Source organism: Schistocerca cancellata, chromosome 5, assembly GCF_023864275.1.
Source record: "Schistocerca cancellata isolate TAMUIC-IGC-003103 chromosome 5, iqSchCanc2.1, whole genome shotgun sequence".
Classification (NCBI taxonomy): domain Eukaryota; kingdom Metazoa; phylum Arthropoda; class Insecta; order Orthoptera; family Acrididae; genus Schistocerca; species Schistocerca cancellata.
This window is the reverse complement of record NC_064630.1, coordinates 676,464,194-676,608,372: the sequence shown is the minus strand read 5'-3', so window position 1 is coordinate 676,608,372 and position 144,179 is coordinate 676,464,194.

Genomic DNA, 144,179 nt, shown 5'->3' with positions numbered 1-144,179 from the left:
CTTAAAAAAAAACACGCCTCGTAAAACAGGGTGCATTTCTGAAAAATACACTATGTAAACTACAGTCTTTGTGGACCAGACGAGTATTATTTGCACTCACTTGAAAAATTTTGCACTAATACTGTGCATAATATTTTATTTGTGTCGTTTCAGTATCCTAAATAAAATATTATTTCATTTTGCAGGTTTATATTTGCAGTTTCAGTACAAGTTAGTGTATAAAAGTAAGCATTTAAGTCTATGGACATAAAAATTGTATTGCTTAACTATTTGAGAATTGTTGCATTTAATTTCTTGTTAATACACTGCCTGTTTATGTGTTAGCTGTTTATAGAGCTCCCTCAGGGAAACCGAGTACATTCTCCAAGTAAACAATCACTTTTAACTCACTTGTTCTCAGAAACAAAAGTAATCGTGCTTTGTTATTGTAAAGTAAATTTTCTTTCCTGTAGAAATACGGCAGATTTTGAGCGTGTAATGAGCCGAGTGCAATTGTTGACTTTCTCACAAGAGTTGTAAAACCTTTCTTTACAAGCCTGATTGACAATACTCTGCAGATAAAAGAATTAGCAACATATGTGTAAGTGAAATTTTAGATGTCTTCCTGACCATGATGGTCAGCTGTTCAAAATGCATGCTGTAAGCCCTGAAAACAACAGTAGTTTTATCGACAGGACATGTATATAAATCAACAGTGGAAATATGCAAACCTTCAGCAGAAATTTGCTGCAGTTGTAATGAGACAATGTATCAAGATAAAAAAGTCAATAATAAATTTCTAACTATTTCTAGATTAATCTGTTCCATTGTTTGAAGCTGTATTTCCTAAGAGGATTTAATTAAATGTCTACCTAAGTGACTGTAGGAGACAGTGACTCACAAAAGGAATCAAGCTATCCTGTAAAACAAAGGGAATACTGTATATGATGCGAAGACAAAGGACAATGTTCACTAAAATTCACATTTGCACTTTAGTAACTTCGGATATAGATCAGAAATAATTGCTGGTGACTGCAGCAAGTTTAATTCATTATAATATGTAGACAAATTACTGTAACATGAGAATTTTAGTCCTCAGCATTTTTAAAATAATATAATCATTAATAGTTTATGTTAATGTAGCTTGCACAAAACACTAGAAGTAATGAACAGTAATTTATTTAAATCAGACATATGTATATGTACTTCCTGAAAAATCTGTTACAAAATCCAGGGCACAACCTTGTTCCATTACTGAAATACATCACAATTTCCATCTTAAAAGGCAGCTAGCCTTTTCTACATTCAAATGAGTTACACAGAATGATTGATTAGTTGCACACATTTGATACCAGTATGTTGTATCCAACAATATGTTGTATTTCATGAAAAATGACACGGTTGCAAAAAATGTCAGTCACATACAACAGGTTACATTTCCAGTCTTACTGTCTATAAAATTTTATAATTGTGATTAAGAATCACTTATGTTGCTGATAAACGTAGTAACTCAGTCAGAGTAATAGAGCAACAAGCATTTGTTTGAATGTATGCACCATAATATAAAAGCGCCACTGGGATGATGCACTAATGAAGGACATTCAACAATGTGTAAATGTAGCTGGTCATTGGAAACAAATAAGTAACGGCAATACAGAGTATGACGACATATCAGAGCCACTTCATGTCACAGATGAATACATGATCCACAACTGAAACTACTCTTTTATATCGTTACTGTACAGCTACCCAAAATTTGTTGAAAACCCTGCCATAAACTAGAAGCAGGCCAGTTTCCTTCTAATGAATTTTTGTGTAAACAAAATAAATCAGAGGAACTATCTCTGAGATTAGCTTAAGATGTACAACATAAATCCGTGCTGTAATGATTTTACATTCATTCCAAATTAAACGGAATGGTGTATGATACAACGTCCTGGAAATTCAAATAAAATGCAGCAAAATGACACTCCTTAATGTTTGCAAGAATACTCTCCATGTAAATAAGTGGGAAGAACTCTACTTTAATTACTATATAAACACCACTGTAAGAAAATAAATTGTAGCACTCTGTCACTTTATTCCTGCTGCATAAATGTTAGAATAAACTGTTTCAATTAAACCGAGTGTATGGAACACCTAAGCTGTACTTTAATGCTGTGAAGTGATTTTATGTAACACAAGATTCTACAGTTACTGGCAGAAACTACATTTAGTTTGCATTCTAATAAAAGAGAGTCTCTTAAAAGTAAGAGAGTGACGAACTTGACACTACTATGACAGTTTACTCTAATATGATAGTTCAAGAACAAACTGTTCCCTCAGTGCCAAAGTGTGTGCTATTATGAAAATTTCTAGCGGATTAAACGCATGTGCGCTCCAAGTCTGGCACACAGCTTCACACTTCCGAAGAGCTTTTATGAGTAAAGCTTAAAAAAACAAAGAGATTAGTTACAAATTAAGGGTCACAGTCTGGATGAGATGTAAATTTGAGAATGGAGACCAACTACTGTGTCTGTTATTAAACTATTCCAAACTGTGAGTGGAATAAGCAACTACTATAATGTAACTCTGTCTCAGTAAAAGAATATAGGCAAAACAATAACTAATTGTTGCCTGTATACAACTGTACTGACAGCCTCTATTAATATTTAGATGAACAGCTGTTATGAGAAGTAACAACATAAGGAAACACACCTGGTGTCATTCTGATTCAGGATAATGGGAGCAACCCATTTTGGGCTTTTGCTATGTAGTATTGTAATATGCTACTGTTAAGTTTTATAGGTCTGCATGCCAAAATAGTAGCCCCTAATTCCATACATAGTTATAATGAACTACATAAGGCTTAATACAAAATTAATTTAACAGCTTTCTTCTTGTTGGGCAGAACAGGCTCCACAAATTGAAAGAAAAAAATAAATATTTCTGTAAAGAATAGCTGGAAAACATAAAATCTTTACTATGAAAAACTGGCCCAGTTTTAGCTGTAAGCCAATAGTAAGTACACAGATAGATGAGTACATAATCTGTTAACATTTGACATTGATGATGTTGAAACTAGCCATTAGTGCTGGACAAAATATTTACTTCAGCCGAATAGCCTGTACGGAAACAGTTATAACTTTAGGACATTTGAAACTGTTGGAGGAAAATTATCCAAGAAGTACAGGCTATAGGGACAATTTGAGTGCATTAAGTTGAAGGTACTACACCAGTATGGATTACAGGACCTTCCTCTGGTTTTATTAATGTAATTACTTAATAACGCTTTGGTGGATGCTTTGACTAACAAATTCAGTATTTTGTCTGCTGAATGACCATTACTACAAACAAAGTATGTTGACAAGAAAAATTTCTCCTGAAAAGCATTATGGTTACATTTTGAACAAGCACCCTTTGATTGTTGAATGAAAAAAAATTCTTTTTATTTTGAGCAGATATTAATTTCTGTACAGTAATGTAATTGTAAATAATAACATTCACAACGCAGCCTGAGGGAAAAACAGGCCACCCCTGTCCAAAGTTTTGATTAAACTAAGATGATGTTCACCATGCAGGCACATTTCTTTGTGTAAGAGAAGGTATTTGATGCACACCTCACACTGATGTTTCTTCAATACACTAAGAACACAATATCCTGCTACATATGTTAGTATTGGAAGATATGTTTCTCCCTTATTGAAATATTCCTCCAATTACATAACGTCAACTATAAAGTCAGAGTCTCTCTGTGTTGTCTCTTTTGTGCCATCATTACAATTAAAGGTGAACCCCTCAGCAACAGGCAGTTTATCAAAAGTACTTGAATTCAACATGAGTGGTAACATGTTCCGCATCCACATCTTGACTACCACATCAAAAATCTGTCTCACAGCTATGAGATACTGAGAGCCAGCCATTGATCGGTAACTGCTAAACCTTGCTTCCAGAGAATCAGTTTGAATTTTTCCAGGTCAAAAATAAGCGAAAAAGTGCTGTACCTTGCCATCATTGGTATAGCACAAATTTCATCTTTGGATAGAAGAACAACTGCAAAGCAAACGCATGCCGAACACAAAATAAAGTGGAACAGATGCCAACATAAACGAGACACCTCAATAAAACAGTCATGGCCATCCAACTGGAAGTATGTGAGGAAGATATCAACTGAATATTCCGTACCAAGCTGTGCTGTATGAACTAAACGACACTTGACATGACAATTAAACAACTGTAAAATTAAGATACCGGACAGATTAAGTAACTGTATGCGTTATTAATGAGAATGTCGTTATATGAGGCGGCTCAAGTGATACAGGGCGCCTCTGAAATCTGGTTGTGATGACACCTATTCTACAGCGTAACCTGAAGTGAAGGTTAGGTTGAAAGATGATTATTTGGTTGTGAGATGGCGGATGCCTAATCTCGGGAAAAACTAACACATAGCAAATATGCTACATACAGAGAGAACGGTTTTAAAACATGAAAACAGCATTTTCAACATTCGTTAGCACTTATGCTAACTAATGAGAGAGTGAAAAACACCACCCACTCACAAATAGAGAACAAAACCTATCGGCAATGTGTAACAAAACAAGTTGCACAGGAATTTAAACGCGGATAAAATGTAACACGGGACACAACTTTATATTTCGTTTTCAAATTCAAAATAAAGCCACTTGGAAACAAATACTATTTACTGCAAAGTTTAATTCACAATTTAAGTGAAATGTAGCCGAAATTTAAGATACTCCGCTAGCAAAAAAAATTAATAATTGTACTAGTTATATAGTTTTTACATACCTTCGTGTGCTAAATGCGTAGGAAACTGTCCCGATGAATCACTGAAAGCCATTTCCAACGCAGATTCGAATCTTTCGGAAAGGAAAACAACATTACTTCCGGTTCATTTCCGTAGTTCCCAAGGCACCTTGGTACACAACATTTGTAAACCATGTTCACAGTAGATACGCTAGAAGTAAACACTATAATCGCTAGTTTTAAGCTCGAATGTATCACTAGAATCCAACAAACGTGTAGATACACAAACGCTTGTAAATACAAAATGGTGGCCCACTTGGAGTGACGTTACGATCCGTTATGGATTTCTCACCGCGGCCTTGCCTCTAGGTAGTGGTGATCGTACCTGCAGATGGACTTCTGGCCTAAGCCCCCTCCTCCTTCCACATAGGGCCAGAGAGAAGGGCGCCAGTCGCAAAACATATTACCTGGATCTGGCGGCAGTCCATCGCTAAAGCAGCCACTTGGCGAAAAGCGGGTGGAGATAGCTATTTAAGGAGAGACTGCAGTAAACTGTGTCTTTGGGTCAGGAGACCATAAAACTCCATGTATTCTCGTGTTAGAAACTGGCGCGATACGGACTGAGCAGTTGGTGCACATGATCAGTGGAGGCAAGCCTGTAACCACCCGGACGTCAGGAAGTCGCAAGATTCTTTTAGCGAGCGGCAAAAGCATATATGTCATGTGAACGAATCTCAGGGAAGTTTAACCGGATTTTTTCAGAAAATGAAGATGGTCGACCCGAAAAGGTTAGATTCCGCCATAAATGAGGGGCTGTGGTCCCATCTAGGTAGATGTTTTTTGCCAAAACATGGCCGTGCTTACCTTGACAATTGCGCCTCCCTTGTCTAAGACCTTCTTTCTGACAACCGAGGTCTGGAAGTGCTGATTGGCTCCTCTCGCGATATACAAAGTGGAGGCTTGCTCCCCCAAAAATCGATACACTGATGACGTGTCTGGATTGGCCACCAGAGAAGATTCAGTGAGTACAGGATACTTCGACTGATTTGTGCAATGAGGGGGCATTTTCGGTATTAGTAATTGGGCTCCTACACCGAGGCTTGGTGCCACGTGATTGTGATTCTTTGCTTTCCTCCATCTCCTGGACCTTTCCTGGTGGAGAACTTCAGGTCTTCCCCTAGTGCGTGAGAATTGTGGTCTTTATATTGTGGTGGACTAAGAACCAAAGGCAGTTTCCAACTGTACCGATAGTGTAACTACATATCATCTCGCACATATCGTGTGTCAGAAGGGCCATGAGGGTGAACTTATTCGTCCTCAGTCGGCTGTCTGATGTTTGACAATTCCAGTACGCACCGTCGTATCTTTGAGTCACATTGGTTTGGCCAGACCAGCGAAAGGGTGCACGTCACACTGAAATCTTCCGGGAGTTGAGGGCTCTAATAGGGAAGTTTCCCAAGTTCTGATAATCGGAATGACAGACCGCGTAGTTTGAAAATTTTCTTGGACGCATCAAAACATTACAGCTGTCGAAGCACACCGCTCCCCGAACACAAAGCTCGGTTTCTGCTGCCTCATGAATCAAGATGAAAGAATAATACACTGCGCCACCGGCGTAGAGTTGTTAAATGATATTCACAGCTGCATGTTCGCGGGTGAGTCATAGGTTTTGGTATACTCGGTCGTGGTTGTATAGAGCTGTGCCTCACAGTGGATTCATGTAAAAGAAGTCACACTGCGTAATAACAGGGTTTAATACAGGGGAGAATTTATATAGAATCCACCCCAACATATGCTTTGGCACTCAAACAGCATTTCTTTTTCGGGCTTGTGTGTTTCATATTTGTGTAAGATGAGTAAGGTAGTTATAGTTACAAAAGTATTAGTAAAATCTCATTACTTTGTAAACTTAAATACGCCACTGTAATTACTCAAAGTCCCTCAACTATTCACTGGTTTTTGATTTGATCGTGGTGGTACATAGGTACACCAGTAACTTAATTAATGTGATTATTAATTTGAGTTCTGAAAGTGACTACAAGCATAGGCGACAATAGTGCCATGAATAAATTCACTAGTTCATCTACAAGATATTATAGAAGTAGCTCACTAATTGAAGGTTATTCAGAAGGTAATGCTTTCCTTTATGTAAAGAACAATAACATTTAACATCACTCAGACGTATATTTATGATTAAAGCAAGCGACAGCATGTAAGTTTTCTAATGAACTAAATGTATCACATTCACTTTAAATTCTTCTAGATTCCTTTATGATCATATGTTCTTTGGAATAACATTTGCAAGTCCCTTACATTTTTCTGTTTATGACCTTGTGGAAGTCAGCAGATATTGTATCTTCCCAAATTTTTAGGAGTTCTGTTTCTCTGATTTTGTTGGTAGTTGATATCATAGCTTCTTCCCAGGCCAAACAAATATCTGGATATGGGAAAGTTATTTAATATAGTAATCAATATGAGTACTACTAGATTTGTTCAGTTTGTCGAAATGTTTTTAAGATGTATCTTAATTTTCTGTCCTGTTCAAGCCAATTCTTTCTGTTTAATTGCTGGAACAAATGATTGATACTTGGTGACTTTTATTTATTTTTGAAGTTCTGATCAAAATCACTTCACTTACTTTTTGCTATGTTTATTTGAACTTAACAAGTTGTGAGTCCTGACATAATCAAATGATTCTCTTTATAATGCTAGATGTTTCTTTCCTTTAGTATTTAAATAGATTTTCATGTTTAAGCTGTCCGTTTGCTCTTCTCACTGATATTGCTGTTAACGAGTTTCACATTGTTTTTGTTTCCAGGGCTCTCGGATGTCCAGCCGGATGCGATCATTGAAGTCCCATGATATTTTTGCGAATAACCTTTCCGCCATCATCAGGTGGTTCTGATGGAATTTCACATTCCTCATTATAGCAGTTTCTCTTTTTATGTCTGACTAACATGGTTTGTTAGCTCCTGAGCTGATTTTCCTAGATAACTGTTGCCAGTTCTCACATTTAATTATTACTATTTCATATTGAAATTATTTTATTGGTTTTTACAGTAAGTTTTATTGTGTTATCTTATTTCTGTGGTCTGTTATATTTTCATATGTACATATTCTATTTCAGCAGAAAATAATAACCCACTCCTGACTCTTTTAATACTCATTTCATCCTTCAGTATTTAATTTATAAAGGGTACCTGATTCAACTTACATTATCCTAGCATTGAGTTTGTTAATATCCATGTTTGAAATTTTCTTGTAGGTTTTGTGAAAGAGGTTGACATTACATTGAACTGAACAATTTTACACGCATTTATCATCCTACTATGAATTATGCTAATTCTTTTGCGTGCCATACTATCTACTGCTGTTTCTCACATTTTTTCTTTGTTTATTCGGACACTGAACTACCTTAATAGTTCACATCTAGGAGTCTGGTTTTATGTACTGCTAAAACAATGATTTCAAATTTATCGAAACTTATTGTCTCTGTTTACCAGTCTGTAGTGAGGACACTGAATTTATAGTGTCGAACTGAAATTTGTTTTTGAATGGGAGATTTGAAAGTATGCTCTGGTCATCTTCATTCACTACTTGATGCTGTGGTGGATTACCCTTCTGTGTTACTAGTGCGAGCAGTGTACAGCAGATAGTGTGCTAGGGTAAAAGCAGCTACTCTGAAAACAAAAACACTGCACTTATAACTATATTAGAAAACTTAAGAATTTAGTGCAAACTAGGATGTATAGGCGTCTCTCTAACTATTCTGCTAAATCCCATAAAAAGTGGGTAATAAGGAACTCTTTTATGTTGAATTATAGTATCTGAAGATTTCCAGTTACCTGTTTGACGTCTACCAGAAACTAGTTACAGAATTTCGTACCAGTATATAGAACTCTTTTCTGAGTTGTGGACAGGGATGCATTATCCAATGCAAATTATTCTTATGCATGGAAGTGATTTTTACAGTTTATGCTATGTTCACACTTACTATTCACCACAAATTGCACTCTCGAATTGTTCATTGATTTGTATGTCTAAGAATTTCAAGGTTCCATAATAGGTTCGATCATAAACTTCACATAATGCTCTTATAAGCCACTTCGTGAGTGCTTTTTCGTCTTTAGCTCCATTGTCTCTGATATACTGTGTGAAAGTGTGGAAATTTCCTACGAATCTCGTGTATGGTAAAAAAAAACGTGGAGAGAAATTTCAAAGGGAAAAGCAGACAAAGTTGAGCTTTCTATTTAATTTATATGCGTGCTAGTGACACTTCTATTTACTATGTCAGGATGCCTATTGGCTTTACTTTCAGAACCTCATCCATGTGTGCCCACTGATCTCTGCTGTTGAGAACCACAAGGACGTTTCTTTTGGTTGGAATTTCCAAAATATACGAGGGTTAAGTTGCAACATGCACGTCTGAAACTGATTTTAAAATGTTAAACAGTGTTTATGTGGACACAGGAGAAATATTTAGTAGTTGCTAGATGTAAGGCAGCTGCTTTATTGACGGGGTCTGAAGGCACTCATCTTCAGAACATATGGAAAAATTTACAAAAATCGTGAGTAGCACAGCAATAGTAGTGTTGAGTGGTACTTAAGATAAGTAAATAGTGAAATCAAAGTGAAGTAGAAATTAGAAAATAAATGAAAAACGTAGTTTAGTTTAGAAGAATTGCACACTGGCAAACAGCAGGCAGAGCAGAAGAGACAATGACCATGAAGTCAGCAAGTTCAGAAGCCATCGCCCTCCCCACATAGGCGGACGCTGTCGATTCAGCTGTCAGGGCATCGCCCAACCGGCTCAAATGTTTCTCAGTTGTGACATGTGAGCAAAGGCCCTCGCCTACATTCCAAGAGCCAATGACCGACGTTAAGAAGATTCTTCGAGAAGCTTTTCAACGTGACAGAAGAGGCAATGACCGTGAAGTAGTTCACCTCCAGTAAACTGAAGTGAATAAATACGTGAGACGCAGTGGGCCCGACAGACGAAGGGAAAAGAGAAGAAAGTAGCAGTAGTTTTCAGTCAGTTTCGGTGCTGAAGACCGTCATTCAAGAAGAGACTACTTCATACACAGACGCATCAAGTCCGCCGCTGTAATGGAATAGCAAGCAGCAGCCTCGGCGCCAGAAGACAGAAGTTAAAAGGTATTTGAAGTCTGATTTTTACGTACCCGGTTGGCTCGTGAGGACGGGAAGGAGACGGCCTCACATCAGCAGTCACCTGTGAGCTGGGATGAAGATCTGACAGCCGAAGACTGGCAAGCGGGAGTCCGTTGTTCGAGTCCGGGACACTGGCCTTCCCCCGCCGCGCTGCTCCGCTGGCCGATGCACAACACACGCGGCCACTTAGAGAAGAGAAGCACTGGGGCGCCACATCCAAGGTAGCACCATCAGATGCACGACTTCGCTCTCAATAATTAAACAGGTCACCTCGCGCTGCGCGTCTCCAGTCAACTGGGCCAGACGGCGACACGAGATACACACTGCCATGCGTAAACAGGCGCCGCCGCTTCCGCAGCAGAAGGCTTCACAAACGACACAGCTGCCGCTCTCCGAGCCAGAACATCGAGTAAGGAAACAGTTGCACAAATCTTCAATAAAAGTTATCTTATGTAAAAATGCTGTTTCAGTCTACCTCATACCCGAGCCAAGGAAGAACCCACCCTGCCCACATGTTGTTAAGAGAGAAAAAGTAATATTAGTATTTTCACCCTGACATAATGCTTTAGAATTAAATGCCCATTGCAGTAATTCTCATCCTGACAAGTGACTAGCATCAAAAGAGAAAACCCAGTTACATTTAGTAGCAGAACTGTTACAGTAGCTGAAAGGCAAACAAGAAACTACAATGAATAGCGTATGAAAAACACATACCAAGTCAGGGAGACAAACTCCAAATAGGCAGTATGAGGGTCATGTGACTATGACACATTACAAAACAGAAGGTACCAGTTATATATATATATATATATATATATACAGGGTGTTTCAAAAATGACCGGTATATTTGAAATGGCAATAAAAACTAAACGAGCAGTGATAGAAATACACCGTTTGTTGCAATATGCTTGGGACAACAGTACATTTTCAGGCAGACAAACTTTCGAAATTACAGTAGTTACAATTTTCATCAACAGATGGCGCTGCGATCTTGGAAACTCTATAGTACGATATTTTCCACATATCCACCATGCATGGGTCCGCCGCTCGTGGTCTCGCGGCAGCGTTCTCGCTTCCCGAGCACGGGGTCCCGGGTTAGATTCCCGGCGGGGTCAGGGATTTTCACCTGCCTCGAGATGACTGGGTGTTTGTGTTGTCCGCATCATTTCATCATCATCCAGGAAAGTGGCGAAATTGGACTGAGCAAAGGTTGGGAAATTGCACGGGCGCTGATAACCACGCAGTTGAGCGCCCCACAAACCAAACATCATCATCATCATCCACCATGCGTAGCAATAATATGGCGTAGTCTCTGAATGAAATTACCCGAAACCTTTGACAACGTGTCTGGCGGAATGGCTTCACATGCAGATGAGATGTACTGCTTCAGCTGTTCAATTGTTTCTGGATTCTGGCGGTACACCTGGTCTTTCAAGTGTCCCCACAGAAAGAAGTCACAGGGGTTCATGTCTGGCGAATAGGGAGGCCAATCCACGCCGCCTCCTGTATGTTTCGGATAGCCCAAAGCAATCACACGATCATCGAAATATTCATTCAGGAAATTAAAGACGTCGGCCGTGCGATGTGGCCGGGCACCATCTTGCATAAACCACGAGGTGTTCGCAGTGTCGTCTAAGGCAGTTTGTACCGCCACAAATTCACGAAGAATGTCCAGATAGCGTGATGCAGTAATCGTTTCGGATCTGAAAAATGGGCCAATGATTCCCTTGGAAGAAATGGCGGCCCAGACCAGTACTTTTTGAGGATGCAGGGACGATGGGACTGCAACATGGGGCTTTTCGGTTCCCCATATGCGCCAGTTCTGTTTATTGACGAAGCCGTCCAGGTAAAAATAAGCTTCGTCAGTAAACCAAATGCTGCCCACATGCATATCGCCGTCATCAATCCTGTGCACTATATCGTTAGCGAATGTCTCTCGTGCAGCAATGGTAGCGGCGCTGAGGGGTTGCCGCGTTTGAATTTTGTATGGATAGAGGTGTAAGCTCTGGCGCATGAGACGATACGTGGACGTTGGCGTCATTTGGACCGCAGCTGCAACACGGCGAACGGAAACCCGAGGCCGCTGTTGGATCACCTGCTGCACTAGCTGTGCGTTGCCCTCTGTGGTTGCTGTACGCGGTCGCCCTACCTTTCCAGCACGTTCATCCGTCACGTTCCCAGTCCGTTGAAATTTTTCAAACAGATCCTTTATTGTATCGCTTTTCGGTCCTTTGGTTACATTAAACCTCTGTTGAAAACTTCGTCTTGTTGCAACAACACTGTGTTCTAGGCGGTGGAATTCCAACGCCAGAAAAATCCTGTGTTCTAAGGAATAAACCATGTTGTCTACAGCACACTTGCACGTTGTGAACAGCACACGCTTACAGCAGAAAGACGACGTACAGAATGGCGCACCCACAGACTGCGTTGTCTTCTATATCTTTCACATCACTTGCAGCGCCATCTGTTGTTGAAAATTGTAACTACTGTAATTTCGAAAGTTTGTCCGCCTGAAAATGTACTGTTGTCCCAAGCATATTGCAACAAACGGTGTATTTCTATCGCTGCTCGTTTAGTTTTTATTGCCGTTTCAAATATACCGGTTATTTTTGAAACACCCTGTATATATATACGTATATATATATATATATATATATATATGTGTGTGTGTGTGTGTGTGTGTGTGTGTGTGTATTGTGTTGTTTTAGCAACAATAATCGAGTAATGTTCTTTTGCTATATTTTTAATTATAGTTTCGTCGCTGTAGTTCTTCTTACGTACGACCATTCTTTAACGTGTTCACATTGCATTTTAAATTACATTTTTCTCAAGGGTTCAACGTAAAGTATGATACTCCAGGCGCCATCTACCACCCACTTTATTATCTTAGGCGTTATGTCAAGTTTTGTGCACTGAGTTACGTTTTGGAATGTGTCATATTCACATTATTCCATGCGGACTGTATGAAGCTCTTCTCCCTGATTCGGTATGGTTTTTTTTTCACTCACTCTTCATTGTATTTCTTGTATGCCTTTAGCAACCATCAATGTGTAACTCTTGATATTTATAACCTTCTCCTGCTATTCGAGAGATGAATGTATTCTAGACTCGTCAATAAAGCAATTGCCTTGCATCTACTGGTTATTGAAATTTATCCATCGTCCACATCCGCAATTTTCATCATTCTAAGTTTCATAAAATTGGCCCATGCGTCTTGTATGACTAAATGTCGCATCTTGTAGCAGCTACTACTTTTGGAAATATGTTGGTTTCTCTACACTAGGATTCAGAAGTATTTAAAGACGCTAGATTCGAATCAGTTCACTTATCTTTGGTTAAGTAGTTCATTGGTACTCTGTTTAGCGTAAAGTTAAGTATACATCTCCGAGGGGACAAAGTTGACAGTTAGCTGTGCTACCTTGAAGTAAAGTAATAAACATTTGACACTAACTTTCATTATGCTGGTAGCACTACGTCAGTCCTCAACTGACAAAATTTTTGTTAGGCAAAGGTATTCTGACATTACTGATGTTCCTGAAGGAGGAAAGTCGTTGTGCACGAGACAAACAGGAGTCGCTTTCTGCCCTCCCGTTATTCAGGAAACGTGACTAAGCTTCCTGTTGCCCGAAAACGGTTTCTTCAAGCACTCAGTTAACCAAGTGATTGGTTGAAGTAGTGGTGGTGAAGTGATTGGCATCCTGCGCTCGCTTTCTGGGTGACGACGGTTAAAATCACCGTCCGGCCGCCCTTTTTAGATTTCCTGATTTTTGCATGAGCCACTTAAGGTTCAAATCGTTAAAATAGCTCTGAGCACTCGGGACTTATCTTCTGAGGTCATCAGTCCCCTCGAACGTAGAACTATTTAAACCTAACTAACCTAAGGACATTACACACATCCATGCCCGAGGCAGAATTCGAACCTGCCACCGTAGCGGTCGCGCGGTTCCAGACTGTTGCGCCTAGAACCGCTCGGCCGACACCACTTAAGGAAAATGCCGCAATGGTTCCTTTGAAAGGGCACGGGCGATTTACGTTTTCATCCTTCCTTAACGCCAGCTTGCGCTCTAATCATGACCAGGTCGAAGGGGCGTTAGACCCAAACCTTCCTTCCCTCGTATTTAGAAAGCTACCGAGGGACAGAGAAGACCTACTATCGACACAGTAAGCTCGAAGCTATGGATGAAAGGATGGTCATTACTCTTATACACTGAAGAGCCAAAGAAACAGGTTCACCTGCCTAATATCGTATAAGGACCCCGCGATCACGCAGAAGTGCCGCAACACGACGTGGCATGGACTCGAGTAATGTCTGAAGCAGTGCTGGAGGGAGCTGATACCATTTATCCCGCAGAGCTGTCCATAAATCCGTAAGAGTACGATGGGGTGGAGATTTCTTCTGGACAGCACATTGCAAGGTATCCTAGATATGATGAGTAATGTTCATGTGTGGGGAGTTTGGTGGCCACTGAAAGTGTAGCTATTCTGGACGTGTGGGAGGTCGCATTGTCCTGCTGGAATTGAACGGGTCCGCAGGAATGCACAATGGAGAAGAATGGAGGATGTTGATCAGGCAAGATGCTCACGTACGTGTCACCTGTCAGAGTCGTATCTATACGTATCAAGGGTCGTGTATTACCCCAACTGAACAGGCTCAAACCATTACAGAGACTCCACCAGTTTGATCAGTCTTCTGCTGACATGCAGGATCCATGGTTGGTTGGTTTGTGGGGGTTAAAGGGACCAGACTGCGATGGTCATCGGTCCCAGGATCAATGGATTAATGTGGTTGTCTCCATACCCGTACACGGCCATCCGCTCGATACAATTTGAAACGAGACTCGTCCGACCAGGCAACATAATACAAGAGTGGGCCTTCGTCTCCGAATGCCCGTATCGAATATGTTTCGTTGAATGTTTCGCACGCTGACGCTTGTTGATGGTCCAACACTGAAATCTGCAGCAATTTGGGGAAGGTTTGCATTTCTGTCACCAGAATAGTTCTCTTCAGTTGTCGTTGGTCCCCTTCTTGCAGGATCTTTTTCCGGCCGCAGCGATGCTGGCGATTTACAGGATTCCTGACATTCATGGTACACTCGTGAAGTGGTCGTAGGGGAAAATCCCCACTTCATCGTTACCTCGGAGATGCTGTATCCCATCAGTCGAGCACCGACTGACTATAACACCACGTTCAAACTCATTTAAATCTTGATAACCAGGCACCGTAGCAACAATAAACGTTAAAAATCTGCGCCAGACACTTGTTGCTTTATATAGGCGTTGCCGACCGCAGCGCCGCATTCTGCCAGTTTGCGTATCTCTATATTCGAATACTCATGCCTATACCAACTTCTTTGTCGCTTCAGTGTATATACAGGGTGGTCCAGTGATCGTGACCGGGCCAAATTTCTCACGAAATAAGTATCAAACGAAAATACTACAAAAAACTAAACTTATATAGCTTTTTAAGGGGGAAACCAGATGGCGCTATGGTTGGCCAGCTAGATGGCACTGTCATAGGTCAAACGAATATCAACTGCGTTTTTTTAAATAGGAACCTCCATTTTTATTACATATTCGAGTGCTACGTAAAGAAAACATGTGACTCGCAATTTGAAACGAACAGTTGGTAACATGTAGGTTTTTTTAAATTAAAATACAAAACGCAAGTAAGTTTGAACATTTTATTTCGGTTGTTCCAATGTGATACGTGTACCTTTGTGAACTTACCATTTCTGAGAACGCATGCTGTTACAGCTTGATTACCTGTAAATACCACATTAATGCAATAAATGCTCAAAATAATGTCCGTCAGCCTCAATGCATTTGGCATTACGTGTAACGACATTCCTCTTCGCTCAAATGGCTCTGAGCACTATGGGACTTAATTCCTGAGATCATCAGTCCCCTAGAAACTAGAACTACTTTACCTAACTAACCTAAGGACATCACACACATCCATGCCCGAGGCAGGATTCGAACCTGCGACCGTAGCGGTCACGCGGTTCCAGAGTGTAGCCCCTAGAACCGCTGGGCCACACCGGCCGGCAAAATGGGGGCCAATTATCCTCCCTCCCATAATGCCAAACCATACATTAACCCGCCAAGGTCACTGATGTCTCACTTGTCGCAGCCATCGTGGATTTTCCATTGCCCAATAGTGCATATTATGACGGATTACGTTACTGCTGTTGGAGAATGACGCTTCTTCGCTAAATAGAACGTGTGCAAAAAGTCTGCCATCGTCCCGTAATTTCTCTTATGCCCAGTGGTAGCACTGTACACTACGTTCAAAGTCGTCGCCATGCAATTCCTGGTGCATAGAAATGTGGTGCGGATGCAATCGATGTTGATGTAGCATTCTCAACACCGATGTTTTTGAGATTCCCGATTCTCGCGCACGTTGTCTGCTACTGATGTGCATATTAGTCGCGACAGCACCTAAAACACCTACTTGGGCATCATCATTTGTTGCAGGTCGTGGTTGACGTTTCACATGTGGATGAACACTTGCTGTATCCTGAAATAACGTAACTATCCAGCGAACGGTTCGGACACTTGGCTGATGTCATCCAGGATACCGAGCAGCATACATAGCACACGCCCGTTGGGCATTTTGATCACAATAGCCATACATCAACAAGACATCGACATTTCCGCAATTGGTAAACGGTAAATCTTAACACGGGTAATGTATCGCGAAGCAAATACCGTCCGCACTGGCGGAATGTTACGTGATACCACGTACTGATATGTTTGTGACTATTACAGCGCCATCTATCACAAAGCGAAAAAAGCAGTACAACTAAAACAATCATATTTCTTTACGTACTACGCAAATATGGAATAAAAATGGGGGTTCCTGTTTAAAAAAAACGCAGTTGATATCCGTTTGACCTATGGCAGCGCTATCTAGCGGGCCAACCATAGCGCCATATGGTTTCCCCCTTCAAGCTAGGCGAGTTTCGTTCTTTGTAGTTTTTTCGTTCGATGCTTATTTCGTGAGACATTTGGCCCAGTAACTATGAATGGACCACCTTGTATTTGAAAATCCTTTGATTATCTCTACTAATTTTGTTATCAGCCCAAATTATACCCACATATTTGGCATATTATGGTCACGAAATTTCGATTAGTTACTTTTCGCAGATCCGCACTTGAATTTTGTCATCCGTACCAGTCAATCGGTAGTTAGACACATATTACCGGCCCACATGCACATTGTTGCTACCCATATTTTTTCTTTGTAGCCTCTTATGCTCTGTCTCACTACGTCTTGCATTATAATGAAAAGCTCGCGAGTACTCTGTTGTGGGTAAAATGCTGTCATGCATTGGGAGCCCTTAGCACTTCGGTATTAGTATGCTAACAATTTTAGTGACTAGAATCCACCATCATTTTGCTGTTTTATTTATGGGTATAATTGAATTTGTTATTAATGCATTATCTCTCGTGAACGTCGGCCTGTCTTCGTCATGGACAAGATCTTAATTCTGGTGATAGATTGAGAAACACACACCGCACACATATATGTTTCCTTTCACCGTATGAGACACGTTTGTCATTGTCCGAATCCCAGAAATGCGGCACTGATTCACAGAGAGATCCTACTCCGCAAATTGTTATAGACTAATCATGTTTATTCAATTCAGTCATGAATAAGATGGATTTTTAATGCATGCTGGTTATAGGGCGTTACCTACAAGTAGAGGGAATGCCTACCTTCAATAAGATGGACTGCTAATCGTCAGTAAGAAGACAAGCACGCACATGAAACGCAGAGCTTGTCTCAGGGAAGATTCGTCTGACAGATAGCACTGGTGAAGACTCGGCGGTCGCCAGTTGTGTCCATACAGTCGAACACCGGTTATTGGGTACTTCGTGTCTGTTTCTACCAATTCACGGCAGGACGGCACGAAATCTCATTCCGAGGGAGAGACTGGGCCCCCACCATCTCCAGACAGTTCGGCGGCGGCGAGAGCTGATCGTATTATGTGCCGCCTACCCCTTTCCCTAGGAGCCCCGGAACGCTCGGACCGTGGCGGGCCCTCCGTCGTCACGAAGCTATTCCTGCCGTCTCTAAGGGGACCGGGAGCGCCCGGCCCGGTCCCGCAGCGGGCGTGGAGGCGTCTGCCGAGATTAAATTTTAACAGAATCTCTTTGTCCAGGAGAGCCACTCGTTACGATGTAATAACGCCGCAATTTTTGCTCTGCGACCGCGTACTTCTCACAAAGGAGCCTCAAAATGGAGAATCCTTTCGCTGGTTGAAGACGACGCAGATAACCTGTCCGCAAATATTTCTCGGAAAAAAAGGGAGATTCATGCCACCGTGCAGAGGTTCCTCTTACGCCGGGCGTAAAGAAGTTACATTCATTATTTGAAAATTAGCTCTGCTTCAGAAAGAACCAACGCAGTACTACAAAGTCTTTCTCTGTATTCGGGCTACAGATGACACAGTATTGTCCAGTCAAAGGGGACTACAGTTGGCTAGGTCCTATAAATCGTCCATACACTGAATGTCATTTGATGGAGTAATGCCTATAATGCTTAGTAGATCTCCTTTGTCATTACAGTGGAAGTTAGGGATACGATAATTTTTACTGCTATTTCAATGCCCACTGTGTATTTTTAACAGTATGCTCAATAGTCTAGTCTCACAACCGGTCAGCTGTATATTACAGGGTGTTTCAAAAAGTATAAACGTATTTCGAATGCATATATTTATTAAACATTAAGACACACAAATATGAAACTTTACACACATATTTGCGAACGTGTCAAGTTCAGATTACCGATGTTCAATATGTCCTCCATCAGCGACACGAATAATACCACATCGATACTAAAATTTCTCCCATACTCGGACAAGCATGTCCTTCGTCATTGATGTTATGACAGGACGGATCCGGTTCTTCACGTCGTCCAGCTTCTGTGGAAGTGGGGGTACAGAAACGTTTTCTTTAACGAAACTCCACCGGAAGATGTCAGAGCGTGTCAGATCCGGTGACCGTGGAGCCCAGCTGAGTTATAGTAAATCACCAGCTCCTTGGAGTAATGGTTCTTTATTTACGTGACCATTACAGCACTCCAACCCCAGTTCTCGATACCAGTAATATCGTACTACATTTCTGCGAAGTTAACAGACATATTTTTATGACAATATTCACATTTGGTTTTATTAATGTATAGGTACTCCGATGTATCGATATATTGCAGTGATATGGTTCTTGTGTGTATTAATTTCTGTGAGACTGTCTTAATCTTTGACCTACTTGTAACCGTTTTGGCGCGAATGCGCACAGAGCAGTCTTTGTTTCACTTTGCAGAAGTTAAGTTGTTATTTCGCTTTGTAAAAGAACAGTCAAGTCTTGTGTTTGGTTAAAGTGGAAATTAAATATATGAAGATTGATACAAAACTGTTTTCTTGATGATGTGACAATTAAGAAGTATATGTGAATTTACAAGAAGTTTAATAAAAACGTGGATCATGAACAGCAAGTCAAAAATTATTTCTACCATACCATTTTTATGATCTGGGATTGTTTGATCATTAACAACTTCCTGAAAAACGCATTTCTTAGGTCTTCAAATATTGCTAAAATACAGATCTGGACCTTCTAGCAGTCACAATTGGAATCACCCTAGAATCAACAAGATGAGCCATAACAACTTCGACGGAATCTACGTGGGAATCCTTTAAAGATAAGTGCCAAAACTAATGACTTTTTTTAGAGTGACTTCATTGTTTCCATTCTGATGATACCATCCACAGTCAATATTTTGTCGTTGCCCGATAAAGCGAACATATGCTGCTTGAGCATCATTATAAATCTGATTTCTAACCTACTTTGCAAGTGGTGGTATGGTTGGATTGGAGACCAATCCAACGGTTTGGTAGAATTTTATTCAGATATTCACACACTTGCTGACTCCAATGTCTCGGTGCTCCGTCTTGTTGAAAAATGAAGTTTCCTTCGTGCAGCCTCAGAAGCAACCAGTTTTGTAAACTAGCGAGATACTACTGACTGTTAACAGTGTTTCCATCAAAGAAGAATGAGCTGCAAGTAGATGATCGAGATATCGCACAAAACACAATGAATTTGGGCAAATCTCGTACATGTTCAATGGCTGCTTGTAGGTTCTGTAGGCCCCAAATTCGAATATCGTGTTTGTTTACCTGGCCACTAACATGCAAAGTCGCTTCATCACTGAACACGATGTGTCGTGCGAAAGTGTTATCATTGTCAATAGCTTCAAGAATCTCGTTATAAAATTCCACACGTTTGTGTTTGCCATCAGAACGCAGAACTTGTAACAGCTGTAACTTGTACGGCTTCGTAACCAACCGACGTATCAAAACACGCCAAACTGCTGTTGGCAGCAGTTGTACCTCCAAACTGGCACGATGGGTTGATTTTGAAGGACTACGTTGGAAAGCAGCTTGAATCCGTGAAACATTTTCTTCAGAAAAGCACTTACAAGCATGTGCAACAGAGATAGAATTTCATAATAGGTCCTTTATAATAATAGCCATATACAGAGCATCTTCAGGAAATTTTAACCGGTTTATAAACGGTATTGAAGATTTATTTTCTCATCTAAAATTAAAAAACAAAGAACTAGTGGTTGCTGGTGATTTTAATATATGATGTCCTGAAAACACGGTCAGTGAACAGTTACTGAAATCAGTTACATTGTCATTAAATTTAATTTCTACTGTAAATGTCCCAATATATTTATATACAATTCTAGGCAACTAAGCCACATTACAAAGCCACTAGTAAATGGGATATCTGACCAAGACATGCAACACCTAACATCAAAGTTTGAAAATTGTCAGGGTAAAACATCTATCAGAACTGAGTGCAGAAGGCCAATAAAACAGTCAAAAACTGAGAAATTTAGGAGATTGCTCAAAGAAATTAATTGGATGTATGTTTCCAGTGTCCAAGACACAAACGGAAAATACAAAACATTCGTTAGCACCTTGTTTGAAAATTGTTTTCTCCTGAATGTAACTCAAATTAAGCAGAATTCTAATAAGAAACCATGGATCACATAAGGGATAAAGATATCATGTGAGACAAGAAGGAAACTCTGATACATAGGGACACCTTTGATACTAGCATTACAGCTCATTACAAAAATTGCTGCAAAATATTGAAGAAGGTTATCCAGAAATCTAAACACCTGCATTATGAGAAGAAGATAAATGCATCCAGCAATAAAGTAAAAACAATATGGGATATAGTTAAGTTAGAGACCAGAAATGAGGAGGAACAAATAGCTCTAAAAATAAATTATACCCTGCTATCAAACTCGTGTTGCAAACCATTTAAACAAGTATTTTGTCTCTGTTACTGATAACATGGGATTGTCAGGTTCAGTAAATAATGGAATGGAATATCTGAGACCAGTTTATGCAAGCAATCTCAGTAAAATGGAATTGACACTTACTTCACCCACAGAAATAGAATCCATCACAATGTCCTTGGAATCAAAGCATTCTAGTAGTTATGATAACATATCAACAAAGTTAATAAAAGAGTGTTCATTTGAGCTTAGTCATATCTTAAGTTATTTGTGTAATCAATCACTTGTCACAGGAACATTCCCAGACTGGTTTAAATGTGCTCTCCACAAGAAAGGGGACAAAGAAATGCCATCAAATTCCCGACCGATCTCACTTTTGCCAGCTTTTTCAAAAATCTTTGAAAAGGTTATGTTTAAGCATCTACTTAGGCACCTCAGTGAAAGAAACATACTGTCAAAGTCACAGTTTGTTTTCTTAAGAGTTCTGATATTGAGATAACTATTTACATTTACAGCAAAAATGTCCTTAACTCACTGGACTACAAGGTAGAGGCAATTGGCATATTCTGTGACCTGTCAAAGGCATTTGACTGTGTGAGTCACAGCATTCTTTTAAGTAGATTAAAATATTATGGCATCACTGGTAGTGCTGAAAAGTGGTTTCAGTCATATCTCACTAATAGAAAACAAAGGGTGTCATTACGTAACACTCAGCAGTAGGCAATCAGACAACATCTGACTAGGAAGAAATTACATGAGGTGTTCCCCAAGGTTCCATACTAGGTCCACTACTGTTTCTTGTGTATATTAATGACATGGCATCTGTTACATTACCAAATGCCAAGTTTGCCTTATTTGCAGATGATACAAACATTGCAATAAATAGTAAATGAAATATAAATTTAGAAAGGGCAGCTAATCAAATTTTTACTGACATTAATAAGTGGTTGATAGCGAATTCACTGTCATTAAACTTTGAAAAGACCCACTATATGCTGTTCAGAACTCCCAAGAGTTTCCTTCTGGTGTGTGTATAAAATATGATGACATGGAAATAGGAAAAGTTGGGAGTGTAAAATTCTTAGGATTATATCTTGATAATAAATTCAGTTGGGAGCAACATACTAACGAACTGCTAAAGCGCCTAAACAAGTCTGTGCTTGCAATGCGAATGATGTCAGACATAGCAGATATGAATATAAAAAAACAGGTATACCTTCTCTATTTTGCCTGCCGGAGTGGCCGAGCGGTTTTAGGCGCTACAGTCTGGAACCACACTACCACTACGGTTGCAGGTTCGAATCCTGCCTCAGGCATCGATGTGTGTGATGTGCATAGGGTAGTTAGGTTTAAGTAATTCTAAGTTCTAGGGGACTGATGACCACAGTAGTTAAGTCCCATAGTGCTCAGAGCCATTTGAACCATTTGCTTCCATTATGTCATATGGTATCATATTTTGGGGTAATTCCACAAACAGAGAAAAAATTTTTAGAGTACAGAAGCGTATAATAAGAACAATGAGTGGTATAAATCCAAGAACATCATGTCAAAACCTTTTCAAAGAATTGCGCATATTAACCACAGCTTCTCAGTATATTTATTCCTTAAAGAAGTTTGTTGTAAATAATACATCTCTTTTTCCTAACTTTGTAGTACACAGTATCAATACTAGGAATAAGAACAATATACATATAGATTTAAAATCACTTACTCTTGCCCAGAAAGGAGTCCAGTATTCAGCAACGCATATTTTCAATAAGTTATCACCAACTATTATGAGTTTAGTTTCAGACAAGGCTCAATTTAAACATAATTTAAAAGAATTTTTGGTGGCCAACTCCTTCTATTCCATCCATGAGTTTCTCAACAAGTGCAGTAGATCATTTTAATGAAAATTAATTGCACTTTAATTTTTGACAATATTTGGTGGTAACAGCCAAGAAACTACCTACTGTGTGAATGATGGATGTATTGAAAGCAGATGTAACTCTTAAGTCTGTATATAGTGGAAGTTTAATTTTAAATCTTGTACATAATCTGACTGTTCTTAACTGAAGATCACTGAAATGAATAATTTACTTCAATTTTTGACAGTACTTGGTTGTAATAGCCAAGAAACTAGCAAATGTCTGAATGATGGATTTAATGAAAGCAGATGTAAGTATGAAACCTCTAAATATTAGAAGTTAAAATTTAATTCATGTGCATCATTTTTCTGTATTGACTGAGGATCATTAAAATTAATGAAACTCAAGTTTTTCAAAGAACATTTTTGTAATGTGTTTATCTGACATGTTCCACACCTAGGAGGATTCCCTCTTTTATGGGTCTATGGAATTAATGATTAATCTAATCTAATCTAATCAGAAACACGAGGGTGGCCAGGTCTCTTTCTTTTATATATACACCCTGTATCTAGAAACTGTCGGTACCATATGCGAATGTTCCACCCATCTGGAGGCTCAGTTTGATACCTCAACCTGGAACGTCTTTCCGCTGTAACCACGGAATTGCACTTCGCAAACTTGAGAGCACAAAATGATTTCTGCTGTGGAGTAGCCATTTTAAACACAGGTAGGGGTAAAGGTTGTGATTCCTTCCCCATCACAGCTATCTTTGAAATGTTTATTCGAAAAACAATTTTTTTCTTAGTTATGTGTATGTATTTGGTTTTTATTAAATCAGGTGGCGATTTAGTGTAGCTGGATAAATGGATTCACTTTGATTCTTGGGAGAATGATGACATGCCAAAATGATTGGAGGAGATGAGGATCCAGCTGATTTGCTGTGAGGTGATGCAAGAGGTGATTCCTATTGACCTGAGTATATGTCATGGAACCAGAGCGATGTAGGAGAGTTTTATACAAACTAACGATGCTTACATATAATCAGTGTTTATAACGATATACTTGGAGCATTAGCAAAAACAAGGAATTTCTAGAATATTGTACTTAGTTTTTTTGTCATTCTTGCTCCTCCAGCAGATGTCTTTCCACAATACATCAAACTTTAAATGAATTCGCAATTGCAAGTGAGGACAACAGTCAGCTGTAGAATGGAATGACGACGGTACAAATGTGCTCCGGTCTGGGAATCGAACCTCGATTTCCCGCTTATCGCAAGTGATCTTCTTACCATTTGGCTATACATGCATGACTCACGGCCAGATCAAAACTTTCATACATCATCAACTACGAGTGAGACACTCATGGATACCCAAACAGTAAGTCAACTCTTTGGGATAAGCGAGAAATTCGGGTTTGAGTCCCAGTCCAGCACAAATTTCCATTGTCATCATTTCATTCTAAAGCTGATGATTATCCTTGTTCGCAACTGTGTATTCCTTTAATGTCTTTCATAATGGCAGTGGGTGCCTCAGTGCCTGTTTCTTCGAACATGGTCCGCAGCTCGTGGTCGTGCGGTAGCGTTCTCGCTTCCCACGCCCGGGTTCCCGGCGGGGTCAGGGATTTTCTCCGCCTCGTGATGACTGGGTGTTGTGTCCTGTCCTTAGGTTAGTTAGGTTTTAGTAGTTCTAAGTTCTAGGGGACTGATGGCCATAGATGTTATGTCCCATAGTGCTCAGAGCCATTTGAACCATTTTTTTCTTCGAACATGCATGCATGTCCAAAGGAACTTTGTATCGTAATCAGAATAACATAGGCACTGTTTTACACCATAGCGTATGTACAAAGGGTGGTGCTCCTGTACGGCACTCGTAGCCATGCAAGACGACTCTCGTTGCTACAGAGGAGGCCACAGAAACTGCAGGAGCCTCCACTGTCACCGCCACTGACCCTTGCCAATGGGGCAGTTCTAACATGTGTGAGGCTGGTTATGATCTATCTTCCTACAACAGATGTGCAAGAATGCTCTGTGAGTGTTTTAAGAATTTGCTGTTGAACCTATAGCCTGCAAGGTAGGAAGATACCGTCTCATGAATGCAGAAAATTGGAAATTAATGGTAAGTTCTGTGAGACCAAACCACTGAGATGGTCGGTCCCTAGGCTTACACACTACTTAATCGAACTTAAACTAACTTACGCTAAGGACAACACACACACCCATACCCAAGAGAGGACTCGAACCTCCGATGGCGGAGAGCCATGCAATTAAGAGCAAGGCACCTTAGACTGAGTGGCTACCCTGCTTGGCTCACGCATGCAGAGATCAGAAGAGTGCAGCAGTAGAGACACTGATGTAATCAGATAATGCTCTCATCATTGGTTCCATGTTACTCCATGTAAATGAAACGTTATTAATAATAGAAATTAGCAAATGGATTCAGGTGGATCTAATATGTTATCAAAAACGAAAATCTTAGATTTTCGTTATCAAGGTTTATTTTTACTTTAAGTATGACTTCTCATGACACAATTATGTACAGAATGGTCAAATATTTATACTTGGTGTTGACAATTGTGAAGCGAAATTCCTAACCACTATCAGGTTCTTTAATGGTAAGATGGTTGATGACCATGTCTGGAGGTCGATAAAAATACAAACAAATTAAACACAATTGGGGCGAGAGATATAAATTTCTCTAAATTGCACAATGAAAATACCCAAAACTGAATAGGGGTCGATGAAGAGTAATCAAAAGAAGTACACAGTTAAAACAATTCCATATTTATGAGTATAAAGCACTCTGATCCGTTCTTTTCCTTCAATTGGATATCTCTCGTTTCTGCTTCAAATAAGGCGGCCTATCGTGAATATGTTTAACTACGGGTATGGTGGAATGTACAAAAATTGGGAGAGACGGAAACGACCGCAGTTCTGAGAATCAATTGAATATCACTTGCTGATGTAGCGCAAGCGCACCTTTTTACCTTGGGTCGGCGGTTGCAGTGGCTACTGTCGGTGTAAGCTGTCATCCTGAGAGGCTATTCTAAATCTCTCTCGACTGTTAAAAACCAGTCACATACAATTCCTACATGTTTGGTGGAGCCAGGGCTCCTAGTTATTCCCTAGCTAATTGGCATGCTACATGGTATTTGGCTGGAATAGCGTGTATGTTGTTGCCCTCAAGTCGCTTGCCAGCATTAACTGTCAGTGCTTGGTGGGATTCTCTGTACTATGAGTCTTTGCAGTTTAACTCCTTAAGAGATAACATGAGTCTGTGAACAAGTGTTCACATAATTACTCTCGCAATCGTCTCAGCGTGGTGTGAGTCGCCTTGCTTAAACTCTCGACGATTTGCTGCAAGAGAAGAAGCAATTACGTTGTCTGCAATTTGCCTATATCAAAGCTGGTGGCTATGTGTTTTCTTTCTGGCCAATCAAAACATTCGTACTTGTTATAACTCCACCCACTATTGTTTTTGTAGCGTATCACATGCATCAAATGGTTCAAATGGCTCTGAGCAGTACGGGACTTAACATCTGAGGTCACCAGTCCCATAGAACTTAGAACTACTTAAACAACTAACCTAAGGACATCACACACATCGATGCCCGAGGCAGGATTCGAACCTGCGACCGTAGCGGTAGCGCGATACCCAACTGAAGTGCCTAGAACCGCTCGGTCACACCGGCCGGCTCACATGCATCGTTTCTTTCTTAGGGCAGAGTTTAACTTCTGCTACATAATTCTGAGATAAACAGCTTTGCCTTTCATGAGAGTTTTAATACAGGTGGCTACAATGAGTCACCAGTGTTTTGAGTTGGGTTTCTCCAGACGTTTATCTTCCATCTCTGGCCATGTTCCTGTAGAAAGGCTTTCCAAAAGGGCATCATTAAAAACAGGGTCAAGGGGCAGCTTTTGTTGATGACCTACACAGTGGCTACGGCATCTCATTGTGTCTGTTGGATGTCCTGCTGTGAGGTTGCAGCCGAACATGGGATGGTCATGCCATCGTAAAATTCTCCTTGCCTCAGAACTGCGTCTCGCAGTTCAGGTCTGGGAAATTACTTGTGTGCAATTACTAATGTGAGTGTTAGTGGTTTATATTCATGAAATGCTGGCTTATCTATTAGATCTGCATATCCATAAAATTCGTCCAATTTCGTAACAATGTCCTGTGATGTATCGATTTAACTGGAATTGTTTCAGGAATTCAATGTAAAGATGTGTTATTTATTTGATACCTTACACAGTCTCCCTCTGGCAACTGGTTCAGAGTTGAGGCAACAACCATATCTGCAGCAGCAGCTGCAGCCAGGCTGCTCACACTGGGGCAATGCTCCATCTCCTCCTGCCCAACATTCTTGCTGAACTATGAGGCATGTGATCTCTCTGCTCCTCCTGACAGCCAGCAGTAGTTAAAGTAACAGTGGTAATCCTGTTGCCAGTGTCGTTTTAGTGGAGGACATCAAATTAGAAACACCATACCAAAATTAGGATACTCAGTGATTGTGGACTCCTATGAGGAATGAATCACATTCACAAGGATCGAGAACCCAGCAGGAGGGTACCGTGACCCTCGTAGGGCCTCTTGATAACATTCCTTTCTTTTCTGGAAATGGATCTCCCGAAGGGTGTTAATGATCGGCGGTATCCTACCTCTAAATGCATCACCGTGCTGTGTATTGAACTGTCGACCCCTCCCAAATGGACCATTGGCAGTGAAGAGACAATGGGTCACAATCTTTGGGGAGGAAAATGGTGTGATATCATGGAGCACATCAGCCCCATCTGATTTCGTTAGTCCACCTTGAGTACTATTCTTGAGCAGTTTTGTGAGATGAAAGTTACAGGGTCAGCTAAAGCACTTGCCCGAATACTACATCTATGTTTATGATCCATTAATGGGCGGTCCAGATGTATCAAGCTTCCTAAGGATGTAGATGAAAAGAAGGCATGTAGCCATGATCAGTTTTATTTTGCATGATCAATCCTGGCTTGTGGAAGAAATTACTGTCATAAGGATCACTCGCAGTATACATCCTGATATGATACCTACCTTTACATTCATAAGTGTTATAACTTTGATGGTATTGAGTTCTCCATAGAGATCTGCGGCGCAAAATACTGGAATATTGGATCACGTTTATTGCCTGGAGAAACGCAAGTCAGATGAGCAGAACAAGTGGTATAAACATGAAGTCATTGAACCCCTCCATTTCCCGAAATTTTCCGCTGCGTGTAAGCTGCATGTGAACATGCTGATATTCTCAGAAGAGGAAAAAACTAGAAAGGCAATTATCGTTACATTAGGATCAAACACATGTCCAACCTACTTTCATCCCAATTGAGACAAGTTATTAGCAAAACACCTTGTAGACTGCACTCCCAAGGACCTGATACGTATTATTATGCCTACTGAGAAAAACAAATTCATAAAGTTTCAGAATGCTAACTGTCAGAAGCGATGTCTTTTGATCACGTATGCCGACTTTGAATGCCTCCTCGCTCCTCTGACCCACTTTGAAAGTGACGCTACAGCCTCAAGTACCACTTTCAAGAAAAACATGTACCACATCTGCCAGAGTACCAAGCTGCAGCATCCTATGATCCTAGTCTTAACCGATACAAATTATATGCTTGGGATAATCCTCGTTTTGGCTTCTTACTGAGGTTGAATTATTTTCATGGAAGGTTGATAAGCTTCACAGCGACAATGTGTCCATGATCACATCGAAGGGGAATGAAGATTTGTACAATAACGGGATTGAATGTCATACTTGTGGGATGCCTTAAGGTAGAAAAGTGGAAACTCCTCTTAGGGAGTTCCGTGGTGCAGCCCCACAATAAGTGCAATTTGAAATACCAGTTACCAAGGCAAATATACATTATCTTCGCTAATTTAATTATGCTCACCTCTTGTTGAGCACTTGGCTGCTTCTCCAAATGAATGACGCAAAGTATTACGCTCCACTACCTCGACTCACTACATTTTTATGGAAACATCATTCCAGGAACGTGTTGAAACTCTGCCTCGGAAGAATATGTACATCGCCAGAACTGTATTACCCATGTAGAAAAGTTTCAGCTTGACTTGGAAGGGAGTTTCCCATGCGAATATCTGGATAGTTGTTAAACCCAACAGTGCCAGGCTACCCAACATAAATGCATTCTCCAGCAACCTTACAGGCGATGCCATGTCGGATACAGAGTATGATCATGCTGGGAATATCTGTCGGGAATTCAGCAGCTCGACTTTATGAAGGTACACACGGCTTTACATTGACATAGGCGCACGCTTGCTTGCGGATGTTTTCGAGAAATTCAAAGGATTATGCATGACCACATGCTATCTAGATCCGCCTCTTATTACACACCACCTGGGTTCTCTTGGTACGCTGTGCTCAAGAAAATGAAACGCAACATTGCACGGTGACCCATGCTGAAATGCTTCTTTTCTTTGAGCTAGGGATTATTGGGAGACTTTACCAATGTGTCCATAGGCACACCAAAGCTAATAACGCACATTTGTATGAGAGCATCCCTTCATTCGAGTTACAACATGTACTTCGATGTTAGTAACCTACACAGTCACACATGAAACAATCATTATCGACTGGCGAGTTTCGATGGCTTCCCGTAGAGGAATGCAGGGGATTACGTGGAAAAATCAAGGATGTAGCGCCCGACTCTAATGTGGGGTACGTGGTGCAAGTAGAACTAATATACCCTATTAGTTTGAATGATGCACATGCCGAACTGCCGCTGCGTCAGGAGCAGCTAGTTCCGTGAGGAGGCTCCATTTCCTAGTTGATGACAACTTTGCGAAATAATCGGAGAAAAATTATTCACTATTATAATCACCAGAAGTCTCTCTGATTGGGAATGAGGCTGCTTAGAATCACTTGGGCTATCTCCATCTTGCAATACCCCTGGCTGAAGGAATATATTGATTTGAATAGGACACTGACGGGTTCTGTGACGTGTGCCTTTCGAAAGATTTTTAAAAATCGACGAGTAATTCAATTTTCGGCAAAACAATGGAAAATCTGAGAGAATTTCGTGAAATCTTGATTAGAACCGAATGGGATGGGCGTTGGGAAGTAAGGAAATGCATCACCAGACCAAATTGTAAATGGGTCGCAATATTCAGTGAGATCTTTGTTGCTGTGGAGACGACAAATGTCGCAGTAGGGTTCATTAAACCTACCAATGGGGGGCTGTGCATACTAGATCTATACAAATTCCACGTATGCGTCTTTCATTGTGAGTTTGCAGCTTGCGAAATCTCATTTAGCTAATCTCAACTATTTTCTGTGAATACAGATAATTTCAGCCTGAAATCCATATGAAGTAATGAGGTGCCATGGTGAAGAATTCCACATGCCTCAGACACAGTTGATAATCCTTAGGGTATTTTTCCACAGAAAAAGAAGGTCGTCAGCCTAATGAACGACTTGGTGAATGGATTACTGTTTATGGACTCCGTATGTCTGTCAGAAAAAAATTTCTTTGTATTACACATTGGAGGGTGCCATGCAGCAGCGGACTAAGCGTGTGCATTATGAGACATCGAGAGCCCTCTGTATTGAAGAGTACTTGCAGTTTCCGTAGATCAATGTTCAAAGGGTTCTGCTGCAGCACATGGTGTAGCAAAGACGAATTCGTTCGAGAGGACATGAGGTGCACACTATGCTGCAATGTAAAGTCGGCCTGTCACCTCATGACGATAAAAGCTTCATTCTGATTACAGGACTGAAACTCTCGTTCACCACACTATTCACTTGTTGAGAGGTGGTGAGGGCACGCTGAGTGAGAGGGAGAGAATGATACTGGGTGTATATGTCACAAATAGCATGACCCTTTTATCATAGTATAAGTAAAGAAATGTTTGTTTGTGAGTGTGTGTGTCTGTGTGTGTATGTCATGTTAATATTTATTTATGCACTGCATGTGCAGATGGAATGTGTACTGTGTACATGCATACATAGACACATACATTTGCATATGCATATGCATACGAATTGTAAAAGTAAAAAAAAAAATACCTGTGCACTTTGTCCATCAATAAGAATTGTACTTGTAAAATATCTGTGAACCATGTACGTCAACAGAAAAAAGTATGTTAGGAAGGAGTGTACTCATCTTGCATTGCATCAAATAGAATAGGCCTCTTTTTAAATTTGACCTGCTGCTATCCATCTAACTCTGTTTAGTCACTAAGTGTTGATGGATACATATGTAGTTCACAGTCCATCAAAATTGTTGCTGAGGAGAAACCATGTAATTGCTACTATTGGGAGTGTGGAATTTGGTTTTAGTGTAAGGATGAAAGTATCTCCAAATTATACTTTACACTAGACTGATATATTTCAAAATTCTAAATATTTCAACCAGTGAATTTTTTTTATTGTGTAAAAAATAAGTATCTCAACACTGAATATTACAACCAAATTGTGCCTCAAGAACCTAATTGTATCTCAAGAATCAAATTGGATCTGTGAGAATTGAATCAACGAAATAATTCGTTACCATGCGTCTTTGTCGTTGTTATTTACAAAAAAAACCTTATCGCAGTTGTATTTATAAACGGTGTGCAAGGACTGAAGTACTTGAAGGAAACCACCGACATAATATCAGGGCAAAGCCGTATACTGTCAAGGTGGGAGAAGTGTGAAAAGAAACCATACACAGTCTGTGAGATAAAAATTCATGTAATTTTCACTTTCGTAAGTAGATAAAAGACTATTTTCACACTTCTTGAGTCGATGCCGAGCAGGACACCCATAGGATAACAGGTCTTAAATATCAGCAAAACTGAAGATATGGTGTATCCACTTAATCTTCTCCTGGACTTTGTCTATGACGTATGATTACAGGGGGGTATACCAGGATCATCCCTTGAATGCTATGGTTGATATGTGGTAACCACTTTGCGCTCCTCTGTGTTTTAGCACATTTGGCATCTTTTACAGACCTCATCAATTTGATGTTTGCTGAGAATGTCTAAACTGGCATCTTCTGTGTAGGTTTTGTAAGCACATATTTAAATAAGACCTGTCTATGTTCATCATCATAGAAATCCTGAGAGTCTGGAATGGTATTCATACCTTGAGAAGCCATTGTGGGATCCTCTATGTATGGCTCAGCATCTGTTCATCTATGCAGTTCATTACACAACACCAGTGAGTGGGAAATACTTAATCACACAGTCATATAGAAGCACAGAATAGTATGCAGTGTATCCTGTGAAAATTGCCAGCGTTTGAAATTCTGTTCTCTAATTATCTCGCTCTGTTTTGAGTAATCTACACTCCTGGAAATTGAAATAAGAACACCGTGAATTCATTGTCCCAGGAAGGGGAAACTTTATTGACACATTCCTGGGGTCAGATACATCACATGATCACACTGACCGAACCACAGGCACATAGACACAGGCAACAGAGCGTGCACAATGTCGGCACTAGTACAGTGTATATCCACCTTTCGCAGCAATGCAGGCTGCTATTCTCCCATGGAGACGATCGTAGAGATGCTGGATGTAGTCCTGTGGAACGGCTTGCCATGCCATTTTAACCTGGCGCCTCAGTTGGACCAGCGTTCGTGCTGGACGTGCAGACCGCGTGAGACGACGCTTCATCCAGTCCCAAACATGCTCAATGGGGGACAGATCCGGAGATCTTGCTGGCCAGGGTAGTTGACTTACACCTTCTAGAGCACGTTGGGTGGCACGGGATACATGCGGACGTGCATTGTCCTGTTGGAACAGCAAGTTCCCTTGCCGGTCTAGGAATGGTAGAACGATGGGTTCGATGACGGTTTGGATGTACCGTGCACTATTCAGTGTCCCCTCGACGATCACCAGTGGTGTACGGCCAGTGTAGGAGATCGCTCCCCACACCATGATGCCGGGTGTTGGCCCTGTGTGCCTCGGTCGTATGCAGTCCTGATTGTGGCGCTCACCTGCACGGCGCCAAACACGCATACGACCATCATTGGCACCAAGGCAGAAGCGACTCTCATCGCTGAAGACGACACGTCTCCATTCGTCCCTCCATTCACGCCTGTCGCGACACCACTGGAGGCGGGCTGCACGATGTTGGGGCGTGAGCGGAAGACGGCCTAACGGTGTGCGGGACTGTAGCCCAGCTTCATGGAGACGGTTGCGAATGGTCCTCGCCGATACCCCAGGAGCAACAGTGTCCCTAATTTGCTGGGAAGTGGCGGTGCGGTCCCCTACGGCACTGCGTAGGATCCTACGGTCTTGGCGTGCATCCGTGCGTCGCTGCGGTCCGGTCCCAGGTCGACGGGCACGTACACCTTCCGCCGACCACTGCCGACAACATCGATGTACTGTGGAGACCTCACGCCCCACGTGTTGAGCAATTCGGCGGTACATCCACCCGGCCTCCCGCATGCCCACTATACGCCCTCGCTCAAAGTCCGTCAACTGCACATACCATTCACCTCCACGCTGTCGCGGCATGCTACCAGTGTTAAAGACTGCGATGGAGCTCCGTATGCCTCGGCAAACTGGCTGACACTGACGGCGGCGGTGCACAAATGCTGCGCAGCTAGCGCCATTCGACGGCCAACACCGCGGTTCCTGGTGTGTCCGCTGTGCCGTGCGTGTGATCATTGCTTGTACAGCCCTCTCGCAGTGTCCGGAGCAAGTATGGTGGGTCTGACACACCGGTGTCAATGTGTTCATTTTTCCATTTCCAGGAGTGTATTATAATGATTGGCGCCAACTCCTTGAAATTCCATGGGCTGAATATAAATATTTTCTCTTCACGGTATGAAGCATGGAACGTTGTATGCTTGCATTCCACTGCCAGTGTAAATTATCATATGCGTAGAATTTCGAGTACAGATAGACTCTGCCATTAGTTAAACTACAACAGTCAAATATTGTAAGATCATTTCCTATATTCCTTCTCTTTGGATAAGTAATGCAAGTATGACGAACCTCGGTATTTGCAGTTGAGTGGAGGTTTTAATAGATCATGTTTGTCTGCTTGGAGTCGGTAGCACTGGATAACCAAAACCGTCTCATGAATGTAATGATAACGGTAGAAATACACAACCATTCAGAACTTTTAAAATCTTCAAACGCTGCTCATCCATATTATTACATTGATGGTGATCTCCTTCTCCTCTTGACTTCCTTGAATGAAGAGCTGGTATCGATTGCACTCTATACCATAATAAGTTCTTGTTTAGAATTCAGAACTATTCGACACATACACTCCTGGAAATGGAAAAAAGAACACATTGACACCGGTGTGTCAGACCCACCATACTTGCTCCGGACACTGCGAGAGGGCTGTACAAGCAATGATCACACGCACGGCACAGCGGACACACCAGGAACCGCGGTGTTGGCCGTCGAATGGCGCTAGCTGCGCAGCATTTGTGCACCGCCGCCGTCAGTGTCAGCCAGTTTGCCGTGGCATACGGAGCTCCATCGCAGTCTTTAACACTGGTAGCATGCCGCGACAGCGTGGAGGTGAACGGTATGTGCAGTTGACGGACTTTGAGCGAGGGCGTATAGTGGACATGCGGGAGGCCCGGTGGACGTACCGCCGAATTGCTCAACACGTGGGGCGTGAGGTCTCCACAGTACATCGATGTTGTCGCCAGTGGTCGGCGGAAGGTGTACGTGCCCGTCGACCTGGGACCGGACCGCAGCGACGCACGGATGCACGCCAAGACCGTAGGATCCTACGCAGTGCCGTAGGGGACCGCATCGCCACTTCCCAGCAAATTAGGGACACTGTTGCTCCTGGGGTATCGGCGAGGACCATTCGCAACCGTCTCCATGAAGCTGGGCTACAGTCCCGCACACCGTTAGGCCGTCTTCCGCTCACGCCCCAACATCGTGCAGCCCGCCTCCAGTGGTGTCGCGACAGGCGTGAATGGAGGGACGAATGGAGACGTGTCGTCTTCAGCGATGAGAGTCGCTTCTGCCTTGGTGCCAATGATGGTCGTATGCGTGTTTGGCGCCGTGCAGGTGAGCGCCACAATCAGGACTGCATACGACCGAGGCACACAGGGCCAACACCCGGCATCATGGTGTGGGGAGCGATCTCCTACACTGGCCGTACACCACTGGTGATCGTCGAGGGGACACTGAATAGTGCACGGTACATCCAAACCGTCATCGAACCCATCGTTCTACCATTCCTAGACCGGCAAGGGAACTTGCTGTTCCAACAGGACAATGCACGTCCGCATGTATCCTGTGCCACCCAACGTGCTCTAGAAGGTGTAAGTCAACTACCCTGGCCAGCAAGATCTCCGGATCTGTCCCCCATTGAGCATGTTTGGGACTGGATGAAGCGTCGTCTCACGCGGTATGCACGTCCAGCACGAACGCTGGTCCAACTGAGGCGCCAGGTTGAAATGGCATGGCAAGCCGTTCCACAGGACTACATCCAGCATCTCTACGATCGTCTCCATGGGAGAATAGCAGCCTGCATTGCTGCGAAAGGTGGATATACACTGTACTAGTGCCGACATTGCGCATGCTCTGTTACCTGTGTCTATGTGCCTGTGGTTCTGTCAGTGTGACCATGTGATGTATCTGACCCCAGGAATGTGTCAATAAAGTTTCCCCTTCCTGGGACAATGAATTCAAGGTGTTCTTATTTCAATTTCCAGGAGTGTATTTTCAGAGTATCCTACAAGAAGTTTTATAATTATACATTCTCCCTTGTATTCTTCCACCGGTCTATCTACTGGCTCGTCTATGAAACATTCAGCATATTAAACTTCCTGGCAGTTTAAAACTGTGTGCCCGACCGAGACTCGAACTCGGGACCCTTGCCTTTCGCGGACAAGTGCTCTATCATCTGAGCTACCGAAGCACGACTCACGTCCGGTCCTCACAGCTTTACTTCTGCCAGTACCTCGTCTCCTACCTTCCAAACTTTACAGAAGCTCTCCTGCGAACCTTGCAGAACTAGCACTCCTGAAAGAAAGGATACTGCGTAGACGTGGCTTAAAAAAATGGCTCTGAGCACTATGGGACCCAACTGCTGAGGTCATAAGTCCCCTAGAACTTAGAACTAAATAAACCGAACTAACCTAAGGACATCACAAACATCCATGCCCGAGGCAGGATTCGAACCTGCGACCGTAGCGGTCTTGCGGTTCCAGAGACGTGGCTTAGCCACAGCCTGGGGGATGTTTCCAGAATGAGATTTTCACTCTGAAGCGGAGTGTGCGCTGATATGAAAGTTCCTGCACAGAGTTTTAATCTGCCAGGAAGTTTCATATCAGCGCACACTCCGCTGCAGAGTGAAAATCTAATTCTGGAAACATCCCCCAGGCTGTGGCTAAGCCATGTCAGAACAGCATATCAGAACAGACTATACGTTCACAAACAAAATTAGATGTAGAAAGTTAAGATAACTGCTATACTTTGTTACGAATGAACTGCAAAATAATCGAGCAAAAGTAGAGAATTAAGGTGATACAAACCTTTCGCCGAAATCCACTGTTGTCGATCGTGCAGGAAGTCTTCGTTGTGCGAAGCGTTCTCGATAAATTCGTACAGCTGTTTTCGCAAAACGTTTTTGCCTTATCATAAACTGAATGGATATCGCATAGTTTTGTGATAGTAAATCCCCCTTCCATCCTAACGTTTATCAGAGATGCTATAACTTCTGCACAGGTAACTCGACGACTGCCAATGATCGGTGTATGACGGTGACACAGTCACGTTCGCCATCGCTGCCTACGTGTTTGCGACTCACGCTCGCGATGTCAATATGCGCAGCGGTAAATAACACTAACCGATTGCTTACACGCAGTAAGTGTACCTGTGTTGGGAAAGAGGTGGAGCAGGCATCCGGTGGTGTTTTGATCCTGTTTAATGAACTACCTCAATCTAATATGCATAGCGTCTCCACCGAGCGAGGTGGCCTAGTGGTTACACACTGGACTCGCATTCGGGAGGACGGTGGTTCAATCCCGGGTCCGGCCCTTCTGATTTAGGTTTTCCGTGATTTCCCTAATCCGCTCCAGGCAAATGCCGGGATGGTTCCTTTGGAAGGGCACCGCCAAATTCCTTTCCCATCCTTCCCTAATCCGATGAGACTGCTGACCTCGCTGTCTGGTCTCCTTCCCCAAACAACCCAACCCAACCATAGCGTTTCTAAAAGTCACGTCTAACCCGTCTGCGTTATCCAGTGTCTCCTTTTCGAAAAACATTTTTCTGAGATGAACCGTTTCTTTCTGCAACAATGGACAAACATGTTACTAGGCGTTTTAAATAGGTTACTTGCCTTCTACTAACAGAATTTTTTGGGCAATTTATACCGTTTACACCCTATATATGGCAACTAAGGTCACAGGTTCGAATCCTGCATGGATGTGTGTGATGTCCTCAGGTCAGTTAGGTTTACGTAGTTCTAAGTCTAGGGGACTGATGACCTCAGATGTTAAGGCCCATAGTGCTTATAGCCATTTTGAGCCATTAATGTTAAGACTGGACGTAAACGTAGGCTTCTGCGGCCGTTCTCACAGTCAATAAAATTCTTCTGGGTTTGTGGCCGCATTATCATCTATAAAATTCCGACGTTTCGGCACCTTGTAACAGTTGCCGAAACGTCAGAATTTTATAGATGACGCCTTGTAACAGTTGCCGAAACATCGGAATTTTATAGATGACAATGCGGCCTGAAACCCAGAAGAATTTTATTGACTTAAGATTGGACGTCTTTGCTGATGATACCTTCCATTCTAGTATTATTTTCGTGTGCCGAACTGCTTTTTGGGAGAAGAAAGTTAATGGTAATAACAAATGACATCAGCATATTGCGCAACTGCATTCTAGACACAATGTTTTCTCCATAAGTCTCGGCAGGATATTCAAGAACTGACACCAAATACAGTCCTTAAAATGTAGTTCTGTATTCTGAAAATATTTTGTCCTTAAGTAATGATTCTGCAAAACATCATACTGTGGGTCATTACTTCATAAAAATACACATAATAAACTAATTACGTAATTTGTAAGTTGTCTGCAGGAAGAATCATGTATATAACAAACCGAGGGCTCTTACATTAAGTTTTGGGTGTTGGGTTTCAAAGGAAATCAATGCTCTATCTTCTGTCCATTGAAAATAACACTTCTACTTCTCATAGATCATGTAGTTAACACTTACGTAGCTTATTGTGTTCTGAGAGTTACACTACTATATCCTAAAAAAAACAGCACTATATCTGTACGGTGATATTCCCCTAAAAGTTCGCTTTCATAGCGTTCGCTGTGCAGCGGCCGTCGCGGAAGTTGCTGCGGTGTGCATACCGGGTGGTGTACAGTTGTTTCCGTCGGGCTCAGACCATGCAGCCGGTCGAAGGCGGCGCGCGCACTGGACAAGACACGAGTAAAGTGGCTGAAGAAAACAACTTGTAAGTAATGCTTTTGAGTTCATTATGGAGTCATTTCATTATGGAGTCATACACTCGGAGGAATAGGTTGGTGCTTGGTTTTCCCTTCGATGGTGTCAAACCGACAGTTAGCGGCGTAGATTACTGGCTTGCCATGTCTGTTGGTGTTGCCTCTGAAGGTGTATTTGGATTACAATTCGATATCTTGCAAAATGCGATACTCGTAAAGACAAACTCCAGAATAACGTGTCACAGAGTTGTAGATCACACAAAAGGAAAGACAGATTTTTAAGGATCTATTGTCAGAGGTGATAAAAGTAAATGTGTCAAATGCGGATTGGATTAAAGTAATATTGGTTTTACAATTGCCTATGGTAATTCCTGATGAGGATATCAAATTAGGGAAGAGTGTATGAATATAGAAACAAGGAGTGGACAACGAGTGTTAATTTTAACGTTCGTAACGGGTTTGGAACCGCACGACCCGATCTTGCGAAACATGTCCCGTAATATACAAGGTGTCCCAAAAAACCCTGACTTACAGACAGGTTCCTTATATAGAAAAATGTACAGTAAATATGGGCTCTAAAATGCGTAACTTAAGATCTATGACCACTTGTCCATCTTCAGTACTATGAAATCAATCTTTTCTACTGCAAAGGCTTTGCTTTCCATATTTTGGGAGGAGGAAGTATTGGTAGTATTGACCAAAACAAGAAAAATGGGCCCATTAAAAATGTGATCTAAAGTGCATACTTCAAGAGCTAAAAGCACTTCTTCATCTTAATGTGAAAACATCTCTTATACCGCACAAATGCTAATAGCTGTTTAGGTAAGCGTTTTAGATACCATGTTTAGTCCACATTTTTGGCTTGTTTTGATCCATACTACTTCCGCCAAAAATACCAAAAGCAAAGACCTTACAATAGCAGATACGTGTTTTTTAGTATCGAAGATAAATAAGGACTCGTATCTCTTAAAGTATGTGTTTTGGAGTCCTTGTTTACAGGTATTTATTCTTTTTTTTGATATAACGAACCGGTGTCTGGAGTTCACTTATGACGGGTAGCCACGAACAAGCCACGTGTAACTAATCGGTTACAGCGAATCAACGTAGCAGGAAGTTGTCAGCCGAATCTATGTCAAACGGGAACAGACAATGGATACACCAACTGAAGCTCTAACAAGTCCCACAAATATACATATAAAATTCTGAAACGAAGCTAGCCCTCTCCTTACCACAATCATCGAAACAATGAGTACTGAAGTGGACGCCATCGGGACTGACGTCACAAGAACTAAGTGAGACCGTCATACAGCCAGTGCCGACGAAGATCATTTGAAATTGTGGCATCCTCACTGAACACGAAAGGAGAGCAGTCTCTAGGTATGATCCGCGGTACCCTACGACACACACACCTGATAATTCCAGCCGCACTATCCGAGCAAAAAGGAAATTAGCGATACAGCAGGAAAACGTCAGTACCGGAAGCGAAAGCAAAAGGAATGAGTTACGAAAATACCAAGTCAGCACTACCACCTCACCCAGGCAGGAGCTACGAAAGGTCAACAATGAAGCAAGGAGTAAACAGGTAACAATACCGAAAGATTTAGAGTATGATCCTGATGATACACTCGATCGAACAGCGGAGGAGTGGTACTGAAGCGTCAACTTTAGGTTACAATATCTCCGAATGTAATTAATATTTTACAATGCAACATCCGGCACTGATTACGTATTTGCTTATACGTTCAGGTGTGCTAACAAAACTAACGGGTTTCGATTTAAAAAAACGTAGGTTTGTGTTAAAAAACATGTTCCGTGCATTTTTTTATGGTTTGTACTAACCAATTACACTAGCCCCTCTCCTCACGTTCGGTCTGTGGAATCGATTCGTCAGTATTTGATGTGGTTTACGTTATATATATATATATATATATATATATATATATATATATATATATATATATATATATATATATATATATATAACGTTAGGTGACTCACCCTGTATATTAACCATCCTCCATCATTCATGAAACTTTGTAACATCACCATGGAATGACCATGTAGAGGACACTCAAGGGGGTACCAGTGTAAAAATTGTTCAAATGGCTCTGAGCACTATGGGACTTTGATGTTAAATCCCATAGTGCTCAGAGGTCATCAGTCCCCTAGAACTCAGAACTACTTAAATCTAACTAACCTGACACTACACACATCCATGCCCGAGGCAGTACTCGAATCTGCGACCGTAGCAGTCGCGTGGTTCCGGACTGAAGCGCCTAGAACCGCTCGGCCACCGTGGCCGGCTGTACCAGTGTATGTCGGCAGAATACCAGTACGTTTATGCGTTGACGACATCATTGCAGTCTAGGCAAACGCCAGTTATGGATTTAATGTGACGCATTGTTGAAGGTTATGAACAGGGCTGAGGAGGGGTTCTTAAGAAGGACAAATGCGCTGTCTTAAAACTCATTCACGGAAGCGCATCACTTCTTCCAGAGTGTCTTCTGAATGTTACATTTTGACAGATGACAGATGACAGATTATGTGTGAAAAAATTGGCAAATTGGAATGCACATTATGTGTTGTGCAATAAGGGAACGACGATACATTGACAGAGTACAAACAGCGCACTTTATAAATACACTCTAAGAAAAAAAGGTAGACGCACCACGAAATAATTATCGGAATGGGACGGAAATAAGTAGATGTCATGTACAGCTGCAGACAAACAAATGATCAGAATTTCAGAGAAATCGCGCTATTTATTCAAGATAAAGAGCTTCACAACTTGAGCTAGTAAATAACGCGTTGGTCCACCTCCGGCCTCTATGAAAGCAGTTATTCGGCTTGAAATTCACGGATAAAGTTATTGGATGTTCTCCTGTGGCATACCCCGCCAAGTTGTCCAACTCTCACACTACATTGTCTAAATCCTCAGATGGTTGTGGTGGTGGAGGTGGTGGGGGGGGGGGGCTGCTCAAAATTATCTCAAACGTTCCCAGTCTGGGAGAGGTCCGGTGATCTTGTGTCCATGGAATGGTTTAGCAAGCACGAAGTCAATCAGCAGAACCCCTTTCACTCTGTTCGGAAGGATATTATGTTGCAGAAATGTGAGCCGAGGATGCTTGTCATGAAGGACAAAACACATGGCGTAGAATATCGTTGAAGTACCACCGGGATGCTGCGGATGCCTACCAAAAGGGGTCCTTGTATGAGAAGAAATGACACCCCAGAGCGTCAAATATGGTTGTCGAGCCATTTCGAGAGCGACGGCCAGGTTATTGTCTTCAACCTGGAACTCATTAACTGGAGTTGAATTGTCTTCAGCGATAAGTCCTGCTTCGAACTGACCTGCGGTGACCATGAGAGAAAAGTTGGCGTGCGTTGGTGAAAGATTGGCCCATATTACCAGCACGGCACATTCAACAATACCAGTAGAAGATTTTTCACTGGCATTTCCATCCGGGCCGCGCGGGATTAGCCGAGCGGTCTTGGGCGCTGCAGTCATGGACTGTGCGGCTGGTCCCGGCGGAGGTTCGAGTCCTCCCTCGGGCATGGGTGTGTGTGTTTGTCCTTAGGATAATTTAGGTTAAGTAGTGTGTAAGCTTAGGGACTAATGACCTTAGCAGTTAAGTCCCATACGATTTCACACACACATTTGCATCCGGCTGGAAAGCAGAACAGCTGTGTGTGGTATGTGGGTCGCTTTTTATCTTGCTTACTCTCGACTTTTAACACCTGAAGCAACTGACATTAGAGATTGTTCAATTCAGTAACTTTGGCTATTAAAAACTTGTTACGACATAAATATAAACAATTTTCTGTACCTGTTTTGGAAACTCGTCTCAGTAAAATAGACGGAAGATCTTATAAAAGTATTTTTTCTTACTCCTCGAGAAGGCTCTTACTGTTTCCTCTCAAGAAAAGTCCACTATTTCTCAGAAAGAGTTATTGCGCTGTGTTTATTTTTTTGAGATGTCTTAATTGTCTATTTACGAGGATAAGAGTTTCCTAGAAGAAGAGATTCCTATCCTGTTGTCTTCCAGAGTAATTTCTCATAAAGTATTTTCTCCCCCTGATGAAGTTTATTTGTTCCGTTAGGAGATTTATTTCTTTTTCTTTCCACGAAGAGGTAATTTTATTCATTTACGTGAGGTTACTTCTACGTTCTTAACGAAGCAGCTCAACTTCCACAACCCCGAGTTACTTAAGATGTCTGCAAAGCACTTCAGGACAATTTCCTAGACGAAAATAAAATTGCGCGCTACAAACTTCAACTGTGCGTCGGCGCCCACAGAAACCTCCCACACACATGACGGTAAAATCTCCATCCGTGTTTCACGAGTCAGCCCGTTGTTACGTGAGCGAATGAAAAGAAGAAGACAGTATCGACTAATTACGGTTCATCCAATTAATGAAAGAGCAACGGAGGCTCGAGCTTCCTACTAGTTGTTTGAGGAGTTGAAGGAAGATGATACAATATTCTTCAGTTACTTTAGAATCTCGCTGACTTCTTTTGACAGATTTCATGGGTGAGTAAAAGATACCACTCAGTGCAGAAATACCAGTATGAAGAATTGTATTCAGCTTGGACAAATGCTGTAATAACACTAAGTGAGGGATAATCGTTCTCAAATTAGTTTTATTGGTATTTATTGATACAATTATTTTAAAAAAATATACAAAATTTCAATTTTACCCGACTTACATACATGATGCACTTTGATTAACATTGTGTAGTTACAAATTGATGACCCTTGCACTAGATGAAATGTAGAAATTTTCTGAAGAACTGCTATCACAATCTTCATGGTCAACATAGCAAAATTTTCGTACTGTTAAGTAACGGTATTTTTTTTTAAATTTGTTCTTTATGGGATGAATGGGATGGATGATTGAGAAGACTACATTTTAAGTTGTAACTGCAGGAATCGTTAGTGGGGCATACGGTGGAAGACACGGTGCTGGTGAGTAGTACGAAGGTTGGTACGGCGTTGTTTGGTTCTGTTGTGGGAATTGGAAAGCTGGTTCTGTGGTGCATCTTAGATAGTGAAGACCTCTTGATCCTTAATACTGGAAATGACTCGAAGAACCTCCATTTGAAACTGAAGCTATTAGTTACTATAACAATTCTCCGAATGAGTCAGCAGACTGCCGTAGGGCATTCGGAAGTTTAGTTTCTCAGTTTTTGCTTTTTTCACTGCCTTTAAATTTCTCAAATCTACTTTGTTTGTTTTCCTATGTTTCCTTCGTGGGTGTGTATTATGCCCGTCGTTAGGCTTTCTTCATGTTCTGTGCTCTGAGAAGGTTGGTGCCAAGAGTCATAAGCTTCAACTCTCTGTTGTCTCTTGTGATTTTTTTAAGAACAGTAGTTCTTTGTTAAATATGTACTTTCCTTTTTTACTTGTTTGTGAACCTCTACATTTGCTTTGTTTTGCATTTCAGCCTGGGTGAAGGCGCCACGTAGAGCTTTCCGTCGTTTTATCACTTCCTTACCTAAAAAAGAAAGTAAAGAAGTGTTGTGTAAGTAATAATACAGAATCTAAAATTGTTTCTTCATCCAAAATCAAATAATTTTATTTCCGTTTTTCAGACAGCTGTCGAGTGGATGTACTCGAGACCAGGAATCACAACAGCAAGAGTGACAAGTACGTTTGTCAAGCATTGTGGTGGATTGTGTAAAACGACTGCATTCTTCCCCTTACGATAGAAACCTGGCAACAGTAGGAAATGGGTCTGGACATGCAGCAGACTTTCCCCAACTCATGGGGACAGTTGATGGGCAACATGTCCGCATCGTACGTCGGTTGCAGAGTGGATCTACGTATTTTAATTATAAAGACCACTACACAGCAAATGGGTATTGCAGATTGTTAGTACTGGTTTGTTTATGTGCACATTGGTAGCTGGGGAAACAGTTGTCATCCGTCAGTTATTAAACTGGCTCAATTGTGGAAATCAAAAGATCGCAGTTGAAAAAATCTTCCTGATGAGAGGAATCCACCAGGGTCAGGAAGTCCGAAACTGCCATAGTTTCAGTGATGTAGCATTCTGACTTCAAAAATATTCTAAGAACTTACGCTGTGATATATTTAACAGTCGACAAACGAATCTTCAACTAACTTTGTGTAATGCAAGAACATAGATAGAACGCGCAACAAATGCAAAATATTCATCGTCCATTGAATGTCCAACCACAATTTGCTAATGACATTGTTAAAACTTGTGTTTTTCTTCATAATTATGTTAGGGATGGAGATCTATGCATGGTAGATGATACAAGATCCACTATTGGGCTGGAAGATATTCAAGAAGAGAATACTACAAGAGGAGGCCTCAAGCAAACAAACCCTTTTCCCCACAATTACGCGACGGCTTCGAGAAGGTGTACCTTCACCGTCAACAGACGTGACTGTGGTGCACGAAGGAGACGCCTCACATTAGACGAGGCCGTACTGCACCACGTTGAGCAGAACCCGTCAATGAGTACAGGAGCAGTTTCTTTGGCCATTAATGAGTGGAGTTGTAAAACAAGTGATGTACTGGGTCACCCCTAATCAATTTCTTGTAAAAGCGGACGAGTAACCGACATGTTTTCAAGAAATTGCTCGCGTGCTCGTTGACGGGTTCTCTTCAACGTGATGCAGTACGGCCTCTTCCATTTCTGGCATGAGGCGTCCCTTGGAACACCACAGCCAAGTCTCTTGACTTTGAAGGTAACCGTTCTCCAATCCGTTGCGTAACTGTAACGAACAGGGTATGCAAAGAAGACGGACGCTGTGGAGAATGATTCTGATGAGGGCGATGAACAGCTACTCCATTACTGTGAGCTTCGCCATATACACTGATGAGCCAAAACATTATTACCTCGTGCTTAATAGCTTGTTTCTCCGTCTTTGTAAGAAAATACATCACGGATGGCGTGTATCAGGGATCCGACTATTTGTTGGTAGGTTTGTGGAGGTATGAGGCATTAGACGTCTACTCACAGATCATGCAATTCGCTTAAATAACGGGCCGATGATGTGCGTACGCTGTGACGGCTGCTGGTAGTGACTGAGATGGGTTCCGAAGGAGTTACATCGCGCGTATTTGGTCACCGAGGCATGAACGTGAGTTCATTATAATAATGCTCTTCAAACCACTGCAGGACGGTTCTGGCTCCGAGACAAGGACACTTATCCTCCTTAAAGATGGCATCGCCGTCAGGGAAGACATCAAGCGTGAAGGGATGCAGGTGGTTCGCAGCTGTCAGCGTGTCTTCTATTACTATCACAGGTCCCACGCAAGAGTAGGAGAATGTCTCCCATAGCGTAATACTGCTCCTACCAGCCTACAGCCATGGCACGCTGCACGCATCGGGACACCGTTCCGCTGGACACCAAAATCCCCAGACATGAACATTACTGAGCATATCTGGGATGCCTTGCAAAGTGCTGTTCAGAAGACACACCAACCCCCACGTACTCTTACGGATTTATGGACATCCTTGCAAGATTCACTGTGTCATTTCGTTCCAGCACACATTAGTCGAGTCCACGTCACGTCGGGTTGCGGCACTTCTGCGTGCTCGCGGGGGCCCTACACGATATTAGGCAGGTGTACCAGTTTCCTTGGCTCTTCATTGTATAATATACCATGCTCATTGTCAGTGTACAGATAAGTCCTCGTAGCTATAATTTTTCTTTTATTAATATACTGTAGTGTGCTAACTGTCCAGCGTGTGTCTCAGGGGTTCTGTTGATCAGTCGAAACTATGTTATAGCGATGGTCACACTTACATTTTCCTGTAGTTAATATATGCAGGCCTCATCGCCTCCCCCCCTCCCCCCCCCCCCCCACTTTCCCTCACACAACTACCATGTCCCCTCTCTTTGCTGCAATTCCACGAGCCCCTATATCCACGAAGCCGACATGACACAATAAAGGGCACCGAATTCGTCTCTCTGTGAGTCGCCTTCTGTCTACACTGTGGAGAACTGCTCGCTCTGTACCGGCTCCAGTTCGACTCCTGTACTTCGCAATTACGTTCAAATAAACGAGCACGTCCCAACACGATTGCCTATAGGGACAGTAACCTGTGCCCCTAACCAGTCTTCTTTTGTTCGCGAAAGATTCAGCAGCTCTGACACCAATACACGCCGCAATGCGCTTTACAAAATTGTCAGAGTTCTCACACAGATGTGTGTAAAGGACTAACTAGATTACTTACGGAAAGAGCTCCTGCTTTAACAATAAAGCAGTGTACGTTTAAAAGAAAGCAGACGTTCTCAAATTCCTTTATGAATTCGAATTCGTGTGTAACATTGTATCGGTGTCATTCCTCTAAGAATTGTTGTTAACTTTTCATTTTGATGTTCACGTTTAACATACGAAATGCTATTAAGAATCAAAGCACATTGTGCGCACTATTATCTTTCACCGATAAATACTTAATAAGAAGTGCAATGTGCTGCGAATACATAGAAAGAAAGATAATTTACCATTTAGCTGCAATATATCAGGTCAGCAAATGGAAGCAGCTAATTCCGTGAATTATCTTGGAGTAGGCATTAGGAGTGATTTAAAATGGAATGATAATATAAAGTAGATCGTCGGTAAAGCGGATGCCAGACTAAGATTCATTAGAAGAATCCTAAGGAAATGCAAAAAGAAAGGAAGTAGGTTAAGTACACTTGTTCGCCCACTGCTTGAATGTTGCTCACCAGTGTGGAATCCGTACCAGATAGGGTTGATCGAAGAGATAGAGAAGATCCAATGGAGAGCAGCGCGCTTCGTTACAAGATCATTTAGTAATCGCGAAAGCGTTACGGAGATGATGGATAATCTATAGTAGGAGACTTTGCAGGAGAGACGCTCAGTAGCTCGGTACGGGCTTTTGTTGAAGTTTCGAGAACATTCCTTCACCGAGGAGTCAAGCAGTATATTGCTCCATCCTAAGTGCATCTCGCGAAGAGACCATGAAGATAAAATCAGAGAGATTAGAGCCCACACAGAGGCATACCGACAATCTTTCTTTCCACGAACAATACGAGACTGGAATAGAAGGGAGAACCGGTAGAGGTACAAAAGTACCCTCCGCCACACACCGTCAGGTGGCTGCGGAGTATGGATGTAGATGTAGAAGCGATCAAATTATTATATATTAGCGATGTTCCTCCCATAAAAATTTTGCATGGATCGTCGCACAACACAGTTTTCAACAGAGCTAGTTCTACCCTACAGAAAAACCAAATATAAGCCTTAAAAAAGAAATAAAAATCTATCTGGTGAGTGAAAATCCAGAACATCTGGCCACAGTATCACAATCTTTCAACTGCGAGATATACAACGTTGCCGCTATATTTTCTAAGAGCAATGGCTGCATTCAACAGTGTCAAGAATCGTAAACATTGTCCCGTTATGCTGTTGATAGCTATATACGAGCTAAGCCCAAACAAGTCCTAGCGCTCTTAGAGAATAGGTTAGCAATATTGGCTCAAATCTTTATTTGTTTAACTATTTCTGATTCACAAGGATTTAAAATCCTGTAAAGTTTGTTGCGACGATTCTGTTTCCAAACAAGGCTCAGAGTAAATTATTAGCTGTCTTGACAGAATGGGTGAAAGTATTCGTAGTGTGGATGTCCTGCGTTCAAAATGAGCACTTCTTATTATTATCTCTTCCTGCCTGCCGAGGATCGCCTTTTTTTCCGTAAACGAATCACTGTCCTGTTATCAGACGATAATGATAATGTCGTTTTCTGTACAGACCATGCTTCTGGCAATTAAGCAGACGTCTTATATGTGACGATAGCTGTGAAAAAGGAAGGAAGTGGCTTTGTGTCATTCAAGCAGGAGCAAGCAAATCAGTCAGCACTCACAGCGGTTGACAAGCACTCATCTACACTGCACACACACTTGCCATCATTATCACACTAAGGCAGTATTTAACATTACAGAAAAGCAGTACGCTTCTATCTCGCCGAAAATAAAAAGCAGGTTGCCGTGAAGAATACCTGCGAGAGAAAACAACTCCTCCCCTCCCGCGTACCACACCGCGAACGCCTATGATCTGTCCTAGAGATACTGCTTTATCGGTAGACGTGATTGTCATCTTTGTTGCACGTCGTTTGATCACCGGTTATGGCCTCAGAGTTTCATTTCAATCGAAAATTTACATTTGGATACACTGTACCAGTATTAGTAAATTATTGATAGACCAGTTATTGAAACAATGTAGACAATTTGACGGACTTAATTTCAGAAGTATCGTGCACTGCAAACATGTGGTGATTTAACATATTTATGTCATTCGAACTTCCTCAAATCGATAACAGCTACAATATTCACATAATGTCACTCATGTAAATGTTTTTAGAGCAGCGCATACTAACCTGTGTCGACAGTGTCACTGCGCCAGCAGCCACAATCCTGCTCGCGCTTTCGTCTCGGCTGCGGATACGGCACTTGGATGGAACGCGGAAAATTCCTTCGCAGCTGGTGAGGCGTTGGGAGAGGGAAGAGGCGGTGGGCGATTTTTTGAAACGTCACGTGCAGCCTGCGCTTCTAAGCGAGGCTGTTCCACCACACACAAGCTACGATAGATTCAAAAAACTTTGTCACGGCTTCGCATGGACGCGTCACATTGAACGATTTGCACAGAACAGAAAAGTGCAAAGCGTTTTTTTTCACGTAAAAGCGTTGGAACATAATACCTCACTTCCATTCACCGTAACGCTTACATCATTTGCAATTTACGAAGCATTTATATTGTATCTAAATTACAAGACAGTAGTGCCTGATTTTATTATAGATGTGTTACGTTTTTTTCCTCCATGATTGTTTCTGAAATAGTTTATTTTACTAGTATTACATACACAACGAAACTCATCCTGCCTCGTATCGCATGAGGCTTGATGTATTTCACGCACTCAATTCCATTCAGTATGAAACAAGCTGTAAAGGAAACACAGCGGAAGCGTAAGACACACTGAAAGAGCTGATTTACTGATATATGTCAGTTAAGACGTTCTGTATTAAAAAGCCTGTTTATAATTTAATAACATCAGCTGTTATGTTAGCACGATGGGACCGTAACAAATTTGCTTCATCCCCTTTCGCTTTCACAGACGCAGTGCTATATCGGTTTATTAATTGCTACCTAACAGTACCACGCTGATCCAGATTACGTAGCTAATTCTAGAACTTCAACCTTCTTTCCTCTCAATTTTAGGTCCATTATGTTACATTCAAATGCTATTGGGAAATATAGTGCACCGTCTTCACTTTCATCACATTTTCAGCTATTTAATATTGTTTCGCTAAGAACACGTTGTTATGTAGAGACTTAGCTTTAAAACAGGAAATGCTAAAGGATAATACCAAACCAACTGCAAGACCGCGGACATAAAAAATATTTAGAAAACATCTCTGCAGACCTGTCTCGAGAACCAGCGAAGTCGTTAAGAAATAACCAGGAGTGTATGAAAACAATTTACTCAACATATTTCCCTATCAGCGATTCCCTACTTGACCTTATGAGTAAGCATTAAGCATCGTTTGTGTGTGTGTGTGTGTGTGTGTGTGTGTGTGTGTGTATGTGTGGGCGCCCACACGAACGCTTCCACAGTCAGCGGTAGCTTCAGCTGTGTTCAGAGTGATACAGAGAGAGAGAGAGAGAGAGAGAGAGAGGGAGAGACAGAGAGAGAGGGGGGAGGACGATTGCCGGCCAGGGTGGCCGAATGGTTCTAGACGCTACAAGGTGGAACCGCGCGACCGCTACGGTCGCAGGTTCGAATCCTGCCTCGGGCATGGATGTGTGTGACGTCCTTAGGTTACTTAGGTTTAGGTAGTTCTAAGTTCTAGGGGACCGATGACCTCAGATTTTAAGTCCCATAGTGTCAGAGCCATTTGAACCATTTTTTAGAGGACGATTCTGTGCAACCGAGTCCTGCCGGAAATTCTCGACAATAGGCAAACATTAAAAACTAAAACTAGTCTGTTTAGGATGCAAAATAAGTATTTTTCTGCAACATTGAAAATGTCACTCTGAACACAGAATAGTACTTAGTCCGCCCTCCGTTTCTCTTTATATTCTCTTGCGTTCTCCTTGTCATGGATTTCACTAGGTTTTCTGTTGTTTCCACTGTACCTTTGAGCCATTCATCTATTTGAGCATTCTTCAGATTATTTCTATTGGCTATCTGTTTTCTCATAGTTTTTTCGAGCGTATTCCGTAAATTCTGCAGTCCCTAAGCAGAGAATATCTCCCATCCAACCGGGAAACGAACCAGGGCTCCTTGGCATGGCATTCTGCCGTACTGACAAGTCAGCCACCGAGGAGGACAACAAGCAATTGATACGTCATGTCTGTTCTGGGGAAGAAAACCCCGGCGGTAGGTACTTCTTCGGTTCCCAGCCACATGATAAAATTGTATCCTCATTACGTATTCAAACATTTCGCTGCTGGTGGAAAAGGTCCATATTTAACATATCATTTTGTGTAATAACAACCCGATTATGAGTTGGGCACGAATCCCCATCAGAAAAATTTACATTGTGGAAGTTCTCTTTTAAGCACGAGCACACTTTCTAATTGTGAATGGAAGTACATTAAATGTCTTTCGTGGTTAGTTGACAGGTATACAAGGATTTTGATGGGATTCTCAATTTAGAACAAAATTTTCATCTAGTTTCAATTTCAGAATTGCTAACTGATACTGGTGAAAACTTGGATACTTCACGTCTCTTTACGCCTAGTTAGCCATGCTAGTCATTGCTGTGACCGTGTCTTGGTCATGCATGAAGGCTTTGCATGGTTATCAATGGATATAGGTGCCTGGTTTCAATCCATATCCAGATCAAAAAAGTTTGTCATGTCTTTTAAATTTCAGAAGCCTGCAGAAATAATTGTTCATGAATCATGAGTATAGTGAAGTTACTGGCCACTTTACGTAATAGATCCTAATGATGTGGAAAGAGTCACTCACTATACATTGAAATAAAATGATCGTATGGCGTTGTTGGCCGCCGAAATTGCAAGTTACTTTCAGCTGACGCCACTCCGGCGACTTGCGAGTCAATGATGATGAAATGATGATGAAAGACCCACACAATCCAGTCATCACGAGGCAGAGAAAATCCCACCGGGAATCGAACCCGGAACCCAGTGCGCGGGAAGCGAGAACGCTACCGCAAGACCACGAGCTGCTGACACTATACATTCACATCACAATTTAATTGGTACCTATGGTTGTATGTTGAACATTTCAATTTTTTGTAATAAAAAGGAAAAAAGATATACAGATATGAGTTAGTAATTCTTACTCACCACCTTTTACACGTAACAATAAAAGAAATTCCTCTATGGAATAGCAGGAGCTGTCAAGGAGAAACATTCTCAGTTTGTCATCAAATTTTACTTTTCTGTGTGTCAGGCATTTTAAATCACTGGGTAAATGATCAAAAATTTTTGTTGCAGCATTGTGCTGCCGTTTTGTGCTAAAGACAACCTTAATGTGGAGTAATGAATGTTACTTTCCCTACTGGTATTGTAATTATGTATTTCATTGTTCCTCTTGAACTGTGATGGACTTTATGACGGAATAAATAAATATACTGTGAAGCATTAGTCAGAATGCCAACCGTATAAACTGATGTCTACAAGATGATCTAAAGCGAGATATTATTCCCACATAACGTTATTGCACAATAAAGACTTCCTTTTTTAAAGATGAGTCACCCCAGAATGTTATTCCACATGAAGTTATCGAATGAAAATAGGCAAAATGTATCATGTTACTGATTTGTCTCCAACCAAGATTTATAATGATTGTAAGCGCTAATGTGGCTGAACTAAGCTGTTTTAGTAGTTCCACATTTTTTTTTATTTCTCATCTTTATGGACCCCTAAGAATTCTGAAATTTCTACCATATTTATTAATTCCTCATAATATGTTACACTTATCATTGGTGTAGTACCTCTAGATGTGCAGAACTGAATCTGTTGTGTCCTTTTAAAGTTGAGGGTGGGACCATTTTCGGAAAACCAGTCAATGGTACTTTTAAGAACTTTGTTTATCATTTCTTCTGTTTCTGTATGTATGCTCGGATTGATTACGATACATATGTCATCTGCAAAAGGAACAAATTCTGCTTAGTGTATAGCAAATGGAAGATTGTTGACATATACGATGAGCAGTAATAGACCTGTGACTGAACTTTGGGGAACCCCACGTATGATTTCTCCCCAGTCACAGTTATGTGCCTGGACTATATTACCTGAATGACCAAGTACAACTTCCTGCATTCATTTGGTTAGATGTGACATTATTCATTGGTTGGCTAAACCATCAATACCATAAAATATTAATTTATCTAGGAGAATCCTGTGAGTCACGCAAACGCGTTAGGGAGATCGCAGAAAATACTAACTGGTTTTATTTTATAATTTAATGCTTGTAAAATCTGGAGAACGAACGTGTCAATGGCAGTCTCTGTAGAGGGACCCTTATGACACAGACTGATTTGCTGAGGATATTATTGTTGCTAAGGTGAGATACTATTCTGTGGTACATCAATTTCTCAGAACTTTTGGAGAATGATGTCCAGAGTGAAACAGGTCTTTAATTATCGACATCTCTGTTATCACATTTCTTAAAGAGGGTTTTACAATAGCAGTTTCAGACTCTCTAGAAAAATGCCTTGAGTTAGTGACGCATTACATATGTACGATAAGACTGGGCTCATTACATGGGAACCAATTTATTGTATTCTATTGGAAACAGAATCAAAACCAGATGAGTTTTTATTTTTTATTTTTTCAACATACTGCTGTGACTTTGCTCCTGAAATCTTTGTCTCTGTGGTTTATGTTGTATTTAAGACATGATTATTAAATACATTTACTACCTGTGACTCATCGTTTATAGCCTTTTGTTCAGTTCAACAGTGCAGTTGCGTTGTTCTGTGGCTGGTTGTCCTGTCATTCGGTTCACTATATACCGTACTGCCACACAAGTCTGTTGTCGGAAATACTGATTCCTGACATTAGGTGCATGTTCTTTGATTCTTTAATAAACTTTCTCAGCAATTTTGAGTATATTTGCAGTGTTCCATCCTGCAGAATCCTTAATTGTTCTTATCAAAGGATACATTTACCTGTTTCATTCACAAGATATTTTAATACCTCTAGGTATCCAGCAAAGATAGGACAATCCCTGCTCCACACCGGATGCTCCTGGGAGCAGTAAACACACCTGGGTGGCTTGGTGCACTGAAAGCCCGGTTCATGTACGTCATTGTTACTCCGTCCACATATAACCTGACCATTACAACCCATAGTCGGACAGGGCATTGGGTTCTGACGCACAGTCTTAGCTTAGGGTGGAGACATCCTGTTGCTATATAGTACAGAAACGTCGACAGGTTGAATGTCAGACCAAATTATGCTGACTTTTGGAGCTCCCCCTCAACCCTCTTCATACTGTTTCCGACATCAGTCACCCATGCACTTTCTCATTCTTGTAGCAGTTCTTTTGTGTCCATATCCATAATGTCACAATATATTACAACACACTATTCAGTTCTGTGTGCAGCTCACTGTTGGCGTGATAGTCTCCAAGCAGCTTGGCATTCAATAGCTTAACAGCTTCTGTACTTCGGGAGCCTTCGTAGTCTCCAACGGAAGAGTGCTATTCTGCAGTCCTTTGATAGATCTGATTTGCCCTGCAAGTCCCTCGATAGCCTTATCGAAATAGAATGGCTACAATTTTTCGAAAGAACCGTTTACTCGTTTTGTGAAATCAAAATCGTTATCGACCATAGGATGTCATCCATTACTTTGTTTTCTGTGGTTGTCTGTCAGATATGACCCCGATGGGCTAGCTACATGAGGCCTCCTAAGATTTTGGATGTTAATACTTCCCAACGGCCCATCCGAATCGCTAAAAGTAGTTTACTGTGGTTGTCTGTCAGATATGACCCCGATGGGCTAGCTACATGAGGCCTCCTAAGATTTTGGATGTTAATACTTCCCAACGGCCCATCCGAATCGCTAAAAGTAGTTTACTGTGGTTGTCTGTCAGATATGACCCCGATGGGCTAGCTACATGAGGCCTCCTAAGATTTTGGATGTTAATACTTCCCAACGGCCCATCCGAATCGCTAAAAGTAGTTTACTGTGGTTGTCTGTCAGATATGACCCCGATGGGCTAGCTACATGAGGCCTCCTAAGATTTTGGATGTTAATACTTCCCAACGGCCCATCCGAATCGCTAAAAGTAGTTTACTGTGGTTGTCTGTCAGATATGACCCCGATGGGCTAGCTACATGAGGCCTCCTAAGATTTTGGATGTTAATACTTCCCAACGGCCCATCCGAATCGCTAAAAGTAGTTTACTGTGGTTGTCTGTCAGATATGATCCCGATGGGCTAGCTACATGAGGCCTCCTAAGATTTTGGATGTTAATACTTCCCAACGGCCCATCCGAATCGCTAAAAGTAGTTTATTGTGGTTGTCTGTCAGATATGACCCCGATGGGCTAGCTACATGAGGCCTCCTAAGATTTTGGATGTTAATACTTCCCAACGGCCCATCCGAATTGCTAAAAGTAGTTTACTGTGGTTGTCTGTCAGATATGACCCCGATGGGCTAGCTACATGGGCCTCCTAAGATTTTGGATGTTAATACTTCCCAACGGCCCATCCGAATCGCTAAAAGTAGTTTACTGTGGTTGTCTGTCAGATATGACCCCGATGGGCTAGCTACATGAGGCCTCCTAAGATTTTGGATGTTAATACTTCCCAACGGCCCATCCGAATCGCTAAAAGTAGTTTACTGTGGTTGTCTGTCAGATATGACCCCGATGGGCTAGCTACATGAGGCCTCCTAAGATTTTGGATGTTAATACTTCCCAACGGCCCATCCGAATCGCTAAAAGTAGTTTACTGTGGTTGTCTGTCAGATATGACCCCGATGGGCTAGCTACATGAGGCCTCCTAAGATCTTGGATGTTAATACTTCCCAACGGCCCATCCGAATCGCTAAAAGTAGTTTACTGTGGTTGTCTGTCAGATATGACCCCGATGGGCTAGCTACATGAGGCCTCCTAAGATTTTGGATGTTAATACTTCCCAACGGCCCATCCGAATCGCTAAAAGTAGTTTACTGTGGTTGTCTGTCAGATATGACCCCGATGGGCTAGCTACATGAGGCCTCCTAAGATTTTGGATGTTAATACTTCCCAACGGCCCATCCGAATCGCTAAAAGTAGTTTACTGTGGTTGTCTGTCAGATATGACCCCGATGGGCTAGCTACATGAGGCCTCCTAAGATTTTGGATGTTAATACTTCCCAACGGCCCATCCGAATCGCTAAAAGTAGTTTACTGTGGTTGTCTGTCAGATATGACCCCGATGGGCTAGCTACATGAGGCCTCCTAAGATTTTGGATGTTAATACTTCCCAACGGCCCATCCGAATCGCTAAAAGTAGTTTACTGTGATTGTCTGTCAGATATGACCCAGATGGGCTAGCTACATGAGGCCTCCTAAGATTTTGGATGTTAATACTTCCCAACGGCCCATCCGAATCGCTAAAAGTAGTTTACTGTGGTTGTCTGTCAGATATGACCCCGATGTGCTAGCTACATGAGGCCTCCTAAGATTTTGGATGTTAATACTTCCCAACGGCCCATCCGAATCGCTAAAAGTAGTTTACTGTGGTTGTCTGTCAGATATGACCCCGATGGGCTAGCTACATGAGGCCTCCTAAGATTTTGGATGTTAATACTTCCCAATGGCCCATCCGAATCGCTAGAAGTAGAAACATGAGATTTATGCCTCATGGGGCTCCCACGAGCAGAAGGAAGAAAGTCCACTTAGATAGAGCCCCACTTGCGTGGGTAAGCCTTACACAACTATCCATAAATTTTCCTTTTTTTTGGGGAGGGGGAGGAACACCCTATATATGCTAAGGAGGATCGGGTGCTTACCAGTCCTCATGCGTAATGGAACCAGGTGGACGTAGTATCAAGAAATAAGTTAAGGAATTCTGTTACCTTTGGAAGTATGGCGTAGAAACAAGGAAAATATAGAAACAATAAAATGCAAAAAGGGTATTTATGAAGAAAAAGTCTGCTAGTATCAGTCAATTTTTTCAATTGAGAAAGAAAAATCAGAGAATGTATGTTTGTAGTACATCATTGCATATTAGGGAACCGTTGTGGCAAACAGCAACAGAAGAGAATCGACGTGTTTGAGGCCGCGCTGTGGGAGGATACTCAAAATTAGGTGAACTGATAAGAATGAGGAAGTCCTTCGCAAAATCACCGAATAGCGGAACAAAATCGGAAACACAGACAAGAAGAAGGGACAAGATAACTGTAGTTGAATTAAGAAATCAGATACTAGAAGGATCTGAAGAGATAAAAACTGTAGTGATGCACGCAACTGTATACAGAACGAATGATTAAGGGTATATTGTGAAAATGGTAATTTTAGGATGAGAGGTTGTTATAAGCAGCCAGCAGACGGATCATTCAAAAAACAATTGTATTCAGTTAAACCAATTTTCGTGACTAAATTATTTACTGCTGATGGAGAAGAAAACATTTTAACTGTCATCACTTATAAACATATAATTTATCTCCATATTATTTACCCTCAAAGAGAATTATCATGTTTCATATTCGTTGTTTCTGTCTCGTTATAACTATGTTCTAAATAAAGCTTACATTTTAATTTGAGGAGGCCGTAATTGTCGCTGAAGAACATACATTTTCATGCTCTGATGACTTTCCTTGCAATTTGAATTATTTAGCTAATCCCCATCAGTTCTAGTTCAGTCTCCTTCCCGTTATTCTTTATAATACAATGCTCTTCGTAGCTTAGGGTGTTGGGGAATTTATTCTAGCTACTTTTAATCCTTATAGAAAAATAGGTACCGTGCTCCTTGTAATGTTCGCGAGCATGTTCTAATATTTACTGCGGGTAGCTTATTGCATCTTTGCTACATAATGGCTGCATGTTACATCGTCCCAGTTCATTTGAAAAAATCGTCTACACTAGCAATGGATGCAAGAGCTGTAAAGAAGTCCTTGAAACACATATACAAAAGAATCTGTATTTAGAGCGTCCACTGAAAGAGTCTGATTTAACCTCTACCGGAATGGTTAAGTTGCCAGTTAGTAAAGGAAAAACGAATTGGAAATCCCAAAACAGAAATTACTGCAACTGTAGCAGTTAGACTCTTTGGTGGTAAGCTATCAGAATTTGGAAGGTTTCGCAGAAACATATGGAAAGGCAATAGACTAAACGATTCAACAGGATGCCAGCACTTATTGACACGCGTCAGGAACGTGAAGAAAAGTCTTAGTGAGAAGGATAGGATTTACGTAAATGCTATTACAATTCTCCTAGATGTGCAAACGGTGGATACAATAGAGGAAAGAGGGAATTATTATTTGGTTTGTAGAGACTAGATTTCAATGACAACAGAAATTATTAACAAGGGTCTTTACCTCGGCTAAATAACAGCATTTTGGATAAGGTTTGATGATGAGCAGTAATGAAAAAAGGAGCGCTAAAATTAAATTTTTTATGTCTACCGAAAAGGACAAGCCAAGAAAAAGAAAATTTCTGGTACATATGAAGAGGAGATTAGAGAATAGTGCGGTAATAGATATTACGATTAGGAAACAAGGTGAACAATATATGCGAAGGTAACGAAGGTATTGTAAATAAAATTAAGGAGCAGGATTTGATGGAATCTAACGAGCGGAATAGTGTGAGTAAGGATTAAAAATCTTTGATGAATGACGTCACGCACAATTGTTTGGTGCTGTAGAAAAAAAATATTATAAATGGAGAGAGTACGGAAAGTAAAAGAATAAATAATGTACAAACGGGGAAGGATAGGTAAGTCAGATTTATGGTGATTCAATCCATATAGTGTGGATGAAGTTAGTGACAAAGAAGAGGAATTTAAATCGGACGTTACAAAGACTAAAATAGATGTAGAAGTTCAAAGCGAGGTTGAAAAGAACGCTTCCAATAAATATAGTAGTCGACAATAAGACAAAACGCAGTTTGCCACCATGAAAACTAAGTACCTGACAAGTACAAAAATCCGACTTATTTGTCACATTCTCTCTTATTTACTTTTCCGCATGAACAACCATTCTCCTACTGTTCTAACTGTCTTTTGAAGTGTAAAAATAAAATTTCTCTGTTTATAAAGGATAGAGCGCAGCAATCAGCCGTCCTTTTTTTCAGGTTTTATTACGCAAATCCACTGGCTAGCCATTATCAATGCACTGTTTTTAAAAATCGATGCATGTTAGTTCCCTGTTGTTCGGGCGACAGTTCTGTTTCCAAAACACCAGGATTGACATGCACTAGAAAATTTATGAATAGCGAACAGGACATAAACGCTGAGGACATAAATCTCTTTTTCAAAAGAATGAGTAGCACTTGAAAGAAAACATGAAGTACAATACCTGCTACGTGCAGAGTAACTCGTAAAGGGATTAGTGTTTACAAAAAAAAAAAAAAAGAAAACAAATCCATTGTCAATTGGATAACAGGTGAGTGTGATGTATATACTATGCTAGAACTTCATGGCCATGGTAATTAACATTTAGGATTACTTGAAAGAAACAACAACCAAAGGTAAATGAATAACACACTACGTTTGATACAACATCAAGACTCGTTTTAAGAAAATGGAGAGGGTTGTATAACACAGGAAACGTAAGTTATTGCGTGTAATTCTTAGCCAACTGTAACAAAAGCTCATGCTGTTAAGTGGTATTGAACGAAATAATAGATATTAAAAAAATTGCGAGAGAGACTTTATTTAGAGGATACTGAGGAGGCGGCAAGAAATATACTACAAGTTTATAAATACGGTATTCAGTACGCGATGAGTAATTGCGTTACAAATGTCACTGATGTAAAGGGAATCGTATTAGGCAAAAAAATTCTTCCCTAAATTTTATTGAGAAGAAGAGTAAACTGTTAAGTACACACGAGATAAGATTGTTCACAATTATTTTCTTGATATGACACAACAAAGGAATACTGAAAGGTGTAACGGAGAAAAATCTTAACAGCTATTAAGGTTAGGATCATTACGTGAATTAATAAACTTAAAGGTACGGTAGTGGTTATAATGAATTAATAGTAAGTACTTAACAGAATTATCCAATGAAGCACCAAAGCCAGCTGTTACTTTTGAGTCGAGAAACAACACTTTTCAAATGCGCAAACTAAGCATTTATTGAGTTATACAAACGATTTGAGAAACGATAGGAATCGAATTTAATACGAGCGGCGTTCAGTAACTATTGCAACACGTTTTTTATGGAGCCATTTTCGATTAAAAGATGTGGAATTTTCTGTGGGACGTCGTGGAATATTCCCAATTAAGCGCTTATAGGTTCATGAAGTTCCGTTGTGTTGCGACGCTATATGTAGCCTTTAAATGGTTTCTGTAATGGAGGTGCGTTCTAAGCAGGGAGTTGTCATTGAGTTTCCTTGACGGAAATCAAGAGCAATGCAAATCTTCATATACATTCGCAGGGTGACTACGGAGACCTGGAAGCGAAAAAAAGCTCAGTGAGTCGTTGGGTGAGACGTCTGTCATTATCGCGAGAAGGTAGCGCAGACCTGTCCGATCTCCCGTGCACTGGCCGACCACACACTGCTGTGGTACAAGTAATGCTGGAGCGTGCGGACACTCTCACTCGAGGTGAACGACAGATGGTAATGGAAAACCTCACTGCACAACTGAACGTCTCTGTTGGTAGTACTGACATACTCGTTCACCAGCTGGAGCACTCAAAGCTTTGTGACCACTGGGTTCTTCGCTGCTTAACCTGTGACCGTTAAGAGCAAAGTGCGGAATTGCTTCTGCGTTAAGAGGCTGCTCGTGACAACTTTTGTAGGCTGGTACCACGGCCAAGCCCTCCAAATAAGATGACGTACGGCCGTCCAACTGAACGGAGATTATGTTGTAAAATAGGGTTTCGTAGAGAAAAGAATGTATTGAAATCCTTAATGGAACCAACCTGTTGCGTCGCATCTGTTATTGAACGCCTCTCCTAAGATATGGTATGCATTGAGCACTGACTGAACAATGTTTGTCTTATGCCTACATCTAAATGTAGAATACCGGATGCTACAGGAGCAGTCATTGTGATGTAGTCCATAATGATGGAATGCCTACATTTTGTACAAGCTATTGCTTTAAGAAATGTGATAACGTTACTGTCTTTAAATAATGAATTTATAATTTGTATAGCCAAGGAACCGATAGGAATACATACCGAACAAGAGGCTGCTCTGGTAGCTAATAGGAGACTTAGTTTAGAGGAGTGAAGAGTACTCTTAAAAAGGTACTATGGGTTATTCAACCCGGTATAAGAACTTTGTGAATTAAAGCAGTAAAAAAAGTATATGTAGCCAGTCTCTTGAAATATTATTATAACAATACGATGCGAGAGTAATTAAAAAACTAATTATTTTACATGTTTCTTTTATGATAACTCTTGACTAATTAATGACTGTTGTCATATGATTCACTTGATGTACGATAGAAACAGACGGAGAGATGAATTAATTGGAACATGACAGTGCAAACAAGGGGAGTAATCAAGTGATCCATCTCATACTTAGCTGGAAACAGTCGTCAGTTCAACTACTTTCGAAATAGCCCTTATATGTTGACCGTGAAAAGATTTTATCTGAAAACTGAGAGGGGAACAGTGCGACATATGGGGACATTGTCATACAGTTTGTGTATTTCTGTGACAAGTAAACAGTTTAAAAGAACGAAAAAGAGCCAGAAAAAAGGAAGAGAAATGATAGAGATAAATGGTAAGATAGACCACTTCAATCTGAGAATGCTATTAACATCCATTATAAGGATATGTTGTGACTCTTACAGCTAAGTGTTACCTCATTTTTAATGCGTAAAATTCACATATGTAATGTTAAGTAAGAGAAATTGATGGTCATAGAGTGCATAAGTCTTTGGTAATTTTGATGGTAAATATTAAAAGATGAAGAAAAACAAGGTTTAGATACAATTAGAATTTAAACATCATTACCATAAATTTATAACCAATCACGTGGAAAAGACTTGTCAATTATGTTCATGACTTTGCTTTGCAAATTTTTCATACGGTCTGAGAATTGCCAATTTTCAAAAAAAAAAAAAAAAAAGAAAAAGAAAGAGAGAAAGTAGGTGCGGCGTATAACGTGTATAACAAAATTGATGGTAGGCTAATCATGATATTGTGCAATATGTATTAAACACTATCATGGGTAGCATATTACAACGTTATTGCATCTTTGTTGTGAGCTATGGCATAACAATTCACTTAAAAACCGAGACTCCACTTGTAATTGGCGTTTCAGAGCATCACCATACATAATATAATGTATTTTGCTGACCGCTGTTCGGTAAAAATGTTCAGGGTGGACACTCTACTGTCGCTGATAAAGACAGATAAATGGTGGCAGCTCATGTGTGTGTAGTCGTATATAGTAGGTCGTGGATTATGGATTACAATATCTTGATTTGAAGTGTGTTAAGTGTTAAGTATATAAATACTGATTGTTGGTTTTGATTCCGTGATCATAAAGTGTGACCCATATAATAAATAACTAACCTCAGGTACTGATTTACGAAGTAGGCAATGGTGCGGAATGTAGTATAATATTTCGTGTCTGAAGTTTGTAAAGTGAGGTGGATGGAACTGATTCACCAAATAAATGAATGGCATTCCTTTAAATGTATTTATGTGGCCTTTATTTAAAAGCAGAGTTACATTTTCTTGCAGTCACAACAGTTGCAGCAGCATTTCTAAACGGAATCACGGCTGTACGCGATGGATTTTGAGAGGGACGTGTTATTTGGAAGACGAAGTGTGAGCAATTAGAGCCCCGCAATGTGTACCTCATGCTGTGCGCGTGTAACTACAGCCCTCACATGTACAACCAGGCTGTTACCGCCAGCAACCGGGGCATGGCTTTTAGAGGGGCATTGTTGTATAATCTGGTTAATTTTTTTGGCCATCTAACTTCAGTTTAGCCTGGGACAATGTTACAGAGTACATTACAGCCATCAGCTCATATGATAAAGTAACTTCAAAGTCTGCATCATAAAAAAAACTTCTGTAGTTCCTTATTTCCTCTTTCATTTAGTATCCTTGTCGTTTTCCATTTCTTGTTGTTTGTACCATATAACATTGTACTAAACTGCAGCAGCGGAACATAATAATTTGGAAAACCACAAACTACAGGACTTACATGTCTTTAAACTAGTTTGCGACTTTGGAGAATGTGAAACACCAAGACTGGTAAGCGATAATTATTCCACCCATTAGGGACATGACACTAGACTAATGATTAGATTTACAGATCTGCACATGCACTGTGACTGTGGAAATTCAACATGAGGTAGCTCCATCACGTGCTGCAGTCTGAGCCGCTAGATGTCGTGGCATGGAATCAAAGAGCACCTGAAACGCCACTGAGCAATAATCTGCCAACCACTTTGTGGGTGCATCCACAGAGCGTCAGCTAAGGCTGCAGGAGGTTCTGAACGAACATGTTGCCGACCGACCATATCCCCGACATGTTCGATGGGTGATATTTCAGCCGAACGGGCAGGCCCAGGGATGCAGCGGTACCCGTCGTTCTTCGAAGAAGTGTCACACATTCCTCGCCGCAACAGGGCGTTGTCTTTCTGCAATATGGTGTGTGGAACGGCCTGCAGGAGGGGCCCTACGTCGGTCTGTAAAACCTCCCTTATGTAGCGGTAGCCGTTCAGATTGCCCTGAAGACACAGGAGGCGACATTGTGTGTTACAGCTAATGGTGCCCTATACTTTAGGTTTGTTCGTTATGCCACTCATCAATACAGTCTGCCCGACTGCGACCACCACAGTAGCGTCGAACGGGGATACATTTTGCCACTCTGCATGCCACTGTCTGCTTTCGGTGCCCATTGCATTCTGCGGTGTTGATGGGTTCTGATCAGTGGAAGCCGACCAATGGCACGCATGCCACCAGTCCAGCCCGCAGAAGAGGGCGTCGAACCGTCGACGCAGGCACGTCCACTCCCATTGCAATCCACCAACGTCGAGCCAACTCTGTGGACGAAGTGGTTCTGTCAATTACAGCCAAGCGGACAAGATGGCGTTCATCTCGTGCTGTGGTCACATTGTGTTGTTCAGTACCATGTTAGTGCTACGTACGGCCCTCTCCTCTCGACTGGTTCCAGCCATGCCTCACTGTTGAAGCAGCGGGTCGTGTACGAAACGCAGCGTCGCGGAACGACAGACCCTCCCAGTGACCAATCACTGCGCCCTGTTCGAACGTACTCACATGCCAATGTATCACTATGTGATGTCGATGAGGCATAATGGCGCGTATTTGAACATTTCCGCTCCGTATGACTGCTCTGCATCCGCTGAGAGTTCTGTAGCACTGGCTTGTCCGGTCACTCAAAGAAGGTGCTGTTGAGCTTACGTGCACGACACTTCTCTGCTATTTAATCACTTGTTATGGATCTGCTTTTCCACACATTTTCTAATCGTCGCATATTGAAGACCACTGCTTCTTAGTGTTTCACTTCTTACAAACAGTAGTATACGTATCACTAAACCACACTAATGTTTTTGTTTACCATTTACTGCAACTATTATGTAAATTTGAATGTAAGGACAGAGTTGTTTACTCTTGTGAAGGAATTTAAAAGCTTATGTCATACATCTGCACAAATGAGTCTTTCTTCATGCAGATTTAACAATAAAGATAATATTACATTGCTTGACAGTAACACAACACTTGTCGAAATTATGGGGCAGTGAACAGTTGCTCACCAATGACGGTTAACAGCCATAACTCAGTATCTTGTTGCCAATGGAAAGTCGAGCACTTCGCTGGATAAAGCAACAGATGTGCAGAAATGCTAATTTGCTCCATCAAGTTTTGCAAGCTGTGCAGTGGCACGTAGGTTTCACTCTTTAATTAGTGCACCGTGTTACCTGTTTCCACATGTGATGCCTGAGTCCGACAGCTATCGACAGCACAGTAATGTGGCACAATTCACTGGCCACTGCTGCAATTAAATTTCCAACGACTCTCTGCTCACACGTTCTTTCGTTGCTTTTGTTGTACCTCCACGTGTATCCTTAGATATGACAATCGAACAATCTCAATAACAATATGAAAAGCTTTATTGATCACATTTTTACTATACAAAACTTTTGGTCAATTATACACTAACCGCTCATGAGTGTGACATGTCATTAACAAATGCGCAAAGGAAAACGAGATATGTGGAGAAACCATGCGATCAAGATGAAGAATCTACAAGTCTCTCAGGTTAAATACTGTAAAGAAGTATCAATAAATATAATATTGAAAATAAATAAACATTGGAAAATTAATGATATCAAAATTGTGTGAAGGTTCTGGGACACCATCAAAAATACATGTGTAAATAGCCGCAAACTTACAAGCAGTCAGAAATATTCATGTATATCGGATTCATTTTGTCTTTATACAAAACTCAATAATGTAAAATTGATTAAGTCAATCAATATGAAGAATGTATCAGCGAAACTATCAATCTCTTCACGTGTGAACACATTAGAAGTTGATCATGAATCGAAGGCGATACACAATATTGTTTGACAGCCGATTCTTTCCTTATTCTCATTGTACCTATTGTCTGTTTCCTATTTATTTTGGCAACTCTGCACGTCTGCTATGTAAAACAGTTTTGATACCTTTTAGTTATAATAATCACAGTTATTCTACAGTTTTTACTGCTGCTGATCCTTCAATTTCCGAATGAAAATTCTTCAATAACTTTCCTGTTAATCCACTGAGGTGGCTTTACATCTGGCAAGACTTGTCTGAGGACGTCTTTCTTCCCCTAAAATGTCTAGTGCACCTTCATCTCGTACTTTATCGACGCCCATAATTTTTTAAAGTTTCCAATTTCTTCTTCCCTGGTTTCCTAAATACATATTTCAACTACGTGCTACCCATGCTACAGACATAAACTTTACATCCTTCTTACACAGTTTTATATTTGTGCCTGTGCGTGCGTGCGTGCGTGTGTGTGTGTGTGTGTGTGTGTGTGTGTGTGTGTGAGTGTGTGTGTGTTGTAGCATTTTTTTGTTAAGATAATTTTTTTTGACTAAATCTTAATTCCATCATGTTGGCGGGAGATCTAGTAAAGGAATGACGTTCAGAAGACAGAAACATGAAGACTTGGATTAATAGCCAACTATGTATCTCAGGGAGTGTGTTGACTGATAAATGTTAATTAGCGATTACCATACTAAAGAATAATACGTATTGTTTAAAATGATACAAAGAATAGACCATTTGTATGTAATACATTCACACAATGAACTGTAGCTTTTGAAGGAGCGTCGTGGGATCCTTCATACAGTGTAAGGTCTCTGAAGAAACCAGTCTATAAATAGTTACTTCTACAGTGTGCGTTACAAGATATAGTAGATACGGAAAGTCAGTGATATATTTCAGAAACTAAAATGTAGACCAAATGAATGTCTGTACTACTCTACATCTGGTTGTATCAGTTGACAGCTGAATGAAGTGTGCGAGGTTCCAAAGCACACTGCTCTGAGCGGAATTTTCCTCAAACAACACAGACTAATTTAGGAGCGATGGAGAGATGCGGTGTCTGTTTCAAGGCAGTGAATGCCCGCACCATGCTACTGACAAACGACTGGATGAGCATAATCAGACAACAGGTTCTTGTATCTCTCACGTACTAGAGGCAATGGTGACGTATTAGAGGGTCTATTTCATCCCACATACGCAGTTTCCACACAAGACTACTGCCGCCAATCGCATGTTGAGTGTCCTGTTGTCAGAAAAAATGTATCGCTTTACGTGATTTGCGACGCACTGATACCCTAACCGCAGGTCTATACAAAAGTGTTCATAACCTGTCACTGCAGGCGAGCAAAGGTACACCTTTGGGTTGTGGCTTGTCTTTGCTATACCGATGATACAATTCTGGATTGCATAATGTTCACAAATCGTCAGTCATTGTATTGGGATGTCATTTCCTCTGCTATGGGCTGTCCGTGTACTGTCAGATTTCGCAATTGGAGGCAGCGACTTGTGTCACCACCAAATTGTTCCCAACGCAACTAGACACTAACGGTGGCGGTATTTCCCGAATCAAGCAGACACAGTACACCTTTAACAGGGTAGTACGTTTTAGACATTACTCCTCCACTGTCTTGCAGATGTACGGCATGCGTCAGTCACCGACAATGCAACCGTAATCAAACGGGCTTTCACAGCCTAACAGGACTGCGATGATGGTTAGCACAGAATCTGATGAAACATAGTGAACTAATTCATTTCCCATAGCGATAAAGTGGCATCCTCTTCAATCCAGCAACTATCCTTAATCCAGCTGCTTCTGAAAGTACATACATGAAAACGTATCAGACTGGCAAAATTGTACTTGAGCATGGTTCCATCCTCAGGAGAAGCCATTGCAAGTATAAACAGCTTGCACAATATGTCAAAATCACAGAAATCTTTGCTGTGGAATGAGTGATCTCGAAGGCAGCTCATTCAGGTTAGAACCTTCATGGTGATGAATTTGGTCAGGTCTACTACTAGAACATTGTTGTGAACTTAAAACTACTCGGAATCATAAGACTGAAACATAGCTGCTTCAAGTCCTATTTTCTGAACTCTGTTGTTCATTCACCAGTTATTTTTATGTTATCAAGTTTTCTGTTGTAGCATGGGCACTAAGGCAGGAATTTAACGATATGTTAAGAGGAATCTGTTAAAAGTAAAGGTAAGAAATCATTATTTTGAGCGTGGGTACTAGTAATGGCCATTATGTGAACAGACGTATTTTACTACTCAATGAGATAGATTTTCACTCCAGTCAGATGCTCGTCAAGGTGCAAACCATTGAGGGAAGTTATGTAGCAAAAATACAGTCACTGGCATATGCATTTATAACTGCTGAAAAAAATTGTACATCCTGTTAGAGGATTCACTGAAGATTTGTCATTGCAACAGCGCACATGCAGTATAGAAAATGACCACACTTACAGATCATTGGAACAAGCAGTTCTGAGGTACCAGGTATCGATGCATGCTGAAATATCGATATTAGTACATGGTGTAGCCTTCACGGGATGCAATGCAGGCGCTGACTCTGACATGACAAGTACTATCCTGTGGTATGTTATGCCTCGTCTGCTAGATCTGTTCACGTAATTCTATAAGAGTTGTTTATCCGACATGTGAGTCGACTGAAGACGATGCTGGACATCTTTCTCGACAGTGAAGTTGTTGCATGGCTCGCAGAGCACGTTGCGTTTCACGGGCAGTGTGCCGGCGAGCGCTATCATGTTGGAAAAACGCATCACCTTCCAGTTGCATGAAGGGGAAAAAAGGAACCTGTCTAACAGTCTAACAACATTTTGTATGAAAAAAGCGGTTGTTAGCGTGCCCTCCAGAAATACCAAAGGTGAACGAAAGTTGCAGGTTATCGCACCCAACAACATAAGGCCTAGGGTGAGGCCAGCTGTCTTGGACGAATGCACTATTTGACACAGCGCTCAGTACATCGTGATGATGATGTTTGGTTTGTTGGGCGCTCAACTGCGTGGTTATCAGCGCCAGTACAATTACCCAATCTTTGCTCAGTCCAATTTCGCCACTTTCCTGGATGATGATGAAATGATGAGGACAACACAAACACCCAGTCATCTCGAGGCAGGTGAAAATCCCTGACCCCGCCGGGAATCGAACCCGGGACCCCGTGCTCGGGAAGCGAGAACGCTTCCGCGAGACCACGAGCGGCGGACACTCAGTACATCGTACGTGGAAACGACCATCGCTTGCTCGCAGGCGCAATCTGCTTTCATCGCTGAAGACCACGGCGCACCATTGCATTTTCCAAGCGATCCTCTCCGGTGACACGTCGAGTCATACATGTCGATGCAGTGCCGTGATTGGAACACGGGCTAGAGGTGTGTGTGCTCGTAATACCATTGCTAATAACCAGTCCACAACGGTAAGCATTGACACGTATCGGCTCAAAGACCTCTTTCTTTGCTGCGGTAGCTGTAGGATATACCACTGCTGCCCTTACAATACGACGGTCCTGAAGGGCGCATCGCTGATGCGTCACGTCTAACTCGTGTGGCAATTCTCCAAAAAGACAATCCTGCCATTTGGAAAGCCACTATCTGAGCCCTTTCAAACTCGCTCGATTGGCAGTAGGAAGCACACTTACGACTGCATGGCATGGTTGCCTGCTGGGTTCATTCTTTTGTGCTACACTGTGGTATCTAGCTATGCATCATGGTTTGGTTTGCTGTTAAAGTTACGAGAGTGTACGTTTCTACGAAGTCAACTAACATACTCCTACGTGTTTCAAACGAAAAGACAACGAAAGTTAAGTTAGGGAGATTCGAACCAGCACGAAGGCTTGTCATCAGTCGATACTCCTGCCGAACATTCGCTGCATAACAGGAAATGGAGGAAGTGACAGCAGTGCGCAAAGCACCTCCGGCACATAATGTAGGGCGGCCTTCAGACTGTAAAGGATGGAAATTATTTAAACCGACAAACTCTGGGAGGTTCCCTGGGACACAATAAAGTAGTTTTCTAAGAACAGAAATAATCAGTCGCCAACTGCCCCAATTTTTATTAAACTAAATGCTTGTCTAGTTTCGGCAAATTAATTTTCCATCCTTAGAAGACAATACAGTTAAGATAGCACTGGAAACCAATCGTCAAGCAAACTCTGGATGATAGAGTTCTACAAACACGAGTATGGAATAAGAATTTAGTGATTAGCAGGATCACAATTAACAGCTGATTAATAAGTGTAAACAGATTATAAACGTACCTTCGTTAAAATTTTTACCTGTTACTGTGAAGAAGTTAAATAGTAACGTAAAAAACGCGAAGAAATCATAAAAACTTCGCATCTTAATTAAAACATTAAAAAACCACAAGACATTGAATGATTAGCACCAATAGACTGATATTATGAACTATAAAAGATTTCACTTACAGAAGAAGCAATGAATACCTGTGCGTGACTAAGTGTGTGAGGTAAGTCTGACTAAAAGCTCTACGAAGACAATGTACAATGAGGGCACCTCTGTCAGTAACATAAGTCAAACGAGACTGAACATCAATCTTAAAGAAATGAAACACCGTTCATACCTTACGTCACATGCTAACCAAACACGTAAATTATGACACATAAATGATATAGCTTGTAAAATAGGCTGATGAACGGGTACAATGATCACGTTTATTTAATAATAAGCTGATGGTGGTGCCGAAGCCCGATGGAGAAACGGCGCTGCACTGTACTTTCCAGTATCTTGTACATCCAGGCCGTGGGACGCGTGTGACCCCCTCCTCCCCCCACCCACCCCAACCAACGGCTGAGACACCACACTCGATAGCGTGCACGAGGTCCTATTACGTATTTACAAGTTCCCTTTTCATTTGGGACCTCTACCTACAGGACATATATATACTAGCTGCAGCACAGCACATCTACGTTGTCAACTTAAAACCTTAGCCAGATAACGGCGTAACGTAGGAAAATGCATTAGGCAGAGTGACCGCAGTACAAATGAGTGGCCCACGGCTGTGACTACCCATCGCAGTTAAAACATGCTTAAAAATAAATAAAAAATACGACACCTTTACTTGATACCAATGTTGAGGAAAAAATGAGGCAACAAGAGGCGCAAATGATTGTCTTTAAGATGCAGCAAAAAGCATCAGGCAAACAGGAAGGTTACTAGTCATTTGATTCGACAGGTAGCATAAACCAATGCTTAAGCAAATAGACAGATTACAAATCATTTGGAAAGAGAGGAAATACAGTAGCAAGGAACCTATTTATAAGTGAGAGCTGATCATTCAGCAGATCTTTGGTGACCGAAAGGGAATGCTAATAATTTTCTCTACCTTCTAAACGACTCATTTTGCATCCTTTATCCACTGTTCGCAAGATCTTCATATTGAGAAACAAAAGTGGGTTTGTAAGTGCTTTTCAGGTTTCAGATGCTCTGCGAACGTTGGCCTCTACGCATTCTAGCCGTTTTTGTGCAATTAATATTCACGGAGCCAAATACTAACTCTCCGTTACTATTTCTCATGACAGCATTTCTCGTGACAGCGACGCAAGGAGCTAAATTGACCTCGAAAATACGGTCAATCATAACACGAAGGAATGCAATTTTCTGACCACAGGGATGGCAGGAAGACGCATGGACGATATTATTAGCAGTGGTGGGCTTACCGTAGCTGTCAGAGCTAATTTTGCCATGTGTCAGCCGCAATTTGAGGTGAAGTAAGCTAATTACATGACACTGTTTCTTGATTTCGGACGTGAATTTAATTTTCGGCTGGAAGAGATTCAGTGTGTCGCTGAGAGATATGAACTCATCGACATCACCTTTGAACAATATGATTCCATCATCTACGTGCCGTCTGTAAAAAGAAATATTACCATTCAGGACGGGACAATATTCAGAGAATCTGATCTCGAAGTGATCAGTGAAAATGTCAGCTAAAAGACCGGCTAGGCAGTTCCCCATACAGAGTCCTTCATTTTGTTCGATCAGTTGTCCACTGAAATTAAAATAATTGCACTTAAGAACAATTTTCGGAAGTGTGATCATTTATTCAATTTCTACAGTCCGTAACTTCTTATACTTGTTGAAATTGTTTTAGATAATCGTGACTGTCTCCTCTACTGGAATGCTAGTGTAGAGATTGGTAATGTCAAGGGGCGAAAGCAAATGACCAGAAGGAAAGTACATTTTTAATGAATTAATTATGTCTTTTCTAGTTTTGAACAGAAAGAAAAGTTTCAAATGAGTAAAATATTTTAAGAAGAAAAATAGATATTTTTTTTTGGATAGGAGTAGTTAGGATTACCAATCCATTGACAATGATGCGAAGTTTCTTTTTTCACTTCTTTTGCGCTACTTTCTAACTGCTTAACAATACTATGTAAAAATGTCAACGAAGGTACATTTATAATCTGTTTATTTCTGTAAATTTATTGTTATTAATCTTTACAACCCAGGTAATCAATGAACTCTTATTCTACACCAATTTTTTGTAGGAATCTATAGGGAAGAGTTTGCTTGACAATGTGTTTACGATGTAATCTTAAGTATATGATCTTCTGAGGATGGCAGGTTAATTTTCCAGAACTAGTCAAGAAGTTAATTTAATAAAATTAGTTCTTAAAACGTGCTTCACAGTTGGTATTTGACAGGCATGAAAAGACTTTTAAATATTCTTCTGTTACATGAACTGAAGGTGGAATGGTGGGAGGAAAGGGAAGGTAAAGAAGTCATTGAGATTCTAGTCTGCTATTAATAGGGAGTTGCATTAACCACTGCGCCGCTTAGACTCACTGTTCATGCAAAATGGATAAGAGCGTAGGGCATCGTTGGCCGGGAGGCCCCATTCGGGAAAGTTCGGCGTCCAAGTGCACGTCTCATTTCATTCGACGCCACATTGGGCAACTTGCGCACCGGCGATGAAGATGAAATGGCGATGAGAAAAACACAACATCCAGTCCACGAGCGGAAAAAATTTCCAACACGGCCGGAAATCGGACCCAGCCTCGCTTGCATGGGAGGTAATCACGTTACCACCCAGCTAACCAGGCGGACGCTGTTTAAGCAATTCCGGAGAGTAGCTACATCACAATCTACATCCATACTCCGCAAGCCACCTGACGGTGTTTCGCGGAGGGTGCTTTGAGTACCTCCATCGGTTCTCCCTTCTATTCCAGTCTCGTATTGTTCGTGGTAAGAAAGACTGTCGGTATGCCTCTGTGTGGGCTCTAATCTCTCTGATTTTTCCTCATGGTCTCTTCGCGAGATATACGTAGGAGGGAGAAATATACTGCTCAACTCCTCGGTGAATGTATGTTGTCGAAACTTCAACAAAAGCCCGTACCGAGCTGCTGAGCGTCTCTCCTGCAGAGTCTTCCACTGGGGTTTATCTATCATCTCCGCAACGCTTTAGCGATTACTAAATGATCCTGTAACGAAGCGCGCTGCTCTCCGTTGGATCTTCTCTATCTCTTCTATCATCCCTATCTGGTACGAATCCCACAGTGGTGAGCAATATTCAAGCAGTGGGCGAACAAGTGTCCTGTAACCTACTTCCTTTGTTTTTGGATTGCACTTCCTTAGGATTCTTCCAATGAATCTCAGTCTGGCATCTGCTTTACCGACGATCAACTTTATATGATCATTCCATTTTCAATCACTCCTTATGCCTACTCCCAGATAATTTATGGAATTAACTGCTTCCAGTTGCTGACCTGCTACATTGCAGCTAAATGTTAAAGGATCTTTCTTTCTGTGTATTCGCAGCACATTAGACTTGTCTACATTGAGAATCAATTGCCATTCCCTGCACCATGCGTCAAATCGCTGCAGATCCTCCTGCATTTCAGTACAATTTTCCATTGTTACAACCTCTCGATATACTACAGTATCATCCGCAAAATGAATCAGTGAACTTCCGATGTCATTTATGTATATTGTGAATAGCAACGGTCATATGACACTCCCCTGCGACTCACCCGAGATCACTCTCACTTCGGAAGACTTCTCTCCATTGAGAATGATATGCTGCGTTCTGTTATCTAGGAACTCTTCAATCCAATCACACGATTGGTCTGATAGTCCATATGCTCTTACTTTGTTCATTAAACGACTGTGGGGAACTGTATCGAACGCCTTGCGGAAGTCAAGAAACATGGGAACCTGGGAACCCGTGTCTATGGCCCTCTGAGTCTCGTGGACGAATAGCGCGAGCTGGGTTTCACACGATCGTCTTTTTCGAAACCCTTGCTGATTACTACAGAGTAGATTTCTAGTCTCCAGAAAAGTCATTATACTCGAACATAATAAGTGTTCCAAATTTCTACAACTGATCTCAGTTTCCCTCTCCACCAAACCTACATTTTCACCTAGCACCAGCTATCTGCAGACCATTTCCTTCATTCCCGCTAATATACGAAGAACTTATTTCAATATTGGTATAAATCCATTTGTTCATATTGAGATACAGAGTCCTAAAGTTAAATGAGCGCTGAATAATCTGCAGTTGAGATATCAGAAATATTCAAGCATATGGCTTCTTGCTAGAGATGAACCTTTCTTTCTGTTTGTTTGGATCATTACTTACAGAAGCATTATAGACAGAAAAGTGGAGGTAATGGACTTGTACCACTATTAAAATAAGCCCTTCATATAAGCTCGCAATTATATAAATGCATCATGTTTGTCCTTTCGGACTTGACCGAAAGAACAGACACCACGTGGAACCCATTCGTCTTGATTTTCTCTACATCCACCACCTTCAAAATGTATGCACGATCACGTTCGACCTCCTGGGGTAAATTCAAAGTAGCGAACGAGCGAGGGAGACGTGGACAGGGACTGGGGATAGGTGGCGTTACGTGAGAGTTTGAGTCGGCCAAGGGGTATACCGGGACAGTCCGCGCAACTGCTGTTAACACTTTGTGTGGTTGTCGCACTGCTTAACGCAACTGCCTTCTAAGCAGTAGATTGCAGGCTTTAACCCCATCCGGAACGTATTTTCATTCGTCGCTGCTGACTCCGCATAATGTTCCGATACAGCTGACATCATGAATTCCTTTCCTTTCCAATTATCCCCACCTCCATCATCAATTCACGTAATTTTGTATCGCAGCTGCGAATTTCGGGCAGTGTCTGTTCTTTCGGACATGTGCAGAAGAGCAGACTCCAGGCGTTCATACAAATACTTTTCTCTAGTATCATAATTACATACGAGCATCTTTTAATCTGATAGAGGACGTAATCGGTCTCAGAATTGGTGCAACTGCGTGTAACATGGGGACTGATCTGACGAATCTAAGAAACGTCCTTCATGAGCAGTTGTTAATCCATTTTATTTAGAAGTTGTGCACAACCTACAACTGGATGATTAACCACAGGTTTCGCAGTGCTACATGGAACAGTGTCTCTTGCATCCTAAATTTGCGTCCTCTGTAATGTTTACAAATGAAGCACCGCAAGGGGGTTAAGGGGCGTTTTGAATGAGGGTAATCCAAAGTCAGATGAATTTGCGGCAGATAGTTGATGGCTGGCCAGTATTCACGAAACTGGTATTCCGTGGATAGTTCAGGGTGGCGGGATCTGTTGACAAGAAGTTTTTATAATCACTTTGATAATACTGATTTTGGTTGTTACTTTTAAACGCTAAGGTACTCGTAGAAAGCCATTCAACAAAGATAACAGAAAGTGGTGGTCAGGGCCAACGTCGTTTCTTGCAACACTTTCCTTTAATATCTCAACAAGCTTTATTTACATATTCTCAGTTTCTGCGTCATTAGCGTTTCTTTTTCTCGATCTTGGTAACCTGCACTCTGAAGTCGCATGTGGTTCTTCGGTAAGCTCAAATTCTGTGTCCTTCTGTGCTTCATCAGTTGAATTAAAAATGTCACTAATATTATTTCTTGCTAAAAGGTTTTCAAGAAACAAACTGCATAAAGCAGATGCGCGTGGATTTCCATGTAGCATCTGATCCACTGACTTTCCAATATCTTTTCACAAAACTACCTCTCAGATTTTTTCCATTTCTTTTGCAACGACAGACCTGAAAAGAAATGTATCTTATGTCCTAGGGAGTTGGCTTCTGGATTGTGCAATAAGTTTGTCAAGCGATGTGGATCAAGATGAAAGCTGATTATATTCCCGTACCGATGACAGAATTTTTGTCGAATATAGATGATAAATTTGAATCCAGAGAAAATTTTCCTCCTGTTGTAGAAGCTGAAGACGGGAAAAATATCGGTGCAATGAAACCAAACAACATAGAATAGCTGTATTACAATTATAAACATTTTTTCTCAATAGTTTTAGCGACACATTGTGGCAGCATTGATGTCACGGCATCGTGTTTGACAGCACTGATTTGGGCCTATGACCAGGGTCTCCGAGCTCCCATTCGAGGTCACACCGGACGAACTCAAGTCGTATGGCAATACTCAGTCAAGAGGCCGAAAAATGGAAAACCTTTCACACCCACCTTGTTTCCAACGCCGTCCGTCAACTGAATTGGTAAAGCATTTGAGGTCATACCTGGTTATAGGCGGATACAAGTCCATCATCATGTATGATGGGCAGCCCTGTACCTGTGCTGGCTGCGACCAGGACGGACATGTCGGCAAAAGCTGAACTGACACCGTTCAGTGATCCCCCAGTGCTTCATCCATAGTCGTTCCTGTCATTCATACCGTAGTCACCGCACCAAATGCTGATCTTCGGCAAGACCCACGTGACCCATCACAGTCGATGAATGCCATCACAGAAACTCATATGGCATTTGTCACATCTATGCAACTGGAGACGTTGTCGGGAGGAGACACCCGCGAGCCTAACGTCAACGATCGTCACACAGAGACGTAAATGGCACCTGGCGTCATACCGATTGTGTCTTCCTTCCATCTCACATGGAGGCAATGGACAACCGCTACCATTCCGACTCTCAACACCACGCACGCAAACAAAAATCCCCACGGAAGCACCAAAAGCGGCATCGTGGGCCGGCGGATGATTACCTTCAACAAATGGGAATACATGATGACGACCAAATGTCCAATGATATCAATTGCTCTGACCCTCAGATGTAGCGCTGTAGCGTCGCAGCGGCACCAATCAATCCTGTGTGCGTCGCGGGTAGCGTCTCTCCTGCGGTGCCCACTCCAACTCCTTGCACAGTAGGCGATCTACCGAGAACACCACTTCTGCACCGATGGGCTTCTGGGTGATAGTATATAGAGGACGTCACAGTGCTACTGCCTGGTGCGGCTGAAGGGAGTGTCGGGCACAGCAACGACACAGTGTCTGATAACGTGACAGATGCTGCTGCTGGTCCATTCTGGACGGTCGCCGCCGGACAGACGTCACGTTTTAGGCGGACATGTAAACCCAGTAATACCGAATGGTTACTCTAAATGTCAAAAACATCCGTTCTCACCATGAACTGACGACGTTACAAGATTCACTAAATGTGGAACATGTAGACAGTGCCCTTCTCCAGGTGGTCTATGTTTCCGATTTCATCGGCCCTTTAGGACACGCCTTTCCTCTCTGGTTCTGCGCAGAACCACCTCATTCCTTACCTTATCTGTCTACCTAATTTTCAACATTCGTCTGTAGCATCACATCTCAAATGCTTCTATTCCCTTCTGTTTCGGTTTTCTCACAGTCCATGTTTCGCTACTGTACAATGCTGTGCTCCAAACGTATATTCTCAGAAATTTCTTCCCCAGATTAAGGCCTCTGTTCGTTAGTAGTGGAATTCTCTTGACCAGGGATGCCCTTTTTGCCGGTGCTAGCTTGCTTTTGATCTCCTCCTTCCTCCGTCCGTCACTGATTATTTTGCTGCATAGGAGCAGAATTCCTTAACTTAGTCTACTTCGTGACCATTAATCCTCATGTTAAATTTCTGGCTGTTTTCATTTAGGCCACTTTCTATTACTTTCGTCTTTCTTCGATTTACTCTCAATCCATATCAAGTCCATTCAGCAGATTATTTAATTCTCCTTCACTTTCACTCAATGTGATCAGTTAATCACATCATTCATAACCTTTCACATTGACTTTTAATTCCACTGCTGAACCTTTCTTTTATTCTCATCATTACTTCTTCGATGTACAGATTGAACAATACGGGAGAAAGAATGCGTCTCTGTTATACAACCTCTCTAATCTAAGTACTCTTGGTCGTCGACTCTTATTACCACTCTTGGCTCTTGCACATATTTTATATTATCCGTCTCTCCCTATAGCTTACCCTTATTTTTCTGAGCATTTCGAACATCTTGCACCATTTTACATGATCGAAATTATTTGCTAGGTCGACAATCCTATGCATGTGTCATGATTTTTCTTTAGTCTTGCTTTCATTATCAACCTCAACGTCAGAATTGCCTATCTGGTGCCTTTGCCTTTCATAAAGCCAAATTGATCATCATCTATCACATCCTCAATTTTCTTTCCCAGTCTTTTCTATATAGTTCTTATCAGCAATTTGGATGCATGAGCTGTTAAGCTGTCTGTGCGATATTTCTCTCACCTGACAGCCCTTGCAGTCTTGGGAATTGTGTGGATGATATCTCTCCCAAAGTCAGACGGTATACTGCCAGACTCACACCTTCTAAATATAATGGCTCTGAGCACTATGGGACTTAACATCTATGGTCATCAGTCCCCTAGAACTTAAAACTACTTAAACCTAACTAACCTAAGGACAGCACACAACACCCAGCCATCACGAGGCAGAGAAAATTCCTGACCCCGCCGGGAATCGAACCCGGGAACCTGGGCGTGGGAAGCGAGAACGCTACCGCACGACCACGAGATGCGGGCACACCTTGTAAACACCTACGTGAGTAGTCGTTTTGTTGCTACTTCCCCAAAGTATTTTAGAAATGCTTATAGAGTGTTATCTATCCCGACTGCCTTATTTTGTCTTAAGTCCTCCAAAGCTCTTTTAAATTATGATTCTAATACGGGATACACTAGCTCTTCTAAATCGAGTCCTGTTTTTGTTCATATTACATAAGACAGATCTTTCCGGTCATGGAGGCCTTCAATATACTCTTTGCATCTATTCGCGCTCTTCTCTCAGTTTTACCGCCCTTGCTTTTAATATCACCGAAGGTTGTTTTGACTTCCCTATACGCTGGATCAGTCCGTCCACCAATCATTACTTTTATAGATTTCTTCACAGTTTTCATACAGCCATTTCGTCTTAGCTTCCCTGCACTTCCTATTTATTTCATTCCTCAGCGACTTGCATTTTTGTATGCCTGAGTTTCCGTGAACGTTTTTGAACTTCTTTCTTTCATCGATCAGCTGAAGTATTTTTACTGTTACCCATGGTTTTTTCCTTGTACCTATGTTTTGGTTTCCAACTTCTGTGATTGCCCTTTTTAGAGATCATCTCTCTTCAGTTGTACTGCCGACTGAGCTATTCCTTGTTTCTGTGACTATAGCCTTAGAGATCTTTAAGCGTATCTCGCCATTCCTTAGTAATTCCGTATCCCACTTCTTTGCATGTTGATTCTTCCTCACTAATCTCTTAAACTTCAGCCTACTCTTCATCACCTCTACATTGTGATCTGAATCTATATCTGTTCCTGGATACGCCTTACAATCCAGTATGTGATTTCAGAATCTCTGCCTGACCACGATGCAAACTAACTGAAATCTTTCCGTATCCCACGGCCTTTTCCAAATATACCTCCTTCTCTTATGACGCTTGAACAGAGCATTTGCTATTAATAGCTGAAATTTATTACAGAACTCAATTAGTCTTTCTCCTCTCTCATTCCTCGATCCAAACCCATATTCTCCTGTAACCTTCCCTTCTACTATTTCCCCTACAACATCATTCCAGTCCCCCATGACTATAAGATTTTCATCTCCCTTTACGTTTTGTGTTACCCTTTCAATATATTCATACACTTTCTCTATCTCTTCGTCTTCAGCTTGCGACGTCGGCGTGTACGCCTCAACTATCGCTGTACATTCTGATCAGAATAATGCTGCCACTTAGCTGTTCACAGTAACACACTGTCTGCCCTATCTTCCTATTCATAACGAATACTCCTCCCGTTACATAATTTTCTGTTTCTTTTGGTATTACCCTATACTGATCGGACAAGAAATACCTGTCTTCTTTCCATTTCACTTCATTGACTCCACTATATCTAGGCTGAGCCTTTACATTTCCCATTTCAGATTTTCTAGCTTCCCTACCACGTTCAACCTTCTGAACTTTCACGCCCGACTAGTAGAAAGTTATTCTTTCGTTCCTTATTCAATCTTTTTGTCATGGCCACCTCCCTCTTGACAGTCCCTACCCAGAGATGGAGTGAGGGGCTCTTCCGGGATCTTTTGGCAATAGAGAGATCTTCGTGAAACTTTTTGAATTAAAGGCCACATGTCCTGTTGACACACGTTATCAGTGGGGATTTTAACTCCATCCAGGCCCTGAAGAACCAACTGCCACACTACACTCCATGTGCAGTGTTGACCACTGTTATAACCGATCTACTGAACTTGGACACATGAGAGTGTGTACATGATGACAGGGATTGTTTCATGCATATACGAACCACTCATCTAGCCTCATTGACAGTGCCTACCATTTACGCTCCATTGCTTGGGACACACAGGCCACTGAAATATAGCCTGTTAGCTTTTCTGACCATGTGGCTTATATATGCACTGTCACCTTGCGCTGGCAAATGGAACGGAATGGGCGACGCTACTGAAAATTGAACATGACACTCCTACATTCGCCTGAATGTCGACAGGTCATGGAGGTAACCTTGTCAGCCGGGGACCATCGGCGAAGGCCTTACCCAACCCCACTATCTTGGGGCTACTAAGTGTGAAGCTGGCATCTACGAAGGCACTGACTGGTCATGGCAGGGAGGTCGCTACCTGGAGGCTGTACTCATTAGAGTTTTGTTACAACATACTGCGTGAGTGTTTCACAGTGCAGCTGTTGCCTGGTCAAAGCAAGCAATGAAGCATGCAAAGACGCGGATCACAGCACTCACGAGGCATCACCTCGAATGGATGATTATTTGTTTGTGCACCATGGATGGAATGGACCACAAAAATCCATCATTGAACGCCAGCACCGGCAATGGGCGCTGATCCGTGACGCAACTCTGGCCACTGATCAATGGTCACTACACAACATAAGATTTGACATCATGCACACCACAATCAACTGTTTACAGACCTTCTCATATCCCAAAAGCAACTGAGGAGATTTGTTGCCTTACGTATGGAATTACTTGTATAGGTGACAGTGGAGAAAGTGCGCCTCACATGTCAGCAGAATCTGTCTGCCTCCTACTAAAATTCTACTTAATCTGACGGCGGTTACTGACGCCAGCCTGAATGGACGTATGCTGTGACCTGATGTCACCTGCTGTACACCATCCTGATGTATTCCTGAAAGGGTAACTCATTCCTGTCCATAAACTAAATGGTGGAACCTGTATCAGTGGACTTTCGCTCTCTCTCACTTCAGAAGTCTGATGAAGATCTTCACTCAGCTTTTTAAAGCACACCTCTGAATGGTCGCCCGCTTCACGGTCTCCCATGAGCATACGTCTTTAGGTGATCACAAGATCTGGACTACCTTATATCGATACCGTGACATGATCGCCTTTGTGCAGACGTGACGCATGATGGGGATATTGGGATCCTATAATTTCAGCCAGGTGTTCGATAAGGTTGGTCACTCATCTCTGGCAGCAGCAGAGTATAGGATTCCCAGACAGCTTCATAGAGGTAACAATGTTTTGCTTCAGTGTGTGATATTTCGGATCTTCTAAAAAGGTCGTTCTACGTGCCAATGTTGGTAAAACGACTGGTGCAGCAAGGATGCCGTCTCTTCATAATACTTTACGCTCTCACTATGGGACCGTTACTTTGTGGCCTTTACCAACGCCTCACTGGGTTAACAATCTTCGGCCACACTTATTGTTGCATGACCCACGCGACGACCCGATCCTCCTCATGTGCATCGGCAATCAAGTTCAAGCAGCTTTGGAGGGGTGGGGTCTTATGATTCTGGCTCCGGCGGCGTAATAAACATTCATAAATGTCGCACGCTGCCTATAGGACGTCGGTCCTCGATGAATGCATCGCTCCCCTCATGACCTACGATGTGATAAGATAGTTCAATGACTTTACGGCATACTTGCGGCGATATGTGCCCTTAACTGTAAGTACTTGTTACCCCGACTCTGGGCGGAGCTCCTTGACCATCGACTCCAAAACCTGGGCATGTCGCAAGGGACCTCGTAGGCTAATGTTTAAGTCGCATCGCGAATCCCGCACGTGGCCCAGACTTTCCCCATCCCGCCATCAATAGCTAGACGCTTGATGGCTGCATTAGGTTCCTTTGTGAGTCGAGGCATGTCACCTAAAGTCAGAAGTCAGCTATGATTCTGACACTCTCCCAAACGGCAAATGAGTCTTGTCAATCATCGACCAACAGCCTTTGAGAGGCAGGATTCGGTGTGGACGAGGCCTTACTCAGTTACCGTTGGTTACTCAGTTTTTTTAAAAACACGTGCACTTTATTTGGAACCAACTGCAAATGAGTTTCACAATAAGGAACAATTATAAAATTTTACTGCTGAGACACTATGTCTAATAAGAAATTCCTAAGCAAATTTCAGTCATGGGTGAAGGCCTAATTGACCATAAATTCAAATTATTTGTTGTCTGAAAGCCCGCGAAAGGCAAAGGTCCCGAGTTCGAGTCTCGGTCGGGCACACAGTTTTAATCTGCCAGGAAGTTTCATATCAGCGCACACTCCGCTGCAGAGTGAAAATCTCATTCTGCCCCCAATAGTAATAACTCAAAAAAATAATATAATGGACGAAGGCCTGGATAATCAGTTCTTAAGAACAGTTAACTACTTCTCCAAGAGATACTAAATTATTTTTTTCTGAAAAAAAAAAACACACACACACAATCATCACAATCTGATCAAACTAAGAGAGAAGTGGGCCTCAGACAGTGCTCCAAGGATCGGCCTGGGAAAGTCACTCAACTTTGTAACCGATTAGACAGGCAGCAAAGGTTTGTATTCACTTAACCAGATGGCATCTCAATCTAGTGACACTTTAAACACAGACCAACTCTCTTGCAAAATCTACCGAACGTCTGGTAACCAACACAGCGATGGAATAACCCAGGCAAGGCGGAACCGGCGGATAGCACTACATCTTCGGACTCTTGTGTAAAACATCCAAAAGCAGAAGGAGACACTACGACCAAGGTAGTCCAAAAGAACAAAATATCCGAACCACAATCAAGGAGGCTGTCGGACTACACGCCTTACTGGACAGCAGAGGCAAGGTGAGGAAAGGTACACTGCCGCGGAAATACGCTAACCTCCAGGGCAGGTAATTGGGGCGTTAGCGGCGACTAGGCCGAAAAAATACCGCTGGTTGAACTTTATCAACAAACACAAGGAATTCAGTGATTAATAATAAAAAGTGGAGGATGTATATTTAATTTCGACAACTCCAAACACTCCACTCGTTGCTGTTCGTCTCAGCTACCTTGCGAGCAGCAACGCGCGAGCCAATGGCGTGATCTCAAAATGGTTGAGGTTTCACTACTGCGTTAATGTTCACTCAACTCAAATGTCCTGGGTCTGGTGGACAACGAGGCTGTAGCCCTCGCAACTACAGCCCCTCGATCCGGCAGTGCCTGCGTGCCACCAGTAGTCATGGTATGTCTTCGCACTGTTGGACCTCACTGCTGCTCCGTCCCAACCTAACTACTCAACACCCTCCCTTCCCGGAAAACACTTGACGTTCCTCCAAAGACAGTACCACCATACTAGACATCGATAAGCGCTGCTGTTACCACTTGCGGACAGACAACGCTAGCAAATGTAGTAGCGCCAGTAAACACCAGAAGGAAACGAGACGCCACTAAACCTTTTAAATGATGCCAACCTACTAACGGCACCAACACGAACCACGACACGGCTCAGCCCTGTTCGTAATCATGCAAGTTAAGATGTGGCAACATATTCCGACTTGTCTTACCAGCCTCTTGATGATGGCATTACCCCGAGCTCACTAGTGGCTCCAGTGCCACTGACAGACATCCCAACACCCTTTTTCTAATTCCGCTCTTTATTTTATGATACAGATACCTCCGGTCCGTCCTTCTCCATCCACATCGACTGACGACCAAGATTGTGTATGCCTCACTACAGTTGGGGCTTCTGCCGAATTGATTGAACAAGTTTACCCCCTCGTCCAGTGGAATACTATGTGGGTGTGTGAATGGGGGGGGGGGGGGGAGGAGGCAGTGGTGTATACGCCTAGTCTGCCGTCAGATGTCCAATCCGCCTGGTACATGACAGTTAATAGGGCCAGCCGGGTCCCCAGTAAATACATCTGGCGGCTTCGTCCTTACGTCCCACGCGTGGTGTGCAAGATGATGAAGGGACTTGCCGCTGGCGAAGGGAGCGATGTTGGGCGTTTGGTCCGACAGATGTTGGCGTTCATCTATTCACGACCCCTGACAGCATCAAAACACAAATGCTTCTCTTCCCTGACAGTTTCCCGTAGGCAAAGATCCATTCATTGACTTGGACTGGCAGGTATACTGTCCTCTACCTGTTGGGTAGTGGTGACAAATCGGCCTTCGATGTTTGACAATACCTTAACGACCAACACTGCCCAGTTGCCAAGAACCCTAAGTACCAACAATACTTCTCGAACCTTAACCGAAGTGCTTTCTGCAACTCCCTCTCAGCTGTATCATCCATGCTAAGAGTTGCTGACATACGTTTCTTCTCCCATTTTACAGGTTTTCTCCCCTCAGCGGTTACTGAACACACTTGCGAGGAGACGTGCATCGATGATCTACTTATGTGTCACCACCACGTGGATTTTCTCACACTGACCTTGAAGAAGATGACAAGTCTTTGTGCGGAGGTTCTGGTGTAACGGAGATAGATTAGAAAAGTAAAACATGAAAATGTAAAATAAACTTAAAATAGAAAAATAAAAAAGTAATTAAATATAATAAAGATACTTTCTTCTATCCTCCTTTCCTACTTTTGGTACAAGTTATTGCAGTCTATACTGATAGGCTACAACGCCTAAAGTGAAGCAGCTTTCTTGGGGCGGACTTCCTCTTAAGTTTATGGTAAAAGTGGCGGTGGCACTAGCTTCTCATTTTTCTTGTAGGCTTAAGTGTATTTAGGAATGTTGTACCACTCCATTGCCTACACCTTTAGCTAATTAACCTGTATCAGTATGTAGATGCCCAATGAAGACTGCAAACTATCATTTGTTACCCAAGGATTTTGATGATCTAGTGCGTCAGCTGAACAGTATTCGGTGTTATATGCCTCAGGAGAACATACACAACTCTATCAATCCATATCAATACCAAAACGAATAAACGTCCGCATAAGGACCAGAGGTGGACCAACGCACTACTAACTCGGTGAATTTGTGATGCTCTTTGTCTTGAATAAATCATCCTATTTTTGTTTGTCTATATATGTACATCGCTTCTAAACATTCCCGTCCCATTCGGATAACTCCTTCGTAGTGCGTCGTTGTTTACTGTGTGGATATGTGTGTGTGTGTGTGTTTGTGTGTGTATGTGTGTGTGTGTGTGTGTGTGTGTGTGTGTAAATAACGAATAGAAGTGGACATAATATTGAACCTCGTGGGACTCACTTCGTGATTTCTCCCTAGTCACTAAAATTTTCTACCCTTGCTCCGTTGACTTAATTATTCAGCTCAGCTTCTTGTATTCAATTTATTAAGTATGACTGAAACCAGTTATGTGTAAGGTCATCAGTTTCACGTAACTCACATTTTCCGAAGACAGATGTACACAATAAAACGCTATCGCAAAACCACAAAGAAACCATACGATGACATTTTACTATTTAGGTTTGTAGCGTATGATGAGTGACAGTAAAAATAGCATTCTCAAACGAGCAACGCTTCTGGGTTCCCAAACGCGATGTGCTAAGTAAATATTTTTCTGTTTCAATGTGAGACTACTCTTTAGTACTTTACTTTCTCGAATATTTTGGAAAAGAAGGTCACTAAGGAAACTCGAATCAAGTTACTTAAATTTTCTTGCTACTTTCCTTGCAAATAGGTCAGACAATTGTATATATTAATGTCTCCCGAAAAATTCCCTTTGCTGCGTATCTATAGGGATATGAATTATTACGTTAGAACAGCTTTTCTGAATTCTGTTTCAGATTCCATGAACAGGAAAAATTTTTAAAATTTGGATGATTCTATCACTTTGAGTGAAGGATATAAGTCCCACTTATAGTTACTGTCACTGTTTTCCATATGTTCCTTACTTCGCCGATTCTGCGAAATACCTCGCGTAGCATCGCATCTCAACCGTGTCAGTTTCTTTCTCCGCAATTTTCCCGTAGTCCATCATCCGCTACCATGCAATGCTATGCTCCAAACACACGTTCTCGGAAACATCATCCTCGAATTAAGGCAAATGGTTTATACTAGTAAATTAAGTGGCCAGGAATGCCCTCTTTGCCTGCATTAGACTACCTTTTATGTCCTTCTTTTGCCGCGTCCGTATGCTTCTGATTCAAAAGTTCACGGGTGTACTGTCAGTTCATAATGTACATCGATGGATTTTACGAATCGACTGTAGACTCGTAGACTGTTAGATCGACAAAAACGCCGGAAGAAACTGAAGAGTAACATGCATGATCTTGTTCCCAATGCAGCAGAATTCCCTCACTTCCTCCACTATGTGGTCACTACTTCAGATGCTGAGTTTCTCGCTACTCTTATTTCTGCTACTCAGCATTAAGTTCGTCTTTCTTCTATATAAACCACATTGAGTACCCATTACAGAGCTCATTCAATTTACGAGGTCCTGTAACTCTGCTTCACACTCATAAAGGCTTGCAGTGTCGGCAACGAACTGACCATCGTTATCTATTCAACCAGAATTTTAAACCTACTCCTCAAACTTTATTTTATTTTAATCATTGCTTCTTCGATTTATAGGTTGATCGATAGGGGCAAAAGACTGTACAGCTGTGGTACCAACATTTTAAATCGAGCAGATCTTTCTTGGTCTTCTATACTCCCTTGGTTCATTCACATATTGACAGTTACCCGCCTTTCCCTGTAGCTTATTCTTATTTTCCCCTGAATCTCGAATATCCTGCATCATTTTACACTGTCGAAAGCTTTTTCTAGGACCACAAGTTCCATGAACATCTTTTGATTTTTGTTTAGTTCTTGCTTCCATTGCGGTTGTAGGTTGCACAGCTCTAATCTCTCAAGAACCGCAGAAGACGCACACTACACGGCAGAATCACAGTTTCATTAGGGAAACGATCTATGGGCCCGGTTACTAAGCCGTTTGCATGCAAAATCTTTTCTTGCTAGAGTAATTACCGAATAATGTACACTCCTGGAAATGGAAAAAAGAACACATTGACACCGGTGTGTCAGACCCACCATACTTGCTCCGGACACTGCGAGAGGGCTGTACAAGCAATGATCACACGCACGGCACAGCGGACACACCAGGAACCGCGGTGTTGGCCGTCGAATGGCGCTAGCTGCGCAGCATTTGTGCACCGCCGCCGTCAGTGTCAGCCAGTTTGCCGTGGCATACGGAGCTCCATCGCAGTCTTTAACACTGGTAGCATGCCGCGACAGCGTGGACGTGAACCGTATGTGCAGTTGACGGACTTTGAGCGAGGGCGTATAGTGGGCATGCGGGAGGCCGGGTGGACGTACCGCCGAATTGCTCAACACGTGGGGCGTGAGGTCTCCACAGTACATCGATGTTGTCGCCAGTGGTCGGCGGAAGGTGCACGTGCCCGTCGACCTGGGACCGGACCGCAGCGACGCACGGATGCACGCCAAGACCGTAGGATCCTACGCAGTGCCGTAGGGGACCGCACCGCCACTTCCCAGCAAATTAGGGACACTGTTGCTCCTGGGGTATCGGCGAGGACCATTCGCAACCGTCTCCATGAAGCTGGGCTACGGTCCCGCACACCGTTAGGCCGTCTTCCGCTCACGCCCCAACATCGTGCAGCCCGCCTCCAGTGGTGTCGCGACAGGCGTGAATGGAGGGACGAATGGAGACGTGTCGTCTTCAGCGATGAGAGTCGCTTCTGCCTTGGTGCCAATGATGGCCGTATGCATGTTTGGCGCCGTGCAGGTGAGCGCCACAATCAGGACTGCATACGACCGAGGCACACAAGGCCAACACCCGGCATCATGGTGTGGGGAGCGATCTCCTACACTGGCCGTACACCACTGGTGATCGTCGAGGGGACACTGAATAGTGCACGGTACATCCAAACCGTCACCGAACCCATCGTTCTACCATTCCTAGACCGGCCAGGGAACTTGCTGTTCCAACAGGACAATGCACGTCCGCATGTATCCCGTGCCACCCAACGTGCTCTAGAAGGTGTAAGTCAACTACCCTGGCCAGCAAGATCTCCGGATCTGTCCCCCATTGAGCATGTTTGGGACTGGATGAAGCGTCGTCTCACGCGGTCTGCACGTCCAGCACGAACGCTGGTCCAACTGAGGCGCCAGGTGGAAATGGCATGGCAAGCCGTTCCACAGGACTACATCCAGCATCTCTACGATCGTCTCCATGGGAGAATAGCAGCCTGCATTGCTGCGAAAGGTGGATATACACTGTACTAGTGCCGACATTGTGCATGCTCTGTTGCCTGTGTCTATGTGCCTGTGGTTCTGTCAGTGTGATCATGTGATGTATCTGACCCCAGGAATGTGTCAATAAAGTTTCCCCTTCCTGGGACAATGAATTCACGGTGTTCTTATTTCAATTTCCAGGAGTGTATATAGGGGTGCTTATGTGAATGTTGAAGTAGAAGCCGTGTAAAGGCAGGAAAGAAACTGCGGGGGCGTTTTGTGAGTCGTGGCTCAGTAGCACAGTTGATAAGTGGATTACATGCGACAGGAAAGCATTAGACTGTGCGAGTCTGAGTCCGCTACACAGTGTAGTCCATCATGAACTTACAAAATAACAAACAGTCGACTGCAGAGTACGGGAAGCAGTCTGTAAGGGATGTGCAATACCATCGCACGGTACTTGGTTTATGCCGTATGGCATTGTAATCCTGTAAAGTAGCAAGTACAGTTACTGAAAGCAGGCGATGTAGCTCAAACACCAAAACTTACTTAATGTAGAGGTTAGCATGCGTATTAAAGCGAAATAGCCCATAAAACCTTATTTCTTTTTCGGCTGCACCTCTCGTTCAGTCATTCATGAATTGATAATCGACATGCACACCCGCCTAAGTCGTGATGATTATTTTAACGCTACTGGAGACTTAAGTTTACTATGAACAGAAAATTTTCAATTCGCACGAAATACTATTTGTTTCTCGAATAACTGGCTTGAGTTTTTCTAATTTCGGGACCGAGTCAACTCGGAATATATCAAGTACGCCAATATCCCTGGCTCTAGCAAGTCGTACTTCAAGGTAAACAGCAAGTACGTCCTGAATAATTACTCCCATTCGTAGTGATCTTAGTGAGACAGCCGTAATGGTGACTAAGCAAACACTGTGCAAGCCTGTTATTATTATTTATACAGTGAGTCTCGCCCGGATTCCGTTACAGACCATGTAAATAACATATAAAAATCATATCAGTAGCATAAATAATAAAGAATCATACAATGTGGGGAATAAATTTGCTGTTTTTTCGAGTCATCAGTCTTCTGATCGGTTTGATACGCCCCACCATGAATTCCTCTGCTGTGCCAAACTTTTCATCTCAGAGTATCATCCTACGTCCTCTTGCTGCCTGTATTCCAGTCTGCGTTTTCCCCTACAATTTTTACCCTGTACAGTTTTTATCCACTACAGCTTTCTCTAGTTCCGCTTAAGTTATTCCCTCAGGCCTTAACGGACGTCCTATCATCCTGTACCTTATTTTTGTAAGTGCATCCCGTATATTGCGTTCCTCGCAGATTCTTCAGCGAACTTCATCATTTCTGGCCTTATCGGTCCACTAAATTTTGTACAGTCTTTAGTAGCAGCACAACTGAAATATTTCGATTCTCTTCTAATCCTGTTTTTCCACCGTCCAAGTTTTACTACCATACAATCCTGTGTTCAAAAAGTACATTCTAAGAAATAATTTCCTCAGATTAAGGCCTATGTTTGATACTAGTATTCTCTTGGACAGGAATGCCTCTTTAGCGATTAATTTGATGGTTATTATTGTTCCAACGCAATTTTATTTACAAACACATCTTAACCGTACAAGGCCAGGAGGAGGAAAGATGAAGAGAGAAGTGACAGGCGAAAGATTTTAAACAAAAGACGAATATCAATTTTATGAAGATTTTTTTGACACTCACTCTATTCTTTTGAACTTCAAGTGATACCATTTTTATGACCTTACTTGGCTAACAGATGACATGTTCCACAGTCAGACTATTATATTTGCTCTAAAAAGAAATAAATTTCATTTAAACAGGAAAGTAAAGAAAAAGTGTTGTTCTTTGTATATTACCTATCATGCTTGTACTAGAGAATCGCTTTAGGTACTTATATACAATCTAGAAAAGCAACTAATTATTGATTTTGCACAACAGATAATTTTAATTTAATCAAATATGAGGTAGAAGTTGGTATAACGGATTCTGCATTTAGAATTGTTTCATGGCACGTTTCTTGACCTGAATCCTAGTTTGTTTCAAGACACATGTAGGTTTCGCTTCCATTATTCTTTCAGGGTAGACATGGCCGAAATGATGGGGATTTAAATGCGTGGTTTACAAATCATGTACGGAGCATTAAAGCATTTTGATCATTAATAGAGACAATTTCACAGCATTCCAAACATAAGCAGAGGTATGCAATTTAACATTTGTTTCCTCTTCGTAATTACTAATCAGATACGGGGTGCCTTAGCAGATATCACAAAGGAATGTGAAGGAAGCATTAATTCTATAACATATGGAATATGCCTCGCATTCGAGACAATGAAGTTACAAAACGAATGGGCAAGGATCAATTAATACACACGCTTTCACACAATGAGAGAGCAGAGACCGTTCGTTGTTAAAATCTACTCCAATTAAGGCAATCAATGAACGGACAGAGAGAGCAGTGAATGGTATCGTGTCAGACAGGATGGCTGCAATAATTATGTTAAAAATTTAAATCAAATTCTCTGTGCATATACGTTCTTATTAAAAACATAATATCACGCTCTGCATCATACGTATCAACTCTACGTGGAAACTGTGAAAATTAAGAAAATGTAAGGACTTAACCGACAGAAGCACTAACGCAGACACAAAGGTTCGTCAGTTAAAAAAATAATGAATTTAACACGATATTTGCCTCATAGTTCATGAGGTATCACCGGATGATTACAGTTCAAGTGCATCTACTCACGGATGGTCATATGTGGACCGTAATTATCGTATGGCAGTGAAACTCAGTAGATATGCTAATGCGTTAATGTGGAACCGATTTACGTTGAAAACCAAATTAGTTCCAGTTCTAACCACGAGGTACAAATCTGGCGCTATATGGCGGTGCGACATCCACGCTGTCATTTGACAAGCCATAATTTTGGTTAATAGTATGACTATTAAGAACAGAGACCGTACACTGTTAGTGAAAATGTCTTATGTGAGCGGAAACAATTAAAAGTACTGCATTGGGAGAGTATCGCTAACTGAAAGGTCTAGGAGAGACCCGAAGACACAGGTCAGCTTGGTGTAGCACACAGAAAAGAAAGGCGTTCTATTCCGGTGAAAATTATTGACGAGTTGCTGTTGCTGTTGACTGAGCATGCACCTTGTGACCTGGGTTGTGCTAGTGCTCCCACAGTCACGAGAATCGTCTACCCCATGGTCAACAGTACGACAAGTTTTCCAGTCTATTCTACAGTGGTACCTGTACAACGTCCAGGCGGAACAGCAAGTGAAACATCATGATCCATACCAACATTCTGAATTTGTTCTTCGGTTTCTATCAGGGATCACAGTTGATGGCATATGGCTCGGCAACATTCTATGGAGTGACAAGGCACATTTTCCACTACAGTCCAAAACCAGAATCCTCGTACTGCTAACTGTTCTGCGAAGATTCGCTCGGAGGCCCTTGTCTCGGGATGCACGCGGCACAGCGCCGCCACCGAGCTGCTCAACCACGTACGCCCCGCAACGGAGCGGGTTTTACTCACACCGTTTTCATAACTGTGTGCTGCTCTCAATACTACGAGTTAGCTGTTTTTGTTTCTAATCTGGTGCACGAATTTTAGGGATTCGGAAGTATTATTTACGATGTAAGAATGTAAGTATAGCGGTGCATAGAGCATCTCATTATCTTGATCAAACTGAACAAAAATAAAATAGTTTTAAGGTGTATCAAGATGGGTATTATACAGGGCTTATGCACGTCAGATTGTGATAAACACTATTGAACAGATTTTTATGATCATACAATGTACACTTTCATGGCCGGTGTTGTCTTCAGTTGAATCTTCCGGGCTGAGAGGTCGTGGTCCATATATAAAATTTCCATCTAACGTTTAGTCTCCACCTGCAGGAGACATCTTCTGAGGTCATCCGGCGACTGCAACTGAGGTCACATCGAAAAATCGGCCGTAGCTGAGAATGTTTTTCGAGATGGGAACCACGAAACTAAAATTAATGAGACAAGCGTTCTAGGAAGAACATCCCATTATCACGCGCGAATGTATAGAGACTCACAAACACCATAACAATTTTCATAGAAAAGAGGAAGTTTTTAAGTTAGACAAAATATGGATGTCGACGTTGCGCCAGCAGAATGATAATCGATTACTCTTAATCGAGAAAGATGATGCCTTCCAAAGATAGGCATACCGTCGGCATCAAGTGAATGGTGGTGCCCTCTATGCGCTCTATAAATGCAGCATTGGCAGTAGCCGGATGACCTCGTAAGATGTCTCCACCAGATGGAGAGGAAACGTTCGGTGGAAATTTTATATATCGACCACGGCTTCTCAGCCCGAAAGTTCCAACTGAAGATTTTTCTGACTTTGTAAGCGAATTAAAATCCTGCAGGTGTTCATATCCCTGATTTTCACCACTGCAATAGCCTGTTCAGTAAGTAACATGAACAACGCACACGAATACTAGCCAGTTCAGTAAGTAATATCAACAACGCACACGAGTGTGGAGCACATGAAGAATTTAGCTGATATGAATCCTGTAGCTAACCTTTTTTAATTGCATATGGAAAACAACTGGATCGACTAGGAAAGAGAAAGTGACGGCACAAAAGTTCGTTGAATACCAGACTACTCACCTACTTCATGGCCAAAAGCTCAAATGGTTTCTCAATTGGACGGCTGAAACAAAGGTAGTTGTTAGAGAAGCGCAAGCCTGACCTCATTGGAAGAATGCTAAAGAAATGTGCCTTATAGGAACGTTATACGATAGGTTCATAAAATAACTTGTCACGGTTGGACGTCTCCTGTTGCGAACGTAGGTGCCAGAAGGGTAACCGGCCGGTGTGGCCGAGCTATTCTAGGCGCAACACTCTGGAACCGCGCGACTGCTACGGTCGCAGGTTCGAATCCTGCCTCGGGCATGGCTGTGTGTGATGTCCTTAGGTTAGTTAGGTTTAAGTAGTTCTAAGTTCTAGGGGACTGATGACCTTACATGTTAAGTCCCGTAGTGCTCAGAGCCATTTGAACCATTTGAACCAGAAGGGTAGCTCATTCCATCGCAAGTTAATTATGTGTGAAACCATCACGGATATTATCGATACCTAGTAGTAGAGACTCAGTAGTGGCATTGAGCATCACGGAGAAATTTACTGTCGCGATTCTGGTAGCGCATGCCTCAAGAATACGTGCTTTTCATTGACGTTGGCTCGGGATTGACACCGGAAGTCGTGTACGGTCTTACAACAACCGTTGTCACGATTCTGGTAGCGCATGCCCCAAGAATACGTGCATTTCATCGACGTTGACTCGGGATTGACACCGAAAGTCGTGTACAGTCTTACACCAATCGTTCCTTCAGTGCACCATTACTGGCTGACTCAGGGAAAGCCCTACATCATGGCCGTACCAGAAGCGTCCTCTGCAGCATACCGATAGGTAACCTGCAAAGTATAGATGTGGAACACTGCAACAGGTGTCGCTAATCACTTGCATGTTGTCTGCTGATGTCTGGATATAATACGCCGCTCCATTCTCCAGATATCAAGAGCACTCTTGACAGCAATGTGTGGAAAACTGTTTTCGCTGGTGTACTGTGATTTGGCTTATTCCTGAGTATCAGGAGCAAATTTAGGTTCACCTATTGAAAGCCATATTCATTTCATAAACCTCATACATGCAACACGTGTAAACCTTCTTACAGTTCGGAGTTCACGATGCACTTTATTCAATAAAGGATATAAGCAACATCAGGAAAAATTAGGAACCCATTTATCCTATAAGGGTTATGAACGAATGGATGTGAGCATTAATACATTTCGTATGTTTCTGCTAGTAATCTGAGTCGATAAAAGTAGCGAGTATGCCTTGCCAACTCAGCTTGGTGGAAAGCTAAAGCAGAGAACGGAAAGCAGTCGCCCGTGTCAAAATTGTGTCACTGCTAGTTCAGATGTCACTCGGGTGTGGTTGGTAACACGTAACGAGATTTCTCTCATCCTCCTATTCGAGAAAGGTGGAGGGGAGATATGTCGTTACATGTGGCCAACCAGTGACATCCACACTAGCACTGACACATCGAATTTTCGAAACAGGAACCGTTTCCGCAAAGCGCGTTTTTCTGCACTCTTGAGTAGTTTTCGTAAGTAAACATACACTGACGAGCCAAAACACTATAACCAGCTGTTGAACGACTTGTTTGTCCGTCTTTTGAACGAAATACATTATTTATTCTGAGTATCCCGCATCCGATATTTGTTGGTAGGTTTGCGGCATCTCGATGGCGGCGTTTGTAGTGATGACCAAAAGTGTAGCCAAACTGTGATTCACACAAAATTCCGACACATTTCCATTGTTTGACGGTCCAATACCGATGGTCCCGTGCTCACTGCAGTCGTAACTGACGGAGTCGTTGGGGTATCAAGTGAACAGGTAGGGGTGGTCTGCTGCGGAGCTCCGTGTTCAACAATGTATGATTATCATGGAAACATTTGTGTGTACGCCAGTATTGTCCTCTTTCGGCAGAGATGCCACAGATCATTATCTGTCCTACTTTACTGAGCAGAAAAGCCTCAGACCTCTACGTTCTCTGAAGAGTCGTGGACGTCTAACCGTTTAGCGCGTAGAGGTAGTTTCACTGTCCTCCAATCTCTTTCCACAGATGCTCACGACACTAGTACGTAAATATCCGACCAGCTTCGTCGTTTTCGATATATTCAGAGGTTCTGCGTAATAATAATCTGCGCTTTGTCAAAGTCGTTTTTCTCAATGGATTTTTCCCATTTTCAGCCCGTATCTTCGCTAGGATAATCCTCTATCCGTGTCTGCTCCGGTTACATACTTTTGTTAGCGGGGCTGGTGCCCGCAACACCACAAGGCGGCATCCAACTTCGTGGTGGGCAGTGGTCATAATGTTTTGGCATATCAGCGTACAGGCTCTCCAGAGCAGTCTTATCCATTTGAGGAACGAAGCATTTCAATGTAATATTATGTCTTATAGAAGTGCTTAATCCATCTATCCTGGTTTCCTTATCTTTCGATAACATGTCGTGGTCTCCTTTGAGATCCTTGTACTTTGTTTTGCATGCTGAGAGTAGCTTAATAGTGCAGGTTTAGTTCCTTTTCAACTAGCACGACGCCTGAGAATGCTCCGAAGCACGGGGCATTATAAACTCCCGTTTTGCTAACTTGATCATGTACCGGTAAGTTATAGTTAAAGTCAGCTACTCAACAGAGATCCAGAGCGGGCAGCAATTGTTGTATGGCAGCGAGACTTGGTAGATATTCTAATGCTGTAATGAGGAACAGATTTTCGCTCGTAAAGATACCAGTTTCAGTTTTTGTTCGTCGGGTGCAAATGTGACGCGGTGAACACAAGAAAGACATGCTGAAATGTTTGCGTATGTAATGGATTACGAACAGGAAATGGGCAGAAAAGGTCTAACAAGTAAGAAATGCTTTATTTTGCAAATTTTTTTAATCGTCTCTTACATAATTTGTTCGATATGAGTACCATAGACGTCGACGAGACATAGCATCCGTAAAACGACGTGATCAACTGCTGGTCGCAGCAGTTCCTATGGAAAGTGAGCAACGTGTTCCTGTATATTGGCCTGGTGAACCCGATATTTTAGATATCCCCATCCGGAAAACTCATATGGTTTTGAGATCAGGTAACGTTGCAGGCCATGCATCTGAAAAGCCTCTAGAGATTACAGGTTCGTGGAAGGTTGAATGAAGCAGTTCCATCACTGGAAGAACGAAATGATATGTTGCCGCACCTTGCAGGAAAACAATGATTTCCACACAATTGCGCTCTTCCAGAGCAGGAACCACATGCCCTACAGGCTGTTCTGGATAACGTGTAGACGTCACGGTACAGCTGACAGGGCCTCTGGGAGTATTCCCTTTAAAGATGAATGGACCGAGAATGAATGTGCTTGTGAATACACACCATAGAGTCACGGCTCCTCGTACAGAACACGTGGTTTCACAGTATCCTAAATTCAGCAGTTCAGCGTATTCACTGCAGCCTGTAGTGGAAAATGTGCCTTGTCACTCCATAGAATGTTGCCGAGCCATATGCCATCAACTGTGATCCCTGATAGAAACCGAAGAACAAAGTCAGAATGTTGGTATGGATCATGATGTTTCAGTTGCTGTTCCGTGTGGACGTTGTACAGGTACCACTGTAGAATAGACTGGAAAACTTTTCGTAGTATTTATTTACTCGTTCGGCATCACAGAGGCATAATTTACAATATTCTTATCACTATATACTAAAAAGAAAACAATATAATTCCACACTATATTAGATACGATTTTGAGCCACTCTATGGCTGAGTCACTGAGTCTATGTATGTCCATGAGTTTACCACCATAGCCATACACTTTGCACACGAGTAGATGGTCCATTGTCTGTATATCACCGCACTCACATACAGGTCTGTCTGCCAGGCCCCACTTGTTCATCAGGTGTTTACATCTCCCAACACTCGTTCTGACCCGGTTTAGAGCTGTCCACACTCTTCTTGGTAGGTTGAAGCCATCAATCTTCTTGTTCGGATCGTGTACTAAGTTTTTGTTCTTAAATTCACTTGCCGACCATACTTCGTTCCAAGCCGTTCTCGGCTCAAAGGCTTGTAGTTCTTCACCGATTTTCCAAAAAGGTGATCTTGGTTTAAGCCTGTTTGTCGGTGTCAGATCTTGGTGGATAGTGAGGTCCGGTTTGTCTATAATTTTCCTGTAGGTTTTTAGGGCTAGCTGTGATAGCCTGATTTCTGGAGGCTCTATGTTCGCTAGTACAGGAAGCCATGCACAGGGGGTGGCCTTGAGTGTTCCCGAGATTATTCGCATTGTCTCCCTCAGCTGGACATCCACTTTAGATACGTGTGCACTTCTTCTCCAGACTGGTGAACAGTATTCAGCTACACTGTAGACAAGGGCTAGTGCTGAAGTTCTCAAAGTGCTCGCTCCACATCCCCATGTTGTTGCAGCCAGTTTCGAAAGGATAGCATTGCGGGATTTTAGTTTTTGCTTTGTGTCTTCGAGGTGTGAGCTGTACGTTAGGGTCCGGTCTAGTTTCACTCCCAGATATTTAGGCTTATCCTCATGTCTTATGCTTTGGCCATTCGAAACGATCTGTAATTTTCTGTGAGTCTCTCTGTTGTTGAGGTGCATTATAGTGCTGGTTGTTTTGTTGGGGTTGGGAAGTAGGTGCCACTTGGAGTAATAGGTGTTCAGGACTTCAAGGTCTGCATTCAGTGTTTCCTCGAGATCGTTGTAGTTTTTACTCTGATATGCGATGGCCAGGTCATCTGCATATGCAAATTTGCGTGATTTAGTTTCTGGCACGTCAGCTATATATAGATTGAAGAGAGCGGGTGCTAGTGCCGAACCCTGTGGCAGACCATTATTTAGACCCATGCTCTTACTGTTCGTACCATGGAGTGAGACCTTGATTTTCCTGTTCGTTAGTATGTTCTTGAGTAGTTTGTAAGTCTGCTTGCAATTTATGATTCTAGTTAGCTTAAGCAGTAACCCTTCAATCCATACTGTGTCGTAAGCTGATGTGAGGTCTATGAGGACCAGGCCAGTTTTCATCTTTTTCTGGAAGCCTTTCTCAATATAGGTTGTGAGGGACAGCACTTGATCGCAGCAGTTTCTACCTGCTCGGAAACCCGCTTGGTATGTTGGGAGGTTGGCTTCGATGTATGGAGTTAATCTAGTCAGCAATATTCTCTCGAATAATTTATAGGAGGTACGTAGCAGGGATATTGGTCTGTAATTCCTAGGATTATCTCCAGTCTTTCCGGGTTTCAGCACTGCGATGACTTTTGCTTCTTTCCATTCCCTAGGCACAACCCCCGTGATTTGCATTCCGTACAAAGTTTGGCCAGCCACCTTCTTCCTAAAGTTCCCAATTCCTTTAAGAATTCTGGTAGGATGTTGTCGGGTCCGGCTGCTTTTCCTGTCTTCATTAGCTTCAAGGCCTGGGATATCTCTTCTGTCTCCACTTCTTTTACAATGCCCATGTTGGTTTGGTTATTAAGCAATAAACTGCTTAGCTCTTGGGAAAATTTTCTCTTTTCGGCTGTTTTTAGCTGGATTTTGGAGGTCTGTTTCAGGACAGCTGCAATCTCAGATGCGCTGGTTCCAAGAGTCGGCCTGTTAGGTGCTGTGGCACCGCCTAATTTCCTCAGCAGGCCCCAGCTCTTCCTGCTGGAGTGGGTAAAATCTAGATTTTCCATCGCCTCCTTCCACCTACTCCTACGTACGAACTGTAGACAACCTCCTAGATGGTGTACCCCGGGCAACGCTGTAACATGGTACAGCGGCGAAAAGTCTACACATCCACGGCGGCCGGACGCGACAATGCCTCCCGGCCCACACAGAGGCAAATAGAGCAGAGTCTTTTCGTACTGTTGGCCATGGGGTAGACGATTCTCGTGACTGTAGGAGCACTAGCACAACCCCGGTCACAAGGGGCATGCTCAGTCAACAGCAACAGCAACTCGTCAATAATTTTCACCGGAATAGAACGCCTTTATTTTCTGTGTGTTAGACCAAGCTCACCTGTGTCTTCGGGTCTCTCCTAGACCTTTCAGTTAGCTCATTTGTGAAAACGGCCGTTGGCGGACGGCAACAACAGGCAAGAGGGTGTTGCGCAGAGACTTGAGATACGGTGAGACTGGCCGCAGTGTGCTTCAGGACTATCTGGCTGGCTGTCACCCAAGCAGAAGCTGGAGACAGCAGGACTGCCTGTGTGAGTGTGTACTGGACAGGGCTGCTGCCCGTGTTGAGGATCTGCAGATGTTCTCACGTGGTAGGCGCTACTGTCCACTGAGTGAATTCAGCTTGATAAGCACAGATTATAAAACCAATACTTCTGTTTAGCTGCGCTTCATATTCATGGCCACTGTATTTGATGACATCAGATTTTTCGTTATGTACAATGCAGTCAATCTACCCCTTATTTAACTGTCACGTTGCAGGTGATAATTATATCGATTTCCTTTATGTTATAAAAAGTCTCTCAAACCTTTGAAGTAGCATTTGCTACTTGCGCAATGGTTTTGTGTGTAACTTTTAATACTTTTATTTTTATTTTAAATCAATATTTTTATTATGATACAACATTGATACTTCATGTGTTTTCACTGTAGTGGGATTTCACACAGTTACATGAGCATTTTGGTTTTGAGTAAATTCTTCTTATTGAGCAGACCGTACAGTAACGATTTTGGTCTGTCTAAACTGTGCTATTTTAAGGAGAAAATAAATATCCAGAACGTGTTTAAATAAAATAAAAATTATTTTAGCAAGAAGTAAGAACTTCTCATAGCTCCATCCAGTCCCACCACTCCCTCTTGCGGCACATACTCAAATAGTTAATGCCTTTAATTATTTCTCTCTCTATATATTCCGTTCTACATCTGAAAAGGACAGTTAACAACTATATAGATCAGTACACAAACCTCTGATATGTTAGAACTCGTGTCTCATTGAGCCAGTCCCTGGTTTAAACCCTAGACATAACTTAAAATAGGTGCAACCATTTTAATAATTCATATCCTAAAGTAATACTGAAGTAAAGTGTAATTTTTTAGGTTTTATTTTCGCCAGACTTTTATCTCAAACTTACACCCACGTAAATCTAATTACGTGCAGTCGAGTATGACTCAGTTGGTATAGCTCTGAAGAGCTATAAACTCATTGCTGAAATAAGTAGTGTATTCACATAATTGCTTCAACGTAGCCGGTAAACGTTATACAAATTTCAGATTTATAGTTCTGTGTTTCTGATACATAAACCGCGTTGTTAGCAACTATCTGCTGAGCCAGAGATTTACGAAAGTTCGTTTATCTATCTTCCCCTTTAAAGTTCAAATTATTTAGCAAAATCTTAATTATCAGTATTCATCTCTTCTTGAACAGAAATATCTTTCAGATCACTTCATTCGGTATCAGATCATTAACAGAAGCTGTCTCTCTAATAACTGAATACTAGATTCTATTCTTCATGAAATACTGCTTTAGGATTATGCACAGTTTTTGCGATGACTTTTATTAGATTTGTAATCACCACAAATTTGGTGATTCTCTTGTAATCTATATACTCCTAACTGACAGCCGATCGACTGGTTCATCATCGCCCAGTCCAAACCGCTCACGACAGAAACCTGAAATTTAGAGAGAGTATTGATCTTATACAAAACGCGTCGTTTAAGAACTGATTTTTCGAAATTCCACACCTAAGGAGGTGAAATAGAGGATGAAAGATTTTGTGAAAAGGTGTCACTATTAAGGAAATGCTTAAGCTATAGCTGCGAAAATTGGTAATTCGTCTCTCGATCAGAAGTAATGATACCCGTGTTTCAGTATTTTTGGATACTCATTCACAAAGGAAGTAAAATAATGAGTGAATTTTTTTCAAAATAGTTGGTTGATTAAGTAAAAGTAAAGTACTTTTAAAGTTACATCTACACTCCTGGAAATTGAAATAAGAACACTGTGAATTCATTGTCCCAGGAGGGGGAAACTTTATTGACACATTCCTGGGGTCAGATACATCACATGATCACACTGACAGAACCACAGGCACATAGACACAGGCAACAGAGCATGCACAATGTCGCCACTAGTACAGCGTATATCCACCTTTCGCAGCAATGCAGGCTGCTATTCTCCCATGGAGACGATCGTAGAGATGCTGGATGTAGTCCTGTGGAACGGCTTGCCATGCCATTTCCACCTGGCGCCTCAGTTGGACCAGCGTTCGTGCTGGACGTGCAGACCGCGTGAGACGACGCTTCATCCAGTCCCAAACATGCTCAATGGGGGACAGATCCGGAGATCTTGCTGGCCAGGGTAGTTGACTTACACCTTCTAGAGCACGTTGGGTGGCACGGGATACATGCGGACGTGCACTGTCCTGTTGGAACAGCAAGTTCCCTTGCCGGTCTAGGAATGGTAGAACGATGGGTTCGATGACGGTTTGGATGTACCGTGCACTATTCAGTGTCCCCTCGACGATCACCAGTGGTGTACGGCAGTGTAGGAGATCGCTCCCCACACCATGATGCCGGGTGTTGGCCCTGTGTGCCTCGGTCGTATGCAGTCCTGATTGTGGCGCTCACCTGCACGGCGCCAAACACGCATACGACCATCATTGGCACCAAGGCAGAAGCGACTCTCTTCGCTGAAGACGACACTTCCCATTCGTCCCTCCATTCACGCCTGTCGCGACACCACTGGAGGCGGGCTGCACGATGTTGGGGCGTGAGCGGAAGACGGCCTAACGGTGTGCGGGACCGTAGCCCAGCTTCATGGAGACGGTTGCGAATGGTCCTCGCCGATACCCCAGGAGCAACAGTGTCCCTAATTTGCTGGGAAGTGGCGGTGCGGTCCCCTACATCACTGCGTAGGATCCTACGGTCTTGGCGTGCATCCGTGCGTCGCTGCGGTCCGGCCCCAGGTCGACGGGCACGTGCACCTTCCACCGACCACTGGCGACAACATCGATGTACTGTGGAGACCTCACGCCCCACGTGTTGAGCAATTCGGCGGTACGTCCACCCGGCCTCCCGCATGCCCACTATACGCCCTCGCTCAAAGTCCGTCAACTGCACATACGGTTCACGTCCACGCTGTAGCGGCATGCTACCAGTGTTAAAGACTGCGATGGAGCTCCGTATGCCACGGCAAACTGGCTGACACTGACGGCGGCGGTGCACAAATGCTGCGCAGCTAGCGCCATTCGACGGCCAACACCGCGGTTCCTGGTGTGTCCGCTGTGCCGTGCGTGTGATCATTGCTTGTACAGCCCTCTCGCAGTGTCCGGAGCAAGTATGGTGGGTCTGACACACCGGTGTCAATGTGTTCTTTTTTCCATTTCCAGGAGTGTATATTGAAAAGAAGTATTTGAGTTATCAGTTGGAAATAAAAGAAAGAAAAACATGTTTCTGGAAATTCAACCTGCAAAGGGGTGAATAGAGGACGAAAATTTTCATTAAAGCACTTTTAAAGTTACACCTAAGAATATTTGCATATGGATTCTCGGTTGAAAACAAAAAAAAATTGACTGTTTTTGGAAATGTAATCCTATCGGAGTAAAATAGGGAATGAAACTTTTATGAAAATATTTCACTATCCAAAAATTTTTAAGGGTGCATGTATGACAAATAGTTTTTTGGTTCTGTTAGAAACAAACAAATGTGTTTCAATGTTTTCGGTAATTCAGCCGTGATGGAGCGAAAATTTTATGAAAATATTTCGTTGCGAAAACATTTTTTAAAGCTGAAAGTTTGAAAATTGGCGTTTAGTTAGAAATGGAAAAAAAAGAACTATGTCACTGTTATTGGAATTCAGCCCCAGTGTGGGTGAAAAAGGTAATGAAATTTTTAAGAAAATGTTGCGTTATGTTAAAAAATTTTGCAGGTAAATCTACTGAAACTTTTATTTCACTTATTGGTTAGATAAAAAGAAATACTGTATGTGTTATGAGATGAAACTTTATATGGAGATATCACCACAAGAACGCAAAAGGCATGACTAACTAAAACCTTGGAAGCCAGCTAGAAGAATCGCTTTCTGGTCGAAAGTACATTCCGAAAAGACCATAATAGAAGGCGTTGCAATTTGTGAACAGCATAAAAATTCAAATAAAGAGAAATAATTTAAAAAATCTGAGTGATCCCTATAGCCGCAGCAAAGCTGTGAACACTAAACTAGTAACTAAATAAACCCTCAAATTTCCTTTTGGCTTCCACTTTTCTCTCCCTCTTTTCCATCTTTTTTCCTTTTTAGCTTTCCATTGATTTGTTTCTCTTTCGATGCAGCGTACAGAAACAGTAGCTTCATGAGAGTGTCAAAATCTTGTTATCCCCTAAGCTACTGACAGACCTCACATATTAAAGGCAGAAACCTTGTCCACCAACACATTTATACTAATATTAATCACAACAGCAAAAATTGTTTTCCTTCTCCAGGTTTAGGTGCAAGCCTATTTAAGATCTCACTGTTACTGCTAAAGAATGAAAAATCCACATAATGTTGAATAAAGGTCCAGAAAATGCAGCTCTTTTATTGGTCGGTAATCATTAATTTAGTCGAGAATGCTTTCCGCCACAGGATTCGTAGAAAAGAGCTAGGCATTCACTTCAGTCACAACTAAAAATTCCATTGACTGGGGAAAGGATAACGTATAAGAAAGATCACCATGACAACTGAAACTTCAGCTAGTGGTCAGTGCACCTATTCACAGCAACAATAATCTAAGTCATATACCTGAAATCAATCAGCTGGCCTAGAGCGCTATGAGTAGTTCTGTCCTTCCAGTCAATCGAATTACACATCCGTCTCTGCTCCGATATCATAAAATTTAGCCGGCCGAAGTGGCAGAGCGGTTCTAGGCGTTACAGTCTGGAACCGCTCGAACACTACGGTCGCAGGTTCGAATCCTGCCTCGGGCATGGCTCTGTGTGATGTCCTTAGGTTAGTTAGGTTTAGGTAGTTCTAAGTTCTAGGGGACTGATGACCTCAGCAGTTGAGTCCCATTGTGCTCAGAGCCATTTGAACCATTTTTTAGCCATCATAAAATTTTGCGGAAAATTCAATATTGCGTAGTCCACTCACAAACATCTGTTTTCCACATTCAAACGTCAGATCTTCAATAAAATTAACCCAGTCTCAACATTATCTTCACATGTTCTCCGAAAACTGTACACGCGTCTTTAAGTGCCATGAACAAGAAGATCAACCATTAAAAACGAACTCACGAACGTAAATTATGTCCAACTCGAATATCGCACTCAATGGCCTGCTTCCACTTACTTCCGACGTGCGGTGTAACATCGGTCTTCATTTAACTAGATAAATATAGGATACTACCCGCAGAGGGCAATACATATACAGCAGTGGAAACGCACGAACGGGCACTTTGTTAAGTCCATGTAGAACCCATTAGCGGACCATTAAACGAAAGAAGAACAACGTTTTATAATAATGGATGCATAATTGACGGCAGCCGTCTGTTGCTACCGTGACGGTCAACTGCTTTATCATTCGTTGCTCTTAGGGATCGCCCTTGGTACTTGGCAAGGGGAAGGAAACTTAGTGACGGCCTCCCAGGTTACTCCCTGAACATCTACACAACGGTATCCACACAAACACAACATAATCATTCAACACGATAAATAAATTTTGTAAATAATTTAAAGTAAATTATAGCACGTAATTAGGGGAGACGAACATAGAATGAGTGACGTGCCGACGTAACATATTTTGCCGCAACACTTATGCAATGCCTGTCAAAAAAAGGTGAAGAACGCGGAAGGGGAGGAGGAAACTAAACAAAGCGGCAAGAGAGGAGATGCTATGTGATGTTACTTCAGTGATATGAAAATCTAGTCAAATTTACAAAGCACTTGGCTGTATGAGCCTGTTTATCAGTATGACACTGTACTCCCTCTTGTAATGGAAAGGCATATTTCAGCTCCTTCATTAACTAAGCAACATCCTTTACACTAGTTTATTATGTCGGAGGACGGTATATTGAGATTCATAGTACGGTAATTTACAAGGGTTGATATGTGAACTCAGAACATTTCGGGAAACTATTGCTTCATTACTGTTACATTAATTTACTTCTATTTCGAGGACAATATTTTATTTCAGAGATCGACGGAGAAGAGAAAAGCTCGAGTAGGAAAGATGAAAGAAGAAAAGAATTCCAAGAAAGTAGATTTATTTCTGCACCATTGCGTAAGAAACCGCAAAGAGGCAGAAACCGAAGGTACTTCGAACAATCTATACTGAAGCGCGAAAGAAACTGGTATGGGCATGCGTATTGAAATACAGAGATATGTAAACAAGCAGAATACTGCGCTTTGGTCGGCAACGCCTATATAACACAAGTCCCTGGCGCAGTTGTTAGATCGGTTAGTACTGCTGCAATGAGACGTTATCAAGATTCAAGTCTTTGAACGTGGTGTTACAGTCGGCGCACGAGCGATGGGACACAGCATATCCCAGGTAGCGATGAAGTGGGGATTTTCCCATACGACCATTTCACGAGTGTACAGTATCAGGAATCCGGTAAAACATCAAACATCCAAAATCGCGGCAGCCGGAAAAAGATCCTGCAGGAACGGGACCAACGACGACTGAAGAGATTCGTTCAGCGTGTCAGAAGCGACCCCTTCCGAATATTGCTGCAGATTTCAGTGATGGGCCATCAACAGGTGTCAGCGTGCGAACCATTCAACGAAACATAATCGATATGGGATTTCGGAGCCAACGCCCACACTTGTACCCTTGATGACTGCACGACACCTAGCTTTACGCCTGGTATGAGCCCATCAACGCCGACTTCGGACTATTGATGACTGAAACATGTTGCCTGGACGCAGGAGTCTGATTTCGTATCGAGCGGGTGGAATTTACGGATAAGGTGAGAACCTCATAAAGTCATGGAGCCTGCAGGGGACTGTTCAAGGTTATCGAGGATCTGTAATGCTGTGGGGGTATGCACTTAGAGTGATATGCGACCGCTGATACGTCTAGATACGACTCTTGACAGGTGGCACGTACGTAAGTATCCTATCAGACTACATGCTTCCACTCATGTCCATTATGCATTCGGATGGACTTGGGCAATTCCAGCAGGACAATGCGACACCCCACATGTCCAAAACTGCTGCAGAGTGGCACTTTCTCTGGCTACTAAACTCCCCAGACATGAACATTTTTGAGCATATCTGGGATGCCTTGCAACGTGCTGTTCAGCAACGATCTGCACCCCCTCTTACTCTTTCAGATTTATGGACAGCCCTGCAGGATTTATTGTGTCAATTCCCACCAACACTACTTCAGACATTAGTCGACTCCATGCCACGTCGTGTTCCGGCACTTCTGCGTGCTCGCGAGGGCTCTACGTAATATTAGGCAGGTGTACCGGTTTCTTTGGCTCTTCAGTGTATATCCAGAAGCTACCATTTTAAGAGAACGCAACTATACCGTGATATTTTCGCCGACACACCGAATTGCTTTACGTGTTATGTTAGATAAGAAACTGTTAATGTTGGTGCTTGTGGGCTGATTACGAGTGGAGACTACCGATATAGTACTGTGTCTCGATCTGTGAACTTATTCAGAGGAGCACTTTAGCATTGAAAGCGCCAGAATTATTGACACTTTGAGTAGACTGAAATCTCTGTCTGCAAAGCTTACTACCTCGACGCATCACGTCCTGCATCTTCTTGGAAGAAACACTTAAATTTTATGTACAGTGTGTATTTAGTCGCAGAGTTACACGTCGGATCACCAGCTGCATTTATTATTTGAATTTTGATAGTTAATTTTCTAACTGCTGAGCTAGCTGTCGCCTGTTTGTTGTGGTCCAGCGGTCTTCAAGAAACAGTACCATCGCTGCAGCGTCTCCAGGTGCGCCATACGCTAATTCAGAGATTACTATTCAGCTGCAATCTTCGTTGTTTTGTCTTAAAATCCGTGTTAACAGAGACAGTGAATCACTGTCAGAATTTCCTTAAGAAAATAATTAACAGTGTTCCTGAGAATATTAGTGGCATTAACAGTAACAGAATTTTCTCTCGTGGTCAGAATTTGAGATCGTAAATTATAACTGAAACAATGTTCGAGTCTCGGTCCGGCACACAGTTTTAATCTGCCAGGAAGTTTCATATTAGCGCACATTCCGCTGCAGAGTGAAAAACTCATTCTGACAACTAGCTGCTGTTTCATCGTCCTGTGTCTAGTTCACGACATAATCATACAAACTTCCAACAGATGTGCGTACGGTTCTGCTCTGCACGGGAGATGGCATTCTGGTCAACGGACAACCACGCCAGCGATGACCGCAGGGCACCGTTCAAACGGGATAGTACTTGCCGGGTGGTCCCACATCCACAATTTACAGAGTCACAGACGGTGCAGTGGGGCACACAGGAGACGCCTACCAGGCTGTCTGCGGTGGAGGACCATGGGAAGAATGTAAGCAGGACAGTCGCAAACTGATGTGGCTCGATGGCTTAACTCTATAAATCTATTGTGTTTCGAATGTGGCAATATTTTATAGAGAACGAAACTGTATCCCAAAGACCGTGGCGGAACCGACCACGTGTAACATCAGAAAGATATAACCTTTATTTGGCTGCAAGGGCACAACGGTACCGTCATAGTACTGCACGGCAACTGGCATCTGACCTCGCAGCATCTACTGGACGTGTTATAGTGAGGAAAACGTTATACAGAAAGTTTCGGCAGAGTGACATTTACTGTCGGAGACTTTTTGTATGTGTATCTCTGGTGCATCTTCAGAGAAGGGAACGTATAGAATGGAGCCATCAACACGCCATCTGGATGCTCGAAGAGTGGGCCAATGTCCCGATTTGGTATGGACAGTGATTCGAGACGGATCCGCATCTGGAGGGAAAACGGAACACAACTTTGGGACCCAACCATTGTGGAAAGCGACTGATATGATCCCTAATGGTGTGGGCAGAGATTATGTTGATACCTCTTCATGAAATTGTACTGTTATATCAGCAAGGTTTAATAGTTGTCAGGTATAGTGAGGAGATCTTGGGACCTCATGTGCGGTTGTTGCGAGGTGCTGTGGTACCAGACTTTGTATTGCTGGAGGATAATCCACGATAGAGCACGGGTGGTTGATGTTTCCATGGATACGGAAGATAGGGCAAGCATGGCGTGGCCTGTTCGCTCTCCAGATTTGAATGCTCTACAGCACGTCTCGGATTCACTAGGGACACTGGTTGCATCACGTCAGCATCCACCAACCATTCTTGAAGAGTGAGACTGATGACATCATTCGCAGCATGTCCCATTGATTGTCAGACCCGTATTGCTGCCAGAGGTGGTAACACCCCACGCTGAGCGCATTAAACAATTGTCGGAATGTGTGTGTAAAACCTTGAAGTAAGAAACGAAGAACATTTTTGTCTACCGATATGCATGTTGTAGTTGTTTACGATCCGTATTCTTGAATTTGTTTCTTCTTTATTGCTATCTGGTTATATTGTTTTGAGGCAAAATAAACGCAGTCTTGCACAGTGTCGTTTTTTTGCAATAACTCTGGACACCAGTCTATATATTAACGTAATGTTATTCTATGCTGCGATGATGAACTTAGTTCAAGATCACATCGGTTTACTTAGCAACACGAGGTTAAAGATAGGATTTAGTGTGACACATAAAAAAAGATTTCTTTCAAGTGACAGCAACTTGAGATAAGATTTGAAACAGATGTGCTATGTCGTTCTCCACACTGTTTTTTCTGTACGACGAAAAATTAACTCTTGTTAGACACCACACACCCATACAGAATCGATGTTAATAATAGTTCGGTCGGATTACCTTGTTCCACATCAAACATGTGGTGCACGCCCATTAAGCATTTCTGCTCTCTTATCCTTACCATAAGAATTACACCAAACACGACTGAGACACATGCCTGTATAACGATCTGAACAGCAAACAGTTAGTTTAACAGTATCCAACACTGCTATAGAGTACAGACTTCCTGGTATATGAATGTATATGTATATTTTATCTATGTATGTATGCATTTGTGAGTTAGTTAGAGAGTGTGGGTGTGGTGCCTTGCTGAAGTCAGTCAGGTATAAGAGGAAAGCTAGCCACAAAACGGTTTCAGTGATCTATTTAGATAGAGGTAAGGCATTCTGTGTTAAACCGTCTGTTTTAGGAGAGAAGTGTTTCAAGTCAAATTTGGCCAGGAATGTATTGTTACGATGACGCTTTGCACTAAGATTTTAAGTATTTGTGACAGCATAGTGAACTGTTGGTAGCGGAGCATTTTAGGCAACGAGGATATGGAGTATTGGGTTCGCTCATACTTAAAAGTTACAGTAAGAGTTAGTGTGGTTTACAGGAAAAAATGCATAATTCGTTAAAATTTTGTAAGAGTGTCTTAAATATTCCAATAATTGTAGTAGTGGTGATAGCAACGGTTAGTCGATGGTGACAGAGAACCAAGTTAGGACGATTTTACTCTGGCCTGGTAGCGTGCACCGATTCGGTTGGGAGTGGTGACACAAACACGTTGTCTCCTCTCCCAACAGAACCGGTGCCCATAACGGCTGCAATGGGTTCCAAATATTTTAGATACTGGCAATGGGACACAGTTGATTCCCGAGGTCGTCCGACACTTGTTCTGTCGGGAACTGTTCTGACGGTTTTGCGGCTATTGTAGGACCGCAACATCATGCAGCCATTTCACAGATATACGTCCCAAGTGTCGACAAGCATTATCCTGTTCAAAAATAACACCACAGTATACTCGCCTGAGAGGTGAGACATGAAGATGTAGGACGTCCGTGACACACTGTTAAGCCGACCGTGGTGGCCTGTAACCTCCCCCTCACTTACCGACCTTAATGACAGTGAAAAATGAAACCGCGTGTACCTAATGGGAGTTTTGGAAAAGCAATCGTCACCGAAGTTAACCTGTCGGTAAAGAGGGAGGAAAGGGTTACATCTAAATGAAAGGAAATGTGCTAATGAAACTGGTGGAAATTAATTTTGAAAAGGGGTAAAGTTAATAAAGAAAGTAAATGTGCAGCCGTTACGTTAACAATTTACTAGCGGTAATTAGGTATTTGAGATTTGGGGGAAATCATGGTCGCCAGTCCTAAGGACAATTACTATAGTAACTGAAAAAGAAAGGTTATTACACATATAATTAGCACTAGAAGTGTGGCAACTGAAGGTTGACACGCGTAGTGTGAAAACTGAAAGTTTGTCAGAAGTAATAAATTTCGCTACACCCTGACTTAATTTAGCAAAAGAATTAATAAAACCGGAAAATCAAAAGTTAATTTAGTGACTGAAGTTAACAGTGAGCTTTCTTTCTGAAGCACATCGAAATTCAGTAAAATACGGTTAGTCTTGGACTACCTCAACAATCATTTCAAAAGCTACTTGAATCTACGCAATTTAGAAAGAAGAGATTTAACTTTGAACTTGAATTAAATGATTCTGAACAATTAACAATAGTAAAATTTAGTACGTACCAAGCTGAGCTGCAGTCACAGGTAAGCTAAAATATGGTAACAAAACTCGCACTCTTAATTCGTGCTTATGTAATCTGAATATTGTAGCCAGCTCTGAGACTTTAACTGAACTTTGAAATTAAAGCAGTGAAATAGAATATTACTTTAATGCTGGCGTTTGAATTTCAATGACACTCGGGTTCATTCCGGAAAAGGAAGGGACTCTGCTTGGTAATGCAATTGGGACAATGAGCAACAAAAGTTCATGCTAAGTTGCTGTAATTATATTGACGAAAATGGAACAGTTTGAAAAGCTGAGGTCTGCCATATAGTTCTAAAACTTTACGTGCGTCCAGTCTTCCTTGTCGGTTGATTGAAGGATTGAAGCCGTCGATCGAGGAGGTGGCGACAGTCACTCATTGTCGGCCGTCGCTGTTGCAGAAGCTGGAAGTTGGCGCGCCTTCTTCTCGACACGGTCACCAGACGAAACGGGCTCTTGATGTGCGCTAATTAATGTTTCCCGTCCGCCACACCATGTCAGAAACTATCATCGCAAGTCGAGCGCAATTACATGCTGCCAAACCCCGAAAGCGCGGCAACTCGCGGGAGCGTCACACGACACACCTGCTCCACTCGCTACTCCAGCCAGACTCTCTCTCCCAGCCCGCGCTCCACGCGGCAGAGTTCACTACCAAAGATCCTACACACTTTGATTCTTCACACGACCTATCGACGTAATCGTTCGATAGCAGTTTTCCCTAGGCAAGACCCAGCGTAAAAATACAAATAATATTTACGAAACAAACCAATTATACATCGACATAATTGTATAAATATATATATACAAACAGTAAAACAATTACAATATACAAAGAGACAGAAATGTCATATCTTGAGGTAACAAAGCAAGGAAAAAAAATAGTACAATAGATGGAAATAGGAGGCTATGCATTTCCGGCGTTACACGTGCCCCACATTGTCTGAGGATGTTCGTGTAACGTAAACAGACTCAGAAAATGTCCCAAAAAAGAAACAGCGGAAATGCATACGCTCAAAGCGTCAAAAAAATTTAGCATTCGTCTAATTAATCATAAATCAATTTTTATACAATAATAATTGAGTGGAGATACTCCTAATCTTATTCCACTCTGTCATCTTGCACAAAGTAAAACAGGTTGACAACATATCAAAATTCATAAAAAACATAGAAAATGGTTTAGCTATTCCAAAATCATTAAAATTCATAACACTATAAGAAATGGAATACTATTTGCAAAATTAATCAGAGTACATGGTCATAAAAAACAGGTATATCAAAATACGCAAACTAATGATTAATTACATAGAATACACATTTTTATGTAACCTTTTCATAATTAATTTTCTCGTCATGTCCAATTAACGCTAAACAAGAAAATAATATACAGCAGATCGAAAAAAACATAAATATTGACAGCAGAATTCTTTCACATCAGCTGTGCGGGAAGAAAAGCAACTCCACATTCCGTACTCGGGAATACAAAGAATGCCGACAGCGGCACAAGAGCCGACAGCGGCACAAGAGCCGACAGCGGCTTCGCCTCGCAAATATTGTTGCGCCCGCCTGTGCGGCACGCTTGATTTCACTCTACCTTGTAACGGCGTTTCCAGAACGTCCGTTTCACTGAATTCTTTCGGAAAAACTCACTCCCGAGTAATCTCAAGGAGTCCATAAACACTATCACAGTGGATAACTCAACACTGTCCATCATCACACGCATGTACTAGCCTGAAACTTAAAACAGCGTCTAAGTACATCGGCAATGACTAATAAAAACACACATTCATGAAATATTACAGCAAGTTACAAAATCATATTTACATTCCTTAATCTACTGTGACTCAACTGAAAACTTAAACTAGCAGCTTGGATTTTTCAGATGATTACTAATCAGTTACTCTTAAATCATTTAGTCAAAATTAATTACTTATTAATTACAACTTCTTTAATGACCTCTAGGTCAGGCAAAAGCATCGTAACATGGCACATCCTTAAATCTTACACTCTATATTTACATACTGTACAAATTACCCATTGTGTGGTATTAATCGATCCTAGGTTGGTACAACTTCAAGTCTACAATATTCCGTATACCTAATCGTTTTCCAGAGCTTGGATACTCTAAGCAATAAGCATTTGTGTGAGGTATACCAATGACTTTATATGGTCCATTATAAACAAACTTAAATTTAGAGATTTCATTGTCTATCTCGCTCGATTTCTCATGAGCTTTTACAAGTACTAAGTCTCCGATTGCAAACTTAGCAAAACGCGTTTTAGCGTCATGACGACGTATGCGAGCATCGGCTTTTAGCTTCATTACTTCTCGCAAACGATCTTTTTTCACACCAATACTAATGTCAATCCGTGGAGGGAATTTGATTATCTCTTCCAATTCACTTTCTACACTTTTGTCAGTGCCGAAATTCCTCACGTTACGGCAGTTCAAATTCATTCCTACGTCAATGTCATCCGGCCAGTTAACAATGTGTATAGGCTGGTATTGCCCATGCACACCGTCTCCTGCCTCGTCAAAACCAACTACCATTGTTTTATCTAGTGACATACATGTCAAAGTTTTGCTTTCGCAATTAATCACTGCACGGTACTTTAATAGCCAATCTAACCCGATAATTACTTCCGTAGTCAAGTCTGGCACGACGACAAACTCTTGTTCAAATCGTGCCCCACATATCTCGAAGTTGACAAAAATCTGTTTTGTGACCGGTTTACTGGCCTTCCCAGTAGCACCGATAATTTTCACTCCTGTTACTGGCATAACTACGATGCCAGGTCTGTCTTTCAGTAACTCAAATATTTTCGCAGATACAGCACTCAATTCTGCACCGGTGTCAATCAACACGTTTAGTTGTTGGTCATGTATATTAACAGACACTACTATCTGTCTACACTTGTCCTGGGCTGTCTCTTTATTTTCCCACAGTAAATCCTCGTCTATATCCAGGTCATTCCAGAAAAAACCATCCGACTCTGACCCTAAATCCGGCTTATCTGGCGGCTTTTTCAGCCTCTGTTCACATACAGTTTTAATTTCAACACGTTTGTCCTGAGGCTTAGCCTGTAGCTTCGCCTCCAATACCGAAACCTTTTCCTGTAACTCGTCAACTAGTGAGTGTTGCTTTGCTATCAATTCATTAATCGTCACCTTCGTTGATTCCACTTTGGTCAGATTAATCTCATCCGCCAATCTACCTGGAGGAATGTGTCCAGTAGTTTCTGCAATACTTCCGCTAGATCTGCGCAACCCACACTGCTATCGTCTGACCGTATAATGTCAGGTCTAACCTCATACACGTTGTAATCTATGTGCTTTTCTACCAATCGTGTCCGGCTATCACTAAAATTTTCGCAATCTTTCTCCTTAATACTCTCGCAATGTTTTAACTGGAGGTTTGCGTCGGATGGGTCGGTTACTTCTACCACTGAAACTTTCGGTAAGGTCTGCCGGTTAGGGCCAGAACTTTCCGTTACTACTTCAACATCTAACTCCTGCGGGACGAAACACGACGAATCTTGCTCGTGCTCCCCCTTAACATCAACTATTTCTAGTAAAGTCTGCCGATTAGGGCCAGAACTTTCTATCATTTCACAAACACTATCTTCCTGCGGGACGAGACGCGGAAAATCCTGCACGCGCTCCCCATAAACGCTTCTCCCATACAGACCCCTATAATCTCTTAGTTCGTCGTATAAGCGACCGAACTGCCTTAACCAGACCTCATCCCTCTCTGCATCCCCTCGCTCGATGACGGACGTTTTATCCGACATCTGATCTTCTCTCAACACTTGTGAATCATTATTAAACTCAATCTCCAGTTCCGCTGTGGGTATTACAGCTGCCACTTTATGATCGATTTCCGGAACACTACTTAAATTGTTCTCACTGACAGCGAATGTATTTTCTACTGCCGTGTATACAGCTGATCTACTACTTGTGGGCGCACTCTTTTCTCTTAACACTGGCACACTCTCCCGCCGTTGATTATTCCACATGGAATTTTCATAAAGGCGACACCTGGGTTTTCTCCTGTTATTGGGCCTCCAAAATTTCTCCACGCCCGGTCGGCCCGTCACCGGCGCGGCTAATGGTTTCCCTGTCTCGTCCCATCAGATACGCTCCCCAGATGCTGCTGAGGCGGCTCGTCACACCCTCTGGCGTTATTACTATTATGTGAGGCCCGTATCACGTTAGTACGATAATGGTTTCCGTCATTCCTGTTATTATTTGCATTGTACCGATTGTTATTACGGTCCGAACCATTATTGTTATTGCTGCCATGCTTGCGGCATGCATTATGTCAATGGTTATCGTTGTTGTGGTTGCTGTGGTACCCGTTGTTGTTACCACGGCCTCTACCACTGTCGCGATTATTGCGCCAATTGTCCTCGTCCTCCACTCTTTCCAGGAAATCATTTATTGTCCTGTAATTGCTTCCTACGTAGCGTTTTGTATCATCTGGAAGCTTTTTGTAGAGTTCCCAGACTATTTCGGATTCCGTGCGGCGATCACGCAAATATTCCAACTTGCGGATCCAGCCCTCACAAAACTCCTTCATCGAACCGCGCGAATTCGCATCGAAAGGCCTCGATACGACAAATTCGCGCCAGACACTTTGCTGTTTTTGCTCTGACCAGTATTCAGCCTGAAACAAATTTTTAAACTCGTCAAAAGTTAGGTTCGTAATGTTGAGGTTTAGGCCCCAACGCTTGGCATCACCAGCCAGCACATCAATAACCGCATTAATTTTTCTCTCATTAGTCCATGATCTGGGTAAAACTCTTTCACAATTCTTAATGAAATCCGTCGCGTGTATACCGCCTTTTTTCAAGGGGTCGAACCGTTCCTCTTTCGTCAACAATTCCGAACTATGTGCATAGATTGGCACATAGCTCTGTTTTTCGTCAAGTTTCTTTTCTAATTCCGACACTATCGTAATTACTTGGAAAGTGGTTGTCGCAAGCGTTTCCACTTCCCTCCTTTTCTCTTCGCAGGTATTAGCCTGCTCCCGCACTTTAGTATCTACTTCGGACACTAAAGCCTTTAAAGTTTCCACTTTCTTTTGATCCTCTTTTTTCACTAATTGAATTTGTTCCGTCACCTTATTCTCGATGATCGGAGCAACTGACTCTCCTACACTTTTCACGATTCTGCTAATTTCGGAATAAAATCGAGTATTTATGCTCGCAATTTCCGCCTGAACGCCTATCATTTCCTGTTTAAGATTACCGATTTCGGTATTAATTACAACAGTATCTTCTTTGATTTTATCAACTTTTGTGTTAACAACTCCAACATTGTTGTTAACAACGTTAATAGCTTTGTTCTGATTGTCTAGCATCCGTTCAATTTTTTCAGACTGAGCTTCTTGCTTGGCAGACTGAGCTTCTTGCTTGGCAGACTGAGCTTCTTGCTTGGCAGACAGATCTTCTTGCTTGGCAGACAGAGCTTTAATTTCTGCCGTTTGACTCTTGATTTCGTTAATCAAAACATTCAATAAATCAGTTAAATTCCCGGAAACTACCGGTTTTACTTCCGTAGCTGGTTCCTCTATATATGTTCCCCCGTATTCATCATCCAGGGGTACAGATTTGATTTTCGCTTCCGATTCCGAAACATTTTCTAAAGTTTGGAATTCCATTTCTGCTCTTTGTTGCGTTTCGGCGGTCGCGTCTTTCATGCTAGCCGCCTGCCCCTGAACAATGGGAACCGCCGTGCGCGTTTCCCACTGTTCGACCGATTGTTCCGTATCCAAGTCTACCAAATTTTGGTAATTGTTGCCTTCACTAATTTTAATAATTTTCAATATAAATGACAAATCTCAAATATAATTAGGATTACTCCCACTACTTATTCTCGCTGACGTAACGGCCTGTACGTAACCAGTACTTTGTTACGAGATTTGCACAATGCAAAATTCGTGTCCAGAACAACCTCAAATCCGAAGATTGTCCTGTCACCAGGTCGCCACGTGTAACCTCCCCCTCACTTACCGACCTTAATGACAGTGAAAAATGAAACCGCGTGTACCTAATGGGAGTTTTGGAAAAGCAATCGTCACCGAAGTTAACCTGTCGGTAAAGAGGGAGGAAAGGGTTACATCTAAATGAAAGGAAATGTGCTAATGAAACTGGTGGAAATTAATTTTGAAAAGGGGTAAAGTTAATAAAGAAAGTAAATGTGCAGCCGTTACGTTAACAATTTACTAGCGGTAATTAGGTATTTGAGATTTGGGGGAAATCACGGTCGCCAGTCCTAAGGACAATTACTATAGTAACTGAAAAAGAAAGGTTATTACACATATAATTAGCACTAGAAGTGTGGCAACTGAAGGTTGACACGCGTAGTGTGAAAACTGAAAGTTTGTCAGAAGTAATAAATTTCGCTACACCCTGACTTAATTTAGCAAAAGAATTAATAAAACCGGAAAATCAAAAGTTAATTTAGTGACTGAAGTTAATAGTGAGCTTTCTTTCTGAAGCACATCGAAATTTAGTAAAATACGGTTAGTCTTGGACTACCTCAACAATCATTTCAAAAGCTACTTGAATCTACGCAATTTAGAAAGAAGAGATTTAACTTTGAACTTGAATTAAATGATTCTGAACAATTAACAATAGTAAAATTTAGTACGTACCAAGCTGAGCTGCAGTCACAGGTAAGCTAAAATATGGTAACAAAACTCGCACTCTTAATTAGTGCTTATGTAATCTGAATATTGTAGCCAGCTCTGAGACTTTAACTGAACTTTGAAATTAAAGCAGTGAAATAGAATATTACTTTAATGCTGGCGTTTGAATTTCAATGACACTCGGGTTCATTCCGGAAAAGGAAGGGACTCTGCTTGGTAATGCAATTGGGACAATGAGCAACAAAAGTTCATGCTAAGTTGCTGTAATTATATTGACGAAAATGGAACAGTTTGAAAAGCTGAGGTCTGCCATATAGTTCTAAAACTTTACGTGCGTCCAGTCTTCCTTGTCGGTTGATTGAAGGATTGAAGCCGTCGATCGAGGAGGTGGCGACAGTCACTCATTGTCGGCCGTCGCTGTTGCAGAAGCTGGATGTTGGCGCGCCTTCTTCTCGACACGGTCACCAGACGAAACGGGCTCTTGATGTGCACTAGTTAATGTTTCCCGTCCGCGACACCATGTCGGAAACTATCATCGCAAGTCGAGCGCAATTACATGCTGCCAAACCCCGAAAGCGCGGCAACTCGCGGGAGCGTCACACAACACACCTGCTCCACTCGCTACTCCCGCCACACTCTCCCCCTCTCTGCCCGCGCTGCACGCGGCAGAGTTCACTACCAAAGATCCTACACACTTTGATTCTTCACACGACCTATCGACGTAATCGTTCGATAGCAGTTTTCCCTAGGCAAGACCCAGCGTAAAAATACAAATAATATTTACGAAACAAACCAATTATACATCGACATAATTGTATAAATATATATATACAAACAGTAAAACAATTACAATATACAAAGAGACAGAAATGTCATATCTTGAGGTAACAAAGCAAGGAAAAAAATAGTACAATAGATGGAAATAGGAGGCTATGCATTTCCGGCGTTACAGGCCGAGTGGTTCTAGGCGCTTCAGTCCGGAACCGCGCGACTGCTACGGTCGCAGGTTCGAATCCTGCCTCGTTCATGGATGTGTGTGATGTCCTTAGGTTAGTCACGTTTAAGTAGTTCTAAGTTCTAGGGGACTGATGACCTCAGATGTAACGTCCCATAGTGCTCACAGCCATTTTAACCATTTAAACACACTGTTATGCCGTCAGAGTTCTCTCAATTACTACCAGCCATGAACTGAAATCAAACACGATGGCTCCTCGCATCATGACCTCTGGCTTAATATAAAGTGCCTCTCCAAAATATTGGTGGAATTTCTACATATGTCGACTCAAAATTCGCCCACGAGGTCATCCGGTATGGTACAGAATCACGATTCATCGCAGAGCACAACATGAAGTCAATCATACACAGTACAACATTGCCAGTGAGTGCACTAATTATTAATAACGTACATCGTTAACCATTCTCTGACCTCCAGCGTCTTCCCAATGGTCTAGAAATGACTCATTAGGCCTCTACCGAAAAATAAAAGTACCAAAGAACCTTCTGACTACAGGCAAATTTCCATTCTATCAGCATTAACAAAAGGCCTTAGAATTCACAGTTCACTATCGGCTTACCGCTTATTTAAGCTCGAATAACTTTCTGGATGAATACCAGTCTGACTTTCGAAAAAATCACAGCTCGACGGCTAATCTAATAAAAATGACTGGTGAACTGAAACATACTATGGAGCAAAAAGAGGCAATCACCATGTACTTTTTGGATCTCAGGGAAGTTTTCGACAGTGTCTACTTTGATATTCTACCTGCTAAACACAAATGTCCAAAATTTTCTTCAGGTGGTGTACGATGTATCCACCAAAAATGTGCAATCATCGGAACAAAGAGGTCAAAGTGGAACAGCGTGCTATCAGGGGTTCCACAAGGATGAGTATTGGGCCCATCACTTTTCTCATTATATGTTAATGATGTGTGGAGTATTATCTCCCATTCCAGGTATCATTTATAAGCTGATGACGTTCCGTTATACCTAAGCGCAGGTGCAACAGATCTGCGAACAGTCCTCCAGTAAATGCTAACTTACTTGCTTTATCAGCACTGGAGCAGATCGTAGGTTTCAAACTTAACCCATCTAAAACTCAAGTGATCTTTGTCTCCCACAGAAGACTCGTTACTCTTCAGTTCAGAGAATCTCTTTCACCCTTAATCGTATACAGCATGGGAAACAAATTTTCTTCTTCTGTAAAGCATTTGAGGATAAAAATGGTTCAAATGACTCTGAGCACTATGGGACTTAACTTCTGGGGTCATCAGTCCCCTAGAACTTAGATCTACTTTAACACAACTAACCTAAGGACATCACACACATCCATGCCCGAGGCAGGATTCGAACCTGCGACCGTAGCGGTCGCGCGGTTCCAGACTGTAGCGCCTAGAACCGCTCGGCCACTCCGGCCGGCCATTCGAGGATAATCTGGACCATAATATAGATTGGACTGAACACACAACAGCTGTGTGTAAGCAGGTGATAGCTTCACTTCATTCATGACAGAAATGTGAAAGGTATTTCCTTTCGACCTTAAAAGGAAACTCGTATATTCAAAAATACGCCCTGCCGTCGATTATGGTGATCCCGTTGCCTTCTTTCTTTTGTATGGTATCTCCCTTCAGGTGGAACTGCCGAAGAATGCTTGTTTGCAGTACATTTGTGCTGTACGCTCTTTCCACCATATCACTCTTGCCTACGAACAATTATCAAGGCTACGTGCCAATAACCGTAGACATTGTCCTACCCCGTGTTTTCTGTCATGTCTTCTCAATCATTTCATTCCTTCCTAGTTACCTTCAACCCTTTACACGACTATCTGAAACAGCACAGAGAAATACTAATTTCTAGCAAAGTAAACTTCTCTCTGTACCACTGCACTACACTGCCATGTTCTACAAATCGTTTTCTGCATCAGGAACCCGATTAAATGTAAATTATTTCAAACTTCAAAAGGTATCTCTTCTTGCAGCTCACTCTCTTCCACCCTTCCATCTTCACCGCTTTTCCCTCCCTTGTCTGCCGAGTTCTCTGGAGATGCTGTAGTGTACAGAGAAGCTGCAGCATTAGAAAATTGCTGAGAAATGCAGGAAGATCTGCCGCGGATAGGCACTTGGTGCAGAGAGTGGCAACTGACCCTTAACATAGACAAATGTAATGTATTGCGAATGCATAGAATGAAGGATCCCTTATTGTATGATTACATAGTAGCGGAACGAACACTGGTAGCAGTCACTTCTGCAAAATATCTGGGAGTATGCGTACGGAACGATTTGAAGTGGGCCGGCCGCGGTGGCCATGCGGTTCTGGCTCTGCAGTCCGGAACCGCGGGACTGCTACGGTCGCAGGTTCGAATCCTGCCTCGGGCATGGGTGTGTGTGATGTCCTTAGATTAGTTAGGTTTAAGTAGTTCTAAGTAATAGGGGACTGATGACCATAGATGTTGAGTCCCATAGTGCTCAGAGCCATTTGAACCATTTGAAGTGGAATGATCATATAAAATTAATTATTGGTAATGCGGGTGCCAGGTTGAGATTCATTGGGAGAGTCCTTAGAAAATGTAGTCAATCAACAAAGGAGGTGGCTTACAAAACACTCGTTCGACCTGTACTTGAGTATTGCTCATCAGTGTGGGATCCGTACCAGGCCGGATTGACAGAGGAGATAGAGAAGATCCAAAGAAGAGCGGCGCGTTTCGTCACAGGGTTATTTGGTAAGCGTGATAGCGTTACGGAGATGTTTAGCCAACTCAAGTGGCAGAGGTTTCGAGAGGGTGCGTTTCTGGATAAGGTATCGAATATATTGCTTTCCCCTACTTATACCTCCCGAGGAGATCACGAATGTAAAATTAGAGAGATTCGAGCGCGCACGGAGGCTTTCCGCCAGTCGTTATTCCCGCGAACCATACGCGACTGGAACAGGAAAGGGAGGTAATGACAATGGCACTTAAAGTGTCCTCCGCCACACGCCGTTGGGTGGCTTGCGGAGTATAAATGTGGATGTAGTTCATGATGTTCTCTTCTTTCCTAAAAATCATTGTCAATTTCATTTCAATCCCTTCCACTTTCATTATCCCTTCCACTTCTCCTAATAACAAACAAGGCTTTAAAAGTGCTAACTAATCAATATCATTCTCAATTTCTGTATTATTTTATTTCTATTATTATTATTATTATTTTTAGTGTTACTAATGTTAATATTATTACTGCATATTATTACTTTTGTTAATAATGCAAATTATAATTATTGAGTTTGCTACATAATATCTAGTCAATATCATTCTTAATTCCTCCTTTAAATTATTATTATTAGTACAAGCTATTATTATTGGGGTTGTTATGTAATATGTTTTTATTTGTTGTCCTTGGTCAGCTGTAAGAGATGGTCTTAAGGCATTCGTTTGGTCAGGCTAAATAGCCTATAAACAAAAAAACTAACAAATAAATGCAGTTGTTTGTGTAGCTACGTTAACGGCGGCCTACTCATGGGACGCTAATTTTACTGTCCAGCTGCTGCTAGTCTTCGACAAATTCTGCGGGATGACTCAGAATGCTTCTTGGAGTCCGCTGTACTTGCTCTCAGATGGCAGGGGCAGATGTGAAGATGTCAAGGGGTCCCTCATGTTCCCACGCCGTTCTATATCTACCCAAAAATCTGGATATTGCACGTTTCGCCAAGCTGGCCAAACGTAGGCCAACGATGACATCCCTTCCAACTCTATTATGTGTTGTTATCACTCCCTCATACGACTAAGCGGTATCTCCACGTCCTTCACAGTTATCACTCAATATCTGACGCTGTTGACATCCCTTATATAACTTACCAGACCTGGTATCAACACAAAACAGGAATAACACAAACGACTAGGGTGGCCGTCCTGTCACAGAGAACTGCAACTTCAAGCATTTATATACCCACACACAGAGTGTACAGGCAAGAAGCTACACTGACATCCCGCGTGCCTCGCTTTTTGTGTCAGACAGCGAATTATCAATGGATCTAATCATGTTGCAAATTTTCTGTGGTGTGGTAGGCTCTGAGTTCCGTCAATCGATACGTGGAACAAACCGTTGGTGGATAGTACTTTGCATGATTATTTAACATAGGCAACATTTTTAATTTTACATTCTCTAGTTACAGCTTTGATTTTGTATTTGATCAGTTCATCTCCTTCAAACGTAAATATAATATTACTTCCACATTCTCTATAGCGCGAAAATGTAGCCACGTTCGGCCATCTCATTACACAGAAGTGTCCTAAACGCACTGGTCATCTCGTAATACGCACAGCGTCTGCCTTGGCATGATTGATTCGCTAATGACCAGCTGCGCCGCCCGGTCTCAAATTGGTGATTACCTATGTGATTGGGCGTTGATCGAAAATGTTCACGGTTTACAGCTTGTGAGCAACACAATTATCCCGTTATTCAATCACCAAAAAAAACGAGAGAACGGGTCAATTTACTTTCGGAGGACTAATGGAGGGGATGTTAATGAGGCTATTATCTACCCTCTCACAATGATAACAGGATAATAATGACCAGATATACATGCAGTTCATATTTACTCCAGTGCCGTGCAGACTACAACGAAATAGTGTAAATAAAGTCAAATTTGAAATGAAATTAAGGTTTTAAATATGTGGTTGTGTGTGTTCAAGTGAAAACCACTTTTACCATTTGGCCAACATTAATTTCCTTTAGTAGCAGATGAAAAATTGAATTGGGTAAATTGTACGTCATAAACATCGCGAAAAAGTATTGATCTTGTAGACGTAATAGCACAGAAATTGAGGATGGCTGAAGTTCGAATCGCGCACAATGTGACCCAGGAGCCACATATATTATAGACTATACAGTACCCCATAAAGGTAAATTACACGTATCGCTGTGAGTGTAGCTCCAAGAGAGTTATATTTTATTGTAATTCAGTACTAATCCGTCACTAAAAGTCACAAGACAATCTGGGTGGAGTCATGGACGAAACAACAGCAAGAAATACGCCATAGAGTTTACCACAGTGATGTAATAGATTGCTGCCATGGACAAAAATCTGACAGAGTATCTGCACGATTGTGATCTAATGCCATTTCCTGCAATTACTTTTCGTTTTGCTGCTTTCACTTGCGTAATCAGTAAAAAAATACAAAGTTAGCAGAACGATTGTTCTTCATAAGGTTCTCTCTCTCCTGAAAAAGGCAAAGCATTTTGTTCCACTTCTACTTAACATCTCGTACAAAGACCTTTAACTTAGTGAAATAATGGGCCGTTATGAGGTAAGTAATAAATCACTTTGTGCCACCTTCCTCCCTTGATGTGAGGACGATGTTTCATAGGTCATCGTAAGTATTTGGCATAAGGTGAAGTCAGTTTTCTCACATGGTCCAATTCGTCTCTGCCCTTTCGATTCCTGTGGGGTTAATGTCTAATGAGGAAGAAGACCAATCGAGAAAATAGATCTCGTTTTGCTCTGCAGGCCATTCCTCCAAAACGGTTGACATTTTTCAGAAACTGATCCTTCGGGCAGAATTTATCCATCATGGGGTCAAGGTTACACAATAACGTATGAGGCCATGATACAGTATGTGGTTACAAACACTTATAAAGCATATTGTAGTGAATTATCACTATCGCAGTCTCTTATCTTTAGTTAACTACAGACACAAGCATTTCTATGAAAGTAATCCAAGTTTCTTTTCTGGAGGCTGTTATGCAAAAGAGAAGTGCGTGTGACAAAGAGTTGAGAGACGGCAGAGCACTGTCACTTCTAATACGGTGTTATGCTGTGTAATGCTCTTAGGGAAGTTAATCTTTAGTGCTTGATTCCTATACCTGGATAGGATCTGACTTCATTCATGTGATGAGATGGTTGGCAGTAGTTAACGCTCTTACTGGTGTGCTCCTCTAGTCATAGTAGTAAGATTTACCTGCGTTTAAAGGAAGAGGGTGCCGATTTAAAAGTCTACAGTAAAAACGTATGGGGGATGAGTACCAAGGGGAGGGTTTTTCTGCGGAACCTGGGTGAGTACATTTGCGGACTGCCGACTTCCTCGGTCACATTGTGCAGACACGTTGGATGGGTCGGTGGCCGTGTTCAGGTAGGCTGACTAGCACTGAGGAATCGCTGCTGCTTTGGACAGAGCATTGTAGTTTGACAATAAAGCAGAGGATGGGCCCTGTGAGTTTTCTGTGAATATCCATGGGACAGGTCACTGGCGCCCAGAGGTCCAGACTCTGTGAAGGCACAAAGCTTTTAGCGAGTTTATGGCCATTCCTTGGAAAGTTCAAATTGGACGCAACAGAGGAGACAACGTTCTGTGTATGGACGGCTGTGGTTCCGTCCAGGTCGTGTTTTAGCAAAAGATGATATGTAAACGAGTGGGAAAGATCCCTCAAAGCTGAATTTTTTCCCTTTTCTCCAAATTAACTTTAAAGTCTCTGGTTGGTCATATCTGTGTATGAAGAGCAAGGGGCGTTCTCCCAGCTTAGAATGCCGTGCGGCAGCTCGTGATTGGCTTGCGGTAGAGTGGGAGTGGCCTAAGATGTAGATGTGCTTTGCTACCTAGCTGGTGAGGAAAGCTGAGAGAAAGACAAGAGGACACTCTTGTACTTGTGCTTCGCTCATTTCTTACTTTTTTGTGGTGGTTATAAAGTATCTTCATCTCGTGAGTACATGTTACTGAAAACACGTTCATTTTTCAATAGTGTGCTAAAAGATATTGTCAGGTTCTGGACCCTACCCCTCAGTACCTTTTAAAAAGTATGTTATTAATGTAAGTCAATGACAGTTAACGAACTTGTTTTCTTTTTTAATTTTCTTTATGGTGGACGCAAGGTACACCTCCCCCTGCATCCCTCCCTTCGTAATGCGCGTTATGTAAAATGTGGTGGTACTGCTAGGGTTAAGTAAGTAGAGCCAGACTGCATACAGGGCAGAACGACGGTGCCTGCTGTGCGCCGACTTGTCTGCCACTGCGGGCGTAGTTGGCGACGGACGATGTTGCACTGGAGTCGAGTTGTCGGAATTAGCATGCAGAGGTACGACGCACTGTGGCTTGAGATGTGCTTCAAAATATGAATCTCTGTACCGTGACGTGCTCTGCTACGAGCATACCTCACACTGTTGATGTATTGGAGAAGCTCGTAACTCACGATAGTTACAGTTACGCACACACACACACACACACACACACACACACACACACACAACACGCCGTCACAGTAAGGAGATATCCATAGTTCGCGGTACGTACGAATTAAACCACGTTTCAGTATTTTCATCTGTGTTTGGAGGACCAAAATGTCAGCAGCCTCAAAATGCGTGAGTCTTCCGCGCTACCTCTACACCTTCTGCAGTCCAGTTGAAAGATTGCACTCGTAACTAAGGCTTTCATTCAGTCCCTTGTTGACCAGTCGCCTGTGGCAGTCGAAAGCAAAACGAAAACCACAGTCTTAAATTTCACGTTCAACAAATATAATAAGCATCCCAGGACTAGAGAAACAACTGAAAGGTTTGAAAGCAAGTAAATCACTAGGTCCGAATGGAATCGCAATTCGGTTATACAAAGAGTACTCTAAGGCAATGGCCTCTTATCTGGTCTGTATTTATCGTGCATCTCTCGCTCAGCCTAAATCCCTAAGCGACTGGAAAGAAGCGCATGTGACTCCAGTATATAAGAAGGACAAAGGAACGGATCCGTAAGGTTACAGATAATTATACCTTACATCGGTTTGCTGCAGAATCCTCGAACATATTCTTATTTCGAATACAATAAACTTACTTGAGACTGAGAAGCTTATGTCCACGAATCAATTTGGTTTTAGGAATCATCACTCGTGCGAAACTCAGCTTGCGCTTTTCTCACGTGATATAATGGGAAGTGTGGACGAAGGACAACAAGCAGATGCGTTATTTCCCGATTTCCGAAAGGAATTTGACACTGTACCTCACTGCAGGCTTTTAAAAAAAGTGCGAGCTTATGGAATACCCTCGCAAACGGGTGGGTGGCTCGAACACGTCTTCAGTAACAGAATCTAGTAATATTAACATAATCTTCCGTCGGTTCTTGGTAGAACAAAAGCAAACTGGTGCTATTCATTTATTATAATCCAGTAATTTGTCCTCGACGGCGAGTTTTCACCAGAGAGAAGGATATCTTCAGGAGTACCCCAGGGATGTATGATAGGACCATTGTTGTTCTCTATATACATAAATGATTTGATTGAGAGGCTGGCAGCAATCTGCGATCGTTTGCTGATGACGCTGTGGTGTACGGTAAGATGTTGAAATTGAATGTCTGAAGATGCAAGATGATTTACTCAAAATATCCAGTTGGTGTGATGAATGGCAGCTAGCTCTAAATTTGGAAAAATGTGAATTAATGCTGATGAGCAGGAGAACAAACTTGTAACTTTCGGATACAGTATCTAGTGTCTTGCTTGACACCGTCAAGTCGTTTAAATGTCTGGGCGTAACTTTGCAAAGCGATATGAAATGAAACAAGCGTTTGGCAACTGTGGTAGGGAAGGCGAAAGATTGACTTCGTTTTATTGGAGACCTGTGAAGGAGACCGCACGTAAGACGCTGCTGCGACCTATTCTTGACTACTGATCGAGTGTATGTGAGCCGTACCAGGTCGTACTGAAGGAAGACATTGAAGTAATACAGAGATAGGCATTAGATTTGTTACTGGTACGTTCGAGCAACACGTGTGTGTTATGGAGATGCTTCGGGACCTCAGGTAGGAATTCCTAGAGAGATGGAACGATCTTTTCGAGGAGCACTGTTGAGAAAATTTAGAAAAACGGAATTTGAAGCTGACTGCCGAACGATTCTATGCCACCAACGTACATTGGCTCGCAGAGAGGCATATACGCAGTCGTTTTCCCTCGCTGTATTTGCGAGTGGAACAGGAAAGGAAATAACTACTTCAGGTTACCCTCCGCTAGGCACCACACAGTCGCTTGTGGAATGTCTATATATGTACAGAAGTAGCAGAGAATAGGCAGGTTAGAACGAAAGTAGATCTTTGGTAAAAATGAAATGTATATATGTATTGTCCAGCATCTAAGACGGTGCTTCCGAGCAGTGTGGCTCTCACAGAGCGTTTCTCCCAATTCCGGCCGCAGTGGGGACAGCCAGGTAGCAGGGTTCTACGCCTTCGCGGTGGCTTGCACCATTATACTGCACCCATGATTGACTACGTGACATAAACAACAAAAGACGCAAGTATGAAAAGTCGTACGAAAGCAGTTAAGAGACGCTAAAGGAGAAGTCGCTGTTGTAATATCAGGCTAGACAAAGCTGCACCAAGTTTAAATTTCGTGGGTCCACAGCTGACTCCTGCGTTTACCACAAGAACCGAGATCTAGATATCTTCATTGCAACATTTTTTTAACAATCTGCAACATAAAACTGCACTTAAGGGAACAATTTAAAGCACTTGCCTATATATCCAAGTATAGAAAGGTATTAGGCGTCGACTATTGCGGGCGGACCAGTCTCTTTATGTTGTTGTTGTTGTGGTCTTCAGTCCTGAGACTGGTTTGACTCAGCTCTCCATGCTACTCTATCCCGTGCAAGCTTCTTCATCTCCCAGTACCTACTGCAACATACATCCTTCTGAATCTGCTTAGTGTATTCATCTCTTGGTCTCCCCCTACGATTTTTACCCTCCACGCTGCCCTCCAATACTAAATTGGTGATCCCTTGATGCCTCAGAACATGTCCTACCAACCGATCCCTTCTTCTGGTCAAGTTGTGCCACAAACTTCTCTTCTCCCCAATCCTATTCAATACTTCATCATTAGTTATGTGATCTACCCATCTAATCTTCAGCATTCTTCTGTAGCACCACATTTCGAAAGCTTCTATTCTCTTCTTGTCCAAACTATTTACCGTCCATGTTTCGCTTCCATACATGGCTACACTCCATACAAATACTTTCAGAAATGACTTCCTCACACTTAAATCTATACTCGATGTTAACAAATTTCTCTTCTTCAGAAACGCTTTCCTTGCCATTGCCAGTCTACATTTTATATCCTCTCTACTTCGACCATCATCAGTTATTTTGCTCCCCAAATAGGAAAACTCCTTTACTACTTTAAGTGTCTCATTTCATAATCTAATACCCTCAACATCACCCGACTTAATTCGACTACATTCCATTGTCCTCGTTTTGCTTTTGTTTGATGTTCATCTTATATCCTCCTTTCAAGACACTGTCCATTCCGTTCAACTGCTCTTCCAAGTCCTTTGCTGTCTCTGACAGAATTACAATGTCATCGGCGAACCTCAAAGTTTTTATTTCTTCTCCATGGATTTTAATACCTACTCCGAATTTTTCTTTTGTTTCCTTTACTGCTTGCTCAATATACAGATTGAATAACATCGGGGAGAGGCTACAACCCTGTCTTACTCCCTTCCCAACCACTGCTTCCCTTTCATGTCCCTCGACTCTTATAACTGCCATCTGGTTTCTGTACAAATTGTAAATAGCCTTTCGCTCCCTGTATTTTACCCCTGCCACCTTTAGAATTTGAAAGAGAATATTCCACTCAACATTGTCAAAAGCTTTCTCTAAGTCTACAAATGCTATAAACGTAGGTTTGCCTTCCCCTAATCTTTCTTCTAAGATAAGTCGTAAGATCAGTATTGCCTCACGTGTTCCAGTATTTCTACGGAATCCAAACTGATCTTCCCCGAGGTCGGCTTCTACTAGTTTTTCCATTCGTCTGTAAAGAATTCGTGTTAGTATTTTGCAGCTGTGGCTTATTAAACTGATTGTTCGGTAATTTTCACATCTGTCAACACCTGCTTTCTTTGGGATTGGAATTATTATATTCTTCTTTAAGTCTGAGGGTATTTCGCCTGTTTCATACATCTTGCTCACCAGATGGTAGAGTTTTGTCAGGACTGGCTCTCCCAAGGCCGTCAGTAGTTCCAATGGAATGTTGTCTACTCCGGGGGCCTTGTTTCGACTCAGGTCTTTCAGTGCTCTGTCAGACTCTTCACAAACAAACACCCAGTCATCTCGAAGCAGGTGAAAATCCCTGACCCCGCCGGGAATCGAAACCAGGACCCCGTGCTCGGGAAGCTGAACGCGACCACTAGACCAGGAGCTGCGGACAAATACTGCGAGAGAAAGGGCTACCATTTAGAATGTCCCATACTAAGATGTCACAGAATAACGTACGTATGCGTGGTAACAAGACAAGATCTTGCATTGCAAATGGAGTGTAAAGTCCGGTTGATAACAACACTGTATTACCGAACTGGCAAGCTGTAAAAAGAATCCTAAGCAGCAAAAGAAGGTGCATGAGGTAAACGTCTGCTTGTCACCAAGCACTTAGGCTGCATCGACTGTACGAGGAAGAACGTAGGAAGTATCTCCTATCCCGAAAGAAGGTACGTCAGAGTGGTATTGACTAGCCAAAGCGAAACAGGTACAAACAGACACACAATGATTCCAAATATCATTCCATCAGGTAAAAGGCTAGTTCAGAAAAAACTAAATGAGGAGTAGTCTTCAACAACTGGGAATGCTCGTAGACATGATAAATAAAGCCGAAGCCAAGAAACGGATATCATCAACTAACCGAAGAATTGGAATTATCCGAATGAAGTGCTTACAGGCATTGTTTAGTGGTGGCATTGAAAATCCTGAATTAGAATCCTTGCTTCTACTAGAAAATAATCTTAGGCGCTCTTGATAAGGCTGTGGCTAAGTGCGTCTTTGACAAATGCTAGGCGTGTTCTCATTTTGTGGTCATTCGTGTGACATTAGTTCGGTGTCATAATAAATGCTCCATCCTTCTTGCTTTGGCTTCAGACAATAACAGGATTTTATTTAAGGATTAAGTAACCCCATTAACAATCGTCGCCTATAGGGCGTTTGATGGGGTCATGGCTAATAGGTGTTACTTGTCTTTTGCGGAGTGGCGCTCCCTGCTTGAATGCCTTTGCTCGTCGTTCTCAAGCACAGAAGAGTCCACAATAGCTCAATCTAGAAACCATTTGCTTACAGAAGGCCTGATGGAACTGTGTTAATGGCAACCGTGACGTGACTAACAGAGGACTATCATTTAAGGTACCCACTGTCTCCAGAAATTCTAGCCGGGTAGATCCAGAGAATCAGATGTATTCGGTGGGACACACAGGCAATATTTTGGCGTGTCTACTGTTTGTTCGTCCGTATACGTTCACGCTTCTGGTTTCGCCTCCTTCCTGTAAGTACGTTAACACCGGCAGAAGCAGTTTGTGCAGGAACTAAAACTGAAACTGTACAAAGTAAAGGTAATGCTTTGCATACCACTGCAAACTACTTCCATAATTTCTACATCTACATCTACAGGGTGTTTCAAAAATGTCCGGTATATTTAAAACGGCAACAAAAACTAAACGAGCAGCGATAGAAATACACCGTTTGTTGCAATATGCTTGGGACAACAGTACATTTTCAGGCGGACAAACTTTCGAAATTACAGTAGTTACAATTTTCAACAACAGATGGCGCTGCAAGTGATGTGAAAGATATAGAAGACAACGCAGTCTGTGGGTGCGCCATTCTGTACGTCGTCTTCCTGCTGTAAGCGTGTGCTGTTCACAAAGTGCAAGTGTGCTGTAAACAACATGGTTTATTCCTTAGAACAGAGGATTTTTCTGGTGTTGGAATTCCACCGCCTAGAGCACAGTGTTATTGCAACAAGACGAAGTTTTCAACGGAGGTTTAATGTAACCAAAGGACCGAAAAGCGATACAATAAAGGATCTGTTTGAGACATTTCAACGGACTGGGAACGTGACGGATGAACGTGCTGGAAAGGTAGGGCGACCGCGTACGGCAACCACAGAGGGCAACGCGCAGCTAGTACAGCAGGTGATCCAACAGCGGCCTCGGGTTTCCGTTCGCCGTGTTGCAGCTGCGGTCCAAATGACGCCAACGTCCACGTATCGTCTCATGCGCCAGAGTTTACACCTCTATCCATACAAAATTCAAACACGGCAACCCCTCAGCGCCGCTACCATTGCTGCACGAGAGACATTTGCTAACGATATAGTGCACAGGATTGATGACGGCGTAATGCATGTGGGCAGCATTTGGTTTACTGCTGAAGCTTATTTTTACCTGGACGGCTTCGTCAATAAACAGAACTGGCGCATATGGGGAACCGAAAAGCCCCATGTTGCAGTCCCATCGTCCCTGCATCCTCAAAAAGTACTGGTCTGGGCCGCCATTTCTTCCAAAGGAATCATTGGCCCATTTTTCAGATCCGAAACGATTACTGCATCACGCTATCTGGACATTCTTCGTGAATTTGTGGCGGTACAAACTGCCTTAGACGACACTGCGAACACCTCGTGGTTTATGCAAGATGGTGCCCAGCCACATCGCACGGCCGACGTCTTTAATTTCCTGAATGAATATTTCGATGATCGTGTGATTGCTTTGGGCTATCCGAAACATACAGGAGGCGGCGTGGATTGGCCTCCCTATTCGCCAGACATGAACCCCTGTGACTTCTTTCTGTGGGGACACTTGAAAGACCAGGTGTACCGCCAGAATCCAGAAACAATTGAACAGCTGAAGCAGTACATTTCATCTGCATGTGAAGCCATTCCGCCAGACACGTTGTCAAAGGTTTCGGGTAATTTCATTCAGAGACTACGCCATATTAATTCTACGCATGGTGGATATGTGGAAAATATCGTACTATAGAGTTTCCGAGACCGCAGCGCCATCTGTTGTTGAAAATTGTAACTACTGTAATTTCGAAAGTTTGTCTGCCTGAAAATGTACTGTTGTCCCAAGCATATTGCAACAAACGGTGTATTTCTATCGCTGCTCGTTTAGTTTTTATTGCCGTTTCAAATATACCGGTCATTTTTGAAACACCCTGTACAACCCGCAAGCTGCCTTATGGGTTCGTGGTGAGGGGATCTTTGTGTACCACGGTCACAGCCCCCCTTTCGTGTAGTTGACGAATGGTGCGCAGGAGAAATAATTGTTGGTTAGCCTCCGTATGAGCTTCAGTCACTCTAAGTTTACCTTCATGGTCGTTTCCCACGATACACTTGGGAGAAAGATATCTATTATTTCACTATTATAGAAAAGCCCACTCACTGGATTTTAACAGTAAAGCACACTGTGATGTCCAACTCCCTTCTTGTAACGTTTGCAACTGGTGTTGGTCTAGCATCTGGGTTTCGCTTTTGTGCCTACTGAGTGAACTTATGATGAAATGCGCTCATGTTCTATGCATCTTGTCTGCTTTCTGTATCTATCATTTCAGGTCCCAGACCAACAAGCAATTTTCAAGTACCGGTCGAACAAGGGTTTCGAAAGCTCCTTCACTGGTAAGCTACAATTTCCTACGATCCTCTAATGAATCTTAGGCCGGAATATGCCTACGAACAGTTTAGTGTGATCGTTCCTCCTTAAATCGCTCCCAGACGATTGATGGAATTGGCAGCGTCTAGTATTTGTTTTTCCCAATCGTATATGGATAAAATAATGTGAATTTCCGCCTGCCGATGTATAATACGTTACCCTTGTTGATCTCCAGTGTCAATACCTGCTCAAAACATCGCCCCTCTAGGTTTCCTTGCATTTTTGTAAAAGTTAATAAACGTTGCAATATCATCCGTAAACAGCCTCAACGCACTTCAGATGTTGTGAAGAAAGTGAATAGTTATGTTCCTATAGAGCTGACTGACTGCGTCCGAGGTTACTTTTACACCTCAAGATATCAGTCCTGAAGAATAAGGGTTGTGCTCAATTTTCTAGGAACACTCTAGTCGGCTGACAAAGCTGATGGGATATTCACTTCACCGGCCGGAGTGGCCGTGAGGTTCTAGGCGCTACAGTCTGGAACCGAGCGACCGCTACGGTTGCAGGTTCGAATCCTGCCTCGGGCATGGGTGTGTGTCATATCCTAAGGTTAGTTAGGTTTAATTAGTTCTAAGTTCTAGGTGACTGATAACCTTAGAATTTAAGTCGCATAGTGCTCAGAGCCATTTGAACCATTTGGATATTCACTACAAGCTGGATTTCACTCTGTCTCGTTAGTGGAATCAGTGTTGAATATTTCAGATTTTCGTTCAGAAAGTCATGACACTCGAGCAAAACATTTGTTCTAAAAACTTCTACATCGGACTGACGTTAGAAGACTCGCTGCGAGTGAAGTGAGCTCGAATGTGGCATACCGTCTAGAAGGGGCTAAGTACACGTTGGTGGAGCTGTAACAGCACTGGCAGAAGCCGAGACTCGTGGTGGCTGCTTGCAGAACCATGTCACCCCGTTGCCTGGTATAGTCGTCCCCTCGTAGACAGTGCTGCCAAAATGATATACCTTTGATTACAAACTATTGGCATTTATACAATTTCGACGTATATGCGCTTTGTCAAAGCACCGCTTCCAACCAAGGGCTCCCGTATCTGGGATCAAGCGGTGGCCAATCCCGCCCCCTTTCCTACCAGCCAGGGAAAAGAAGAATTATAGTGTAGTCAGGTGTTTTTCTTTCAAGAAAATAATTTAAAAGTCGGTATTCCAGCATGTCTTCAAGAGGGTCGGAGCTGGAACTTTTTATGGCTACTTACAATTGGCCGGTCTTCTCCCAAACTATTAAAAATAGCCCATATACCCAGATCTATCCCCCCCCCCCCCCAGTATGAGCGTCCTTGCTACCAGTCATTTACACCAGTTACAGAAACTGGCCTTCCGGTCCCGTAGTCACCCTGCCTTTCTGCCCTATGGATGTTATAACAGTTACTGGCCACTGGTTCGAACTGCCTCGTGGACCGGTGTGTTGCTACATTTCACATAATGATATTTTGCTCAGCTCTGCATTCGTCAGCTTCCATGGCCATTGGCAACAGTCATAGCAGAGTCGCTACTTTACTCAAAAGCGCTGAAAAAATAGTGGCAGCACAACAGAATGAAAGAGTATGCTGAAATCATTTGTGCAGAACTAATTTCATTTTCAGTTCACTGTACTGGTGAACAACTTCTTACATATTGGGTATTTTAGAGTTACCTAAATTGTTTTTCAAATTAGTGTCAGTTTACTGAAGAGAAATTCAACTAGGTTTATTGCAGATTTTTTATCAAGATGCGGGTATGGCATTGGCAGTTTTATTGTAACCACAAGGTATCATGCTTCCGGTGAGAGCAGCCGCATGCAGTGGCCGCGTGGTTCGAGGCGCCATGTCACGGACTGCGCGGCCCCTCCCGCCGGAGGTTCGAGTCCTGCCTCGGGCATGGGTGTGTGCCTTGTTCTTAGCATAAGTTAGTTTAAGTAGTGTGTAAGTCTAAGGACTGATGACTTCAGCAGTTTGGTCCCTAAGGAATTCACACACATTTGGACATTTGAACAGTTTCGGTGAGAACAGGTGGCGGTAGGATGCGCTTGCCACGTAGGCGATGGACAGAGCGAAGAGTGTCGCGGTGGTCCAGTTACAGAGCGCGATGCCTGCTTGCCTGTACTCGGGAGGCAGCCTGCGCAGTGCGGTGGAGTATTGTGAGCTGAGGCAGCCCTCAGGAACGGAATAGCAAGTGACTTCGTCCTATGGGTAGCCTAGCGACTGGACTGAGACCTCTGTACAGCGTGGCCACTCTGTACTCCTCTGTTGTGAATCCAACCTGGTACTCGCGCCTGTTTTCGTTGAATAGTTTGGTTCCTTTTTTCTCTCCCTCGTTCACTTATTACGATATCCGTCGATTCGGCGTTCGTGCTATTTTAAGGGGGAACCACATAAAGATATCCCTGAGCGAAATAGCTGCGGTACAAAGTACTCCAAACTTTTCTCTGTCACAATGCCTTTCGGTGCCATTATGGCCACTATGAATCTCAACAGTCGGTAATTTATAATAACTCTGTATATCCCGCAAAGGTAAGCTACGGTTAAAGCGAAATTCCGTTACGGCGTCACCGCTGAGTGGAAGATACATAACAAGTGTCCGGATCTCGTTAAGCACTCGACATCCGACGCTCGCGGGCAGGTGATTAGGGGTCGTGATGGGGTCGGATGTGTCCAGCGGGAGGCGGCTGCCAAGCCCGCGGCGACGACACCGGCGCATCGATCACACCCGCTAATTGCAGCGCGACTGCCAGACTTGTACACACGCAAACACGTACCGGCACAGCGCTTGCACACACACACACACACACACACACACGCACACGCACACACACACACACACACACACACACTTGCGTAGGAATGCAGGCAGCTGTGTTATGCACTGTCTTGCTTGTCTCTCTGCGCTCTTGTAATACTCTCACCATCACTGCGTTCACCATCCCTACTAACCAAGATGATTGGTTTATGTTATTCTCCATATTTTTTCTTTGATTTGGTCATCAACCAGCCAACTGTTCGATGCATTCACCATGACGTCCTCTCCTGTACAACCTCTTCATCATAGAGTAGCACAACCAATGTACTTATGATCTGTTGTATATATTCCAAACCTTCCTTCCCCTAATGTCTTACACTCTACATTTCCCTGAAATACCAATGTTAGCAACATTTGTGCCTCGACGTACTCACATGATATGTATCGCAAGGATCTTCTTAGCCCTTGTAATCTCCCCCCTCCTTCCTTCATCCAGCTATTTCCAAGTAATTAATAAGAAAAGTCATTTATAAGGATTTGAGAGGAGCGAAGATTACAATAAACTTTCAAGTTTGCTTAGCTTGTCATGTTGAGATGGCTCCAGTTCTTCTTCTCTAGGGGCCTGATTCCTGAAGTTGAAAATCTAACATTAGGTCCTCACGGTTGATTTGAACTAAATAAATATGAAGATTGTTGTTGCAGAATATTTTTTTACGTAAATCTGTTTTCCACTGATATTCTCACATTTTTGTATAACATACAATATTTTGATTATTCACATAAACAAAGCCGAAATTACATCGTTAACACCTATTTTGCCAAAATACGTCCGATCACTTCAGAGGCAAGCTTACGACTCTCACACTCTGCGATAGTAACAATATTCGAAAGGGTCAATAAAATTTTTCTGGATTTGTGACCGCGTTATCAACATGTAAAAACTACCGACGTTACGATCACTGTTCCAAGTGAACTTTCGCAGGGTGTTTTCGTTTTATTGACTGTGACAATGGCCGCAGAAGCCTACGTTTAATGTTCCAAAGGGTTTACAATTTTTCTTAACAAACGAATTCCTGCTAGTTTTCGTTAAATAATAAATTTCGATTATTATTTCATAAATGAGTCCAGATATAAAAATATTAAACAGTACAGGATTGCGTAATTAAACACAGAAAATTTAAGTGTGCAAATAATTCGTAAGTTAAAATGTTTCTAAAAGAAATTATTTTAACTGTGCATTCGGAACTGCTACCTATCAATTACAACATCCAAAATAAAAAAAATTATAACGTAATTCCTTTTCATAACTTTTAGCGTGAAATACAGCATACTGTGTATAAATTTATAGGAAAGTTTTCAGAAAAGCAACTGAAGAAATATTACCCTGTCTAAAATTCAAAGAACAGTACTGCTATCAACAACTACTGATGAGGAAAAGTAACGCTAGAGGAGGATGTCCCGTTACACCCTTATGTCAGGAAGTGTTCGCATTACATACGCAAATCCAAAGATTTTGTGGCACGCCTTAGAGACTTAAGTTTAAGGACACAGACATCATTGCAAGCTTCGACGCTGTCTCTCTTGTTATGAGAGCGTATTTACAGGAATACTTAGAAATATTTGGACAGATATTTAATTTGAGATACAGATGACAATCATTTATAGGCAGATGCATTATTTTCGGCGATGATTACCAAAAAAAAAAAAAAGGAAAGTGTAGCCAATGGGAGTCCACTTTCACCAGTTGCCATCGGCACATACATGAAACATTTCGAGGAGGTAGCCCTGGAATCAGCTTCATAGAAGCCTACCTGTTTCTTCTGGTATGTTGACAACACCGTCTTAAGGCGGCGTGTAAGGCAATAGCTGAATGACATCTAATTCTAATTTTCGTACATCAGTTTTGCCTTGGGATTCGAAGAGGAGGGAGTGCTCCTCTTTCTGAATGTCCTGGTACAAAGAAGAGCGAACTGCATGTTGGACCGCAGAGTTTACGGGAAGAAGACGCACACCGACCTACACTTACATGCCGACAGCTGCCACTAACTGCCTCCCTCTCTCACACTGAAAGTCTCAACGAAAAACATTTGAGGAAGGTCTTATGGAAAAATGACTACAAGAATTCAGAGAGCCCTACGTCCAACACCTACTACACAACCAGCGGAAATAGAAATGCAACCTAGGGTGGATGCGACCGTAGCATTTATTCCTTTTTGTGGTGCATAGCCTGGAAAAAAAACCAAGCGAAGACCGTCCTTTGCCAACCAACTAAAACAGGGGTACTGCTCAGTGTTAAAGACGATCTCGAACTAGGGAAATAAAGGTTATCTCAGATATCCTGCCAGTGTGACAATACAGACCTGTATCGGACTGTGAGTACTGCTAAGGTTCCTTGTCGATAAAACCAACGGCACACCAGACTGCAGCAGCGTAGCAAGACCGAATTCGCGGAACATTGTCTATCGAAGTCATACAGAATGGATTACGAGCATACTAAGGTTATGATACGGAAATATAACTTCTAACACTGTCTCATCACAGCAGTGTCGGCCAAGGCGTGCAGAACTTTGCGTGTGCACATGTGCTGCACGTGTGTTCTCAGTGACGTGGCACCACTTCGCTCTGTCCTTCTCGGCCGGCCGCGGTGGCCGTGCGGTTATAGGCGCTGCAGTCCGGAACCGCGGGACTGCTACGGTCGCAGGTTCGAATCCTGCCTCGGGCATGGATGTGTGTGATGTCCTTAGGTTAGTTAGGTTTAAGTAGTTCTAAGTTCTAGGGGACTGATGACCTAAGATGATAAGTCCCATAGTGCTCAGAGCCATTTTTTGTCCTTCTCGGAATTTCTCAGTACAGCGCGACTTTTCATTTAGCAGTGTGATGCGACACTACCTGTTCCAGCATTTCGTCCCACATTTTGCGCCCCTAGAACTCCGCCTATCTTTCGTAAATGGTTAAGTGTTATTTATTTGCATACTATTAGCAAAAAGAGAATTGTGATAATGACGGGAGTGGGTTTAAAAATCCTCACAATCAGTGGTTGTAGGTCCACTACTAATAGTGATGCATGATCATGGATTGTCTGTAAGGCCGCAGCAATGGCGGCCGACCAACAGCTGTATCAGTAAACCAACGTCTTTCTCGCTCGCCGATCACAATGCTGTAAATTACATTCGAAAACAAGGTTAGGAGAGGAGATGCTTATTAAAGTAAAGTACGCTTCGAATCATATGTAATTAATCTAACTTCTGTGTCGAGGAATGATTCACCTTCTGCTTTCAATACAGACAGGAAAGACGGCGGGAAGTAAGTGGTACAAAAAGAATCAGCTAGAGCTGTCCATTGTTCTGATACAGAAACATAGGGAAAATATTTCACACAGGCAATAATTTGTACTTCATTACGGATCTAGTGGGCTACGAATTTTCGTTTACAATGTTGGAATACGTAGCCTCCTTGAATGACGTTGGCTCAGCTTGTTGTAGTCAACGATGCCATTCTGCGAATCATTACTCTGCACATACACTTATTTGGGGGAGTTCGTCACTTTTCATTGTTCTAGTCTATTATTTGTATTCACAAATTTTATACAGACATATATACGTTGACACAGTTAAAAGATCTCTTTCATAATTCATAAATTTCATGCTTATTCACTTTGAACATAGTGTTAATGTAATCAATACAAACAACTGTTTGACTGTCATTTGATGAAGGCTAAGGATTGTTGTTTTTTATCATTTATAAAGAACCCAAAATAGTTTGGTTACACATTTTCGACAGTTGACAGAGTGGCCCTAAGGACAGGTGACGTGATTTGGTGTCGGATGCTGCCATTCAGAGCTTTAGGAACCTGGCGATGAACAGCTGGATAAGACTGTGTGTGGCATCGCGAATGCGATATCAGGTGCCCAGCATGGGCCATAGTGGAATCGGAAATGTCTTTCCACAAACTTAATAAGGTTTTTTATATGTAGTATAAGTTACACATACAGGATAATTAGACTGGCACACTATTATTATTACTCAGATACATATTTTAACGCTTTTCTTTCTTTTTAATTTTATAACGACTTTTCGTTCTTTAGTGGAATTCATTAGTTCTTTGTTTAATGCGTACTACAATGTGCGTTCAATTACTCTCAAATTTCACTAAGATGTGTGATAGACAGACTGAGAGTCCACACGAGATCCATTTTCGTATTAACCCTTGAGGGTGTCGTTTGAATGTGTTTCCTGTGCAACAAAGCGCCGAAAATCAAATCCTCTTGCGGAACTGCGACTTTACCAGGAACGTGCGCTGCTGAGGTTGATAGTCAGTAGGTGATACAATGTTAGGGCCACTGTGTTCATGTACGTAGTTGTGTAGGACTCTTCGTTCAAGGACATCCATTTTCTCTTCGCCGAACCACGGGTAATAGCAACTCACGGCATTTGATCCAAGTAAGTGGGCGGCCGAATACTTCCGGCATTCTGCCAACGGCCTTGTCAAAGAGGGTAGAGGAGCGGATAGAGGTTCAGGGCACTCTCTTGTCCTAAGGGTGGGAAATTACCCCTAAAGGCGGAAGAATCAGCAATGATCAACGACATGAGGATGCAGAAGGCAATGGAAACCACTGCATTAAAGACACGTAAAGTGTATCCACAGGACATGTGGCCTGTAATTGAAGAAGTGTCATGATGATCTCTCCATTGGCAAAAGATTCCGGAATAGTCCCCCATTCGGATCTCCGGGAGGGGACTGCCAAGGGGGTGGTTGTTGTTGTTGTTGTTGTGGTCTTCAGTCCTGAGACTGGTTTGATGCAGCTCTCCATGCTACTCTATCCTGTGCAAGCCTCTTCATCTCCCAGTACCTACCGCAACCTACATCCTTCTGAATCTGCTTAGTGTATTGATCTCTTGGTTTCCCTCTACGATTTTTACCCTCCACGCTGCCCTCCAATGCTAAATTTGTGACCCCTTGATGCCTCAAAACATGTCCTACCAACCGATCCCTTCTTCTAGTCAAGTTGTGCCACAAACTTCTCTTCTCCCCAATCCTATTCAATACCTCCTCATTAGTTACGTGATCTACCCACCTTATCTTCAGCATTCTTCTGTAGCACCACATTTCGAAAGCTTCTATTCTCTTCTTGTCCAAACTGGTTATCGTCCATGTTTCACTTCCATACATGGCTACACTCCATACAAATACTTTCAGAAACGACTTCCTGACACTTAAATCTATACTCGATGTTAACAAATTTCTCTTCTTGAGAAACGCTTTCCTTGCCATTGCCAGTCTAAAGGGGGTGGTTACCATGAGAAAAAGATTGAATGATCAACGAAAGGCTAACGTTCTACGAGTCGGGGCTTGGAGTGTCAGAAGCTTGAACGTGGTAGGGAAACTAGAAAATCTGAAATGCAAAGGCACAATCTAGATATAGTAGGGGTCAGTGAAGTGAAGTGGAAGGAAGACAAGGATTTCTGGTCAGATGAGTATCGGGTAATATCAACAGCAGCAGAAAATGGTATAACAGGTGTAGGATTCGTTATGAATAGGAAGGTAGGGCAGAGGGTGCGTTACTGTGAACAGTCCAGTGACCGGGTTGTTCTAATCAGAATCGACAGCAGACCAACACCGACAACGATGGTTCAGGTATACATGCCGACGTCGCAAGCTAAAGATGAACAGATAGAGAAAGTGTATGAGGATATTGAAAGGGTAATGCAGTATGTAAAGGGGGACGAAAATCTAATAGTCATGGGCGACTGGAATGCAGTTGTAGGGGAAGGAGTAGAAGAAAAGGTTACATGAGAATATGGGCTTGGGACAAGGAATGAAAGAGGAGAAAGACTAATTGAGTTCTGTAACAAGTTTCAGCTAGTAAGAGCGAATACCCTGTTCAAGAATCACAAGAGAAGGAGGTATACCTCGAAAAGGCCGGGAAATACGGGAAGATTTCAATTAGATTACATCATGGTCAGACAGAGATTCCGAAATCAGATACTGGATTGTAAGGCGTACCCAGGAGCAGATATAGACTCAGATCACAATATAGTAGTGATGAAGAGTAGGCTGAAGTTCAAGACATTAGTCAGGAAGAATCAATACGCAAAGAAGTGGGATACGGAAGTACTAAGGAATGACGAGATACGTTTGAAGTTCTCTAACGCTATAGATACAGCAATAAGGAATAGCGAAGTAGGCAGTACAGTTGAAGAGGAATGGACATCTCTAAAAAGGGACATCACAGAAGTTGGGAAGGAAAACATAGGTACAAAGAAGGTAGCTGCGAAGAAACCATGGGTAACAGAAGAAATACATCAGTTGATTGATGAAAGGAGGAAGCACAAACATGTTCGGGGTAAATCAGGAATACAGAAATACAAGTCGCTGAGGAATGAAATAAATGGGAAGTGCAGGGAAGCTAAGACGAAATGGCTGCAGGAAAAATGTGAAGACATCGAAAAAGATATGATTGTCGGAAGGACAGACTCAGCATACAGGAAAGTCGAAACAACCTTTGGTGACATTAAAAGCAACGGTGGTAACATTAAGAGTGCAACGGGAATTCCACTGTTAAATGCAGAGGAGAGAGCAGATAGGTGGAAAGAAAACATTGAAAGCCTCTATGAGGGTGAAGATTTGTCTGATGTGATAGAAGAAGAAACAGGATTCGATTTAGAAGAGATAGGGGATCCAATATTAGAATCGGAATTTAAAAGAGCTTTGGAGGACTTACGGTCAAATAAGGCAGAAGGGATAGATAACATTCCATCAGAATTTATAAAATCATTGGGGGGAAGTGGCAACAAAACGACTATTCACGTTGGTGTGTAGAATATATGAGTCTGGCGATATACCATCTGAGTTTCGGAAAAGCATCATCCACACACTTCCGAAGACGGCAAGAGCTGAAAAAATGCGAGAATTATCGCACAATCAGCTTAACAGCTCATGCATCGAAGCTGCTTACAAGAATAATATACAGAAGAATGGAAAAGAAAATTGAGAACGCGCTAGGTGACGATCAGTTTGGCTTTAGGAAAAGTAAAGGGACGAGAGAGGCAATTCTGACTTTACGGCTAATAATGGAAGCAAGGCTAAAGAAAAATCAAGACACTTTCATAGGATTTGTCGACCTTGGAAAAATCGTTCGACAATATAAAATGGTGCAAGCTGTTCGAGATTCTGAAAAAGGTAGGGTTAACCTATAGGGAGAGACGGGTCATACACAATATACACAACAACCAAGTGGGAATAATAAGAGTGGACGATCAAGAACGAAGTGCTCGTATTAAGAAGGGTGTATGACAAGGTTGTAGCCTTTCGCCCTTACTCTTCAATCTGTACATCGAGGAAGCAATGATGCATATAAAAGATAGGTTCAGGAGTGGAATTAAAATACAAGGTGAAAGGATATCAATGATACGATTCGCTGATGACGTTGCTATCCTGAGTGAAAGTGAAGAAGAATTAAATGATCTGCTGAACGGAATGAACAGTCTAATGAATACACAGTATGGTTTGAGAGTAAATCGGAGAAAGACGAAGGTAATGAGAAGTAGTAGAAATGAGAACAGCGAGAAACTTAACATCAGGATTGATGGTCACGAAGTCAATGAAGTTAAGGAATTCTGCTACATAGGCAATAAAACAACCAATGACGGACGGAGCAAGGAGGACATCAAAAGCAGACTCGCTATGGCAAAAAAGGCATTTCTGGCCAAGAGAAGTCTACTTATATCAAATACCGGCCTTAATTTGAGGAAGAAATTTCTGAGGATGTACGTCTGGAGTACAGCATTGTATGGAAGTGAAACATGGACTGTGGGGAAACCGGAACAGAAGAGAATCGAAGCATTTGAGATGTGGTGCTATAGACGAATGTTGAAAATTAGGTGGACTGGTAAGGTAAGGAATGAAGAGGTTCTACGCAGAATCGGAGAGGAAAGGAATATGTGGAAAACACTGATAAGGAGAAAGGACACGATGATAGGACATCTGCTAAGACATGAGGGAATGACTTCCATGGTACTAGAGGGAGCTGTAGAGGGCAAAAACTGTAGAGGAAGACAGAGATTGGAATACGTCAAGCAAATAATTGAGGACGTAGGTTGCAAGTGCTTCTCTGAGATGAAGAGGTTAGCAAAGGAAAGGAATTCGTAGCGGGCCGCATCAAACCAGTCAGTAGACTGATGACAAAAAAAAGTGATATTTTCCCACATATCAGACACGGGATTTCGCTCACACGTTACTCACACGTCAATAACCGTATTCTAGTCATGAACGTTTAATTGTTTTTTAGATGTACTAACATATTTCACAATAGCTTGGACACTGGTTCTTACTTTAGCATCTCATCAATTGCGTTACATGAATCTACTTCAAATTAGTCCCCGCGGATCACATTAGTCTTAGGGGAACTTAAAGAAATGTTTTCATTTCATTTAAATTTAGGGTATTAGGCTCACATCTATCGCGACATTCTTTTCTCGTTATTTATACGTTGCGTAAAGTACCCTGCTGTGTTGGTGAACTACTAATTAGACTGAGCAATCCCACTTTAAGGGGACATTGTATGTCTGATGCCACCAATGTAAAATTATCGAGCCGACCGGAGTGGCCGAAAGGTTCTAGGCGCTTCAGTCTCGAATGCATGATCGCTACGGTCTCAGGTTCGAATCCTGCCTCGGGCATGGATATGTGTGATGTCCTTAGGTAAGTTAGGTTTAATTAGTTCTAAGTTCTAAGGGACTGATGACCTCAGAATTTAAGATTGATAGTGCTCAGAGCCATTTGAACCATTTTTTAAATTATCGAACTTTGTGACCCGTCATCGTAGAAACTTTTTAAGACACAAACTTACAATTTTCCATAATTACTGACTGCACCTTTTTAGATAAAGAGAACTAGAATTTTTACTGAAATCTGACTGTGGGGCATGTTATCTTTTTTTCTTCAAACACTCATTTTATTGACAGAATTTTGCAAATAAATGAACTCAGGAACAAAACAACTCAGGATATTTCAATTATTCTATTTCCATATGTGTTGAATCTCACAACTGGCAGGCTGCGATAATTTCATGTCTCTACCATCAGTACGTTTATAGAAAATTGGTTATTTATTGCTAAAAATGTAGTTCAGAGATATCGAGGTTTAAAACTTCTTTTATTACAAATTCTTATACACACATACACCTCTGTGTCTTTTATGCGTTAGAATTGCCGTGGCCGATAGTCTGTGTCATCTTCAATGTCACAACATCACAGTGCTTCCCTCCTCCTTTTCTTTGTTGCTTCTTTTTGTCGTTTGCTGAGCAGCTAACTCTGCTTCATGTACACTAAGCTCATCCGGTTCACGGAGTCCTTTAGCTGTGTTCTGTCCAAATCTTACCCCTAACATCTCCAGAACCCTAAGTCTTTCTTAGTTCCCATCAGTAAAAGTTATTATAGCATCAGACACTGATAACTTTGAAGGCCAACAAATACATTTTTAGG